The following is a 121896-nucleotide window of genomic DNA, read 5'->3' on the forward strand; positions in this document are numbered from 1 at the left end:
ACAGGAACAACTGAAATAGCATCCCGCCATCAACGCTCACCACAAATGGAGTGACAATGACTACTAACAATGATCATTCAACAACAATCAGTTCCACCACAAATACGGAACTGCCACCAAGTTCGCACTCTACATTCCCACCAATGACAACTCATTTCACACAAACATCTCCTGAGCATGAAACTGAAACAACACCAAGCAGTACGAGAACATCTCAACATCCATTAACTAGCCAGGAAACATCTACAATGGTGTCCTCAGTCACAGAGCAACAATCTTCATCTGCTACAACAATGACACACACAGGAACAACTGAAATAGCATCACCGCCATCAACGCTCACCACAAATGGAGTGACAATGACTACTAACAATGATCATTCAACAACAATCAGTTCCACCACAAATACGGAACTGCCACCAAGTTCGCACTCTACATTCCCACCAATGACAACTCATTTCACACAAACATCCTGAGCATGAAACTGAAACAACACCAAGCAGTACGAGAACATCTCAACATCCATTAACTAGCCAGGAAACATCTACAACATCGTCGTCATCCACAGAGCAACAATCTTCATCTGCTACAACAATGACACAACAGGAACAACTGAAATAGCATCCGCCATCAACGCTCACCACAAATGGAGTGACAATGACTACTAACAATGATCATTCAACAACAATCAGTTCCACCACAAATACGGAACTGCCACCAAGTTCGCACTCTACATTCCCACCATGACAACTCATTTCACACAAACATCTCCTGAGCATGAAACTGAAACAACACCAAGCAGTACGAGAACATCTCAACATCCATTAACTAGCCAGGAAACATCTACACATGGTGTCTCCACAGAGCAACAATCTTCATCTGCTACAACAATGACACACACAGGAACAACTGAAATAGCATCCCGCCATCAACGCTCACCACAAATGGAGTGACAATGACTACTAACAATGATCATTCAACAACAATCAGTTCCACACAAATACGGAACTGCCACCAAGTTCGCACTCTACATTCCCACCATGACAACTCATTTCACACAAACATCTCCTGAGCATGAAACTGAAACAACACCAAGCAGTACGAGAACATCTCAACATCCATTAACTAGCCAGGAAACATCTACAACATCGTCGTCATCCACAGAGCAACAATCTTCATCTGCTACAACAATGACACACACAGGAACAACTGAAATAGCATCCCCGCCATCAACGCTCACCACAAATGGAGTGACAATGACTACAACAATGATCATTCAACAACAATCAGTTCCACCACAAATACGGAACTGCCACCAAGTTCGCACTCTACATTCCCACCATGACAACTCATTTCACACAAACATCTCCTGAGCATGAAACTGAAACAACACCAAGCAGTACGAGAACATCTCAACATCCATTAACTAGCCAGGAAACATCTACAACATCGTCGTCATCCACAGAGCAACAATCTTCATCTGCTACAACAATGACACACACAGGAACAACTGAAATAGCATCCCGCCATCAACGCTCACCACAAATGGAGTGACAATGACTACTAACAATGATCATTCAACAACAATCAGTTCCACCACAAATACGGAACTGCCACCAAGTTCGCACTCTACATTCCCACCATGACAACTCATTTCACACAAATCTCCTGAGCATGAAACTGAAACAACACCAAGCAGTAGAGAACATCTCAACATTAACTAGCCAGGAAACATCTACAACATCGTCGTCATCACAGAGCAACAATCTTCATCTGCTACAACAATGACACACACAGGAACAACTGAAATAGCATCCCGCCATCAACGCTCACCACAAATGGAGTGACAATGACTACTAACAATGATTCAACAACAATCAGTTCCACCACAAATACGGAACTGCCACCAAGTTCGCACTCTACATTCCCACCAATGACAACTCATTTCACACAAACTCCTGAGCATGAAACTGAAACAACACCAAGCAGTACGAGAACATCTCAACATCCATTAACTAGCCAGGAAACATCTACATGTCTCATCCACAGAGCAACAATCTTCATCTGCTACAACAATGACACACACAGGAACAACTGAAATAGCATCACCGCCATCAACGCTCACCACAAATGGAGTGACAATGACTACTAACAATGATCATTCAACAACAATCAGTTCCACCACAAATACGGAACTGCCACCAAGTTCGCACTCTACATTCCCACCATGACAACTCATTTCACACAAACATCTCCTGAGCATGAAACTGAAACAACACCAAGCAGTACGAGAACATCTCAACATCCATTAACTAGCCAGGAAACATCTACAACATCGTCATCCACAGAGCAACAATCTTCATCTGCTACAACAATGACACACAGGAACAACTGAAATAGCATCACCGCCATCAACGCTCACCACAAATGGAGTGACAATGACTACTAACAATGATCATTCAACAACAATCAGTTCCACCACAAATACGGAACTGCCACCAAGTTCGCACTCTACATTCCCACCAATGACAACTCATTTCACACAAACATCTCCTGAGCATGAAACTGAAACAACACCAAGCAGTACGAGAACATCTCAACATCCATTAACTAGCCAGGAAACATCTACAACATCGTCGTCATCCACAGAGCAACAATCTTCATCTGCTACAACAATGACACACACAGGAACAACTGAAATAGCATCCCCGCCATCAACGCTCACCACAAATGGAGTGACAATGACTACTAACAATGATCATTCAACAACAATCAGTTCCACCACAAATACGGAACTGCCACCAAGTTCGCACTCTACATTCCCACCATGACAACTCATTTCACACAAACATCTCCTGAGCATGAAACTGAAACAACACCAAGCAGTACGAGAACATCTCAACATCCATTAACTAGCCAGGAAACATCTACAACATCGTCGTCATCCACAGAGCAACAATCTTCATCTGCTACAACAATGACACACACAGGAACAACTGAAATAGCATCCGCCATCAACGCTCACCACAAATGGAGTGACAATGACTACTAACAATGATCATTCAACAACAATCAGTTCCACCACAAATACGGAACTGCCACCAAGTTCGCACTCTACATTCCCACCAATGACAACTCATTTCACACAAACATCTCCTGAGCATGAAACTGAAACAACACCAAGCAGTACGAGAACATCTCAACATCCATTAACTAGCCAGGAAACATCTACAACATCGTCGTCATCCACAGAGCAACAATCTTCATCTGCTACAACAATGACACACACAGGAACAACTGAAATAGCATCCGCCATCAACGCTCACCACAAATGGAGTGACAATGACTACTAACAATGATCATTCAACAACAATCAGTTCCACCACAAATACGGAACTGCCACCAAGTTCGCACTCTACATTCCCACCAATGACAACTCATTTCACACAAACATCTCCTGAGCATGAAACTGAAACAACACCAAGCAGTACGAGAACATCTCAACATCCATTAACTAGCCAGGAAACATCTACACATCGTCCTCATCCACAGAGCAACAATCTTCATCTGCTACAACAATGACACACACAGGAACAACTGAAATAGCATCCCGCCATCAACGCTCACCACAAATGGAGTGACAATGACTACTAACAATGATCATTCAACAACAATCAGTTCCACCACAAATACGGAACTGCCACCAAGTTCGCACTCTACATTCCCACCATGACAACTCATTTCACACAAACATCTCCTGAGCATGAAACTGAAACAACACCAAGCAGTGAGAACATCTCAACATCCATTAACTAGCCAGGAAACATCTACAATGGTGTCTCATCACAGAGCAACAATCTTCATCTGCTACAACAATGACACACACAGGAACAACTGAAATAGCATCCCGCCATCAACGCTCACCACAAATGGAGTGACAATGACTACTAACAATGATCATTCAACAACAATCAGTTCCACCACAAATACGGAACTGCCACCAAGTTCGCACTCTACATTCCCACCATGACAACTCATTTCACACAAACATCTCCTGAGCATGAAACTGAAACAACACCAAGCAGTACGAGAACATCTCAACATCCATTAACTAGCCAGGAAACATCTACAACATCGTCGTCATCCACAGAGCAACAATCTTCATCTGCTACAACAATGACACACACAGGAACAACTGAAATAGCATCCCGCCATCAACGCTCACCACAAATGGAGTGACAATGACTACAATGATCATTCAACAACAATCAGTTCCACCACAAATACGGAACTGCCACCAAGTTCGCACTCTACATTCCCACCAATGACAACTCATTTCACACAAACATCTCCTGAGCATGAAACTGAAACAACACCAAGCAGTACGAGAACATCTCAACATCCATTAACTAGCCAGGAAACATCTACAACATCGTCGTCATCCACAGAGCAACAATCTTCATCTGCTACAACAATGACACACACAGGAACAACTGAAATAGCATCCCGCCATCAACGCTCACCACAAATGGAGTGACAATGACTACTAACAATGATCATTCAACAACAATCAGTTCCACCACAAATACGGAACTGCCACCAAGTTCGCACTCTACATTCCCACCAATGACAACTCATTTCACACAAACATCTCCTGAGCATGAAACTGAAACAACACCAAGCAGTACGAGAACATCTCAACATCCATTAACTAGCCAGGAAACATCTACAATGGTGTCCTCAGTCACAGAGCAACAATCTTCATCTGCTACAACAATGACACACACAGGAACAACTGAAATAGCATCCCCGCCATCAACGCTCACCACAAATGGAGTGACAATGACTAAACAATGATCATTCAACAACAATCAGTTCCACCACAAATACGGAACTGCCACCAAGTTCGCACTCTACATTCCCACCATGACAACTCATTTCACAAAAATCTCCTGAGCATGAAACTGAAACAACACCAAGCAGTACGAGAACATCTCAACATCCATTAACTAGCCAGGAAACATCTACAACATCGTCGTCATCCACAGAGCAACAATCTTCATCTGCTACAACAATGACACACACAGGAACAACTGAAATAGCATCCCGCCATCAACGCTCACCACAAATGGAGTGACAATGACTACTAACAATGATCATTCAACAACAATCAGTTCCACCACAAATACGGAACTGCCACCAAGTTCGCACTCTACATTCCCACCATGACAACTCATTTCACACAAACATCTCCTGAGCATGAAACTGAAACAACACCAAGCAGTACGAGAACATCTCAACATCCATTAACTAGCCAGGAAACATCTACAACATCGTCGTCATCCACAGAGCAACAATCTTCATCTGCTACAACAATGACACACACAGGAACAACTGAAATAGCATCCCGCCATCAACGCTCACCACAAATGGAGTGACAATGACTACTAACAATGATCATTCAACAACAATCAGTTCCACCACAAATACGGAACTGCCACCAAGTTCGCACTCTACATTCCCACCATTGACAACTCATTTCACACAAACATCTCCTGAGCATGAAACTGAAACAACACCAAGCAGTACGAGAACATCTCAACATCCATTAACTAGCCAGGAAACATCTACAACATCGTCGTCAACAGAGCAACAATCTTCATCTGCTACAACAATGACACACACAGGAACAACTGAAATAGCATCCCGCCATCAACGCTCACCACAAATGGAGTGACAATGACTACTAACAATGATCATTCAACAACAATCAGTTCCACCACAAATACGGAACTGCCACCAAGTTCGCACTCTACATTCCCACCAATGACAACTCATTTCACACAAACATCTCCTGAGCATGAAACTGAAACAACACCAAGCAGTACGAGAACATCTCAACATCCATTAACTAGCCAGGAAACATCTACAATCGTCTCAGTCCACAGAGCAACAATCTTCATCTGCTACAACAATGACACACACAGGAACAACTGAAATAGCATCCCGCCATCAACGCTCACCACAAATGGAGTGACAATGACTACTAACAATGATCATTCAACAACAATCAGTTCCACCACCAAATACGGAACTGCCACCAAGTTCGCACTCTACATTCCCACCATGACAACTCATTTCACACAAACATCTCCTGAGCATGAAACTGAAACAACACCAAGCAGTACGAGAACATCTCAACATCCATTAACTAGCCAGGAAACATCTACAACATCTCGTCATCCACAGAGCAACAATCTTCATCTGCTACAACAATGACACACACAGGAACAACTGAAATAGCATCCGCCATCAACGCTCACCACAAATGGAGTGACAATGACTACTAACAATGATCATTCAACAACAATCAGTTCCACCACAAATACGGAACTGCCACCAAGTTCGCACTCTACATTCCCACCAATGACAACTCATTTCACACAAACATCTCCTGAGCATGAAACTGAAACAACACCAAGCAGTACGAGAACATCAACATCCATTAACTAGCCAGGAAACATCTACAACATCGTCGTCATCCACAGAGCAACAATCTTCATCTGCTACAACAATGACACACACAGGAACAACTGAAATAGCACCCGCCATCAACGCTCACCACAAATGGAGTGACAATGACTACTAACAATGATCATTCAACAACAATCAGTTCCACCACAAATACGGAACTGCCACCAAGTTCGCACTCTACATTCCCACCAATGACAACTCATTTCACACAAACATCTCCTGAGCATGAAACTGAAACAACACCAAGCAGTACGAGAACATCTCAACATCCATTAACTAGCCAGGAAACATCTACAACATCGTCATCCACAGAGCAACAATCTTCATCTGCTACAACAATGACACACACAGGAACAACTGAAATAGCATCCCGCCATCAACGCTCACCACAAATGGAGTGACAATGACTACTAACAATGATCATTCAACAACAATCAGTTCCACCACAAATACGGAACTGCCACCAAGTTCGCACTCTACATTCCCACCAATGACAACTCATTTCACACAAACATCTCCTGAGCATGAAACTGAAACAACACCAAGCAGTACGAGAACATCTCAACATCCATTAACTAGCCAGGAAACATCTACAACATCGTCGTCATCCACAGAGCAACAATCTTCATCTGCTACAACAATGACACACACAGGAACAACTGAAATAGCATCCCGCCATCAACGCTCACCCAAATGGAGTGACAATGACTACTAACAATGATCATTCAACAACAATCAGTTCCACCACAAATACGGAACTGCCACCAAGTTCGCACTCTACATTCCCACCAATGACAACTCATTTCACACAAACATCCTGAGCATGAAACTGAAACAACACCAAGCAGTACGAGAACATCTCAACATCCATTAACTAGCCAGGAAACATCTACATCGTCTCATCACAGAGCAACAATCTTCATCTGCTACAACAATGACACACAGGAACAACTGAAATAGCATCCCGCCATCAACGCTCACCACAAATGGAGTGACAATGACTACTAACAATGATCATTCAACAACAATCAGTTCCACCACAAATACGGAACTGCCACCAAGTTCGCACTCTACTTCCCACCATGACAACTCATTTCACACAAACATCTCCTGAGCATGAAACTGAAACAACACCAAGCAGTACGAGAACATCTCAACATCCATTAACTAGCCAGGAAACATCTACAACATCGTCGTCATCCACAGAGCAACAATCTTCATCTGCTAACAATGACACACAGGAACAACTGAAATAGCATCCCGCCATCAACGCTCACCACAAATGAGTGACAATGACTACTAACAATGATCATTCAACAACAATCAGTTCCACCACAAATACGGAACTGCCACCAAGTTCGCACTCTACATTCCCACCATTGACAACTCATTTCACACAAACATCTCCTGAGCATGAAACTGAAACAACACCAAGCAGTACGAGAACATCTCAACATCCATTAACTAGCCAGGAAACATCTACAACATCGTCGTCATCCACAGAGCAACAATCTTCATCTGCTACAACAATGACACACACAGGAACAACTGAAATAGCATCCCGCCATCAACGCTCACCACAAATGGAGTGACAATGACTACTAACAATGATCATTCAACAACAATCAGTTCCACCACAAATACGGAACTGCCACCAAGTTCGCACTCTACATTCCCACCATGACAACTCATTTCACACAAACATCTCCTGAGCATGAAACTGAAACAACACCAAGCAGTACGAGAACATCTCAACATCCATTAACTAGCCAGGAAACATCTACAACATCGTCGTCATCCACAGAGCAACAATTTCATCTGCTACAACAATGACACACACAGGAACAACTGAAATAGCATCCCGCCATCAACGCTCACCACAAATGGAGTGACAATGACTACTAACAATGATCATTCAACAACAATCAGTTCCACCACAAATACGGAACTGCCACCAAGTTCGCACTCTACATTCCCACCATTGACTCATTTCACACAAACATCTCCTGAGCATGAAACTGAAACAACACCAAGCAGTACGAGAACATCTCAACATCCATTAACTAGCCAGGAAACATCTACAACATCGTCGTCATCCACAGAGCAACAATCTTCATCTGCTACAACAATGACACACACAGGAACAACTGAAATAGCATCACCGCCATCAACGCTCACCACAAATGGAGTGACAATGACTACTAACAATGATCATTCAACAACAATCAGTTCCACCACAAATACGGAACTGCCACCAAGTTCGCACTCTACATTCCCACCATTGACAACTCATTTCACACAAAATCTCCTGAGCATGAAACTGAAACAACACCAAGCAGTACGAGAACATCTAACATCCATTAACTAGCCAGGAAACATCTACAACATCGTCGTCATCCACAGAGCAACAATCTTCATCTGCTACAACAATGACACACACAGGAACAACTGAAATAGCATCCCGCCATCAACGCTCACCACAAATGGAGTGACAATGACTACTAACAATGATCATTCAACAACAATCAGTTCCACCACAAATACGGAACTGCCACCAAGTTCGCACTCTATTCCCACCAATGACAACTCATTTCACACAAACATCTCCTGAGCATGAAACTGAAACAACACCAAGCAGTACGAGAACATCTCAACATCCATTAACTAGCCAGGAAACATCTAAACATCGTCGTCATCCACAGAGCAACAATCTTCATCTGCTACAACAATGACACACACAGGAACAACTGAAATAGCATCCCCGCCATCAACGCTCACCACAAATGGAGTGACAATGATACCTAACAATGATCATTCAACAACAATCAGTTCCACCACAAATACGGAACTGCCACCAAGTTCGCACTCTACATTCCCACCATTGACAACTCATTTCACACAAACATCTCCTGAGCATGAAACTGAAACAACACCAAGCAGTACGAGAACATCTCAACATCCATTAACTAGCCAGGAAACATCTACAACATCGTCGTCATCCACAGAGCAACAATCTTCATCTGCTACAACAATGACACACACAGGAACAACTGAAATAGCATCCCCGCCATCAACGCTCACCACAAATGGAGTGACAATGACTACTAACAATGATCATTCAACAACAATCAGTTCCACCACAAATACGGAACTGCCACCAAGTTCGCACTCTACATTCCCACCAATGACAACTCATTTCACACAAACATCTCCTGAGCATGAAACTGAAACAACACCAAGCAGTACGAGAACATCTCAACATCCATTAACTAGCCAGGAAACATCTACAACATCGTCGTCATCCACAGAGCAACAATCTTCATCTGCTACAACAATGACACACACAGGAACAACTGAAATAGCATCCCGCCATCAACGCTCACCACAAATGGAGTGACAATGACTACTAACAATGATCATTCAACAACAATCAGTTCCACCACAAATACGGAACTGCCACCAAGTTCGCACTCTACATTCCACCAATGACAACTCATTTCACACAAACATCTCCTGAGCATGAAACTGAAACAACACCAAGCAGTACGAGAACATCTCAACATCCATTAACTAGCCAGGAAACATCTACAACATCGTGTCATCACAGAGCAACAATCTTCATCTGCTACAACAATGACACACACAGGAACAACTGAAATAGCATCCCCGCCATCAACGCTCACCACAAATGGAGTGACAATGACTACTAACAATGATCATTCAACAACAATCAGTTCCACCACAAATACGGAACTGCCACCAAGTTCGCACTCTACATTCCCACCAATGACAACTCATTTCACACAAACATCTCCTGAGCATGAAACTGAAACAACACCAAGCAGTACGAGAACATCTCAACATCCATTAACTAGCCAGGAAACATCTACAACATCGTCGTCATCCACAGAGCAACAATCTTCATCTGCTACAACAATGACACACACAGGAACAACTGAAATAGCATCCCCGCCATCAACGTTCACCACAAATGGAGTGACAATGACTACTAACAATGATCATTCAACAACAATCAGTTCCACCACAAATACGGAACTGCCACCAAGTTCGCACTCTACATTCCCACCATGACAACTCATTTCACACAAACATCTCCTGAGCATGAAACTGAAACAACACCAAGCAGTACGAGAACATCTCAACATCCATTAACTAGCCAGGAAATCTACAATGGTGTCTCATCACAGAGCAACAATCTTCATCTGCTACAACAATGACACACACAGGAACAACTGAAATAGCATCCCGCCATCAACGCTCACCACAAATGGAGTGACAATGACTACTAACAATGATCATTCAACAACAATCAGTTCCACCACAAATACGGAACTGCCACCAAGTTCGCACTCTACTTTCCCACCATGACAACTCATTTCACACAAACATCCTGAGCATGAAACTGAAACAACACCAAGCAGTACGAGAACATCTCAACATCCATTAACTAGCCAGGAAACATCTACAACATCGTCGTCATCCACAGAGCAACAATCTTCATCTGCTACAACAATGACACACACAGGAACAACTGAAATAGCATCCCCGCCATCAACGCTCACCACAAATGGAGACAATGACTACTAACAATGATCATTCAACAACAATCAGTTCCACCACAAATACGGAACTGCCACCAAGTTCGCACTCTACATTCCCACCATTGACAACTCATTTCACACAAACATCTCCTGAGCATGAAACTGAAAACAACACAAGCAGTACGAGAACATCTCAACATCCATTAACTAGCCAGGAAACATCTACAACATCGTCGTCATCCACAGAGCAACAATCTTCATCTGCTACAACAATGACACACACAGGAACAACTGAAATAGCATCCCGCCATCAACGCTCACCACAAATGGAGTGACAATGACTACAACAATGATCATTCAACAACAATCAGTTCCACCACAAATACGGAACTGCCACCAAGTTCGCACTCTACATTCCCACCAATGACAACTCATTTCACACAAACATCTCCTGAGCATGAAACTGAAACAACACCAAGCAGTACGAGAACATCTCAACATCCATTAACTAGCCAGGAAACATCTACAACATCGTCGTCATCCACAGAGCAACAATCTTCATCTGCTACAACAATGACACACAGGAACAACTGAAATAGCATCCCCGCCATCAACGCTCACCACAAATGGAGTGACAATGACTACAACAATGATCATTCAACAACAATCAGTTCCACCACAAATACGGAACTGCCACCAAGTTCGCACTCTACATTCCCACCATGACAACTCATTTCACACAAACATCTCCTGAGCATGAAACTGAAACAACACCAAGCAGTATGAGAACATCTCAACATCCATTAACTAGCCAGGAAACATCTACAACATCGTCGTCATCACAGAGCAACAATCTTCATCTGCTACAACAATGACACACACAGGAACAACTGAAATAGCATCCCGCCATCAACGCTCACCACAAATGGAGTGACAATGACTACTAACAATGATCATTCAACAACAATCAGTTCCACCACAAATACGGAACTGCCACCAAGTTCGCACTCTACATTCCCACCATGACAACTCATTTCACACAAACATCTCCTGAGCATGAAACTGAAACAACACCAAGCAGTACGAGAACATCTCAACATCCATTAACTAGCCAGGAAACATCTACAACATCGTCGTCATCCACAGAGCAACAATCTTCATCTGCTACAACAATGACACACACAGGAACAACTGAAATAGCATCCCGCCATCAACGCTCACCACAAATGGAGTGACAATGACTACTAACAATGATCATTCAACAACAATCAGTTCCACCACAAATACGGAACTGCCACCAAGTTCGCACTCTACATTCCCACCAATGACAACTCATTTCACACAAACATCTCCTGAGCATGAAACTGAAACAACACCAAGCAGTACGAGAACATCTCAACATCCATTAACTAGCCAGGAAACATCTACAACCCGTCATCCACAGAGCAACAATCTTCATCTGCTACAACAATGACACACACAGGAACCTGAAATAGCATCACCGCCATCAACGCTCACCACAAATGGAGTGACAATGACTACTACAATGATCATTCAACAACAATCAGTTCCACCACAAATACGGAACTGCCACCAAGTTCGCACTCTACATTCCCACCATTGACAACTCATTTCACACAAACATCTCCTGAGCATGAAACTGAAACAACACCAAGCAGTACGAGAACATCTCAACATCCATTAACTAGCCAGGAAACATCTACAACATCGTCGTCTCCACAGAGCAACAATCTTCATCTGCTACAACAATGACACACACAGGAACAACTGAAATAGCATCCCCGCCATCAACGCTCACCACAAATGGAGTGACAATGACTACTAACAATGATCATTCAACAACAATCAGTTCCACCACAAATACGGAACTGCCACCAAGTTCGCACTCTACTTCCCACCAATGACAACTCATTTCACACAAACATCTCCTGAGCATGAAACTGAAACAACACCAAGCAGTACGAGAACATCTCAACATCCATTAACTAGCCAGGAAACATCTACAACATCGTCGTCATCCACAGAGCAACAATCTTCATCTGCTACAACAATGACACACAGGAACAACTGAAATAGCATCACCGCCATCAACGCTCACCACAAATGGAGTGACAATGACTACTACAATGATCATTCAACAACAATCAGTTCCACCACAAATACGGAACTGCCACCAAGTTCGCACTCTACATTCCACCATTGACAACTCATTTCACACAAACATCTCCTGAGCATGAAACTGAAACAACACCAAGCAGTACGAGAACATCTCAACATCCATTAACTAGCCAGGAAACATCTACAATCGTCTCATCCACAGAGCAACAATCTTCATCTGCTACAACAATGACACACAGGAACAACTGAAATAGCATCACCGCCATCAACGCTCACACAAATGGAGTGACAATGACTACTAACAATGATCATTCAACAACAATCAGTTCCACCACAATACGGAACTGCCACCAAGTTCGCACTCTACATTCCCACCATGACAACTCATTTCACACAAACATTCCTGAGCATGAAACTGAAACAACACCAAAGTACGAGAACATCTCAACATCCATTAACTAGCCAGGAAAATCTACAACATCGTCGTCATCCACAGAGCAACAATCTTCATCTGCTACAACAATGACACACCAGGAACAACTGAAATAGCATCACCGCCATCAACGCTCACCACAAATGGAGTGACAATGACTACTAACAATGATCATTCAACAACATCAGTTCCACCAAATACGGAACTGCCACCAAGTTCGCACTCTACATTCCCACCAATGACAACTCATTTCACACAAACATCTCCTGAGCATGAAACTGAAACAACACCAAGCAGTACGAGAACATCTCAACATCCATTAACTAGCCAGGAAACATCTACAACATCGTCGTCATCCACAGAGCAACAATCTTCATCTGCTACAACAATGACACACACAGGAACAACTGAAATAGCATCCCGCCATCAACGCTCACCACAAATGGAGTGACAATGACTACTAACAATGATCATTCAACAACAATCAGTTCCACCACAAATACGGAACTGCCACCAAGTTCGCACTCTACATTCCCACCATGACAACTCATTTCACACAAACATCTCCTGAGCATGAAACTGAAACAACACCAAGCAGTACGAGAACATCTCAACATCCATTAACTAGCCAGGAAACATCTACAATGGTGTCCTCAGTCACAGAGCAACAATCTTATCTGCTACAACAATGACACACACAGAACAACTGAAATAGCATCCCGCCATCAACGCTCACCACAAATGGAGTTAAATGCAGTCAACTAACACCTGTGATTAAAAGTAAGTGTAGTCTATGTCAATCAAACATGCATATTTGATTTATTGCAAATTTCTCATTCTACATTTGTCAAAATATTTATATTTTTGTATTATTTTGTATAATTGTACGAAATGATAAGTACATTCTTTTTTATCGAGATATCACAACATTTGTTAACTGCTCTCAGTTTGCTATTACACTGCTGAGATTAGCAATGGTGAATGGCAGTGTGTTGGACCTTGCAAAACAATGATTACTGCAACATGGAGAATGTTTCAATAACATTTACCAAGCCTACCTGTAGGTAAGCCAAACATGGTTGTAACAATGTCTATTATGTTTGCTCGTACAACGTCTATATTAACATAATTTACGTGGCCTTCAACCTAGGTGCACTACTACATTCCCACATTGACTCTTGTGGCCACAACCTATGAGCATGAGTCTAGCCAGCACCAGCTCTATGAGTCATGTCATTCCTTATGGCCAGAAACAGACAATGGGTTTCCATTACAGAGCAAAATTTTTGATATCATCAATGATGCACAGAATTGTGTATCTTCATTGTCAAAGTTGCCCAAAATGCAGTCAATGACTATAACTAATGATCATTAACAAAAAAAGTTCTCTTACAACAGAAGACTGTCTGCTTTTGAGGAAGATTTCTTTGACTTCTCTGTTGCAGGTCAGTCCTGGTCTGTTTTCTTTTAAGTAATCACTGATCTATTTAAGAAAATTCAGTAAACAATGTATCAGCAAGGAAGATTAGCAGGTTCGACATTATCTTGCTCTTTTTCCCAGGAGATCACAACTTGGGATTTGCAGGCTCTTAAACATCACAGGGTTTTAGACCTCGTCTACAAAATGTTGAAACTCGATTGCAGGTATTGTTTACCTTTTTGGTATTACATACAGTACCTATGAAAATCTTCTGGAGTACAAGGCCAAATTATAATTGAGATGGCAATATTAATACATAATCCTTGTGTATTTCCAGGTCACATCAAAAAGTCCAGAGGTTTCAAACATCAACCCTAGATGACGGCTACACACTGGAAAATGTTTTAATTACAGTGTTTTCCATGTTGAAAATGATATCTGATATCTGAATCTATATGAGCTATCAACCATGTATTGCACATATATAATTTATACAATAATATACTAGTAATTTGTTGTTATAATATTAATTGAACATTTATTTATATAAATATAATCTACTGTGCCCCCATATAAAAATGAAATGTCACTTCAGACTCCAGTGTTGTTAATTAATTCACATCATACAGTCATTTGTTTTTGCCAAAAAGTTTCTGTGAAATTTCAAACTAATTTGAAAGACTACATGATGCTACACTGAAATCTTTTAGTTTTTTATATTTTATTTTTTGTCAATGAGAAATGCTCCCTGTAGTACTGAAAAACACAAGGTCTAAAAAACTATACAAACATTTAATTCCATCCTTTCCTGAAACTCTTGCCCAGGGGTTGTTTCAGCATTGTTGTTTTCATCATAAAGGAATATGCTGTTATGTTGTTAACACCTTAGATTTTGACCTGGTGGCTTTTGCATCAAGCATTGTACATCTACATTTACTAAGATTGCACAAATTAATTTGAAAAATATAGAAAGGCCTCTGAATTCACTTGCAATAGGAACCAAGAGTAGGCCTACAGCAACAATGAGATTTAAATATTTATAAGGTGGCTTTGATAAGTGTAGTTTTTATCAGTGTTGATATGGGGTTTTTGGAGCAAGTTGATTTTGAGATACTGTTTTCAGTATCATCAATGTGCCACTTCTTATATTTCACATGTGATAGTCATTTGTCACATTTGCTGTGAGGCGAGCGCAATCCACCGGACCACCATGCACAACAACTATCCAATTTATGCAATACTATACAATGGCCATGAAATATGCTACTTTGTCTTTGGTGCTGTTTTAAAAAAAAGTAAGCATCTATAGCTTCTGTATTTCTGTCCATTATTGTAAATCACGTTGGTTATCCACCTTAAGCCTCTGTAGGTAATGTTTCAGCCGTCAGTCAGTACAATATGCTGTCACTAGATGGCATAGGCACACTCATTTTAATGATGTTTTTCCTTTGCACTGTATGTGAAGAGAGGCACAGAGAAAGAGGGAGTTTAAAACCTCAGCAGTGTTCAGAATTGTAGCTGTGCGCTGTCAGCATCAGGTAGGCCTAATACTTGCTTTATTAGTACTGTAAAAGTCCACTAATGTGGTACCTTTTTAAAAAAAAACTGTGCCACTATATTTCAAAATCCCTGCAGCTGGTCCACAACAGCAATGCACAGTTCACAGTTCAAGTATTTTCATCTAAACAATTGGTGACTATTTGTATCCACCTAGTGATCAATTTCTGTACCTTCACTTGATGTACTATATTTTCTTTAGAAGTACTCTAACTGTGAGTAAAATTTAACCAGCAGCACTTCAGTCTAAGTTAAATATTTACAACTCTGTCCACCTCTCACAGCAAATGATAAGAAAAGTTATACCAAAACAAAAACTCAATGCATACAACATAATTAATTATGTTTATGCTTAGGGTTAGGGTTATATTTAATCATATTAATTATTGTTTGTTTGGAAAGTGGGATGAGAATCAGAATACTCTGCAATAAGCCTACAAACTCTTCTTCTCTTTCCTCTTGAAGATTGCAGATATGAATTTTCTTGCTAAAGCTAAAAACAAGCATGATTCAGTTTTAATACCCTTTTTAATACCCTTTTCACTCACAGTGAAGCACAATACATTGCCTAAAAATGGCCACAATTTTATGAGAAAATGTATTTGATTAAATATCAGTTAGATTTAGAATAAAATTGCAGATGTTTTATAAATTAGTTAGAAATTGGATTTGGTGTGAATTGCCTTAAACTTGGAAGATTATGTTGTTCAATATTTCAGAACAAAATATACAGAACTCTAACCTCCTGCGGAGGAAGATATTTTGACTGTTGACTGTTGCCTCCATAGCCATGTTTTACAGTGCATTACTATTGAAGACAAACGTTGTATTTAACCACTTTATATATTACTCTTTTGTTGTGTGTGTGTAGAAGTATAACAGTAGCTGATTAATATTCAAATTAAATATTTGGACTTTAGAATTAGATCTACCTCTGTAATAACCATATCTGCATAAACTGTCAAATATGTTTTGCTACTACTTTGCATACCTTTTTTGTTCTTTTTAACTTTATAGCAGGATTTGATGTAATTTGCTTGATCAGTTTCTTTGCTTATCAAATTTTGATTGTACATCTGTAAAGCCAAATCTAGTATTTCAGTATTCTTTATAAAGTTTAGATATATGGAAGCATTGCAGACATGTATTAAGAGCCAGACACAAATAATAAATATGCTCTTTTCCACTCAAACAACTGCAAACTAATCAGCAGAGACTAAATAGCAATTAATGAGGCAGTCATCATAATTACTGTAATAATTCTTATCATTAGTTTGTTCCACTTGTTAATCTATCAGCAGTGCCAACCAAGGACGTTTATCTAATTAACTGAGGCCAAAAATATATTTGATTTTGTTGAGCTGCTAAAACTGGATGTTAAGTACCACATACTCAATGCCTGAACTGAACCCAAGGGCCAAAACCCAATGGCAAATTTAAGTTTAAGACTCTAGTTGTGTTAGCAAATTGGGGCAAAGAAAGACTGAAACAGCCACAGGGACTGAAACAGGGACACAAAGTAAATGAATTTCACAGAGAATCGTGATGACCCCTTGTTTCTTTTTAGCCAAGTTGGATTTAAAAGAAGTTTCACAAGTCAAAGTCAAGTCAAGTCAAAAGTCAAGGAAATGGTGAAAGTGGAGTCTAAGCAAGTCACATGTCAGAGTTCTGGCTTGGAGCACAACATGGATTTTTAGTGCCACAGCAGGGCATTGATGTGTTTTAGCTTTTATTTATCCAGAAACTAATTTCAAACCACGCCTTGTTAACATCCAGTAATGGTTGTGTTATGGGTTTATCAAGATATTCTATGTTTCTTTTATTAATTGTTGTATTTTTGTTTTGATTATTCCTATGTTTTATTTAATCGCATTGGTCAATATTTGTTGTTTTAAAATGTACTATATAAATAAACTCAAGTTGACTTGACTTAATTCATCTGGCACTTTCTTGACCCAAAGAGACATTTAAAATGAGCCGCCTGTCTTTAGTTACTATTGTCACTACACATGCTGTCGCCTAGCAGCGCCCCTTTGTGAACCAGGTGAAAGGGTTAGCAGGAGGCCTACAATGTTCAAACAGCTGTCTTTAGTGCCATTAACATGATAATGTAAAATCAATTTCTATTAGCACAACAAACCCATAGATATGGTCACTGCCTTGCTGGGAGGTCATAGTGGATACTTGAATTGCAGTTTATTTAGTAATTATTTGACCTGTAATGCTCTTTGTGGCTCATTGTGGTTTCGGCTCCATGCCTAACCACATGGACTCAAGTCAAGAATCAAACCCTTGCAACATTGTTTAGTGCTTAAAAACCTGTGGGTGCAAAGCTGGCTGCCACAGAGCATCTAAGCAGTCATAACCAGGAAGAGGAAGGCAATATACTGTTCACCTGTCAGTCGGCCATTGTAAGTCACTCTTCTTTCTCTGGATAGAGGCCAGTGACAATAAGGCACAGCATGAGGGTGTGTGGGTAATAAAACAGGCCAAACAGCTGAGTTGAGAGTTTAGGCTTGACAGATTCAAGAAACAGAATGAAACAGGTTCATAAATAAGTCATTTTATTTTGCTTTCTTTTTAAAGACTATACACTTATCAACTATTCATAACAAATGGAATTGTTAAATACTGTACACAGCATACTGTATTCTCCCAGTGCATGTCTTCACCACAGCAAAGAAGTTAATTCTTGATAAACTAGTCTTCAGTTTTATTATTTCTAAGACATACGAATACCTTAAGATTAAATAGTATCAGTGTATGATGTAAACATTTTTTCAGACATTTAAATCATAAGCAACATTGTGTTGGCAAGGTTTCGTGAGCAGGAGGAAGAGAAAAAGTATATTTCAATGACCGTTTGACCTTAGCAGTTATGTTTCCCAAACTGAACACCGTGTTTGATACCAAGGGTTACTTCAATACATGTGCTACATTTACTATATCATTCTGATGCTTCTTGAATAATCTACAAACAATAAAATTCATACATGTTCTAGGCCGCCAGCAGCCAAAGTCTCTCAGACCACACCCACTGCAATCATGTAAGGCAGGAATGCATGAGCAGAACAGGAAAGTCTGTGTCAGGTTGGTAAACCTTGCACCGTCTTTGCAATGTGTCTATGTTAACAGGTTAGCCTAACATCTCTGTAAGATCTGCGTGTTCTAAAATCTCTATTTAAGGATATCCGGTTAGAATTGACTTTGTGCTACTCTGCACTGAAGTGCCACTGAATTAAAACATTGTGTCAGGTCACATAAGGAGCCGGAGAACTCTGTAGATTATAATTTCAGATTATGCCTTTATTAATGGGGAGTACGTGAAATCTAGGATTAATATCAAAAGGGAGGTAGTACTTGAGGCAAATTAGTTTCAAGCAATAACTCACAGCTTGACCAAGAATAAGCTCCAACTGTGGAATTTCAGTAAGAAGAATAGCATACATTCAACTTTATGTTCAACAGGCCAATTTCTGTGCAACAAAACAGACCTGGACACTGAAAGAAAGCAATCAAATGCATGCACTTTTTAGAGGGCTGTACTCAAAAGCAGGCACTGCAAATAAGCAGAGCACAGTAACAAGTATGGTTGACAATTTTCTACCAATTGTAGATAGTCATTTCATCACCAGAACACTTTTCCAACTGCTGTTCACATGCACATATGCACAAACACATCCACGGTTCCACACACATCCACACTCATCAACAGACAACTACACCATAAAAGCTGCACTAGACATTCCAAAGGAAACATGCATAGCTACCAGTAATGTACCCACTTAGTACAAAATGTACCATGACAACATGCCATGTGGGAAACAAATTTACACAGATATAGTGGCCTGAATAAGACTTCATCAAGGCATGGAAACCATATCAGTGTTGATCTATAATAGCAAACAGAATGGAGATTTATTTGCTAGAATCCTTCATATTTGTTAATTAATTGGCCTTGTATTTAGACTTCATATATTAGGTGATACATGGTTACATTACTGACCTTTTGTCCCTTGTGAGATACAAAAGCAGCATCAATGTACAGTATCTCACAAAACATCCTCAACCTTCTAAACACAGAAAACACTGAGCACATGAAGTTCAAGGCCTGCTTGTACTTTCTGATTGTACGACATTGTCAGCAAAAAACAGCACAATATTGAAACTCATAAAAAAATAAGCTCTACAATGTTGAATTTTGCCCACAATCTATATAGTTAGAGATACAGTTTTTACATAAAAGTATCTTCCTTGTGATCACGATTCCAACATTACCAGTAACTGAATACAGTGCGCACATATCCTGTGTGTTCAGAATACATGAGGGGTTAAAAATTATTTTTAAAAAGCAGCAGTTTGATGGTTCTTAGTGTCCAGTTTCACCATTTTTAAAGTGTTTTTTGCTCATGTAGAGTCTTGTGCTACTTCCACTAAAACCTTTCAAACTAAATCCACATGTGCTTTCCTTTTGGTGTGGCAGTCCCAGTCCGAGACTGGCACCTCCATTTTGCGAGCTGCAGGGCTGTCCATGACTCGCAGAAATTTCTCTACACAAGGTGAGTCCACGAAAGCAGGCCGCTGAGGCAGGAGATAGTAATGTGTGGTGCTGGCTTTCTTGCCGTTCTCCATTACGGGAATTATGCAAGGGGAGCCCTCACTGTGCTGTCGCTGTAAACCCCGACAGCTTACATACTTAGGATCTGGTGCAAAGCTTTGGGTTGGGGGCATCACCCCATTTATGTATGTTGGTAGGCTCTTGGGGCTGGGGGTGCGCGAGCTGCCACTGGACAAAGGTTCCCTTGGTGGCACCTTGGGTGGTTTGTCCTCGTCGCTGTACGCCCCAGACGAGACCTCTGCTGACCAGCGGCGGTAGTCTCCTGTCTTGATTGTTCGTGGAGGTATAGGGGGTGGTACCTCAGGCTTGTCGGTACTGTGGGTATGGCGTTTGTGGCATGTGAGGCGCAGCAGCGAGGGCTTGTTGAAGGATCCAGCTGGGCCAGAGTGTGAGCGCCGCAGCCTCCTTTGAGCTTTATCCTGCGGTCTTTGACAGACCACTGGCTCAGGTGGTTCCTGTCGGGGCTGCTCATACTGTTCCTGCACTTCCTGTGGAGGGTGTGCCTGATGCTGCTGTTGGGAAGGCCTTGGGCTTTGCGGTCCTAATGGACCATCATAGTAAGCATAGTTAATCTGCCCGCAGTCCCTGAAGCTCCTTCGACTGGGGACTCCATATCGAAAAGGAGACGATTTGGGACACTGATCAGACACCAAGCAGCAGCTGTCATCCGAACTCGTGAAAAATTCTACCTCATTGTCCATAGCCTGCTCTGGGGAGATGTCTGTTTGTGGAGGGATGGGGGGCAGAGGCTTGGAGCATCTGCCTGGTGTCTGTGGTGGACTACTACACTCGTAAACTGAGAGCCTCTGGAACGAGGGGACCACCTGGTCGTCATCAACAGGACTTGGGGTGGATGGTTCGGCACTGCAGGACAGTGAGAGATGGGAGGGCCGGGATTTCTTTGGGGGCAATCTCTGTGAGCTGGGACTGTGTTTATGTCCTGTCATAGAGGAAAAATTACAACACATTAATGGCACAGTATTAAATGGGTAAAGGTTGGTTAATGACAATCACAATTTACTACTACAACTTAATTGTATCCTGTACATAAAACTTCTGTTGACTACTAGCTTTCTCTATATTTCTGGAAAACCACTTAATACATCCTGTATGTAGCAGATGATTCAAAAGGCACAAAACAATGGAGCATTTGTGTATTGTCTATGTGTACTTACTTTCATAACTTAGAGACGGTGGAGGTGGCCCCTTTTGATGGGCACGTGAGCTGTGATCTGTGTGTGCGGTGTTCATACTGAAGTAGAAGCTGTTAAAAAACATTTGATTAGTACCAGTTTAAATAAGCCACGTAACATTTCATTGTACAAGAAATATCTGACTGACCATAAAACTTCAGCATGTCATGCAGATTTGAAAAACCATCCCTTTCTAAAAATGGACAACTAGTCCTGGCATCTGAACACTCACTTGTCCAGTTCATGGCGATAGCTCCAAGAGGGTTTGGATCCAGCCATGCTGTGACAGTATCTGCCCCTCAGGAAGGGGTTTTCTATGGGAAAAGAGATCTCCTGGGCAGTCAGGCCCACTGTGGACATGCTCCAGGCACACTCGGGTCGCATCAAAGCCAGGAAACACTCAGATCGCCCGGCTGGCTGCCACTGCTTGTGGTGTAACTGTAAAACAGCCAAGACACAGCCATGAATGAAGGTGAAGGGAGGTTGAAAGAAAAAGCAGATGACAAGAAACAAAATATGCGCTACTGAAAAATAATATCTAAAAACAGAGTCAACATCCTCTGGTGAAGCTAAAAGAAAGAAAATCCTGATATTAAAATAGAGAGCAAATTTCACAAATCTCCCCTGCTGCCCACCAAGACATGACAACAATCTATGACAGAGGAATGACAAAAGCTCAGTTTAACAAGATTTTAGGACACATGTTGATGACATTATACATAATGTTCTGGTCTCATTGTATTTAGCAAAAAAAATAAAAAAGCATAAAAGCAGTAGGTAGACCAAAATTGGGAAAGGTGGGATAGAGATTGCATGATGTGAAACCAAACATAGATACCATCTTTTCTTACCTAATTAGAAAGTTGAGTTTTGTAAAGTGGAAACAGTGAGAGCAATAAGTGTTTCAGTTTTTACTTATTTGTCAGTACAACTAAAATATTTAGACTGATATACAAATAGACAAATACAGTTTTCACCAGCTTAGGTGTTTCAATAGTCACTGAATGATCTTTATATTTCACCTATAGCCAGCCTAAATTCAACAAAACAGAAGTTGTCAACTCATTAACCAACTTTCAGACTTCTATCCCTACTGACAGTGCCTCCACTCTTAATAAGTTTACAGTTTATTTTAAAACTGGACTGTGCTGCGCTCCAGTGCTACAATCTTGCTTGTCCTGAACAGCAGAGGAAGGGGCTCCTCCTGAGATATACCTGATGTTGCAAGAACTCCTTAAGTCAAATGACCTGTCATGTCAAGTATGTGTGAGGGAGTAAACAATGTATATAATATTCAGAGGGGAAGAAACCCTGCACCGTATCAATATTTCTGGGGTCAAGGATACACTGGAAGCAAAATCTGATGCCTCACACTGGATTAACCTGTTCAGTATGTCACAATCTCTGATGAAATGATATTAGAAAGTCACCATGTCTGAGTTCACTGTGCATTGTTGCAGCAAATTTTCAAATTACTTCAGTGCCCTATCAGAAGTCTTTTGAAGACCATTAATCCTGTTTTTCAGAATGCAGGAAAACAGGTGCATCCCTAGCCATAGTGGTCATCTCTTCTGGAGACCACAAAAGAGGTGCACGCACATCCAGAGACACGCTGTCCTCCTTGGAGGGATGACTGAGAAGAACACAGCCCCCTCGTTCCTGGTCTCCTGTGAGCCATATTATGTGCTGCCCCGACAGCTGGTGAGAAACAAAGCTCTAAAACAACAGGAAGCCTGGGGCATCAGCCTGAGCCAAACTGCCCAACAAGGCATGCAATCCCCCTGCCCAGGGCCGTCAATTCAGTTTGGCGGGGATGGGAAGCAACATGATCCTCGATAATGAACCCCTGGGGACTTGTGCTTCCTCTTGCAACAGGTGCAAAGACAGTTCATGCTGGCAGTTAACCATAGCAGCATTTACAGGCTACACTATTAAACAAATGATGTGCAGTCATGCAGAGGATTAGCCCCCTTAAAGAAGAATTCTTTAAGTCACTTAATTCAGATCCTTTGACCAGTGAACGGGAGTCTTTTTACAGTCAAGTCTGGCCTTTCTGTTTATACAATAGGTAGACTGGTTCATTGTGAGTGTGAAGATGACACAGGGTGCTGGAAAGGAGGAGGTCTGGTGGGGTTGTGATGTAAAGCATCAGCAGATAGCTTGCCTTTGATTCAGGATTGTAGTAGTCACACACAGACCTTGAAAGAGTTCACACCCCGCTCATGACACAACTGCAGCGGTTTCCGAGCAACAATACCCGCTCTACCTGTGCGGCAAGCAAAAAGCGCGCACACCCCCTCACTTTACCGGATTGAGATAATAATGGTTAAAAGCCCTCTAGCAGGCAGGTGACTCACACCATAACACACAAGTCAGCTATCTGGCAAGGGCAGGTAGCCTAATGATGATACAGAATAAATTTCCATTTCATTTAAGATGAAAAGATACAATCAGATAAGAGACTAATTAAAATAATCAAAACCAGTTACAGGTTTGCAATCGGCCACACGTTATGTAGGCATAACGGGATACAAAAAAAAAACAACTTTTAGCCTATATCCTATTTATCATAAAAATATATACCTAGTAATCGTTGGCAAATATATTCACAAAGTGTAGTTTATTTTTGTCACAACTTTTGAAATCCTCCTAATTCCGACTAAAAGACAACTTTCTCCTTTGAATGGCTTGCTCTATCCTAAAGCACATCCCACAAATAATGGCAATAGAGCCTCACTTTGCACCAATCATCTGTGTCTATCGTGCTGGCACCAACATACAAAACAATAGACAGGCGAGACATGGGTTCTAACTGTAGCCTACACAAGCCATTTCAAATCACTTTTCTGAACTCACCTTAATAACTTCGCAGTTCTCCTCCGCTCACTGAGTCCTAGACTCCTCTTTGGTCAAATTAAGCTCCTCGGTGTCTGTGGAGGGCTTTGGTTTGACTCTTTAATCTTTCTATTTCTATTGCATCAGGAACAGGGCGCCAGAACATCGATCACGCTCCAGCTACAATATGACACTTTAAAATAAGTCTGGTGCTGTACTGAGCAATGTTTTATAAGCTCCACCACACGAGAGACGCAGTGGCTCCGCCTTGCACACTTGCCCTTAAAGGCACAGTCATTCATTTTCACCAGCCCGCCGTGTACGTGCAGCACGACAGGCTGAGTGCATTTGGATTGCAGAATCACCCTTGAACATGGACTAATTTAAACATAAGTTAACTTGATGTGATCAAAGTCTGCAGTGCTTCATTTTGTCTCTGCGTTTAAGCTTAGAGAATAGAGCAGGTGTGAACACAAGTCAGCTGATTAACTCTTCGAATGGGTTGGGGGACATTCAGCAGCTATACAGTAAAAACCTCAACTATGAGACATGCAGCTTCTCTGTGAATAAATTAAAATGCAGCTCAGGGAGATTTGTTGTATTCATAAGTGTATACTGTTGCAGCAGTTTAAGTGATAGTTAAAGTCAAACATCATCCTGTGAGTTTAGCCTGTATAAGCTTTTAGGTCACAAAATGTGTGACCTAAATTGTACTTTAAATGTGTCTCCTGTGTGGTTTCATAAACAACAAGCATGCATGCTGCAGTCAAAAGTAAACTGTGCAGATCTGCAGAGAGACAGAGGAAGTAATGAGGATGGCTCCAGGGTAGATAACACAGACAGCAGGCAAAGAAACACACACTTATCTGCAAAGTATTCTGCTGCCAACTGAATGGAGTCCAGATTGTTTAGCTGCTGGCTTATCAGATCACCCTGGGCATTTTCTTTTAGCTGGACCTGTTCTCTGTTTACCTGACATAATGGTCACTTGAACACAGTGTAATTAAATAATGTAGGCGACAGGATTGATATATAAAGGTTCTTCTTTGTTTCAGTTCAGGGTAATATATGAATAATCTTGGACGTGCAATCCCTCACACCCTCCATTTCCAGTCACCTAGCTTTCTTAAGCCTTAAGTGGTGTTGTATTAACTATGTCACCCAACCTAACTGAGCTAAACAAACCCAACACTGACATGCACACTAACCAAACACAACGATACAATGGCTACAAACAACTCGTGCGTTGAATCAATAGTGGCAGAAAGCAGAGGTGTGTGTGTGTTGAGCGAGAACAGAGTGTTCTTGTGCCTGAGTTTGTAAAATCTTCTCAGCTTGTGCACAGGTTCTCCCAAACCCAAATGGTTTATAATCACATAGTGGGCCCCTACATGGGCCAGACACTCATTAATCCCCCTTTATAATATCAAGCACATTTTTGGGATTCCTTTGGGCCAGCTGTGACCAGCAGAGGAAGGGGTGAAATAATTTACCAGGTGAGTGTGTGTTAAAGTGAATGATATGACCGTCAGAGTTTAGATTAAAAATGATTTACAAGTTTGATGTGACTGATGGTGCAGAGAAAACTCATCTATAATGATAAAGGTACATTTTTAAAAGCGAAAAAAATGAAATGTTCTGAAATCCAGTTCAATAAAACCTGTTTACATGTATTCCTGCTTTAAATCACTGAATCCATGTTCCACCAAACAGACACAGTCAGTGGGATAAATAGGCTTCAGGTCCAAACTGCCTCTCCTCCTACTTCAGCCCATCCTCCCCTCCCTACTTGTGAGCCATGTTGTGATGTCATCACTAACAGGAAGTTCCTTATAAAGTTAGTTAGGGAAGGGGAAAAAAGTTAGTCAGGGAGGGAGATAAGCACCCAGAGCCAGAGGCAGAGCTGATGAATTTGAGATGGCAGATGAAAGAACTCGTGTCAAAGATATGCTTCCCAGGAAAATTTACTCTGTCTTTTCTTTGGTTCTGTTTCATGAGTGACGCTGCGCTTTATCACCCCACCCCCCCACCAAAAAAAGACACCTTGGGCTCGTATTCCTCAGCAGAAAGGAATTTCCCTTTGTGGCTCATACTCCATCACATATACTTATGAAATGAAGCTTCAGCCTCGCAGCTTATTAGTACGAATCCTGCACCAACAGGAAGGGTGGAGTTTAGTTGGAAAAACAAGGCAAAAAAAACCCCAACAACCTGTATCATCACTGTGTAAATGATTTATTATGGAGGTCACATTGCCTCCGCCTGCTGAGGTAATTAAATTACGGGCATATTTAGACTGCATCCAAAGTTCACACTGATATAAACACAGCAGCAAAAGGTTCAGTGAGGTAATGTGACATCAAGCCTGTTGGTCAGCACAAGATTCCAGTGAATAGGGATTAAACTGTGGTTGTTTTTACTCTGTTTTCAACAAAGGAATGGTTCAAACAAAGGTTTGCTTCACACATAAGATATGAGGCTGCTGCTGACACCTTTAAAAACCATCTTAAAGAGTCAGTTCACCCACAATACAAACAGGGACATATTAGATAGATACAGTAGATTCGGAGGTACAGTAAATGTCACCCCACTACAATAGAGGTGAATGGAATTTTCTTTTTGTGGTGGTCAAAGCAAAAAATTACATCTAAAAAAGTCAATAGCAATGTGTCTTTCCAGAAACAGCGTGTCCATTACCAAAGATAATCCAAAGACATGGCTGTGAACATTTTAAATAAAAGTGACACCAATAAAAACTTCTCACAGAAAAGCTTTATAGTGGGAATGTTGTTTTTGAAAAAACTTGTGGTGGATTTTTTTTTAAATGTAATTTAGTATTATGTCAACAAACCTCCCCAAACACATTCTTTAATTTATTATGAATACATATAATCTTAACCATCAGCAGATGGAGTTTGCTCAGTTGTCATGGTGCCATTTGGTTGGCTGTTGCAGGTGGTCCGATATTGGTTCAAGATCATAACCCCTCTTTCCTCTATTTAAGAATTGTCTCTGCTCTCTTCCATCAAACTCCATCTGCTGATACAGGCCATAAAATGTGGCTTCCAGAAAAACCTTCAAGTTTTACACGGATATATACTCGCAGATATGCAATTTCAAAACCTTGAAAAGAAGATATGGATTTTTGTAATTGAGAGTGAACTTATTTGACCTGTCTTGTTTAAATGTATTTGCTAATTTTGGAACAACTGACAATTATTTTGAGTGCAAAGAAGGTCAATCAATCCTTAATTATTTACAGATGAATACAACAGTAGTGCACAGACAGAATGCACTTAATTTCAACATGACTGTGTCTTGCCCTCATGGTTCACACTGCAGATGAGCTGTGCATCTAGTCAGTGCAGCTGCAAGCTCCACAGTCAAGGGTCAGGCTGACACATCACCGTGTCTTACTGCTGGATCGTGGCTTCGTCTGGCAGACCCACACACACTTGGCTCCCGCCGTGGAAACAAAACACAAATCCCCAGGCAACGGGCTGTCATCTCTCACTACAATGTAAATAGTACCATATTAAAGCACTTCTACTTGTTAACTACTGCAAACCACCAACAGTCCTCAAGCTGCTTCAGTTATTAATCACTTCCTGTATTGGTACAAAGACTTATGGGAAACGAAGGGATTTTAGGATAAATTGCCTCATACACAGGTATTTTCTATTCTGAAGCACAATATAATCAAAGGCAGCAATAACGAGTCATCATTGCATCACTCCCTGACATTGCTATGTTCAGTGGTTCAAGTGTAGCCACAGCCTGCTGTTAGTAATGGGTGGAGCAAGCCAGTCTGCCTCCTTGATGATGACAGGGTGTGTTTAGTCTCTACAACCCGAGGATCAATTTAGACATAGACCGGGGGTGTTATTGGCGGGCTCATCCTATGAGACTGAATCAAAATTGTATTAGTAATGATGATGGCTGGTTATTATATAATTCTTCTTTTGGGGGTTTTGGGAAGTGGTAAAAAGGATGGGAACATACTGTAGATCAACATTCAGTCACACATAATCCCATACACAGAGACCCACACAAACATTCTCATTTGTGCCTGGTGTTTGGGGAGAAGCTGTGAAAACGACAGCTGTGGTGTGATGGAGAACGTCACGCTGGGTCGACTTTCTCCAGCCACTGGTTCAGTTCCAACTCGCTCACAGACTGCACCGCAGTCTTGACTAACACAGATGGAAACCAGCTCCTAATATGCCTTGTTTCCGGTCACACAACTAACATTCAGTGTACAGAACGTCAGCCATGTTTCACTTTCATTTTCTGTTCTGGTTGCATTATTGAATCCTAAAGGGTCTCATGAAGAAATACAGTACATTACCAGTTTTCCTGCAATGTAATGCCTGTATTGTATTTCAAACGTCCAAAACAGGAGTTTCTGGCATTTGGCCGATGAGTATCCCAGGTTTCCGGTGTTCCTGATGTCAGCCTGTAGAGGAGAAGGTTTGCGCTTCGCTTAATGTAGCAATCTATTAATCTTACGTAACAACTGATTGCTGGGGGAGTTTGCTCTTTCCCTGATTTCCTGGTTCAACCTCACTCATGGTGGATATTAGAAACACAGCACACAGCGGGACCCAAGGCCCCACAGCTCTGCTGATAAAGATTTCAGATGTTGTCTACAGAGGAGATCAGCAGGCTTGCCATCAAAAAGAGGCACTTCTAATGGAGTATGGTATAAATCAGTAGCCACAGGGATAAGAAAGCATTGCTCTCTAGGTACAGAAAAACACATGTATAATGAAGGATGCCACCACAGATGACCTACAGTCAGTGAGCAGAACAAGTCCTGTTTCCCCCATTTGTGTGTGTGTGATTGTGCATGAGTGAGTGCATGTGGCAGGGCCTGATGACAGGGACTTAGTCATTCAGGGCAGAGTATGTGCTTTGTCAGAGTGCCTTTTGTTCCATTCACACATGGATTTAGGGCCCCTGATGAAGTCAGCCAGACTACCTGATCTGGCGCTGGGCAGCAGCCACATTAATTCCTCACAACAGAAATGCTCTGGATCATTGCTCACACAAGCCTCTTAACGAGCAAGCCTTCGGGTCCAGGAGAATGCAGATGAGGTCCAGCTCTCATTTTCCATCCCCTATGAGCAGGTTGGCTGTGCAGACGCATATGTTTGGGGCAAAATGTGGCCCTCCAGGAAGAGTTCGTGGGTGGAAATGCGGCCCTGTCCTGAACTCAGTGGTAAGGGTACATGGACTATGACGGCCTTGAGGCTATATGCTGAAAGCTCAGCCAGATGAATAACTAAACTGCCCTCTACTGTACACCACAACATCATTTGTACCCTTTCTGAAGAGTTAATTCACAGTCAAGATTTCACATTTATTATCTTAATTTTACTGTTTCATGTTATACAGACAGGTGATAATTTAAAGGAAAAACCTAAATAAATTCAAGGATTCAAGGAAGGAGAGGAACACTGAAAGATCTGATGAGTATAAACACGAGGTCAAATTACAGTATCCTTCTTCGTCAACAGATCCTATGGGAGATTTTCTTCCAGTAGAGCTACACAGACTTGTAGAATCTATGGCAAAGATCATTGTAGCTGTTGTGGAGACTCACAGTGGCCCAACACTATTTTACCAAGACATGATGGTAATTCTTTTAATTTGTGACGCCCCTCCCACTGTCTTGGAGGCTGTCATGGCCAACCTCAGCGGCCGGTTGGCTGACATGGAAGGATCATCAGCTGATTAAGCTCAATTTGGCCCTTGGGCTGTAAAAGCTGGCCCACGTATTCAGTCTGGTCTCTCCCTTCTTATGGCTAACGTCCACGTTGTGTTGCTTTCTTCTGCACGGCAATGCCTACACTGCATATATACCACACAACCATGAATTGCTTTCATTGTTTCTATGGCTGATTTCCACACCTCATCGTTACTTTGTGTTAACTTTAGTTTGAATAAACTGCACTTGTTTTAAGAAAAACTTGTCTGGACTCCCTCCGTGTCACTGAGCCAGCCTGTACCAAATGGAGGCTCGGGATACAAACCCATTTGGTAAGGTTAAATCGAGCATAGTGTGTCAAATAAGGAATTGTTAATTTGTATTCTGGTGACCCATTTGCTTTATGACCCTTGTGGTTAGTGAATGCTAAAATGAGTTTTAGGTGCATTTTCAGTAGTGTAGAATAAAGTGCCTTTGGGGTTTAGCATTGTGGATAAGATTTTTGTCAGTATTCTGCAAGGTTTTTTGTTCTTAAGGCTGGTTACTTTTGTGGAGTTTGCTTTTGATGGATGATGAAGGAAGTAGCATTTGTCCTAAATTTGTTTATTTTGCAAACCCATTTGTTTGAAAGTTAAAATGCATGTCTTTTGGGTGAGTATAGCCACATTAGTTTGTAGGAGACACGCACCCCCTTTGTACCCTCTGGAGACTAACCAGTTTGTTTTCATTTAGTGTGGCGGAGAAAACTGAAGACAATGTCTTTGGAGCATTTCTCTGGTTCCCTTCCAGTCGCCTTTTGGTTCCAGTGGAATAAGCGCATAAGATCCCACCACCACTATCTGTTTGAAGACTAGGATGAGACCAGTTAGATAGCGAATGGAACTATTAAGATTAGAGATGGGGAGTATTAGGGGGTATTAGGGTTTTTCTCTTTAAGGTTTGTAATCTTAACAATACTATGGTTGAAACTGTAAAATCAATGCTTTCTGTCTAGTCTTGATGTGATGTACTGTTCAATTGCCTTAAACCCGGCATGTCTTAATGTGCTTAAATTTATGGGAGATTTTGGTGTGATAGATGAACTAAAATCTCGGCAGTGGGGAAGTTGTTAACCATCATGTTAGAGTCTGCAACTTCACAGCTTGGCCTGCTAGCTTTGGTTTATACAGTGCTATAGCTCATGCTTTGTTTGATTGTAGTGAGCTTTGTTGTAGCTTGGTTTCTTTTCTTTTTTGCATCTTTCAATGACTTGGTTAGTTAGTGAGCCTTTGTTTACAGGAACTTTTCTGGTATGCTACTTTGGTTTAGCTTATGTGTTATTTCCAGTTTAGTGTTTATGCTGTATGACGATGCATTGTGAGATGTTATGTGTAGCTGCAGGCCATCTTCATTTGTGATGAGCTTTGGTGCTCATTCTGAGATCATTTGGTTGTGTACTTTGGGTCAGGGGTTGAGTCTGTGTTCCTGCTAAACTATCTGCAATTTGAGTTTGGTACCGTTTTAAACTCTTTGGGTCATAAAGAGTTCAGAAACTGTCAATGCGTGTACCTATAAGCACTAGTTTTGTCATGTGATTATTGACTTGCCTGTGGACCAGCTTCTCATCCTTTTAATTGCACCCCTGGATCCAAGATTGCTGGGTAGGGGGGATTGTATCTGGTAATATGGATGGTGGTCAGAGGTTTAAGTCACTGTTCATATGTGAGCATGTTTGTGTTATAGTCATCCTAATGTGATGGGTGCCCTTTTAAATGAAGTTAAAGTTAAAATTGAGGTATGTAAATTTCTCTTCATTTTGTTTCCTTATTGTAGCCTATAGCCTTTTTGTCAATGTCAAGGCTGTTATTGCACTCCCCGGAGAAATATTGTCAAATTTGTTGGAAAAAGCGATCTCAAAAAGAAGCAGACAGTTTTGCAGTTGCATTATACATTTGAAGGTTGTATTCAGGCTGTCAAACTGACTGAAACGGATGTGAAAAAAATTAAAGGTAGAAGCTAAAGCCTACCGATCACACAGTACAAGTGAACCACCACATCCCCTGACGATTGAGACAAAAGACAACGATATTAAGGATCAACACTGTTAAACTGTTAACTTGTAAAGCTAGGTAGGTTTCTATTCATTATTACAATCATTAAAAATCAGAACAGTAGGACTTTATTACATTACATTCAGAATGAAGTTAGCTAGCGTTAGCTAACTAACATTACTTTAGGAACAATCCACAGCAAAAGAATTTCTGGATTTGGAAAGAGAATAAATCCTACTTCTCCTTTCAACCTCTCTGGGGAGAGACTGTAACTATTACAAGTGGACAAGGAACGGCATTTGACTATTTCTAAGAAAAATAAAGCCAAAAAAAGCCAGAAAATTACTCTTTTTGCTTTTGAGTCAATGGAGTGCAGCCACGAAAGTGTCGGACATCAGTTAGAGCAAGTCCTATACTGCTCTGTGACTAGCCAGCTGTGTATTCGGGGTGTGGCTTAGCGAAGGGTCAATTGGCTGACATGGGAGGTTCGTCAGCTGATTATGCTCAACTGGGCCCTTGAGCAATAAAAGCTGGCCCATGTATTACGTCCAGTCTCTCCCTGCCTACAACTTGCATCTATGATTGTGTGACCTTCTATTGCTCCAACACATGCTCCATACATGCATTGCTTTCATTGTTGATATTGCTGATTTCCTCTGATTTATTCATTTGTGTTTACTTTAGGTATGATAATTTACACTTGTTCTAACTAAATATCCTGTGTGGACTCCCTCCTTGTCACATTCCCTGAGCCAGTATGTGACAATCTCACTATTTTCATCTTTTTATTTTTTATATTTATTGTACTTGCTTCTAAGTGAAAATGATAGAAAGTGACTTATTTTACACTATGAAAATGCCAACACAAAACAGAAGGCAAAATAGAGGCTTCACAGGAGCCTGCTTCACTGCTTTGTAAATTTAGTCTAAAGAACATTCAAAGTCAGGTTTAAATAAGGCTTGTAATTATCTTGGAGCCAGCAGATAATTCTCAGCGCAGCAGAAAAGAAAAGTAATGAAATTAGTTATTTTTAAATCATGTAAGAAGTGAAGCTGATAGTTCTTGAGCTCTGATTCCTTTGGCACAACAGTGTAATTCTGACTTAGCTTGTCAAACAGCTTTGTCCCCCAGGTCTGCTGTACATTCAGTGAGCTAACTGCTTCTACAGACGAACAGCTTCCGTTTGAAGAGGCGATGAAATGTGGAATTAACGATTGTAAATTTAGCGCAAAATCTCAGTTTATTCTTGCCTTCTCTCCGCCTTCCGGCAAAACCTGCAGATGCTGTCCTCCATGCACTGCTGTGGTCTCTGGCAGGAAATAAATCAGCCAGGGAGCCGCCCCAGACCAAACACTGCAAGGGCCTCTGGAGCCTGAAGGCGTGTGGGAGGTGTACATCGAGCTCACAGGGCACAAGGTGCTTGTTACTTCCTCGTCAAGCAAAAAAACAGACTTTGCTGTATACACAGACGTGCACATAAACTTATATTGACTTGTGAAAAAAATAGGTGTACACATAGACGCCTGCACATGAGTTTACACACAGGCAATAGTCAGACAGAGAGACAGAAATGCATGTTCTTAAGTTATTAAGATTTTCATATTTTTTCCACACTCTAAACAACACTTTGAGAGCAGTAGTCTATACTTAAGACCCACAAATCTCCCTTTAAACACATAATTACTCTATCATTTTGGAGTCTTCCCCGAATCCCATTTAATGAAAAACATTCTGAGATATCCACTACACAGGAAAACAATGTCATTTTACTCTTCTCTAAGAGAAATCACTCTCACATACATGTCCCTCTGACCTCAGATTGCCTTTGCTGAAGGACTGGATTTAAATGTTATGATGTTCATGTCAAAATGGTTAAGACACACTGACACTTTGCTTGCGTTACAGAGCCTTTTATGGTATCTCTCATGACCTGATCCAGGCTCTGAAAGTGTCTGTCTTCAGAAGACTTTTTTCAAAAGAATAAAGAAATGAACACTTTCTCTTGTTTTACAAAAGAACGAAAATGGCATCCCTTTTAGTACAGCATGCCTAGCAATACTACTTTATCAGAATTTTGAACAAGTATTGCAAAAACATTCTCAACTCATGTAAAGTTTCTATGAGTTTTCAGGTAGATCAAACATGTTAGACATCAGACAATTAAGCCCTTAAACTTGTCTCTCTCTGACTACAGCCTTATAATTAGCCTTGCCTAAATAAAATGCTGCTATATCCTATATCCTTGAATAACTCTGCACATAGTACACTTGAGCACAAAGCTTAAGATTCAAGCACGGCTAATATTCCATGAGCATGTGTGTCTGTGACGTCGGAGACATCACTATCTGTGTCCTTCATTTGTAGGCAATGGTAGCCGGCCATCCAATTACCAATCATGTTTCCTTGACAATGATAAGCTCGGCTATCTAGCCTACCAACGATAGCCTCAACACATCTGCTCTACGCTTCATTAATTAATCATATCCATTTCCGTAACTCTTATCTGTTAACAGGATGAGGAGACCGGAGGAAGAGGAGCCTAATGTTTACATTACATCCACCACAAACACAACCATGATTGCATTTTCACACAGATTGAGCTTGTCAGGCCACAATTGCATGAGGACACACAGAGTCATAGACAGACTTGACAGACTGGAAGGTGTCCTGTCTTCAAATGTTTACTCAGATTAAAATTCAAACTGAAAGTAAGCATCTTAAAATGCAGCAGAAGAAAAACATCACGTTTTAAACAGATGTTTGGGACATCAGCACTATGAAGTATAATAGACTTCTGTTGTTTACATAAAACAATTTGCTGCGTTACAGTGAGTGCTTTGAGCATAGCCTGCATAGCTGCAATCTTCTTTGAAGTGAGCTTGCAAAGTGTTCCCACCAGGACCCACTAATTAAGTACTTGCTCATTAAAGTGCTGAAAGTAGCTCCTTTGAAAGACTGTCTGGAATGCTGCAAATACCAAATAAAAAACCCTATAAAATAGTTAATTCAATGTCTTCTCAGATTAAGAACTAAACATGAAACGCTGATATTAGTAGAGAAAACATGATAAAATTCAGAAGTAACTGTGTTTTTACATGAAAGACCAACAATGAGCTGTCTGCGACTCTGCAAATTGTTTACTGATTGTAACGAAGAAGGGAAGCAGGGAGGCTCTAACACACTCTCCCAAACTGTGTCCAGCTAGTGAATGCATACCAAACTCAAGCCAGATAAGATTGTAAGTCATTGAAAGTGGTCCAAAACACCCAGCCCCCCTCCCCCGTTCTGACATCTCCTTTCAGGGATATCTCTACTTGGCCCTCTATCAGGAAAGGAAGCACCCAGCCGACAGAGACAACAACAGCTCTGCTTCCTCTGGCTTTTCCCTGCCCTGGGAAGCTCGGCTAATAGGAAGTAGATAAAGCATCTTGGAATGTTGAATGTGTTGAGTTTGTGTTTATGAGTGTTCACATGGATATACGACATGTCCACATGCACTTGCGTATGTGTCATTGCAAGAGCAAGAATGGGACTAATAACGTCAGCACAAGATGAACAGCAGAGCACGGGCAGCACTTCATGGGAGTGTGTCAGCATGTTGTTGGCACGCTGCTTGAGTAGAAGCAGACATGGCCCTAGATGTGTTTTCCTAGTCCCCAGTTGCCTGTTATTCAAAACAACAGCAGACACAGAGGAGGAATGGATTTTCTAATGGGAAAGACTTAAGTCTGATGGACGTGCTAGCCTGCACCAAATACCTTACTTGTACAAGAGCACAAAAACCACTCCCTGCTGTCTGCTGGCCTTTTGTGTTTGCATAGGCACGTGTCCATGTGACGTAATGCAGTTCTCTCATAAGACAAGGCTACAGCTTGGCAAAAAGAACTGTATTATGTTGTTCCAAAGCCAGTGTAGTATTAGTGATATTTACATCAGTCAAATCATAACTAGGACGTGAAGAGGAATTTCTGGGGATAAACATTCATCACCTAAATTGGCTTGATGATTCACATGGAAAGAAGGACTTATAGAGAGGAAGAGTGTGAGGGAGTTTTAGAAAGATGGATCAGGGAGTAGTCACAGGAGAGAAGCCACCCACACTTACCACAGAGGCTTGACTCATGCGGTTTGGTTGGCACATGGCTGTGGGACAGCGACATAATACTGGGTCTCTCCAGGATGTGATGCCTGCCCCCTGAGCCAGAGGAGAGCGGAGAGTCCAAGTTACTGACAACAGATTTCACGACTTGAGCCACAGTGACTGGCGGCTGATTAGAGTAGACACACAATTATCCAAATCATGACATACGACCTTGCAGAGAGCACACTGTCAGAGCTCGTAGTCATGCACCCTGTCACGGTAGTCTCTCCTACAGTGAGGGTGTGTTGCATGCTTCAGCAGCAAATAAGTGAGCTCTGCAGTACTTTCTGATTCTGTTTGTCTGATCATTTAATTTTTCCACATTTAAATGTCCATCATTTATGTGAGGACGTACAACCGATGATGTTACATAACAGGGTCGTTCATTTCTGTGTGACGGTCAGAAAACTTTCTTCCTGTTAGGAATATTGCATCTATCACATGCTAAATTAAGACATCCGAGAGAACTTTGCATGAATGTGGCGCAATCTCCTATCTAAGAGCATTTATTGTACTCGTCCCATGTTAGCTGTCAACACGAGTGGTTATGATAATTTGTAACTCCTGATATTTTGTTAGTTTTAGCACCTGGCCTCTCTATCCTGTTTTCATCTGATTGTGTCCCTGGTCGCTTTGTGTACACTCAGTTTACCTTCAGCTTGTATCGCCAAGCTGATAAAACCTTCACTCCTATGGACACCAAGATAAGAGCTCATGATTACGACAGGTAGAATAGTTAGCGTGCACTGTTACATGTCGTGCGTATAAATCTGTTCTTACAAGCTCTCTCAGGGCTTAAGGGTGTTTCCTCATTGGATATTTTGAAATCTGCCTGCAGAAGCCATATAGTGATACACAATGTATAAACTGTGTATGAAATGATTACTCAGCAGCCCAGGGGTTAAGCTTGTCACCATTATGTTGAATTAAGAGCAGGCACCAGCTCTAGTATTAGTCAGCTTGACTCGATGCAGAAAACTAGGAAGAGATGAACAACTGGACAATTACCATACAGCAATGAAGCCTTAGAGAGTGTTACACATTTTAAATTTAAACACACCTGTGCAAAAAGACTGGCCTGCTTAAACCCATTACTTAAATAATTAGTATCTCAAAGTTATCACGACTTGTCATTGTTCCATGCCACAATGTTACCAAAAGCCTGGGAAAATTTAAACAGTTAGGAGCCAGCTCATCCCGGATTCAAATCAGATCCTCACTGGAAAGACCTTAGCGAGCCCTGGATCCAAGCACACCGGCTTGTTGGAATAATGTTGTGGCAAACCCATGTGTTTATAGAGCTTCCCATTGTGGTAAACAAGGCTTTTAAAAAGTCTGACAGCTTTTAAACTCCCACCACCCACACTGTCTCATAAAGGCAGGACATGGTTGAAAGTACAGCTTGAACTGAGCGTAGACCTTCCTCTGTTCCCACTAACTGCATTTTGTGTGGCTGACTGGTTTGAGTCTAGTGTTTCATACACATACAAAACCCACACATTGTTTGTTTTACTTGTTGCCCTGGTGATAGTGGCATCTCTCAATAGTTGACCTGAATAGATGTTGTGGGGGTAGCACCGGGCACAGCTTAATTTGTGTTCCTCCTGCTAAATTTATGAGAACAGAAAAGGATCTGACATACTGTAGTCTACTATAATGGAAATCAATCTTGGCAAATAAATTATACTGTGTTTGTTTGCTCTTGGTAGCATTAAGTATACAGTGTTTTCTTTGTGAAGATTCAGTGTCAACTGCTGATATACTCTCACAGTGCTGCTGTTCACAAAGCTTTGTCTTTTCAATAAGTTAAGTTCAAAATTAAATGGTCACTTTTAGTGCTGGGCATGGGTCATGTTAACCAAATATTCTCCGTCATTGACTAAATGACAGTGACGTAACAAACTGAAAGTCGTTCATCATTTGCCCTTACAATTGCATAATATGTAAGTTCTGTATAATAAATGTTATTGTGGTTGAGTTGTTTTGAAAATTAAACGCTATTAAATAGGCTAGAAAATAGTATTTACACCCATCAGAGTTTTGTTGAGAGCTAGTAATTCTTTGTGAGGGAAAAACTCTTTCTCAATATCATTAAAACATTTTATTAAATTGATGGGTAATAAATAGATTATGACAGAATTTTTACAACCCTGACTGTCAAAATGACGGGCAACGATAAAGTCTAACACAACCTCTGATGATGAGTGTGTGAATGGTAACTCTACCCAGTGTGGAGGACGGCTGGAGGGTCTGTACTGGTTTGTTTCTGCATCAACAGGCTTTTCATTTCCTGCTCTGTTAGTTATTTGATAGGCAGAGGGAAATATTACCACCAGCTGATTACTTTACAACCTATTGGCACCAGACCGTCTGTCTCAGGTAGGATCTGCACCTGTGTGCTCAACAAGACTGATAGGGCACAGACACAAACTACACACATGTCTGGAGACAGCTTTCCTGAGGCTTAAAACTCATCTGTCTCCCGAGTCAGGTACTTTATAAGTTAATTTAGTATGAGTGAACCCATACAATACTGTCAAATCTTGGAACAGTGAATGTTCTGCTACTGTGCCGGGAATATGAACATAAATATTCTTAGTGACAGAGTATGAAATTGCAGAGCCCTCTATTAGTTTCTCTGTTCCTTTACCTTTAACAAGGAATCGTGTGCTGGAAAAACACAATTGCATAATAATGCAGGAAATTTAAACAAGTTGGGAAATTTAGGCCGAACATTTTGGATGTGTTCAAGAAATCAAGAAATCAAACTTCTTCAAAGAAAGACTCTTGCTGAGAGCTCAAATGTTTGTCAGATAAACATGGGGCAACACTGAAGGTTTGTCATCTGTGACTGGTTGGACCTGATCTGTCGCATGTATCTCTGTCATGAGGGTGGGGTTTACCCCTGGCCTGTCTGTGCAGAAGAGTGAAAAGAAATAATTTACACTGAATGTCTCCATCCATTCCAAAAAAATTCTCTGATTTGAAAAACAAAGCATCTTCTCCCTTTCCCAAAGTAAATGAGTTAAGAAATAAAGCTTTTTTATTATTATTAAATGAATTATATCCGGTTAAATGGGCAGACTAGTAACTAGTAAAAGCACATCACTAAATCACGATCACTTACTTTTCAGGCTTCTGAGACGGTAAGGCAGCCTGTGACTGTGATGCTCTGACAATACATTTACAAGTATCTAGTTTATAAAAAGTGTCACATATATTTCTAGCAGCTGTGGTACACTTTATCTTCACCATCATTGATGCATGACTTGGATCCCTGCTGCATGCACAAACCGAAGGAAGACAAAAACAGGTCAGCATATTGTGCAATCATTTGGCACTGAGATCACTGTGTGTCAGGTCATGAAAGTAAATGCGTGCAGAAACATATGCAAAAGTTGCATTTTGTAATCGGAGCGTGCATACATGTGCATAGCTGATTCTTTGTCCTACTGCATGTAGGGTTTTATTTCTCTTACTGAAATACTTTCAAACAGATTGAAGTACTACTGAATGAGACAAATGTGGCCTCTCTCTGTACTTAGCATGTATTTAAAGTAAAGAAAAAAAACGTCAAACAGGAAAGTCAGGATTTAAGAAAGCAGAAAAATGTGTGGCTGCAAGGTTAACCCAGTGTTGTACAGGAGAAAATGAATGTACCGATCTCAATGTAAGCACCCCTCTTTCATGATACCCATCATTGGCTGCCTCCTAACCTCTGGACATAAGTACATGTGTTTCCATCACCTGTGGGTCTAAGCATTTGCATGTGAACTGCAGGCTGTGTGTCATATGGCCACAGTTTACAAACAGAGTCTATCTGCCGTTACCGGACACCGGAGCTATTTTGGCCTCTTCTTCCGCTGCACATCATCCTGGTGTCCGGTCTCCATGTGGAAGTCTGCAAGCCAAGGTCACCGGGTCACATTCCTCCAGCTCTTTGGCATTCTGCTCCAGGGTTCAAGTAGTGTGGAAGCGCGTGTGTGTGCATGTGTTTGTGTGGTGTGCGTGCATGAGTTGTTTGTCTTTCATGCCACAAACTGTGTTCTGTTAGAGGAGAGGCATTGCAAGGGAGTTCTGTGCCGGTGACAGATAGACACACACACACACACACACACACACACACACACACACACACACACAGGTTGTATTTGAAATATAGAGCTTTAAAAGGACATGTTATACAGGAGTGTGATTAATCTGGCTGTCTCCTCACATACTTTCAACCTTCCTGGTTGGCTGGGAGGTAAGTGTTATGAGGAACTCCTGTTTGCTCGGGGGTGGACACTGATCCTTCAGGATCAATTGTGGATGGACATATTTTAAGTCTATCTTGTTGATTTAGACTATGTGTACTTGACACTTGAACACACCAGCGGAAGTGAAGAGAATCAATACGCCACTATAGTGTAAGAATTTCAACACAGTTTGGCAGCTAAAAAATCCAGCCATAGAGATCCACCAGAGGCAGAGTGCAGGACTGCTGCATAGTTACCAGTTTCAAAGATGATTTTAAACTGATTCAGCTTCAGATTCTTTGCATAAACAAATTAGTAACCACTCTATAAAAATACTCAATACTCAATATTCAAGGAGCAATTCAGCATTAGCAAAAGTGCAAATGTAATATCAACAAAATCAAATACCCCTAATGCAGCAGAATGACCATCCTGCAGATTTATATTGTTACATATTATATAATTAATTGATGTAAGAAGCCTTTTTTATGTTGTAGCTAGTGATAATGGAGTTAAGTAACTGTCTTGTTAAATTGGCAGCAATGCCTCACATTTTTAAACTTGTCATATGTTCTGTATGTAAAATCTTAATCTGTGAAGTTACTAGTAACAACAGCTGTTACATAAATGTAGTCGACCGAATTAATTAATAAATATTCAATTAAAAGTACAAAGAAGCAGAAAATGGAAGTACTCATTCAAAGTACCTTCAGTTCAGTACCTGAGTAAGTGTACTTCCTTTTCACCACTGACTACTTTGAGTATTTGTATGTTTGTCCAGAAATCAAATTACATGCAAAACTGACCAAATTTCTCCAATAGCCACACTTTAACTGGACACACGCATGCACAGTATCAGAAATTAGTCTTTCCTCTGAACTGACTTGTTTGTTTTGATAGCACATTTAGAGAGAGGAGGCCCAGGTATTCCTTAGATGACAGACACCCCGTTCTGGTCTTCCCGGTCAGCATCTGAAAAGGGAGGTGCCATCTGATGTGATTAGTCCCCAGAGGAAGACACACACACACACACACACACACACACACACACGCACACACAGAGCAGATCTCTGTCTGTCTTGAAAGGGTGGGACGAGGGGTGTGGGAGGCCAAGACAATTCCTGCAACAACTGTGATTACATGACAACAGCAGACATGTCTGATTTCTACAGACCAACTAATTGTGACCTGTGAGATTTCTTGTTGGATGGCAATCTGATTTTAGTTGAACAATCTGAGGTGAGTGTCATGAGGAACTCCTGTTTGCTCGGGGGTGGACACTGATCCTTCAGGATCAATTGTGGATGGACACATTTTAAGTCTATCTTGTTGATTTAGACTGTGTGTACTTGACACTTGAACACACCAGCGGAAGTGAAGAGAATCAATACACCACTATAGTGTGAGGCCAAGACAATTCCTGCAACAACTGTGATTACATGACAACAGCAGACAATCACTAACACCAGACATGTCTGATTTCTACAGACCAACTAATTGTGACCTCTGAGGCTTCAGGTTGGATGACCATCTGATTTTAGTTGAACAATCTGTGGTTAAAAACAAGTGCAGATTTTTCACTAAAAAGGACTACATATCTAGCAGCCCCATGAGGTCTTAATGATTACACACTAAAAAAAGGATCATTGAATAAAAGAAAACTGGAGAGACATCTTTGTTATTAAAGCTTACCTCTTTTGGGGAAAACATGTAAAGTGTAACTTGTGGATGGTGCCAGAGAGAAGGCCACATTGTTACATAAATAAAACAATTTTGCCTGGCTCCGCTCTATTCTCAGACTTGGTATGTGCTTTGAAAAAACATTCAGCTTAACCTTCAGTTAGCGTGTTACCATTCATGTTAACTACTGGTTAAAATGTAACATAAGCATTAGCATGTCAGAGCTGCCAACTCTCGCATTGACTGTGAGACTCATACATACAATTGACACCTTTCACACGCTCTCAGTTTTCTCACGCAGTAAAATACAAATGTATGACTGATAATGTTGACTCCCAGCGCTAATCAACACCACCCAGCTTATACAACACCAGTGCACGCTGTGATTGTAATCAAGTGGTCCCGCTCCTGCTGTGAGTCGCAGACTGTTTGTGGTAACTTAACTGGTAGAGTTTTGCATGCTATGTTACCATTAATTTTAAAGTAGCGCTGTTTTAGTATCCTTCAGTTCATCCAGTCAAGAACTGAAGGATGGACAACGGGAAATTCTAACCTGTTAGTTACGAAAGGCTAAAAGTCAACAGTCAGATCAAATAAAGATCATTCAGATTTATGCTCTGGATACAGTGGAATCTGTCTATTATGTCAAAATGTAAACAAACCACAGACCTTACTAAAAGGCAGGAAACAGTGTCCATCAACATTTTGAAAATGGTGTATCAAATGCTTCAAACTTTTTATATTCTACTCAACTTTACAGGCCAAGTGAAGAAACCTGATGTGTTAAATAAAAACTGTTTTATTAACAAAATGACAGCGGAGCCTGAACCCAAACAAGGCCATATCCCAGAGCTTCCTGGAGTTCTGTTCCCTGAAATTCCAAGAGTCCTGCCGGAAATCCAACATGAGGCAACAGGCCGCCCCCTTGAAAGGGTCGCAGAGTGTGAATAAGTCCACAGAGCGAACATGGCTGTGGCTGACAGACGGACTGAGTCAGCGCCACATTCCAGTGGAGTCAACCATCCACTTTACCCTCAGCGCACACACACGCACACACACACACACACACACACACACACACACACACACACACACACACACACACACACACACACACACATCACAGACATCACCTCTTTTTCTATAGCTCACACACATTCTGTACACTATACAGGTGTGCCATGTTTATACCATCCTTTGCCCTGACAAACCTTTCCCCTGTGGACTAATCCAAACCACCTATCGCACAGTGAATCTCTTGTTGCTGCCATCCAAATGTAAACACACAAGGTTTGACATACTTTCGATACAAAGAGCAGCTGCTCTCACAGACTGACACCAGCCATACAGCAGTAGGCAGGAGAGGCTGACTGCTCACCTGATATGAATTGAGGTAAATGCATCTCTCTGTAGACATGACAGTCAGTACAGTATATCCCATGCAGCTGCTAATGGATGTCTGGATGCGGCCCTCATTCAGTGGTACAGTCAGTCCTACTCAGGAAATACCATGCAGCAGAGTTTTGTTCTTTGTTAAAACGGAATTTCTGTGCACAGTTTTGTTAATTAGATGTTTTTACAAAAGCATGGACACCTGATGCATTCTATACGTATACAAAAACATTACAGCCATATCTTATTGTTGAACATCTCGTTTCAGGTTCATGAGTATTATTATGCTGCTGTGACAGCTCTGTTCTTCTGTAAAGGCTTATCATAGGACTTTAGAGCCTGGCTGTGGGGATTTGTTCTCCTTCAGTTGCAAGAACATTAGTGAAGTCAGGTAGTGATCATGGAGGATAAGGCCTGCTTTGTTTTCGAATTGTTCCAACGCATCCCAAAGATGTTGGTGGGGTTAAAAACAGGGCTCTGTGCAGGCCACACCAAACTGGTGCATAATGACATCCACATATTGACATCCACAAAATGCTCCCCCCCCCCACTTAACTCACTTTACAGTAGGCATGGGCGTATTATCATGTTGAAACAAAAAAGGTTCTTACCCAAACTTTTGCCACAAAGTTAGATCACACTACTGTCCAAAAGCCATGGACAGATGTGTCTATATACATGAATATCTGAGACTTGCAGAATCAGTGAAATTTTTAAATCACTTCTCAAAGGTTTTTATTATTTCTAGCACATTTGGGTTTTTATTGCATTTAATTTAAGTTTTCTAAAATATTTTTATTTTAGTTGTCAGATTTTATTTTCCTCATTGCAGTACTGCAATATTTTAATCCTGGTTCAACCACGTAAATCACTTTACTTTTTGTATTGATATGTGTTGTTTAAATAAAGTGCATTATTATTATTCTTATCCATCCATCCATCCATCGTCAACCGCTTATCCTGCGTACAGGGTCGCGGGGTGCTGGAGCCAATCCCAGCTGGCATCGGGCAAAAGGCAGGGTGCATCCTGGACAGGTCGCCAGTCCATCACAGGGCTATTATTATTATTATTATTATTAGTAGTAGTAGTAGTAGTAGTAGTATAATAATAATAATAATTTTGTTGTTGTTGTTGTTGTTGTTATTGCATTATTATTATACACTTTTGGACACACACAGTGAAGCTGAATCTGTTTCTGACTCTTTCTTTCTGGGGAAAAAATGTTAAAGTCCGATAAAGGAATTGCCAAAATAGTGTATAATTACTGACATAACTTCTAGAAAATTATGTAAAGGTGTAACAGTCAAGGACTCAAAGAAAAGTTGTTATGGAACTGCAACAGTATTTAAGAGTATTTAAAAAAACACTGGTAAAAATTGTAAAAGAAAAAAAACATGAGAGAATTTTATTTTGTACGGGGTGTCGATAAACATCAAATAATAACACCAATATAAACATATACTGTTTTACACGAAATTTAAAATTTAACTTCGTAACTAATGTAGAGCAAAACAGGTAAGTCTTTATCCGTCTCATTGTTCTCTCCCTTGCTCTTCCCTCAGTGTGGAAGTGCTGTGCTGTTCTGCTGTGTCGTAAAGGTGTGTGATTAACTCTGCATGAGTCAGATACAGGTGTTTTGTAATTTGAGGGAGGCCTCCAACGCCACCCCCTTCCCCACGTTTTTTAGGTTTATAGTTATGAGACAGCCTGCATCTTCACACGCAAGCTTGCTGTCAGTCAGTGAGGAGTCGCGACGCACAGGTTATCATTCAGAACACTGGAGCCAGTTGGAGGGTCTGCAGCTGGGGTGTCTGTGTTTACACGTTGACAGATTTAGACCAGGCTTAGATAGGACTGATCTCTCTCATGGGAGGAAAGATGATAGCAGAGACAGGTAGAGTTTGCACTTAGGTTGGTTAACGATAACAACCACTGTGCTACTGTAAGCACAGAGCTAAATCTGGGTGTTCAGATTAGATATATATACACTGAGGATCTAAAGGATTTCATAGACACCGAAAGCACATTCTTCCTAATTTACATTAAGGGAGTTTGAACAGAGTCTGGGGTCTTCAGTTCAATCCAGAGCCCTGCCCTGTATTGCAGTCATAGCTTGTCATCATGAGGGCTATTACTAATGTATCATAATGGTGATGACTGGTATTGTCACTTGCTGGGAGTAATGCAATGTGGATTTTCCTGTACGGTCACCAGAGTGACGCAAAAACCAGTGTCTCAAGAGCACAAACTGAGTCATCTATCCAAATAAAATATACCTGGTGTGAGTACAGCACTTTCAGATGTCTATTAACATGTGACCTTGTGTGTTTGAAATGTAGTTTTGCCAAAGCTGGTATACACCAAGTATACATGTAATTATAAACAGCAGCCTTCTTCTCCAAGTTTTCAGCCCGTACAGATGGCCTGTTTTACGTCATACTTTCAGTTTAAAAAGTAAAAATCATGTAAAATCATGGTGGCTTAGTGGTTAGTACTGTCACCTCGCAGAAAGAAAGCTCAAACCTCACCCACTGAGGCATTTCTGTGTGGAGTTTTCATCGTCTCTCCACATGGGTTTCCCCTTTTCCTCCCACAAGTCAGATGAACTGATCCTGATTTGTATCACATCTTCAACAATATGTCAAGCTCATATATGTACTGTATAACAGAACATGAGACATCTTAAAGTATAGAATTATACTGACATCCCATCCGTTTTTTTATTTTACAGCAATATAAGCATGCCCATATGTATGAAATGTGTGAATATGTGTGTATTTCTGTCCATGTTGACTGATGAATTGATGCAGTTCAAAGCGTTCTATTCACTGACAGTACTGACAAGTGAAACAATTACAGTGATCAACAACATAATACGTTGTGTGTTTGTTTTAAGGTAGTGGACATATCTTTAAAAGCAGCTGTAATAAATGTCTATGTAATATTTTGAACACTGGATGAAGTGATGATGATGTAAAAGAGTAGCACGTAATGAATGGTAAATGGACTGAACTTGTATAGCGCCTTTCTAGTCTTTCGACCCCTCAAAGCGTTTTCATACACTGATAGCAGAGGCTGCCTTGCAAGGTGCCAACTACACATGAGAAACAGAAACTAACCCACTCTACCTCCTGAGCCACAATAAAATAATACTGGCCAACCTGCGGTGAATTATCACAACATACTCTGCAGTTCCCTTCAGCTTTACGGATATTTATTGTGTCTTTCTGCTTACTGTTTTCATTTTCAGGCCCACAACTTTACTGTTTTGATTCACTCTCACCACTACCGCATTGTTTTTGGTTGCATCAGGAAGCTGTTTTTATCAAAAATAAAAAAACTCAAAAACCCACTTAACACTTCCTGACCAGCCGTAAAGAGAGTACAAATTTAGCTGGTAAACATAATGGAGCATTTGGCAGCTTACGAATCAGACATTTCCCTCATGAGTGAATTAATTTTGGATCAGAATCAGAATTAGAAGAATCAGATGGAGCTTTATTGCCAAGTAGTACGAGGAATTTGCTTTGGTGATAAGGTGCTACACGTAGACAAACATACAGTCAACATAAATAAATGTAGAAATATATAAAAATGAAATAGACAATGCAAGTTATATTAGAATATTAAAAAGAATAGAGAAAAATAATAACTAGACAACTATTTGCAGAATATACAACAATTTGCCGAACATGTGCATTATTCTGGGTTTGAGTTGTGCAGACGTATTGCAACGAAATATATAAATTCACAATGTGCATGATAAAATGAAATAGTATTTACATGTGTAGAGACATTTGTATTATTTACAAGGGGGGAGTGTCAGTGAGGGACCCGGGCATTGTTAACGAGGCTAGCTGCAGACGGGAAGAAGCTGTTTTTGTGGCGAGAGGTTTTGGTCCTGATGGACCGCAGCCTCTTGCCAGAGGGGAGGGAGAAACAGTTTGTGTCCGGGGTGGGAGGAGTCAGCTGCAATCTTTCCTGCTCGCCTCAGAGTCCTGGAGGTGTACAGGTCCTGGAGTGATGGAAGATTGCAGCCAGTCACCTTCTCTGCAGAGCGAATGATACGCTGCAGTCTGCCTTTGTCCCTGGCAGTGGCAGCAGCGTACCAGATGGTGACGGAGGAGGTGAGGATGGACTCAATGATGGCGGTGTAAAAATGCAACATCATTGTCTTTGGCAGGCTGAAGTACATCCTCTGCTGGGCCTTTTTGGTGAGGGAGGTGATGTTCAGCTCCCACTTGAGGTCCTGGGAGCGGAAGGAGTCCACAGTGGCGACGGGAGAGTCACACAGGATGATGGGGGAGGGTGGGGCTGGGCTCTTTCTGAAGTCCACAACCATCTCCGCTGTCTTAAGAGCGTTGAGATCCACTGTTCTGGATGCACCAGGTCACCAGATGGTCAATCTCCCACCTGTAGGCGGACTCATCCCCACCAGAGATGAGCCCAGTGAGGGTGGTGTCATCCGCAAACTTCAGGAGCTTGACGGACTGGTGACTGGAGGTGCAGCTGTTGGTATAAAGGGAGAAGAGCAGAGGGGAAAGAACGCAGCCTTGAGGGGATCCGGTGCCGATGGTCCTGGAATCAGAGAAATGTTTTCCCAGCTTAACATGCTGCTTCCTGCCCGTTAGGAAGTCAGTGATCCACCTGCAGGTGGAGTCAGGCACGCTCAGCTGAGAGAGCTTGTCTTGCAGCAGATGATGGTGTTGAAAGCAGAGCTGAAATCCACAAACAGGATCCTGGCGTAGGTTCCTGGGGAGTCCAGGTGCTGGAGGATGTAGTGAAGGGCCATATTTACTGCATCATCTACAGACCTGTTGGCTCTGTAGGCGAACTGCAGGGGGTCCAGGAGTGGGTCTGTGATTGATTTAAGGTGGAACAACACAAGGCGTTCAAAGGACTGTACCACAGAGGTCAGGGTGACAGAGGCCTGGTGGACGGAAACACGATTCCAAATGAATGGTAACGTTGATCCGTATCTGCTGGATGTGTGATAGGTAACTGTTTTGCTAACTTATTCGTCGCGTCATGTGCACTACTTATTCACTCTTATTGCTTCTCCTAGTTATTTATCCCATTGATGCTGTATGCGTTAATAGCTCTTACTAGTCTTATTGCTGCTCTTAACAGTCTCTATTGTTACTCGTAGATATTTTACTTCACTGATGCTTCGATGTTGTTCCTCAAATGTAAATTGCATCTGCCAAATGAGTGAAATGTAAATGTAAAACTTCATCAACTTGTGTCTTGTTACTACTTGTTACTACTGCCCCAAAGTGTCTTAAAAAATCAGTTATTGCAGATTTAAATACTCCCTAGATTAACTGTTCGGGTGGCCAAAGACGGTAATTGAAACTTCTGATACAGTAAATACAGCACCTGAAAACCTTTCCTCCTTCCTGAAACAATAAATCTTCCCGATTTGACATATTTCCCCTTTTTCATCCCTCTCTGTCTCTCGTTTCTTCCTCCTTCCTCTCACCCACGCGGCTGCCCTTGGGGTGGAGGCACTAAAAATAACTGAAATAGTGATACACTGTTAAGCAGCCTTAATGAGCAGCTGGAAACTGCAGAGCTTCATCTGCAACTCTTCAGTGATTGCTGGAAAATATTGAGAGATTGAGTGATAACAGTAATGCGAAGACTGCTCTAGTTAAAAGATGTTCAAGATTTTCCATTTTGCTTGCTAGTAAGCAGGTAACTAGCAGCCAGAGTTTCCAGTCATGTTCTTAAATGGTGTTGTGTTTCCATTACCTCTAAAATGGCTGGCAAACATAACGGTAAAACTTCTAACTATTTAGCAATCATAGGCATTATATAAACATTTATTTTATTAATAACAGCACTATATTTAAATGCAGATATAAGTGTTTATTAACGTATTTGTCACCAACTATAACCTTTTCTATGCTCACCCATAAGTGGAGGCTGGTAAGCAGATGAATGACAATGTAGTAAAACACAGTTGTAATAATCTAAAATATTTCTTTATAAGACAAATTACAATGCTGAACATTAATAAATACATCTTTAATTTTTCTTATAACTACATTATAGTGTATTATAAACCATTTGCTGAATATTTATACTATTGAATATTTATAGTTTTCCTTTCAGGCGCATTGTATGACTCTTTTTATTAATAGAAATGACAAAGGTGACCTAAAATAATGAAAAACAAGTCATTAATCAAGAAAACACAACTGAAAGCACAAGCCCTATCACACTCACTTAGCAATGATGAAACATATGAAAAAATGTCTTTATGTTTGAGGTGCAAAGCGTGAAAAGGACTGTGCCTGGAGACAGACTCAGGTTACCTGAAATGACTGGGAATGTGGCTGCATGGGGCAGCTTCTAACCTGTGCTGAGAAGGACAGACACCCTGCGGGTCAGACTGCGGCAGCTGGTATGTTTCTAAAAACAGGCAACCCGCCTCCCACCCCTTCCTCCTCTTCCTAATCCTCTGTTCTTCACAGCAGACGTTGATCTCTGTCTGTCTTCAGAAGGAAGCAATTATTGAGTCAGAGGGAAGGGCGCACCTCCTTTTAATCAACCCACATCAAATCATCCGATGACTGACAGCCTCAGAGTGTGACTCACATGTTGGATAGAATCGGAGAGTGAAAAGGTTCAACAATAACGAAAACTGAATTAGAGGTCTTAAGAGAAGCAGAGTCATGCAGTCAGGACAGAGCTTCAGGCACTAGACATCATTCATCCGCCTTAATTTCTCTGCTCATTAACAGCATTTCCCTCCTCTACTCGAGAGTACCTTCTATTACTGTCTCCCCTGTCTTTCTAGCTGCTCTCCTCTTTCCCTCTGTCCGTCTGACGCTTACCCTCTGTCCTATGTCAGCTCAGCCTCTTATATAAGGTTGACCCGGTAAAATTCCACAGTGCTCGCTTGCTCCCTGCTCCCCTAACTTCCAAGCGTATAACCCCATGGTGACAACAATTTGTTACTGTTCAGATCCAGCCGCCCACTCATAGGATGTTTTTCCAGCTGCTCACAAACAGGCTACCTCTTGCTTCAAATGAGGCTTAAAAGGAGGAGAGGCTTTACTTTTAAGAGAGTCCATCATCTGAAAACACTGTGGGTCATTGTTGTGAGTGGTCTTGCCTCCCTCTCTGTAGCGTCTCCTTAAACTACTCATGTGAACTGGGGATACTTTGGCTAGCCACTGATCTGAAGGACATGAAATTGCACTTTCATTTTTAAGGAATTTTAAATTACGTTTGGCTAATTGTGCACACACTGAGCATCTGTTGCTATTTATGGTATGGCAGTATTACTACTTTTACTTATTTTACTATTTTTGGTTTGTTTATTATTATTTAGTTTCCTTTCATGTGCAACTGTAATAAACAAAAAGCATTTTTGAATACAAATTAAACATGCAATAACATATTTTTTTGGCTAGTTGGGGGCAGTTGATACAAGTTGTGAACACACAATGTTGACAAATCATTGGCTTTTAAGTTGATATGGCAAACCTTTATTTACAAATCCAGCAATGAGGGAGAAATATTATTAATGCTGAGTTGTGTTTCTGGCCACCTGACAAATGTCCAACAGTCCAATATTCACTCTCTTTCAGCTTTGTTTTTGTCCTCCACTAACTCTTGAGGAGAATATCTGGCTCTTAGCTAAACAGCTAAATGCTCCACTATGTTCACTGGCTAGTCTCTAACTGTGTCTTTCTGCTATTTGGTGCTGAGCAGGTAGAGTGCAGTGAGTTGAAAAACAATACTCTGAAAGAGCAAGAGAGGTGACAGTGAACCAAAACAGTGAACTTGTGGGCAGGACAGCTAAAGATGGGCCGAAACTCACTAAAAAGCTCTGTAAAGAGGAGGGGAGCTGTACTTGGGCAACAATACAGCTCCCTTTCATATTGTCATTTGATTGATAACTTTAAATAAAAATATCTATATATTTGAACATGTTTCGTCTGTCAACCCCCATCATTGCACCACAACATCCTGTCATGTTTAACTGCTGTAGTGTACAGATTCAGTTCTATCTTTACTTCAGAATATGGCTCACATCACCAGTTCCAGCAGGTAAAAACCGCAGCAGGAGAGCAATCTAACTCAGAGATCACAGATAACTCATCTGTTGAGTCACAGACTGGAGGATGATCAGACCTATCAATTACCTTTGGGATGTAACATGACACCACCACACAAGTAGGACGGTACATACACACGCAGGCACACACAGTCAAACATGAGTTCAACAAGAATAAAATGGATCAGTTACACATATATTGGTTTATGCAATTCACAGACTGGGTTGTGTGGAAACATGGAAGGAAATAAACAGAAAGTAGTGACATCTCCCAAGCTCCATCAGTGTTTTTCTTTTTCTGAACATTGACATCTGAAAAATCACATCTGAATATGTTTACACTATGATCACAAGGATGTTATGTGCAAGATAACTACTGAGCACATAACACCTTACTTCTTTACAGGGTCCACAAGTGCACATATTCAACTGTAGCTTTGTGCAGGTCAGGCATTTGTTGTACAACATGACCTCTACTTATCTCCAGTTCATTAGTCCATAACGTCACCAGTTTACACAGCTGTGACAACCTGAATCTCCAAACACTGTGCATTTGCACAAACTGGAAGATAACCGAATCAATCGTTACAGTGATGTCAGAAATTCAAGGTCCTTGGTCATGTTTTCACTTACTCCTCCTCCCTTCTAACTTTCTGCCCTCAAAATCTGAATAAATCATGTAATACCAACACTTAAAATAGGAACTCTACTTCTTGCGTGACAACTGTGCAAGTCAGCTGTGTGCCAATCCCTTTTCATTTCATTTCATAACACGGCATGAGCTTCCAGCACAATGTGAAACACTTTTCTCTTCCTTGCTCAGATAATTTGAGCCCATGTGCTGCGGTGTGTCAGTCATTCACTGCTCTGTAAGTAGCAGAGCAGACTGGCAGAGATGAAGCCATGTCCCTGATTTGAACTGCACATGGTTTTCAGAGCTGAACACCCTGACCTGCAGGTTAGTCAAACCAGAGTACAAACATCATTTTTCCAGTTCTTGGACTGTGCTACCACAGTTCTAAGAATCGGGTTAATTTGTAGGCACATTTTGTTGAATTTTATCAAAGTGTTCTCTACTGCTGTGTTAAATAAAATGTAGTAGCCATGGTTAAACCTCTACAGAGAAGTGTGATACACACTGCCATATGTGAAACAAAGCAAAGGCCTTAATAGTCAACTGTTAAGTACAATAAAACAATGCACAATAATGTATTTAAATTGTTTATATATCCCTGCATACGTGAATGTATGTACAATTACAAGTTGCAACACACATGTGAGGCACACACACACACACACACACACACAAACACACGCACACACACACACAAACACACACACACACACGCAGACTAAAGACACAAAGAAGAACAAGTTTTACAGCTGGAAGGGGGAAGATGAATCCTTTATTTAACCCTTTAAGGTGAGGTAAAAACATCTTCATTGTACACATATTCAGGCAGTGAAAACATGCACAAGCTTTTCTGCATGATGTTGTAAACTGTGTTTGTGATGTTACACCACCACAGCTGGTTCAACTCTTGACCATCCACCCCTGCTGTTCGCGGATCTCGTCGCTCCCACATTTCCTCCAGCACCATTGCTACAGAGCTTATCAAGACAGATGGTCTCATGTCTAGCAGCACATTTTAGTATTCTGCTGCCTGGCTGCACAGACTCGCTGGCTGGCTGTCCTCACTCTGCACAGAGAGGCTGGCTAATAATTTGTCAGCCCCTGTGGGGTATGAGGCCAGCATGTCAACAACGGGCCCAGTGTTTCTCAGGCCAGCAATGGAGGTTAGAGAGCGATGCTGATCCGGCCACTCTGCAGACAAGGGTGGTGGGGTGGGGTGGGAGGGACGGAGGGCAAAAGGAAGCAAGGGACAGAGGGTGGTATTCCTGGGTCTCTCTCAGGGAGGGAATGCAGCTCAGACTGTGTTTTGCAACAGTCATGGCCGTTTGGGACTGACAAAAGGGGCACTAGTGGCACATTATGTTTGTCAACCACAGTACATTAACACTGGCAAAAAGGCACAAAGCATCCTAACGTGCGAGAAATCTATTTCTTCACATCAGGAAACATGTATGGTGTTCCCTTGATGCAAAGAACGTCTGTGTTTTCTTAATCTGAGAGGTGTTGTGCAACAATGTTCCCTCCTTTGCAGGTCAAAAGGCTAACCCACGGAAATCTACAGACAAACACAGGGGGAATGGTTTCAGGCTCATAGGGCAAAACATGTTTCTTCAGATTCTGAGTGAAACAAAACATTAGGACCAAGAAAATCATTTCAGCCTTTACGTGGGTTGACTCCCCTCTGTTATCAGTTGTGCAAACAGCCCTGTGCTACACAATGTACCTGCTGCCCACACAGCTGCAGGAAGCTCCACCTTCACTCCATCAAAGGGGATTCTCACCTTAGACCTCCAGCTCCTCACGACATAATATTCTGTATGTACAAGCACAAGTGCCACATTTCATTGTTCTGTTGACAAGGCAGAGTCCAGTAGATGAAGATAAAATACACACATCTGACATCTAGTGGCTGAGCAATGTAAATGTCCATACTCAGGAAGTGATGGACTTTGTGCACCAGGGTGAATAAAATTAACATAAATAGTATCGGCAGAGAGAATCAGGAGAATAAAAGTATAAGTGTAGACAACTTTTTAAAAGGTCAGTTCAACAAAATTTTGGAAACTGTCATGTTAAACACATTTAACTTCACCTGCCTGAAAGCCTGTGATCTGCAACTTTGCTGATTAAAGTTTTGCCAATCAAGTGATTGCTTAATCAACTACTATAAAGCAAAATGCAAAAAAATTGAAGAATACAGGTTCTCAAATGTGAGACTTTGCTGCTTCTTCTTTGTTTTGGACCATTGGTTTGACAAAACAAAACATCTAAAGACTTCACCTTGGACTCAGGGGAGGGGAGGGGGCACATTTGTCAATGTATTCTGGTGTTTTGTAGACCAAAATATTTACAGGTATGTCTTGCGAAATGCAAATGCATATTTGAAAGTTGTATAAAGCCTTTTGTGTATGTATAAAGCCTTTATATAAAGCCTTTTGTGTCAGGGCTGCAGATTACAAGTTTGAAAATTAAAATGTGGGATGTGGAGTAAGAAAGAAACGGCCTTACCAGAACTCTATAGCCCGCTCCTCAGACTAGCAGCTTGAGGCTACATTAGCCACTTCTGTATCAAGAGCGATCCTCTTCCCTCTTCCACAACGGACAGACATGCAATTGATAACCAAAATAGCAATAGTATAATTACAATATGGAAAATCAGAATGACAGTAGCATCTAGCCATGCAACACTGTTAACAGTTCATTGGGATTAGCCAACTTTTCAGTGGAAAGTAGTTGGAATGAAAAAAATCTGTGGATTATCCGAAGTAACTGTGAGATTACTTCTGATAAAATAGGTTGCTGTTTTGCTGTTTTCAAACCTTATGTGCCACAAACAATTTCCATTCACCACCTTTAAAATGTGATTGAAGCAGAAATCAGAAACCAATATCACAAAGCCCTCACAAATATTACCCTGTAATATGTAGTTTAATAAGCCTTATGTAGTTTATTCAAGCATTTAGATCTACCAGCTCTAAACCAAACATAATTATCATGCATTTTCTGTTCAGAACAACTTTTACTTTTAAGACCATCAAGTAGTTCTGTACAGTAATGATGAGTCCCCATGTTATTTTTTGTTGTGTATGTCATGCCACGAAGAAGTGACTTGATACCTGGAAACAAAACAGACTGTGTCTGACGTAGGCGCAGATCATCTGTGACAGTTTTCTGCTACAACACACAACAAGGCAAAAGGTGAATTCATGCTTGATAAAGAAAGCTGCTCAAACATAAACAAGATGTTAATCTGAATCCACTGTCTGCACACAAGAACAGGGCAGAAACACAGAGCCCACACTAAACACACACAAGATCTAGTCAGAGACATGTAAGTAATTTTAAAAGTGATTTTGACTATCCACTGAGAGGATAAAACCTTGAATGTTGGCTTAAAGTACAAGAATTAAGTGTAGGTTGAACAGAATGTTTCTAAAGAAAAACACTGTGTTTCATCACTGGTTGTCTTACGTCAAGATGACTAACAAGATAGGCAGCAGAATACCTCCTTTATGTCCCTGAACAAACCCTTCCTGTAACTGATATGTCCTCAAATCAGGCTTGTTCACCACAAAAGATAAGTGTACATGAAAAAAAATGTGATTACAGAAAAGTTGCAATCATGTATAATTACAGATACCTGCAGCCGTGCATGCAAAAAGTATGCAATGATAATTGTGGATAATGCAAAATACTACAGTCAATGAACACGTTTTTTTGAGTTTATAATTATAAAGACAAATATGTCCATGTAATTTTTTTTTTAGGCAAACTACCACTTCTCAAGAAGATCTCAAGAACCAATTACACTGCACGGATTGAAGTGCAGCATGGTATTCATAATAACTGAAAGCAATGATGAGTAAATAAATAATGGATGGAAGGATGAAGAAAGTGAGTTGTCAGTTGTAACAAACCAATCAGTGCTTGAGTCAGACTCAAATCATTAATATATGACAACTAAAAATGTAAGTGGCTATGAATTCAAGGTGTGCACAGTAATTGCTTTGCATTGTGGTGTCCTCTACCCGGTTTAACAACTAATTCTTAACCTATTAATTAAATGAGAATCATGTGTTCACATTTGATTCAGAAGACTACTTTTGCACATGTGGGGAAAATAAGGAACCACACCCTCCATTGACTTTGTTTGGGACTTGTAAATGAGTGTGCAGACTCATGAGTGTGCTCAGGAACTGGAATGATCTTCCTTGTAGTGTAATACTATGAATCAGTTTCCTTTTTGTTTAGATTTTTACCTTCTGCCTTTTGTTCTGTCACTTATCTTGGCTGCAATTAAGTAGTTCACCTGAATGGTTCTGTGACATTTCTAACCTATATCCTGAAACCCCTTGACTGGAAATGATTCACTCAGTTTTCCTAATTTTTCCTTTCCTAATGAAGGGATAAGTAATTAATTAGAATTTCTAGAAGGGATGATAATTAAATTGTAATTGAGGGAAACATTTCTGAAAAAGAAAAAAAAAATTATTTTAGCATTTTTTTACTAATCATTTGTTTTTAATTCACCAGCGGGCACCTGGGTAGTGAAGCTGTTTGCAAAGATGGATGCAAGGCAGATTAGTGGTTCAGTTGTTAGCACTGCCACTAATCATTTTACAACTAGTGTTTCCATGTTTCCCTGAATCACTTTGCCTGGGTGCTCAAGTTTCCTCCCACAGTCCAAAGACTTGCACGTCAGGTGGACAGGAGGCTCTTACGCTCTCCAGAACTATGAATGTCATTGACTGAATAATTGACTCTAGGCAGCTAAGCTACCTTCAGTCAAGCTTAGCTAGTGTCCCCTTTCTAGTTATATGTATAGCACTATTTATTAACATTTATCACAGTGACCAAGAGTAGCCTCTACTTGTAGTAGCAACAAATATTAAGGTTTGTTTGATATTTCATCAAAAAGACAATTTAAAGGAGTGTATGTCTACTGTAGGTTAATGCAAATGTCTTGGGAGGAAATATGTCAATTTGCTTGTATGGATGACAAACATCCAGTGTTGGTTTTGCATGCAAATGTAAATGCAAAACCAACACTCAGGAGAATGCAAAACATGGCAACAAGAAAATTAAAACATTCAGCAAAAGTTATTGGTATTCATAAGGGGACACTGGTTTGCAGTGACAGGGTTAATGTAGTAGACATTTTACTAAGGTGACATGCTAAGCCAGCCACAAAAACTAACATTTACAAAGTGATAAATGTGAGGTTTTGCTGTGATAACAACTCAGGGTTAGCAGGCAAAATTGAATTTACTGTGCTTATGTGCTCATCTCCTGACAGATAGTTACACCAAAGAGATTCAAAGAGCAAACCACAAGCAAATGTCAGGAAAATGCTCCGGAAAGATGAACCCCACCTCCACAAAACACACACACACACACAAGGTGCAAAGTGAGTCTTTCCTTCATACATGCAGTGCCATCAAATAAGATGCCACCATCCACAGTTGCTTCAGAATTAAGATTTTAATAATTGTGCAAATGATAACATAACCATTTATACCACAAATGTAAATACAAGTGAGTATCATAAGGGCCATTTCATACGATTTGCAGTTTCTTGGTATTACACCTTCTGGTGAAGACAGGGGAGTGGCCAATCGCACTAATTCACATTGGGGCTTACAGGTAAGTTTGCATACAACAATATTTCCTAATGTACTGACACATAAGGACACTGTGCTCCTTACTCGAGCTCCAACTTATTGGCATCATGGCTGCACCTTTCATTCTGCTGGTTATGTGCTGGGCGTTTAAATTGAGTTGCAGTGCGAGTTCACCTGAATGGTTCCAGAACATTTCTACCAGCCTCTTCAATTTGTCTGGGGACATCATGCTCGGAGGGCTCTTTCCCATTAACCAGCTCACCAGCAACCTCAGCCAGAGGACGGAGCCTAACGACATCAGCTGTGACAGGTAATGGGTTATGACAAATACCATTTTTGGGAAATAATGACCCTATTATCTGAGATTCTGGAAAAATATGTATGGTTAACCTTACTAACGAGGCTTCTACTTTGTTTTTTCTGCCTGCGGTCCCACAGTTTAAATGAGTACGGACTGGGCCTCGCTCTAGTAATGAAATTTGCAGTGGATGAGATCAACGCAAACCAATCCCTGCTCCCTGGCTTCAAGTTGGGTTATCAAATCTATGACACATGCAGTGAACCTTCCATCATTGTGAAGCCTACCATTGCTTTACTCACTGGAAAATCTAACAAAGCACTATCTGTGGAGTGTAATTACACCAACTATGAGACTGAAATGGTAGCAGTGATTGGTCCTCAAAGCTCAGAATTGGTGTCAGTCATAGGAAAACTCCTGGGATTCTTTCTGATGCCACAGGTTTGGTTACAAATATATCTAGTCATATGTTCACATACATTCTCTTCCTGCTCTGATTTTACTTTTCCTCAAATCTTAATGTTAAAAGTAAAGCTAAACATTTGCCCTTATAGTGTCAATCAAAAAGATTTTTTTTAGCTCAGAGGCAAGTGAATGGTCTTACAAAGAAAGGTGTATCACAGAAAAATATTAATTTGTTATTATTTAACTGTTTTGGCTTTTTCATTTTCGTAGAAAACAACGGCCCCCTTGCAGTGCAAATCACCCTGCTACCTCAGTATATATGCATTAGGCCTTATGTCAATGGTCATGGCTGGGTAACATCAGTGTGGTAAAATTCAAAAGTGGTATATAATACGACTCTTCTCACCTCAGGTTAGCTTTGGTGCCACCAGTGCGGCATTCAGTGACGATCTTCTCTACCCATCATTCTACCGTACGGTACCCAGCGACAATCAGCAAGTGGACGCCATGGTGCTTCTGCTGAAGACGTTTGAATGGAACTGGGTGGCAGTGGTTGCCAGTGATGAGGAGTATGGGCAACAAGGTGTGCAGGGATTCTCCAAATCAGCAGATAACAGTTCTATTTGTGTGGCGTATCAGGGGCTGATTCCAGTATACACTGACCCTGGACCAGCGGTCAAAACCATCATCGACAACATCATAGCAACCAAAGTCAGAGTGATAGTGGTTTTTTCTCTCCCACAGCAAGCTGAGGCCTTTTTAAAAGAGGTTAGTAAAGCAGAGAATTATCAAATGTTGGACAAACAAGTATTTAAACAAGTATTATATGCAATTGGTGGAAACATAATATTCAATTTAGTACTAATCATTTCCAATCTACTTCAGGTTATCAGGAGGAATGTAACAGGTGTGTGGATTGCCAGCACAAGCTGGGCCCTCAGTCAGCAATTGACTTCTCTTCCCAATATTGAAACGATCGGTACAATAATTGCATTCACTGTCAAGACACAGACCGTGGATTTGCTCCCTGCCTACACAGAGGAGCTCTTCATTAAACTGAGTGAGGAGAAGATGTCCCCTCCAGCACCACAGTCTGGCAATCCTGTCGATCCCTGCCCACAGTGTTGGAACTTGTCATCTGCTAATATCAGCTTGGTGACAAACCCTGCAGTGAAGCGCACAGCTTTCAGTGTGTATGCTGCCATCTACGCTGTGGCACAGGCACTGCACAACATGCTGGGATGCAATTCAACTGCCTGTATGCAGGGATCTGAAACCAAAATCTATCCCTGGAAGGTGAATTTGCCGTTATATAAATGATTGCAGATGATTTGAAATTAAAACAACACTGAAATTGAATAATGAATAAAATCTTCTTTTGCAGCTGTTGAAGGTTTTAGGGAACACTTCTGTGGAATTAAATGGCACACTTTTAAAATTTGACAGTAACGGCAACCCAAACATAGGATACAACGTGGTTCAGTGGGTCTGGGATGACTCAGGTTTCAACTTGATGGATGTTGGAAGCTTTGATGAAAAACTGTCCATCAACAAGTCCCTCTTCAAATGGCACACCACAAACTCAAAGGTAATCAGTAATTTATAGATAATTGATGCAAATGTTTAAACATAGGGTATACAGTTTAAAAGCTGTGTGATTACATTCAAGTTTGGGTTCCTGAAATGTTGCCTTTTTTAAATAAAAATCTAAACTGTAATGCAACATCTTTTACAGGCTCCTGAGTCCACCTGTTCAGCAAACTGTGGAAGAGGCCAGGTCCGCAGGGTCAAAGGTTTCCATTCTTGCTGTTTCGATTGTATTGACTGTCAACCAGGCACTTACCAGGCAAATGAGGGTAAAGTGGTTATCCGTACATCTCTCAAAAATTTTACCCTTATTTAAAGGAATAGTGCAACATTTTGGGAAATACGCTTATTTGCTTTCTTGCCAAGAGTTACATGAGAAGATTCATATCACTCATTCACACACTATATAAGGCTACAGCCAGCAGTCGATTAGCTTAGCTTAGGGAAAACAGCCTGGCTCTGTACAAAGGTAACAAAATCGACCTATCTGCATCTCTAAAGCTAACTAATTAAAACGTCATAACTTGTTTGTTTAATCCGACAAAAACGTAAGTGTGAAAATGACAATTACAACAATTATCTTACATATAGCCACTCTTGAAATCCAAATTTGATATTTTCACACTTACACACAGTGTGTGTACAGATTAAACATATAATATATAATAGTTCATTAGTGAGTTTTAGAGATGCTGGTATGTTGTTACCTTCTGACGAGGTAGCTGCTTTCCCCTGCCTCCAGTCTTTATTGTTCATATTGGCTAACCAGCTGCAGGCTGTAGCTCAAACCATGCATCATTTACAGTCATGATTTGATTTGATTTCAAGATGGTGCACTTGTTAATCAAACCAAATTTCCTGTTCTGCTTCCTGACTCATAGACGACATCCTATGCAAGCCGTGCCCAGAGGGTCAATGGTCTCTGATCCGCAGCACTAATTGCACTAAACCCACCTTTGACATTTTGTCCTGGGACACACCCGAGGCTCTGGAAATGATGCTGGCTGGGGTGCTGCTGCTGATATGTCAGGGGTCAGTGGTTGTCGTGTTCCTGAAACACAGAGGGACCCTATTGGTAAAGGCATCGGGGGGAGCCCTGACTTTTGTGGCTCTGCTAAGCCTGATGGGAGCTTGCCTCAGTCTTCTGCTCTTCTTGGGCCAGCCAGGGGATGTGGGGTGTCGTCTTCAGCTGCCCCTCACCTCCATTTTCCAAACAGTGGCCCTCTCTATTATCTTGTTCATCTCACTACAGGTGAGGAATAACAGTACCATTACATTACTGTACTTTAGGAGCCAATAAAGGGTGCATGTTGTAATCAGGTTGCAAACCACTCTTTTCTAACAGATATTCTACATGTCAGAGTTCCCAAAGATGGCCACCTCTCACCTTCACATACTAAGAGGCCCTGGAAGCTGGCTGTTTGTGCTTGGCTGCTGTGCTGTGCAAGCATGTATCTGTGGCTGGTTTGTTCAGCAAGGACCCTCTCTGTCTGACTATGTGGCAAATATGACGATAAACTTTGCGAGCTCATTTCTGGCATGTCCAGTGTTACCCTTGGCTGGATTTGCCTTAATGCAAGGATTCAACGGTGCAATGGCGATTATATCATTTATGTGCACCTTCATGGCAGCAAAGCCTCTTCATCAGTATAACCTTGCCAGGGACATCACCTTTTCCTCCCTGATCTACAGTGTGATTTGGGTGACCTTTATTCCGATCTATATAGGCATGAATTACAAGAACAGGTCTATTGTCCATGTTTTTTTCACCCTGGCAAGCAATTTGGGACTGGTGTCAGCCTACTACTTCCCAAAATGCTACTTGCTGTTGAGGAAACCTGAGCTCAATACAGCAGCCCACTTCTGTACCTTCCTAGAGGGCGCACCACCAACACCAGCTCAGGAAGAACCACAGCCACAGCAAGAGTCAGGGCAATAAACTAAAGTGCAGTTATCTGACAAAAAACTCAAAGAAAGAAAGTACTGTATTTTTTTAAAATGTACATGCTTTGTATGTGATCAAATATTGTTTGTGAATTTAATTAAAATAATTAGCTTAGGCCTATGGTATAGGCTACAGACATACTGTCCATGGCCTACATGGCTTTCCTTGGGGCCAGGGATTTTTTAAATCTTTGCTCCGCCCATCCTAGTTATTTCAGACCAATCAAATGATTGTATCATGTAAAGGACATTTGTAGCCACGATGCAATAAAATGTATGGTGATTGGTTGAAAACATTATTGTCCCATTTTACCTGATGTCCCATGTAACCTGACTTTACCCTATTATTATCAAAAAAGTATGCAGATGAGACCCTGTCATTGTTATCAGACAGAGTGTATATTGTTGTTGTTATGAATGCTGTCTTAACAAGCATTTAAATGTTGAGGCTGCAAGGTGCAGTGGCGACCCCAGAAAACTTTCCTAGGGGTAGCCAGATGGGGTCACAGGAAATCCTGGGGTGGCACACTAAAACCAAAAGCCATAACCCAATATCAGGAATTCTATTATGCAGTATTGAAAACTACGTAAAAATATGAGTTAAGGAATCACAGACTGATGTACTTTGTGTTTCAAAGTTAATGTTAACAATTGTCTAATGTGCACAGACTAAAACCACTTCGGTTAACATTTTGAGTTCCATAAAAATCCTGTTTTAATGTGTAATGTATCTGTATGTGTTAGGCAATTAATTGTTACACACAAATACACCAGTTGGCCTTTTCCTTAAAAAGACAAATACAGCTTTTATTTGTAGGAGCGCATTGACTGCAAAGAACAAAACATTTACTGGGAACAAGCCTACTCAAGATTACAGACATCAAGGAGCATAAATATTTTTTGTTTCATATTAGACTAGATAATAACAATTTAACTGAAATATACAATATGTGGCTGTATAGCGTCATGTAATTATTTATTAACCATACTATCTTGTTACAAACAACTAGGATAGTTATTCTTGAAATATCCTACTTTAACCACAGATTTGACCAGTGTCGTATTTATATGTAAAAATTGGTGGGGCACCATTTCAAACATAGACTACATACCAGTAAAACTACAATATTTCTCTAGCTACTGTGTTTTTTAACATGTCAACAAACAGCATGGATCCACAAAACACTTAAAGACAGAGAAGCTTGCTTCTACCACTTGGGAGAGAGCAAGAGGGAGAGAATTTACACAAGTTACAGTACCATATTTAAGCTTACACAACCAAGCTCTGAACAAATAAGTCTACAGGGTCAAATCAGTGCGAAACACCACTAAAGTACACTACGAAATGCATAGAGAACTTTTAGGGATACATAATAATCCTGGAAAATAAGTCATAAAATCAAATGTTTTTATTGTCCACAAATGTGGAAATTGGTCTTTGGCTTCGCAGGCTGATTAAAAACCACATCATTTAACAAATCACAATACAAAAACACAATAAATAACACAACACCAGCCAAATTTGTAATTCTGCCCAATCTGTTTTTGTCCTTCACCCCCAAGTGTGTCCATACCAGGTACATATATTAAAAGTTAGAATGCTTTGGATGAGATTTTGATAAACACTCTCTAGGATATTCTTGCTTATGTCATATGAGTACAATTTCCAGATCACATACAGATGCTGCATTGCTTTTTTAAAAATGTACTTTGTGTTGGTTGTAAAACGTAATTTACAATCAAAGATGGTTCCCAAATATTTAAACTACTCACCCATCTCAAAGGGGCTTATTCTTAATCAAAACAGGAGAAAAACATGGACAAGCACTGTTGTGTGTTGTGTCTCATGATCGCTAGCTCTTTAGTTTTCTTTTCATTAACAGAGAGGCCACTGAGCTCACACAACTTAGTGAGCTCTTCAATATTCTTGAGATATGTTGAGCTGCTTAGCTAAGGCAGTGTGAAAGCGCCTGTATGACAAAAACCTTGTCAATGTACAGACCAGCACCACAAAGTCAGGATGATAAAATATACTTTCACTCATTACAGCCGAGAGTTCACTTGAGGAGAAAGGATGGCGCCGGTTCTTCCTCAGGACTTTTCAATGACTTTGATAAAGAAGTCATGTAGCTGCTGAATGACTCACAGCTGTCCCATGTTATTGCGAGTGAAGGTTTTTAGCATTCCTCTCATAAAGATGAAGATAAAGAAAGGCTCAGGATGGTCTACCTCGAAGCCAGACGTGCAGCCTATCCGCTGTGTGCTGCTATGCACCTTTTAACTCAAACCCAAGGGTTACATAGGCTATATACAGTATGTGGCATTTTATGCATATGCCACTCGCTGGGGGGGACACCAATTTGACTGTTTCCTTTCTTTGGGAAACACTATAGATATATCCATAATATATAAACAATATCTTTATTAATTATCTATAATTTGGCCCAGTCGGCAGTTGCTGGCCTGGTTTTGAGATGGTCTGACCAACCCGATTAGAAGTTAGTGGTAGGAAGAAAATTAGTGACACACAAATGTAATTTGGGTTTGTAATTAACTGCAGTAGAGAATGACACAGCAAACAAATGGCATAGACAGACAGCACACAGACTCTACAACATACTCAGATGGAGAGCCGTTGTTTTTACTGTGTAAATTTGTTATAAACGTGTGTTAAAGCTTTGTTTGACAGTCAATGTTACAAATCTGTTACACACGGTACTGCTTTTATTTTTTCACCATCTGCACACAAATTAAAGCAGTGAATGTTTGTGTTCGTGAGTGGGGATCCGGGGTAAGGTGGGCTGGTACTGTGCCAGGGCTGAATTTTTGTCCCAGTCCGCTGCTGACCCTCTTGTTGGCATCCAGCTAACCTTTGGCCACAGATATACAACCCTGGAAATCCCATCTCCTCCTTTCACACTGTGTGTGTGTATAAATCCCTTTATTGTTTATTCCTTGCAGACTCGAGTCTCAGTCAACACCATAACCTTTACCACTCAACCAACCTGTAAACTACTGCCTGAGAGTCTGAGTTCAGGGATTTGTAGACCGAATCACTTGGTAACGGTTGCTAACAACTTAGGCTGCTGTAAGCCTGTTGTGTGTCCTGGGAGGTGACACTGGGGTGTTTTTAAACTTTCAGCTGGTGAGCTAAATTATTATTTATCCTAAACATCAGAAACGTCTTCTGTACCTTTCATATGTCAGCCAACTATATTCAAGCTAAATGTTACAGCTAGCAAGTACCATGGCTACTGTGTTTTAGCTAAGTAACTTTACTAATGAGCGTTGTGTGTAGTTTTGATGACCTGCCCTGCAATGTGATGACTTTATCTAATTCTGCTTGATGACTTTGAATCTACATTTAAATATTTAGGTTTGATTAATCTAATGTAGCCTACTGTAAATATTGTCCGTGGTTGTACTGGGCAGCTTCCAGGTGTGAATGTGTTCAGGGTCTTCCTGCAAAAGAGAGGCTTCCTCTCAGTGAAGCTCCCCTGATTAAGTAAAGGTTAAAAGTGTATATTTTGCTGTTTAATGTAAAACCGTTGGGGGGAAACTTGATATTCTATATTTTTCTATAATCTGCATTTTGTGTAACGATATCATACAAAATGTAATAATCAAATAACAAATACTATGTATTATCAAATGTATTTCTCATGTACATAATTAAGACAAAACAATCTTGCATGTAGCCTGTCCATTAACTGCTATTTCAAAACCAATGTAAGCAGAGAGTAAATCAAATGTCTTCATTTCCTATTTTACATCTTAAGATCAGTGTCAATCAAATGAATCCAGGCAATCATGAAAAAACTGTTTTAACATATTTTGTGTTATATTCAGTTTTTAATTTAGGTTTGAAGGCTGAATATGAGACTAAATATATAGGTTTAATTAAACTTAATGGTCAGAAGACAAGGACAAGTTCAATATTTCATTATTATTTTCATGAAGCCCAGTGTAACCATGCCTCGAGGAAGATCAGCCACAAGTGCCCGCTCAGACAGCAGTGAGGTGGATATTGATGGCACAGGTAATGTTGTTATTATGAACTATTAGATGTTGATGCTCTCTCAGTAATGTTATTTTGCCAATTGCATGGTGGAAGCAGCTATAAGGTGCATATGATGTTTTTCAAGCAGAATCAGAGATAGCCAAACTGCAGAGGCAGTTCAAGATCATGGAAGGAGATCGGCAGGCCTACAACCTTCAGGCCCGCGAGCAGATCCGCAAACAACAGTGAATAAGCACTACACCTGCATCACATCCACAACAGTGTGTGTATATGTGTTTTTTGCCTAATCTGCTGTTTATGTGATGTGAGTGAAGGCAGGAGATAGAGAAGCTGCTGAAGGAACAGGAGGAGCTGCATCGAAACCTTGGTGCATGTAAGAGCTTGTCTCACCGACAGCAGGAGTGCGAGGACATCCAGAGTCTTCGTGCTCTGCTGGAGCAGAGAGACGTGCTGGACGAGGAGCTGCAGAAAGAGAGGCAGAGTCAAAAAGAGCAAGAGAAAGAGGTAAATTAAGTTCTTTTCACTGTATATGATACTGATTCTAGTTTCATTTCAGGTTTCTGATCATTTTATGCTCACAAACCAAGTCATGTGTCTCTATTGTGGCCAGATCGCAATCATGGAGTTGAAGCTGGCAGAGCTGAGAATAGGGGAAGTCAGTACAGGTGATACACAAAGGTCTGAGGCACGGCAGACTCAGAAGGCCATACGCACTTTGGAACACAAGCTGAACAGAGTGAGTCATTACCATTACCAACTCATTACCACAAAATACGTAGAAAACAGACAGATTTCTAACTATTATCATTGTTGTTCTTTGAATGTCATTAGTACACGTTTTAACTAGTGCATATCTTCTCAAATTATTATATTATTTTAATGTTTGTGTGTGTTCTATGTTCTGTCCAGGCCTTGACTCGCTTCAATGAGCAGCTAACCAAAAACAGCCACCTGAGAGAGGAGTTGCAGACTCTTCAAATTGAGCGTGTCCGTTTCCAGCAACTACACAACAGCTTGGAAAAGGTCAGAGGTCACACTATAGATGATTCAAAGGAGAGGCCCCAAACAAGTGTTAGCTTTTTTTTTGTTTAGCTTCCTTGTCATATTGAACCCGTTAGTTTTTACACTAGTTTTCAGTTGTCAAGAACTTGAACTGAATCTTGTAGGAAATGCTAGATGTCCGCAAGAAGATCGGGGAAGTTGTCAACCTATCCACTGCTGCTTACGATGCCAGGTCAGATTTGGGACAGTTGTGTAATGTAGTAAAACTGTGTTATGCACCTCATTATCTTGGTTGTTGAATTATCTCATTTTTAAAGTTTTCTACCTCAGGGTGGAGGCTCAGTCCAAGGTGACCATGATGAGAGAGAAGGCAGTGAAGGACCTTGCCCAGTACAATGCAGAGATGAAGGAACTGGAAAGGATTATTGCACATGAGTGTGTTCTGAAAGAGTTTATGACCACCAAGTGCAGCGAGAGGAGTGGGCAGGATGATGGCCTTGAGATGGGAAACAGACAATGTAAGACTGTTTTACGCAATGGAGTCTGGTGGCTTTGACCAGAGTGATATGGCGACTGTTTCTGGTTAAACAAAGGGGATCTTCTTACTGAAAACATGAGGAAATAGGATCCAGGTTGAAAAATACAGACATCCTTTAAATCAATAAAACAAAAACATTGTGGAAATCATGTTCCTATTGGCTTAGAAAGAGTAAAACAGTACAGTCAGTCCAGCCACTGAGTCCTTGGACACTGTAAAAGAAATAAAAGGATAATTTTCACAGTGTTTGTTAACTTGGAATAATATATGCAAATTATGATTAAGGCTGTGAATTACAGATTAGGCTTTGTGGATTTAAGTTTGTCACATCAGTCTAATATGTGAATCAGAAAAAACATCAGCTTTACCGTCATTCATAGCGGTAACAGTTGATGGTATTGCTGACAGTGATGGTGACAGTGGTGACAGTTCTGATGATTCTGATATGATGGTAGTGGTGCTTGTTTGTCCCAGCATCAGAGCTGAAGGAGCAGAGGAGGATGGACACAGGGGAAGAGTCGCTGGACGCTATAGAGGAAGTGTTTGAGAGGATCCAGACTGTGACAGGGGAGGACAACCTGGACCTGTTGGTCACCAGGTTCATCCAGGGTAAGTCGTACCAACACATCCTGACTATTTGATACGCATCCATCCATACACAATGCACAACTTTTTGACTCTGAAACCAATCTTCATTACTCATTTTATGACAGGATCTGTTTCAGTATATGTTACAAAAATATCTCTTATAATCTCTTAAATATTTTATTATTATTGTTATTATACTATTATTTGTATTTGATTTATAGACATCTCTTTTCTTTGAAGTTTTATTACATATTATATAGTTGTATTTTTTGACTAAGTCCCACTTTGATAATTAGAATAATCTGTCTAGGTTTAGAATATTTAAATGTATCAAATTACTTTTTTTCTTTGTTTCTGTGTGTAGTTGAAGACCAGAACTTTGCACTTTTCAATTTTGTAAATGAGCAAAATAATGAGGCCGAGGCACTGAGGGATCAGATCAGCCAGGTAAGTATACTCTCTCTGTTTGACGGTGCTCGCGGACACACTGCGCATTCATTTCTTTCATTTTTAACTTACAAAATTAAGATAAAAGATCACAAGCAACCCCGTATTAAGAACTTCAAAAGCTGGGGTCACAGAGTTCTTTCAAAATTCAAGTAAGTTCAAAGAAATTAAATGAAAGCTATGGAGAAAGATGTCACTTTGGACTGCAGTTAAAGCAAGTAAAAGGGAGCATGTAGTATTCGGTGAGGACAAAGTTTGTTAGTTCATATCAATTATCTACTGCATATATTTATCTGTTTATGCTGAAATGTGTGAAACTGCAGATACAGGCAGAGATTGAGCAGTTTCGGGTAGCAGGTTTACAACAGGAGCAAGATCATCACTCTTTACTGAGAGACATTGATGAGCAAATTAAGGAAACCAAGTCCAAAGCTGAGGACTATGAAAACCAAGCCAGCATCATAAGCAAAACCCTGGACCATGTTAAAACAGGTTTGGCAATGTTTTATTTTACGTCAGTAATTTTCTCTCATTTCTTAGAAATGTCCTATTTGGTAAGGATAGACAGAGGAATAGAGACAGTGTTTGTATAATTTGTATACAATCTACAAATATATAGAAATTGTGTACAATTAGTATAATTCCAGTTAATTAATTACAATAAACTGGTAGTGTAACCTGGAGTCTTTTAGTCAGTGCACAGCAGGTCAGATAAACATGCAAAACATGTGAAATCTTTCTACAGGCAAGTATACAATACAACACATATGAAGAACACAGTCCAATAGTAAACGATGAATGAAAATTGAATATTTACACAAGTTTAATTTGAGCAGTTATTTTGAGGAAAACCTATTTTCCCTTAAAATTATTACAAAGTTACATTGCTTTTACCAGGAAATGCCCTGTTAGATTATCATGAAATGACAGATCTGTAAAATACTTTTTTGGCTGGATATATATTATACAAAAGAAAACTCAGACAGTTCTCCTGACTCCCATTTCTCCCTTCTCACAGGAGTGAACAGCATCTTCTCTAAAATGGAGTGCGACCGCTCAGTGATAGAGGATATACTAGGCTCCTCTACCGGGATCAGTGAGAACAACATCATGTCCTACCTGGGTCTGGTGGAACAGAAGACCAACGAGCTTCTCACCATACAAGCTTTCCTCAATTCTAAAGTAACCTGTCATGCTGTGGTCCTGTCCTAACTTTTCTTACATACATTCTGGTTTACTGTTGTAAAGACAGTAGATTATTTAATTTCTTCCCTGTAACATAACATGGCTCTGTGTTTGTTTATATTACAGGATCTGGATAAGGACTACAATCCAAAAGACCTGGCCAAATTTCTTCTGGGTCAAAATCCAGAATTGCTTCAGCAGAATATTAGCATCCAACCTGCAATCGACAGGTGGGCCGTTTATCTGTTCTTTTGGATCATGGTTAATCAGTACATACATTCAAACACTTTGAACATCAGTTGATGAGTGTGTCTGTGCTGGTTGGACTCCCCAGTGTGGATTATGATGCAGAAGAGTCTCCTGTCTCTGATGAGGAAGAACGGCCACTTTCACTGGAGGAACTTCGCAAAAAAATAATACAAGGGGTTAGTGAGATAAAAAGTGCCAATCACTTCAGTGATTATTTGTGGTTTATGTCACAATCAGCTTTTTTAAAGTACTTCGTTCATTTAATTCTCTGGATATGATTTTTAGGTCCTGCAGAAAGAGAGTTCTGCCCGGCAGGCAACAACCAAAGCCTCAAAGACCAGTCAACAGTTTGATGGCAGACGGCGCTCGCTGGAAGACACATTGATCTGAAACACTGACCTGATCAGTGTAGTTAATATGCACATATTAACAATGGGATCCTCATGTGCACCATCATCTGCAGTTGAAGGGCCTGGTTTCATTGTTGTTCAATACAGATCAATGGAGGCCATGACCGCTGATCATTTAAAGCTTAATTATGTTGTGTGTATTTTTTTTTTTTAATGATGAATTATTGGTATTGCCTGTATATTACATCTTGGTGTGATTTGTTTAGTTGTAACTAATTAGGTTTAGAGCTATAAAGATGCCTTTTCAGACTCTGGTAACCAGCTGTCCTTTTGATGTGTGACTTGCCATCTGGCTTTGTCTATACAATTTGGCCTCAGTACAGCCCTCCCTCACTGGCAGAGTTTCAGTACATGATACTTGCTGCTATGCTCAAAAGAAAAGGTTGGGGGCAGCAGAACCTTTTGTAATTGTAATTGGCATGCTGAGACCTTGATTCAGTGTTTCCAAAAAAGGAGATGAGGTGCTTTTAGTGCATCACTGTAGACACTGATTTTGAACACATTTTTGTTGGTGAAATAATAATGTTCTTTCCCCACCAGATGTCTTTTTGTTGAATTACTCGCATTCATTCAAATTTATATCATACAATCACTGTCATGAATATTTGTATTTCTTTCTAATATAGACTTACTATGTTTATTGTTGTTGAACCGAAATACCAAAGCAAATTCCATGTATGTGTAAACCTGCTATGGCGATAAAGCTGATTCTGATTATTTAAACAAACTGTCCTCTATGTACACCACAATCATCAACATCATTCCCCACAAGGCAGATTAACATATTATTTCCATATATGACAGTAATATCAGTATCTGTGTGTTTTTTCTCTCTAAAACAGTAGGTGTGGCTTGTAATGTACATGGATGAAAAAAACTTAACTTTGATTCACAAGAGTTTCAAATGTCATCATATCCAAACATCCTGGAGGGAGCCTGTGTTGGGGCAAAGATGGCAGTCACCACTGCGGAGAACAACTTCCTCTCTACAAAAGAGAACATCAGGATGGGGAACTTATTTTAAGAAACATATTTTTACTAACAGCTCAGTGAAACAATTAACAAAGCATGTTACTATATTGAGGTTTTAAAGGTCACACTGATGCCATCATACTTTTTTTTGTTAAATCATGGGCTGCACAAGGAAATTGGGTGATTCGACAAAAGTGTACCTGTCTGAATGAGAAAGAGGCATTGTGCTAAGTATTTATCTTGAGTTGTGTGGTTTTAATTAGCTTATCTTTTAAAGGTTTTATTTCCAATGAGGTTTTGACAGCAGCGATTCTGGGAAGTGAAACTGCTACTCTGTAAACATGTATGACTGGTCGACCAATGACTCGGTTGGCTCAAGATAATCCCCCTTGCAGTCTTAACGGTGTGGCTATGAAAACAGATTATCAGAGATAAAAGGGCGCTGTGGAAAAGCAGAGGGGTGGCAGTGGTGGGAGATGAGATGGAGGAGGCTGCTTTCTTTGAAATTCTACTCTCACTTAGCCCCCTCCACTCCCAACAATTTCTCTGTGCACACGGCTCTCTACATTGCCATAGAAACCTTCCCTTTAATCACAACAGAAACCTCATTTCCTACTCCTGACAAAGAGTCCTCACTGCCTGTAGAGACCGCCTGCATCAGCCATTTCCAAGGCCCACCTCTTCTGCAGGCTGCACCTACCAGCAGCAAACCCCAGTTCCTTAAAAACCCCTCCTCTCCATATAAGCACATTTTCCACCTTTTCTCTTCCTTAGCTTCCCCATTCTCTAGTGTCCATCTGCTTTGCACCTCATGATCTCTTGTCATTTTAGTCCTTCTTTTCGTTCTTTTGTATACACTGCTGGCTGTTGGGATTGTTGTGTTTAGTCCAACTCATATTAATTAAAAGGTAATTATCCATACATCTTCTTGGAAACACCTACACACCCAGCCGTGCAAACAAAAACATGCAAGCACAGGTAGTGTTTCCCCACACTCTTATCTTGGATCTCCGTGCTTGTCTGCGGCCTGTTCATCTGTTCCTCATTAAACTGTTAGACCTTACCAACTACAACGGCCCCATGTCCTCTTACGCCAATAAAAGTGTTTCTCTCAGTTCCACAAAAACTAATGCTAGAGTCCATTTTGTCTCAAGCGACTAGCGGTTTATTATGTGTTTTAAAGTTCTTGTCAACGTTCATCTCACTACAGGCGAGCTTTTCAAAATGCTCTCCATTTCCTGTCCCCAGTCTTGTTCTGCTCTGAGAACAAATTGTGTTAGCACTTATAAAAAGCCTTGTTCCCATTATCTCAACACAAGACTTATTTGGAAAATACCCATGTCCTCTCTCTCTTACTTGTTTGTTTATTTGGGATTTGTGCCAGGTATTTCCCCAGTCAGTCTGTCTGCACCCAGAATGCTCCATCCCCTTGAGGAACGCCCCACCTCCCCCAACACTCCCACCTTCCCACCCACATCCCACCCTCCCCTCCCATGAGTGTTGCTATGCAACCACCCGCCATTAGAGTTGGTGCATTTTCCAGCCAATCAAATCAGTGAACATATTTTCAAACAGGATTGAGGAAGGAAAGAGGATATCACCCCCCCCCCCCCCCATCAAGTCCTCCTTTCAGTTATGAGGTTTACACCTTGCAGGTAATTGTGGTAATTTAATTTTACTGCACATACATGCAGTAAGAAGTGAGCCTTTGGTGAGTGCCAGCTTTATTCCCACCTTGTACTAGCAGTCCACCACTGGGTGGCAGCAGGATCAGTTTCTCTGTTACCACACAGGCTGCAAGAATCTTTTTTTACTGCTGTTGCTAAGCAATCCTGACTCTCATGTCTTACCTGTGCAACATTTGTGATTTTTTTTTACAGATGTCCCTGACACCATTTTGTCTTTCTTTTCACCATTTTGAAATACACCGTATTCCATTTGAAAAGGAAAACAAAATTTTGGTTGCACTATAAAAACTATTCACATCCAAAATAGTAACACTCTAAAACTAAAGATCTAAAGATATTATTACAATTCAGATCAGTGCAGAGACAAAGCCTGTATGTTTCTGCTAGCAGAATGAATGAGACCCACCATGTTAGAGATCTAGTTTGGGGTTAAATATTAGCCTCGAACAGCTTCAGTTGACTTCATCTCATCATGCAGGAGGCAGGAAATGTGCTCTTGAGTGATTAGACCAGCCGCTCTTGCCTTCCACTTTAGCAGCAGTGGAAAGATCCATATACTCTCTGGGTTGTGCAGCTTCTTGTTTTCTTTGTGCACAAACCTCTTAGATGTTAGCACTGACTCCTTTGATGTTTCAGACATGATCCAGCTGATCAAGTCCCATTTAAATGTTTCTTTATCACAGCTTTGTTTTCTTTTCTACACTCACCAGGTCCCTGTGTCCCTCCTCCCCCCTTGGTCCCCCTGTGTGCGAGTCCCTCATCTCAGCTTTGGTTGCTGTGCAGATGGCTCTTTGTTGGTGCTTCACAATGGGTCTAAGGTCAGTGTGCCTCATACCATCAACACACTCAAACTTCACCACTCCAGCTGCCTCCAGTCTGTATTTGTGGTTTATCTCAAATGATTCTCTCTCAAGCGTCAGCACTGCTCATGTGTACATGGTTATATCGTGGTCTTGAATTAAGAGGAAGTAATAAAACCACAGTTGTAGTAATAGCCTAGACTTCTCAGTCTGTAAACACGTTAACTGATATCATCTTGTTTTCCATATCTGAGCCACTCCTATACCTTCTTTATCATCTCCAAAGCTTTGGTCACATTTCTTGATTCTCACATGTGTCAGCTGTAGGCAAGCTTTGGAGCATGTGATATCTCTGAAACAAACCAGACACCAGAATATTTTATAAGGCAGAGAAATGGAAATGCAAATCTACCATCTGTTTTCTAATCCCAAATCAACCCACGTTCATCATTCAAGAGCTAATGTAATAGGTACACATAGCTTAACCCTTAATAGTAATCCAGAGGGTAACAAGATTATATGTACTGTTATATATCAATAGTAAGCAAAGAAAGTGTTGGGAAATCTCTCTAAGAAAGATCAATGCTAATGATAGATTTAAAAAAGCATTTTACTTACTTAATACACTAATCTGGCTGTCACCCAAATACACTATGGTTTAAACGCACTAATATTTAACATCTTCAATACAAGGATCATTTATCTGTTGAAACTTACAGAGATATATAGACCAGTGATGATGCCAGAAACATAAAAAGACGGTATGTTTTATGTGAACCACAGGGTTCAGCAGCAAAGGGGCCATGAGGTCTTCAGGCAAGTTTGCAACAGGAAGGAGCAGGTAGAGTGAAAGGCGGGAAACTAGAAGGAGGAGGAGCATTTTGTTCAGAGCAGTAGGAATTACTGGAAATTTCCACTTTTCTCTGGCATGGCAGTTGCAGGGGTAGAGCTAAGAGGTGAAATAAGTAAGGTAGTACAGCTGACACAAAACCTGAGCAGTGCAGAGGAAAAACATTAAAAAAACCTACTTTTTCAAGCACAATCGTTTTGTTGTTTATGAGGTGTATGAAACCTACAGTAAAGGACAATTTTAAATAATTGGGAGATCACATGTTATATTAAAGTAGATAGATAGATAGATAGATAGATAGATAGATAGATAGATAGATAGATAGATAGATAGATAGATAGACAGATAGATAGATGGTGATGTATTATTTCTCAATTAGGAGGGGCAAAGTGCTTGCTGACAGATGATATATTGTACTTCCTCCCACTGCAATCTGACACTGTTATGGTCAAGGACTGAAATGCGCTTGTCTCTTACTATTGCGTACATGCTACATGCAAATTGTATATATACAAATTGTATACAATTTACACAATATATACAGTATCTTGGCTTCTGTACTGTAAATACTTACACATACACATCCTATCTGCCATCTATTTGTCCATTTATCTATCTGTTTATTAATTTTCTAGCAGCTTTTCTGAGTCAGAGTTGCTGTGGCAACAGAGTCAGTAGAATATCCCAGGTGACATTTTACCCTGCGAGTTTCTTCCGACACCTCCACCACGTGCTCCCATGCCAGCTGGGAGATGCAGTCCCTGCGGCATGTCCTGGGTATAAGGACTTTGGTTTGTTGCACCCCATCAAGTTTGGATTTTGAGGTTTTCAACTGCTTTTGGTCACTACTGATAGGTGAGAGTCAAATTGAAGATGAGCAGCCAAGAAGCCTACTTTATCGTTCAACTCTGTCTTCAGCACCATGGTCCGGTATGATGTCTGCATTTTATCATCACTCATCTCACAATCCGTTCTACCCACATTCATTAATAATGAGACGCTGAAATATCTGAAGTCCTCGACATATGATCACTGCTTTCCCCTCACCTGGATGGGATAAGACACCATTTTATGGAGAGAATTCTTAGTCTGGTTTTAAGAGATGGTAATGCCTCCTCACACTTACTTTACATCCAGTAGCAGTCACCTCCTGTGCATCAGAAATGGAGCCAGAAACAGAGTCAATAACGAGTTAGGCTGCATCATGATATCCTGCCCAAGATTATCAAAAACAGGGAAGGAGACAGCGCACATGCATGAATAAATCCTATATTGAACTAGGTTGAAATAGTGGCAGACGCTACTTTAAATCCAGAGTGTACAGAGAGCAAAACACTTGCAGTATTGGAAAACACTAGGTCTGGCAATTTCCAAATCCTCACAGCACCTGCAGACTAATCCATGCAACACTGAGAAGACATGTAAACCAAAACAGACCCAACATAATCCAGAGTCGCAGGATTTCAGGATCTCTTGGCACCGAGCCTCTGAGGAACTTTGGTTTACATTATGTGTGTAAACTTAGATATAGTTTTTCATATTACTGTTTGATGCTGCATAAAAATAAATAGATTTTCCATTTATCTACTTGACTTCTGTTTGTACTTTTGCTTTATTTATTTAAATGTACTGCATTGAATGCTCAGTTCACACACATTTGGTGTACTGCTACTGTTTTTATTGCTAACTGTTAAATCATATTATTTGCTGCTGCAGTGACCTAAAATTCAGTAATTTTAGTTATTTACTTAACATTATTGACCCCTGGAATTTGAACTTATTATGTTTAATTATGCCATCCATATATTTATGGACTTATATATTTGTTTTTTTTGGTTATTGTAGTCTTGCTGTTGTTTTATTTTCTTTTATCTATGGTATTTGTATTGTTATTGATTGGTAGGAATGTGCTGTTATTGTTCCTAAAATAATTTGATATGATGTCAAATACAGTTCTTTAAAGAAAAAAGAATGTTTTAGTTTTTGTTCAACCATAAAGACATCTCAAAAATGAATTGTTGTTTCAATTAAAAATAGATCTGCAGCATTATTTTTGCGTGCCAGTTTATATAAAATTTCCTTCTTTAGGAACATCTCAGTTTTTATGTGAAAATTTAGTATGACCCTCTGGAGGTTTTGTGGCAGCACTACTAGTGTTGTGTGTTTTTTATTATCATCACTAATAACTGTACTTAATTGTGTTAATTATACACCAATAATAGACGCGCCCTTTCTCTTTCACTGTGCAGTCGACTGAAGAGTCCCAGTGAGAAGTCAACTTAATGTTGTCCCGGTACTCTGCAGGAAAGCCAGCCAGACCATGCAGGACACCGCTGTTCAAAACAAAGGAGCTCAGTTAGCCCCACCAGTTCCTCCAATTATCGAGACCCTTCCCCCGCCTAATCCTGACCTCTGCTCTTTGATGGGCCCCACTTTGCTCTATCCCCCCAAGCACTGACATTCCTCAGGTCAGGTCAGTCCTTTGTTCTGAAGAAATTAAGGTAAAATTAAGGTGCTGTACTTCCCATCCTATATCCTCTAACCTGTTGGCACAGCAGAGAACACCTTAACATTCAAAGAAATGTTTCCCCAGGCTATGAGAACTGTTGCAAAATGTCATTTACTTTCAAACATGTGTCATTGTGAACACAGAGAGGCTTTTCTTTTATACAGCATTGCATTGAATAGCATAACAAAGTTTTCCAGTGTCTACTTGTGGAAAGTGTGGTAAACACTCTTTTTTCTAAAAACTACTACATAAATGTCATCTCTTTTTCAACTTTTCCTTCACTTGCCCTACTTTCTGCAAGTTTGGTTCACTTCTTTACCTGCAGAATGAACAGGCTGCCCAGAGATTCCATTTTTTTCCTTTGTAACAGATTGATGGCACGTGGATACATGTTGGGGTAGGCAAATAAGGGGGGAAAAAGACAGGAAATGATCTCACAAACACTCCCCCTCTCTCTGATTGCTCCCATTTTCCAGTTATACAAAAAGAGTGAGTTATGCCTGCTGCTGCTTTTTAGCCTGCTCCTCTGTTCCTACCATGGATCTACTTAAGTTTCTGTGCGTGGCCATTAGAGGCCATTACATTGTGGATGTCTGCTTCAATGCACTGCAGTCTCCACATGGTCTTCATTTTCTAAATAAAATGGCAACACTTTATGCAGTGCCAAGATAAGCCCTTGTCTTCAAGTGCAGTGACATGATTAATGTCTTTCATTGCTGCTTTGTGCAACAACCACATGTTGTAAAACTAACGCTGTGTTAATGCGATTATCTTTTGTTCGTTGTTCATAACAATCTGCAACATTTTCATATATTCCTGGTGTAGTTGCCAGGTAAAATGTCATAGTAGAACAACAGACCCAGCTTAAGTAAAACAAAAACATCCTTATATGAGATAGACAATAAATCTCCAAGTAACCAGCTAGAACACTGACACACAACCCTTTGATCTCTGCATGTAATTACAGTCCTCATAATTATATTTCAGCTGAATGTGAGGTGAATGACTAAATCAGGCCTTGAGGCTTCTTCAAAATCAGTGGCTTGAAAACTGGCATGGCATGGAGAAGATAACTGAGGCAGTGTAGGATTAGGTCCTAGGAAGGCCTAAAATTAAGAAATACTTGTGTCAAGATATCCTCATTGAGTGTGTTGGGATACGAAATTCAGAATACATACATGACTGTCAAGAAAAAAATAATATCCAGGTCAAAGTGGTGTCATTTTATGTGGTGCACATGCAATTATGTTTTGTAAACTAGAGGTTGAGCAATTGGAAATTACTCTGTTGCTCTGACAACCATCTGATAACTACAGGTAAATGTTTTATGAAAATGAATGATAGCTGTGTGTGGGCAGAAACAATGATAGGTGTGGCAAAAAAGGTTGTTCAAGGTCAAATGATTTTGTTGAAACTTGAGGACTTCAAGTGTAGGTCAGTGTCATGGCACAAAACGTTTAGATTTCCCCTTTGATGAAACACATTTTGCCTTCGTTTTAACTGACAGTGAGGCACTGACCAGATGCAGGCTTAAACTACAGACTTCAGAGCCCACAAAGCTGTGTGTTGCCACTTCCTTTGGTTTGACAGTTGGATGAGTGAGTACAGAGACGGCAAACAAAGTTCACCGCAAAGAATGTCTGAATGAGAAGGAAAACAGCCAGGTTGGGACATCAGAAAACCCTCAACAAGACCAAAGGTCTCTTAATTAACAGCGAAAAGGAAAAATGTTTGGAGCGATATAACATTCAAATCCTGTTGTTTCAGTTACACCTGAAATACTGAGGTCTGGCATCATACTGTATTCATACAGTGCAAGCTATCATTTCCCATTCTTTGCAAGCATATGTATTAGATCTGTGTGCAATTTTGACTTGACTTCAGATAGATATATTTAACCAGCTTTGGAAAAGTGGACTTTCCCAGGAAATAAAAAATCAGTATCACCTTTAATGTATAATGAAAATACTTGTATTGAATGCATGATCTAAAGGTTTTCACACAGTACTGTAGACACAGAAACACTTACTGTGCCACACACACACCACACCACACCCCATTACTGTCTCTGTTAGACTCACAAATCACAAAGCCACACATTTATTGCTTGGCCTATCCTCAGCCAGTGTGTGGTTTATGATTTTTTTCATTTTCCATTTATCAAATATAGCCTGAAATGGACAACTAGTTTCCCCTACTGACTACTGTCCAATTACTAATACTTCATTAGGAAATATAATAATCTAATGATATGTAGCAATTAATATAATTTGATATGAAACAATTATTCATTGACCAATTTAAACATTTGAAAATATTTTGAATTTGTAAAATGGATGAATAGTTGTCGGCATATGCAGGTATGTTGTGTCTTTAGATGATCTAGTTTTGTAATAGACTAATGAATTGTTTAATTATAATATGTGTGTCCACATTGCACTGTAACTGGTTTGACTCAATCCACCAGGTTTGTATAATAGTGAAAGTGTAAGCACACTTAAGCAGGAACCCAGTAGTGTTAAATTTAGAATGGAGGAGTGGCCGCATGGTTTTCACATCGTCATATTATTCCTTTTTGCATGTAATTTGATACCCTGCGTAAGCAGAGAAAGAGCGCTAAGACAAAAGATGCCGTCCGTGGGCATAAGTTTATAAACTTTTACAATATATCTACTTAAAACAATATTCAGTCTTCAGTTTATGCTTATGGGGTTATTATAACTTTAACAGTTACATCCATTGTTCAAATTTTAGGTTAAAAAATCAAACTGATATGTAGTGGGGAAAAAAGAACTAGTGTCACAGTGCAGCGCTTTAAAACAATTGACCAATCAACGATGAGATATTCAGTAGGCGGGATGTCTTGTCAAGATTGAGAAGATATTCCTCCAATGAAATACTCCGGTGGTCGACATTGTCCAATCGTCTGCGGGATCGACCCGCCGTATCCAACGAGAGTGGATATTCAACGAGCTCGAGAGAAAAGCGGAGACTGGAAGACATCATTTCTCTCTCAGCGTCTTTGGACTAGCAACCGAAGGCAAAGAGCCAAGAAATAAAAAACATTTTTTTCTGAACAGGAGTATTATTTACATTAATTCACCAAATTAACCATGGCCGACACAGCTGTTGACACGACCGCAACTGCAGAGGTTACAGCCAAGGTGCGTTTCATATCGTTTTTTTTTCTTTTTGGTTGAACAGTCGTGTTAAAAGATTTCGGGAGAACTTTTTTTGAAGTTATTCTATTATTTGTGTTAACAATTGGTTTAATTCGCTAGCTCGGGTTAAACGACGGTGGGTTAACGTTATTCGGCGGTAGCAGTAAACGTTAACGGTAACGTTACATCATATAAGTTAAAAACCTTAATTGGGGAAAATGTAAATTAACGTTACAAATGACTGTTACCGTGAAATGTCAGTTGTCGACGACCATACCCCGCAGAGGTGCCTTAGATGTAATTTTCAGCTTCAAGAGCTAAATAATGTGTCTATAAACTCTAACATATGTGATGTGGTTAGCTAAAAATGTCTAGTTGAGAAGACAAAGCGGCAGAAACTGTACAGCTGGTGAAGCGGAGCTGCTGCTGTGGGCGGGAAGCCACAGTAACGTTAACGTTAGTCTACGGTTTGGGATAAAGACGTTCAACATGGGGTCCAATGAATTATCTAGCATATTCTTTCTTGAATTATACTTTATCGCAGATATGTTAAGGATCTTTCTTTCAATTAAACATAGACGTGGTAGGAACGTCTGGCACTTCAGAATAAAGTCGTTGCCGAACATCACATTGATTAAGCTGCATGCTTTTATTTTGTAGGAGCTGAAAGAGAAGAAAGAAGTAGAAGTTGAGAAGAAGAAGGAGGAGGAGGAGAAGACCGACAACGGGGACGCACCTGCCAATGGCACAGTGAGTTGGAGGACTAGCCTCATGGTCTTTTTGTCTTAGCACCCCTCATCATGCAGGTGTCGCTGCACCGCCTCCCCCTCCAGTTCAGCTGCTTTCCACACAGTGCTTTGTTTGGGTTGTGAAATGGCACAGATGTTAGTTAGCAAGTCTGTGGACGTTTCTATTGGTGTCTCAAGTCTAGCGTGGTAGCTAATCCTCTGGGGAGTAATAAGAGCTCCACACACATGCCTGTGTTCACAGAAGAGTCTGTACATGTAAGACTGGGAGGATTATTTCAAATATGCTTGGGATTCAGTGTTTTAAATGTTTCCTCTCTGTTTGCAACATTGTCCATAATCCTTACAATTTTGCTCCATAACAAAAGCCAGATCATGACATAAGTGTTACTTGACAGACATTTCCCTCTTTTCATTCAGAATGGTGCTGATCACAGTGACAAAGTGGAAGAACCCACAGAGGAGAAACACAAGAATGGAGATGGTATGTTCATATAAGGCAGTGTTACTGTTTTAAAATATTTATATTTCCTACTTTGTTGCTTCTTATTTGCCTCAAATGCTTTTACCTTGTGTGTGTGGTCTGGAGTGGAAAACTACTTTGACAAGATTTTTTTTCTTCATGAATCTTTTCTTAATTACATCCAATAAATGATGTATTTTGTGACAAATTGTCCTTACAGAGAATGCAGAGGAGGTGCCCCCTGCTGGGGAGACTGACGCTCAGCCTGCCAAGCGTGCAGCTGAAGAGGAGGAGGTGAGTTGTCACCAGGCTGAAATGTGCAGTCATAATTATTTTTTTAATGTGTTGACTAATCTGGTGAACTTTGATCTTTGCTAATGCATGAAATATTTTTCTTTTTTTTAATTAGGAAAAGGTGGAGACAAAAAAGCAGAAGACAGAGGAAAATGGAGATTCAAAAGAGGCAGATTCAAAAGAGGCAGAAGTGGAGGCTTAGGTCTCTGCCCTGCTTCTTGTTTGCAGCACTGTCTGATCAGCCTGGTCAACATTGTGTTGTAGAGCTTGTGCTTTCTGTACCTTCTGAGAAATTTCTTTTTGTTTGCTCCCATGTCACATTGCACTGGAGTCCTGAAACATAGTGGCCCTGCATCCTTTTTTATGAAATATTATTTATTGGTCTTTAAAATGAGTATTTTTTTTTTTACTTGTACAAATAGGGCCACACCATGAGATCGTTTTTTTCATTTAAGGTTTTGTACCAGTATGCTAGAAGCACAATCTCTATTAATGCCAGTGCTGACCAGATGATTCATTCACATAGGCAGCTGCTCACCCACTCAAAGGCTCATGTTGACCTCTCAGATTCACTTAAAGGACCAAAGATAAGTTTTAAGCAGGGGCTAATGGACAGTTGTTAGCATAATTAGTTGAGGCATGATTTTTTTTATGTTGAGCTGCTACTTAATCCTTGGATTGGCTGCCCTGTTAACATGACAAATGGTGCAAATAAAGGGGCACTGTCTTGCGCCTCCATGATAAGGTAGCTTGATCTTATGGAGGCAGGATTTTGCAATGTTGATTAACCCCTCTTAAATCTTAAATCTTTGGTCATTTGTTCTGTATGCATTCCACGCAAGTTTGTACCATTTATACTTTGTTTTTCTTACATTGTCAATGAGTTTTATGTTATGGCTGGGTAGCCCAGTTTTGAGTCCCAAGACTGCCTTTTTCAGAACCAGAATGACATTTGGTTACTTCAGCCACTGCTTTGTATATTCTGATTAACAAATAAAATGTCTTTTTACTTAAGTATATGCATTTTGTGTGTATGACACCCTTTTATGGACCATTATTGACTTTTAAAACCATGGCTTTATAAGTAGATGATGTCATTTGACCCATTTTTTTTTTCCCCCTTAACATGGAAAATGGCAGGAAGGAAAAGGAGTAATCTCACTGACTTGGTAATGGAAAAGGGTGCACAGAATCAGTGGATTGTTGTATTGTATGTCCTGGCTCCCCCAAGTGGTGCATTTTAAGATTGCAGATCACTATTTATCAAGTCAACCGGGGAGACCGATATAGGCAGTGGAAAAAAGTTTAAACAATAAATGACACAGGAGTCAAACATGGCAAAATGATCATTTTAGTTTTAACTGAACCCTGAATCAGAGTTGCTTTTACAGTAACACTGCCAATATTAAGCAATAGGTGGTACCATATAACACAAACCAGTGTTTTGCTTTTTTGCAAGCAAGCTGCAACAGCATGATCCTTACAGTTAGTGTTTCCTCAGAAATGTTAGCACGGTGTGCATCCAGTCTGTCCAGGAGGCTTTAATAGTGGGTAACTATTGATGTTCTGCTGAGATGGCAATTATGACTTGCACCATAATGGTATTCAGAGTGTGAGCTAGTCAATGAAACAATCACAATGGTGGGCTTGAAACAGATTATAAAGTTGACCTTGTGTTAAAGCCCTGAAGTCAGGCTTGATGGCGCTGTTGAGGCTGAAAAGACAAAGCATACTGTTTGCCATGGCACAACAGATGTAAACAAAAAATATGTACCATTTTGCCGATCCAAGGTGGAAAAAGGGAATGAAGATGAAATCTTCCTGTGAAGAATTTTGCTAACAGATGTAAGGTATATGCTATACTCAGTTGATGGGCTGAGCATGGTGGAGCAGAAGCCTTCTAACGTAATCATGCGCCCTAATGATGACAAAAAGCACTTGCTGCTGGCTCCATGAACCCCCAGTCTTTTTTTTTTGAATGTTGTCCACCTTCAGGGTAACCCCATAGTTCACATGAGTCTTCTCCCTGTTTGCTGCTCTTCTGTTATGTTGGGTTTCCGACTGAATGCTGATTCACACCCCAGTTTCAACTTCTCCTCTTCCTGATAATGACAAGAATCACTGTCATTATTACAATGGCATGGCCGGGAGTAGGCTGACAGCTCAACAGCTGTCCATGGCTTAGTGAGGGCCCAGACAGAATTTGCCACCAGTACACATTTCTCTGTGTTTTTGAAAGTTTGTGTATGAACATGTGTGTGTGTGTCATCCTATTAGTCATGGCTCTATGCTGATTAAGTACTTAATTAGCACTGGACTTGGAACTTAATTAACCCAGCACATAACTGTGAAATGTGAGGATTGCACACTGGTAAGTGTCATGATGACTAGACTGTGTGGAAAGTGTTGTTTTTATTTGCTGTTAAAATGTGTAAACGTGAAGCCCTTCCAGACTATAATTGTGATTAAGCGTTGTTAAGCTTAATGTGAATTTTGCGTGGGTTTTTAGAGCTCCTCAATTAACGAAGAAGCATAGATGGTGAGTGCGAGTTGTAACTGGCAGCACATTCATTTAGTCAGAAAATCCTGCATACGGTGTGATGCTAATATGCTAACTCAGAGAAACAGGCAGGTAGACATTCCCTTGGCCGTATGACCGAAAACAAAACATTAACATAAGGCTTTGAGAGATTACATTGCAGCTCATGCAGACGTTAGGCAACAGATAAAAGGAAGAAAAAGAGGGGGGAAAGCTGTGGTTAGCCTGTAGGTAGTGATCATTATTTCTATACTAAACACCAACAAGCAAGAAAAGATGATGCAAGATTATATAGCAAAGAATCAGACAGAAGATCAGCTAAGGCTTATCTATACTCAGAGAGGTCACTCACAGTCTCCCTATCATACGCACACAAAGTAACTTGTCCCACACTGCATTCAGAAAGGTCACACATTCGTTTGCAAAAGTTAGGACAAAATGCATGGGCACACACACTGTATGAACACACATATTAGAGCAGTGGCCAATGTCTGTCTGTCTGTCTGTCTAGCTCTGAGAAGAACAGTGCTGATCAGTGTGAAACAATATATGGAGTTGTGCTGTACAATGTGCGGCAGGGTGTGCAGTGTTTGTCCTGTCAGTGCTGTGAAGGTCAACACACTTGGACACTAAGCATGAGTGTGTGTGTGCGTGTGTGAGGTAAAGTAAATTAAGAGGCTTTTCTAAATGTGTACTAATAGTGGCTGGGTCTCGCTTTCGGGGGGCTCACCCTCTGGGGGGGGAAGCTGGTACACCACGCAGAGAGAGGAGTACAGGCAGCCCACGAATGACATCAGGCTTGAAAAGTACATCACTCCCTGGGCCCCACCCACCAGTGAGGTCAGAGGTCCCATCGCCACAGAGACCAGGATCTGAGCCAGGAAATACTGACAGCTGAGCAGAGAGATATCCACCCCCATCCCTCGTCTGGTCCCTTCCTCTGATGAGCCACAAAACTGAGGAACATATACACAGTTTTGTTAAATGATCAATCTATGTGGTGTACCATAAATGACTACAGCGTTAAAGGAATATTTCAACATTATTTGCTTTCTTATTTAAGAGTTAGATACAAAGAATCATACCAATCTCACGTCTGCACGCCATATATGAAGCTACAGCCAGTATCTGGCTAGCTTAGCTTTGCATTAAGACTTGAAACAGGTGGAATCAGCTGCCTGGTTTTAAACAAAGGTAATAAAAGCCCGGGTACTAGCACCTATAAAGCTAATGAAACAATCAGGCAATTAATCCACCACAAATTGTGTTTTTGTGCAGATCGAAACTAGATATAACATGCTAATTAATGAGGTGCTGATAGGTAGATTTTGTAAGCCTTTGTTTCCTGTCTTTGTGCTATGCTAAGCTAAGCGGTTTGGCTTTATACTTTCAACCTTTTTTACCTAACTCTGCAAGAAAGCAAATTTCCCAAAATGTTGAACCGCACCTTTCAGTTAATTCTGGAAAAATACCGTCAAGCAACTACAAGTTACTCTACAAATTAGTATGTTACATATCTACATACTGACCTGGGGGCTCTGGTAGTATTCACATAGCAGAGAGTAAGGCAGCGTGCATAGAGAGGAGAACAGCACCCCATAGGTGACACAGAGGGAAAGTACCACATAGAGGTTGGTGGATAGTGTGGCCAGGCCTGTGCCCAAACCAAACGCCAGGTAGGCAAAAAAATATAGAGTGCGAAGAGAGAAACGCTCCTCCAGTTTCTCCAGTATGGCTGGAAGGTGAAGGACAAACCAGAATGAACAAAATGTAAAGCTTTCCAAGGAAAGGAAGACAAATTCCTGGTAAAATTAGTCATCCTTGGCCAGAGCTACACTAAAATTGCTGATTATGAGTGTAGCTTACCTGAGTAGAAAGCAGCACTGAATGCATAGATGCACATGCCCCAGCAGCCCATGCTGACACCAGCATTGTAGCGTTGGTAAGCCTCAGAGTCATGGGGTGCCTTGGGGTCTCCTTCAAACACAACCTCTCCCATGAAGTCAGTGTAGAAGAGCAGCATGCCCTCAAAGGACAGCCAGCCTAGATAGAACCAATAAGTATCTTCTCAGCTACTATTAAATATAAAACATGCATTTTAAGGTTTTGCAGGGCTTTATGTACAACTACATTTAAATAGTGATTATTCTCACCCAAAAAATGATTAGTGCATAAGCTCCGCAAAGACGGAGGCATCCTGTAGATGGCTATACACAGCAGCTTCATGGACATTTGGGATTCTCCTGTCTCCACATTCTCACTCAGATCACTCTCGTAGCGCACCCCATTCAACAAAATGTTTGCAACCTTCATCAGAGATAACAGAAGACAATGAGTTTAAAAAATGCTGGGGTGGCGACTGACTAAACCACTTTTGTCATTTTCAAAATGCTGACTGACCTGCTGACTGAAGGTCACTGTTCTCCTGCGTCCGTTCTCCAGCCCAACAATCTGGGTTGCCATGGGCTCCTCTATTAGTGCAAGACTCTGGGGTCGCTTCAGGATACCAGCAGAAGAGCCACGATGTGACCCTGCACCAGGCTGAGCCCCAGCTTTGACCTGAGATGCTCCATCTTCCTCGGGCTGTGGCACTTCTGCATCCTGAGCTTCCCCAGCTGGATGAGAAACCACATCAGCCTGGGTCTGTCCCACAGAATGGCTCCCTGCCCCCTGTGTGGACTCGTCAGGCGGAGGGGAGTCGCCCGGAGGCAGGGGCACAGTGGTGGAGTTGGAGGCCAGGACCTGTGCTGTCTGCTGACCTGTGTAGCAGTTTATGAGCACACTGTCTATATAAGAGGTTCCCAATGAGGAGGCAAACTCATTAATGCCAGTGAGCGAGCTGTCCCTACTTATAAAGCTGCCATACTTTGGTGTGAGGGGGCTCAGGGGCGATATCGGGCTAGTGAGGCCAGCACAGAGGCGTGCATTGGCACTGCAAGAATGGGCCAGAGGGTCAGAGTTACACGGCTGAGACTTTCTAGAGAAATTGTAGCTGTAAAGGCCATCCTCATCTTCCTCATCAAGTCCCAAAGCTGATCCTGGGGGAACAGGGGGAGAGGGAGGGAGAGGGAGGCTGGGGCTTTTTAGATGATTTTTGCTGGAGTTTTTGTTCGGCTGACTCTTTGGTAGGGGCCGTTCGGGGATACTCATCAGAGTCATGGCTAGGGCAATCACCAAAGTGATACTCGTGAACATGTATATGACGCGCAGTTGACCTCCCATTGATCTTCCAAATTGTGTCTGGTCCCAGTTGATGCCGCCTACAATGTAGCCAAATCCACCTCCTAGTCCTGCAGGACAAGTTAAGAAACAAAAAATACTTTTTGCAATGACTGGTGATGCCTTAAAGCTTTATTTCAGGTCTTGCCAAATCAAGTTACAGCTGCCATCACCTACGCAACAACTGTATAATGATAAAGTAACCCTGAGTTTGTGACTGTGTAAAGTGTTTTCTTACCTGCAAGTAGAGCATGGATGTTCAGCCCCCGATCCTGGTCCTCTGGGCTGCACACATCCATCATGTAGGCATGGCTCGGGTTGTCTGCTGAATCAGCACTGAAGTCCATCAGAACCACACCACACACAGTCAGGATAATTCCCCACTTGTGATTTGTTGCCGTGTCAGCCAGCGCACCTCCAATGTCCCGCCCGTTCAGCACCAGGGATAGGCCAAGCAAAGCACCTACGAGGGAGAAAAGCAGAAGAAAGATTTTTTTTAGCATCAGCACTAGAGTTCAACAGACCTCTTAATAAGTGTGAAGGAGCACTCAACTGGATTTACAGTAGTCCAAAGTAGACTACAGTAGTAGTGCAAAGTCAGTCAAAACAGTTATGTAATGTCTCCTGCGGCCCTGGGGCAGCTTTGACAAGTCTGAGAAAAATCAAAGTATCTCAGTGTGGGCTTGGAGACTACACTTTTTAACAGAAAGCCTGTGTTTATCACTGGGCTGTGGAGTTTGAGAGACATCTGCATTTACCAGAAAGGAAAGGCCAAACAAAACATGTGTATCAAGCTGCATTATGGGAAGTGTAGAATCCAGTGTTTTAGTGATTTTCCTTCATATTATCCACTAAAAGTCAGGATGTCAGTTTTGACCATTGTACTTACTAAATACAATAATAAATGGCTGGAGTACATTTCTTACCTATAGCCAAGGCAAAAATAAAGGGTCTTCTTCGCCCAAATCGGGACGTACAACGATCACTCCACGCTCCAATGAGAGGCTGAACGAGGAATCCTTCAAACACAGGAGGAGGACAGAGTTAGAGTCCAAAGAGCTGCACAAGATTACAGCCAAATCACATGATGATGTATCTCATATCCCTCTCCACCGAGTGTTCATCTCGCCTTGCTGTTCACTTACCCAGTATGGGACTAATAAACCACACCAAGCTGTAGAATTGATCAGGCAAGCCCATCTGCAGAAGCACAGGAGTCACATAAGCTGTTTCCATGGCATAGCTAAATTCAATACCAAACAGGATGCAGCCATTGAAGAGCAGCTCTTGGAAGGTACGCCTCGGGGGAAGCTCACTAAGGTCCAGCTGGTCTAGGGGACAGGGTGTGTTGGGCGGAGGAGGTGGTGAAGGTCTTATCAGCTTCCGACGCTTTGGCTGTCTTTGGAAGTTGTTTGCCCGATGACTGAGGTGCCGAGTGGTGGACGTCGGGAAGCTGGCAGTTTTGGGGAGTGAGCTCCTCCAGATCCCTTCCTGAGCTGTGGATAACCTCCCTCCTGGACTGGCCAAAAGGGGGTCACTGGGGGTGCCCATGCCCGGGGATGACATCTCTCTCAAGCCAGCTTACACTGCAGCATTATAGAAGGGTATTACACTAAGTTAAAACTTGTTTGGGGTTTTACATTGGAGGTCATTCAAGATCATCACAATGTAGGCTAGCCTAGCATGGTAGTCATGTGAGCAACTTAGTGCTGCTAATGGTTATGTAGTGCAACCAAGAGTACACTGCAGTCATCAGCAAAACAGCAATGATGGGCACGACACACTGCAACCAACGCGCATGTTAGTGTTGTGCGCAAAGCCCATGTGCTCGGCGTGGCTGACTACAGCAGTGTAGTATGCGGCACCGCTCTCAGGAAAGCCTGTTTCCATTTTAATTTTTCATAGAGGAAGCTCTAATCGGACACAATGGAGCCGCTGGGGGTTATAATGGTGGCTTTCAGGACAGTTACAAGGATAACGTATCATTATCGCTCAAATTTAAACTAAACATTTGACCAATAGGCTACAGATCCTTTCACGTAACCGATCGTTCGCTTTTTTGTATGTCTATTTGGCTAATGATCTGCTATTTTCCCTAACTTGACATTTGGTTCTTAAGGTGAAGACCACACAATCGACTGCTCTGTGTCAGAAGATGAAGCAGGCGTGCAAATTGAAACGTGAAAGATGATAATTACCTTATCGGGGAGGCTCGTCATTTATTGCGGCAAACTGTGTAGGTGAACAGACCAAACATAGTGATTTATAAAACACGTAGGATGAATTACAGGAGTCATGATTGTTGTTTTGTTTTCCCTTTTTCCATGTAGTCATCCCCCCGCTCTCTCTCTCCGTCCCTTCTCCTCTTCCCCTCTTCTCTTCTCCCCCTTCGCCTCTTCCTCCCGGCCTCTCCCGTGACGTCACGCCCCTCCCTTCAACATCAGCACCGGGGACAGTCCCCGCTGAAAACACGGATCTGCAAATCCGTCCTTTGCTCGAATATACATACAAACATGTATTTAGATAACAATGATCAGCACCATTACCCCTTGGTACCCCTACTTAAGTACAAATTTGAGGTACGCTATACTTCTACTCTAATTTCATGCTACTTTATATTTATAAATCTTGTAGCCTACTTTTTACTCCACTAGTCCACTACATTTGTCTGACAGCTATAGTTAACAAATGGGTTAAATAAACTGATGAAATTAATTAGGCCTACATCCTAACCTGATGTGCAAAACACTGAAACTTAAATGATCCCTGAGGAGATGTAATGCACCATCGCATTAAGACAGCTACAGTAATGGAAATGCAAAGATATCCTGGTTGAATCCTGTACATTACATTAATTTAGTTGATGCGTTTATACAAAGCAACTTACAATTGCTAAATATTTCGCACACATAGATAGATAGATAGATAGATAGATAGATAGATAGGTAGGTAGACACTTCATTTTCTGCATTCTGGTGAAAGTTTCTCCACACATCTATGGTGGAAATGCAAACACAAAATTCAGGCAGTGACTTTTCAAAATATATAAATATAACAGAATCCATAGTCAGTGCAGCTCTCAGGTATTCTGTGCTGCTTTCAGATCTGTTTCTCCTGAAGATCAACTTTTCTCATGTAATATCCTCCCTGCTGAGGCAACACATATGTAGTCATGATTTAGTCTTCCCTCCTCTTTTGTCATGTTCAAAGGGAGAGAACGGAAACTTGGCCAAAAAGAAGTGTGTCAAGAAGTTGTTAAAGTTACTGATTGGTGCAGCACGTTTATGGGTCATTTTCTAATCAGTAGCTTGTTTTTATCAGCTTGAGTTCCTTTTTTTGGACAATGCACATTTGTTACTTCTATATTTTAATTGCATTGCATGTTTTCTTAATGTGAAAATAAACCTTTTCAAAGGCCTTTTCATTTGTTATTTAACTGCAAGCTATATTTCAACGTTCAATGTTTTTTTAACAAGTTATGCTTTCAAAAAGTGGTGGGGACATGTCCCCTATGGAGGATAAATACATACATAAATAAATGCTCAATAAATAAATAAGCATATGATTAACTGCACAAAAAATAAAGTAAATAAATAAATGTAGGCATAAAACTGACAAAATATATTAAAACACACACATAAATAAATACATTTAAAAAAGAAGTAATTAATAAATAAAGTTGAAGATTATAATGGACAATAAATAAATAATTTAATTAATACAAAGGTGAATAAATAAACAAGCTAATTAAAAGAGATGTATACATTTATGTCTCATTGTATAATTTAATTACTGCCTACATTTATTTATTAACTTTATTTTTGTGCCTTTAATATGATGCTTATTTATTTATTGAGCATTTATTTATTTATGTATTTATTTCTTAATCTGTCAGGATCAGTCCTCCATAGATCCCCAGCGTCCCCAGTGTAAATGAAACCTGTTTCCATCTGAAATGGAGGAGAAGCATAAAGTGGCAACAGATTAAAATCAAAGTAGGCTACAGGAGGAGCAAGGAGTTAACAGAATACAGACGGATGGAACAAAAAGCGACGGAAGTGAGCAAATAGAGACCATGCAATAAATCTCACTACCTTTGAGCTCACATAGTTATCGTTATAACACACCTTATGCAACCTGCATTTTGAAAAACTGAATATTTTCAAATGTTCACTTTGAGTTCATATCAAAACTGGTGGGGCAGCGTTGCAAGCGCAGCACAAGGTGTAAGAAAACAGTAAAGTTAAAAATAAATAAATAAATAAATAAAGCTACTCTGATTACAAAACATAAAACCAGTTTGGGTTGATTTGGTGGTGCTGAAAATTGCACTTACGAAGTCCCGCCTCCGTTACGTACACCGTGCGCTGTAATTGGCTGTTTGTTCAGCAGCAGCAGAATCTGATTGGGCGTCAGTCTTCAGTGGGCGTATCAGGATACAGTTGTTTTGCAACTGCTGACGGGCATTACAGTAGACGTTTTATAGAGCCTATAAGGACTTTGGCGTTACTCAAACATTATTACTACAAGGTTATACAGGCTACTGCACGAACTGTACATCTCTTGTAACTTTGTTGTAGAAAATGACAAACGTCGATCTCGATCAAGTTGGAAAGAACTTGTTGAAGAGCGCTGAAACTGGAGAGGTAAGCCATAAAACTGGCTGACTGTTTAGCTTTGTGCATTCCTCTTCTTGGTTGTATCTATTCGGTTGATTGGTTTGTGTTTATAGATTATCTCTGTTAGAGGCATGTGTTCCTTGCTGAGTCAAATTGTATGAAACCTGCAATTAGGCTACCTCACAGCTTTGATTATAGGCCTATCTGTTGTTAAATCACGCCTCCAGGGTGACATAATGATGGTCTGAAGGGAATAGTTGTGAATATGTATTAATAATATTGTTTGAATCTATGAGGTTTCGCTGATAACGGATCAAATTAGTACAGTCTACCTACACTCATTTCGTATCTGTTGCCGATGTGTCACATGCTTTGTGGTTCCTCTGCTTCATTGTGGGTTTTTCCCCTCTGTGTGTATTGCAGAGTGTAGAGCTCCAGTCTCTGTGGCAGAACCAGCCGGTGGTCTTTTTCTTCCTGCGCAGGTTTGGCTGTCAGGTGTGTCGTTGGATAGCATCAGAGATCAGCAAACTAGAGCCGAACCTGAGAGCCAGCGGTGTAGCGCTGGTGGGAGTTGGACCAGAAGAGTTTGGTCTGAAGGAATTCAAGGAAGGCGGGTTTTTCAAAGGATGTAAGTTACTCATCGAATGCTAACAAGAGTTCTCTTTTATGTTTGCATTGCACTGACACAAGAGTACACTCTAAAATATAAAACACAATCTGATCCACTAAATAAATGTTTGCACTATTAATTGGTCACTTTTATTTCTGTCTTTTCATTCATCTTTGAAAGTGACAAAGGAAAATGTGCCAACTGCATAAATAAACAACAATAAACCAACTCTCCCCAATTGTGATGGGTTTAGTCAACCAAAAAACAAACAAAGAAAATAATCAAGTGAAACAGGATCTGACAGTGCAGTTCAGATTGCCATCACCTGGCTGCAATTCAAATACACTATATGGACAAAAGTATTGGCACACCTCTACATTAAACCTACAGCAGTTTTTGTGACATCCCGTTCTTAACCTAAAATAAAAGAAATTAATATCAAGTAGATCCCCCCTTTTGCAGCTGTGACAGCTTCCACTTTTCTGTGAAGGCTTTCTACAAGATTTTCGAGTTTGTCCGTGTGAACTCTTGCCCATTCAGCCAGAGGAGCATTTGTGAGGTCAGACACTGATGTTGGATGAGAGAGCCTCGCTCACAATCTCTGTTCTAGTTCATCTCAAAGGTGTTCAATAGGGTTATGGTCAGGGCCTTGTGCGGGCCTGTCAAGTTCTTCCACACCAAACTCATCCGACCATGCCTTTATGGACCTTCCCTTGTCCACTGGATTTAATACACCTGTAGCAATGGGACTGAATGAAACACTTGGATTGAATGATTAAGAGGTATGTCCCAATACTTTTGTCCATATAGGGTATTTATGAGATGTTGAAACACTTATAAGTGTGATCAGAATCTATTTGGTAACTTTGAAATAAGTAGACCTATGTATCTACTTTTCTTATACTTCTAATACTTTTTTTGTTACATAGCTTGCGGCAGCAACCCTCATTGTAACTTCGTAATCGCTGCATTGTCACCCTTTGACAATCAAACTTATGTAACAGAAATGTGTCACAAGGATTTAGACATGATTATAGAGCCCGTCACTCAACAGCCAGTGGTTTTGTAGGATTGTATAAATAATCATCATAATCTTCTCTTTTAGCCATTTACATTGATGAACAAAAGAAAAGCTACAAGGATTTAGGCTTCAAAAGGTGAGTACAGTAAAACCACGTTCCCTTCTTGTAACAGTGAAGCAGTTTGCTTTATGTGAATGTTTTGACATGAAGATGTTAATTGTTTTCAGAGGGATCAGTCTTAACCATAAGTATATACTTGCTGCAACGATTAGTAATCAATTAGTCAAGTAACAGATTGTAATTTTTTAAGCATATAATTCACTTGCTAGTTCTAGCCCTTCTAATGTGAGGATTTTCTTCTTTCTTGAATGATAGTAAAAAAGATATGTCTGGGTTTTGGACTGTTGGTCAAAAGAAAAAGACATTCTCTGTGGGAAATTGCAATGGGCATTTTTCACTTTTCCTTTGGTTTGAACACTTGTGCTAATCTTCTGTCTTTTGCAAGAGATTAGCCAGCTTGTGATGATCTTTAATTGAGAGACTGTTTTTTCACACTCAGGTACACAGCCATAAGTTTGGTTCCTGCAGCTCTGGGGAAGAAAGTACGAGATGTAGCTGCAAAGGTAGATATCGTCATGACTATCTGATTACTTCATGGTTTGTATGCCCTCTGGTCACAGAAGCAGGGCTAAAGTTGCTGAGACCCAGACTAACTTTTGACTGCCTGTTTTCTTTGCTGTGTTCAGGCCAAAGCTGATGGCATCCAGGGAAACTTCTCAGGAGATCTGCTTCAGAGCGGAGGCATGCTCATTGTTGCCAAAGGTACAATCAATATACACCAGAGGGACGTGCTAGTAAGGGTCTGGCTTGTGAAGTTGAAAAAGTGAATGGAGAAAAGCAATCATAGATTAAAGACAGAAGGAACGTGTAAATGACCTAGTAGCATGTCACAGACTTATTTCCGATCATTTAAATGACCGTAAATAAATGGTCTAAGAAATGCATTTTTGCAGTTTCTCCACTAGAGGGCAATGCTGCATCACATCATTGTAGTGGTTGGAAGTTCATAGTGAGCTCTCCCAATCCCTCCCTCTCTCATCGTCAGCCCTCCCCAGGATTGCTGCTTTGCTCACTTCTTCATTTCTTGTATCCACAAAAGTGTTGGGTTAATAATTCTCCAAAATGAATCTGCAAACAGGTGGGAGAGGCACAGTCCAAAATATTTACAGCACAACATTAGAGAAACTAACAAGATTTTAGAAACATTTTAGAGATTTTAGCACCACAATTGTTGATGTTTTCATATGGGATAGCAAAGGGAAAGCAATACAACAAAGACACTTTAAGGCAGCTTAATACATTTTGTGTGTCCACTTAATAAAAGTAATTTATACTTACCCTTTATTAGTGTGTCATTATGGTGCGTCATTGGCTGCTTGTTCTTATGGAAAGGAATCAGCTGTAGGAAATAAATTACAGGTTACTCTGTCCTCACTCCGCCATTTAAAAATGTTGGCTCCACCAAAAGTCTTTTTTGGCAATAGTTGGCACCCCTTACTCCTCTTTGATTGATTGATAATTCGTCTGAAATATATTTTGTTCTGCAAAGGTGGAGAAAAGGTCCTATTGCACTTTATCCAGGATTCACCGGGAGACCACCTACCTCTGGAGGATATTTCCAAGGCTTTGGGTATCTCAGCCAAAGTAGAAGAAGGACAGCGGCCAGTGGTAAGACATCCTATAAACATACAAGAAATGATGAAAGAAATTATTATTGTGAAGGTTTTTAGTCACTGAGTCACTTTAACCAAATGGTATTGTTGTGTTAACTAAAGCACAATGGACTGATGTATTAGTCTGTTTTTTCACCCCCAGCAGACTCAGTTTCACCTTCAGAGTAGCCTCTTCAAAGACAATTTCACACTTATTACTCCATCTTCATGGTCTGTCAGTGTCTGTGTCATAGGCCCCCAAAACCTTCTTCTTCTAGTTGCACTTGCAAATGCACTACAAACACAACAAATAAGTTATTATACAAGTACCATATAAGTAGTCTGACATGGAGAACCTGTATTGACTGTCTTATAACAAATTTATGCAATAAACTGTATATTCTTGTTTTTCTCACAAAACTTTCATGTAGCTTCAGCAGTGCTCCACAGAATTAAATGTCAAGAATGTCATGGAGAAACTAATAGGTTTAACATGTCACAGAGTCTTATTATTATGGCATCAATGGAAAATCTTTGTACATACTGTAACACATAAGAGCCTGTCATGTAGTTGTAACATTATTAACATAGTGGTAGAAGTAATGTTGAACTTTGCCAAGTAACATACACAGTGGGATTTAAAGAGAAGAAAGGGCCGGTGTTGTCATGTCAGTGTTCAAAGTTGGTACTTAAACACGAGGACATAAACAGGCTCACATAGTTAAACATGTTACGCAAGAAAAAGGACAACATTTATTTAAGTCTTAAATGTAATTTAATAAGTGAGAATACACTTTGTTTACATTTTAAGTTTAAAGACATTTTTGGAAAGTGTGAGGAAGTGGAGACTCGTTGTCCATCTTTCTCCAACTCCCTTGCCCCCTGGCTCCGTTGCTTGCTTCCCACAAAACCCACCATGTCAGAGATATTGCAGCATGTACAGTAGGCTTGACCTGTCTCAAGATCAACAAATGTCAGGAATGTCAGGAGCCCAGGAACAGAATAGTTTTCTCTAAGGTTCAAAATGTGTCAGAAACAAATGTGAGTCACAAGCTATCTGACATGCTTGTGTGGAAGAAACCCTGAAAAATTTAAAGCTTTGCTAACAGAGTCCGGATTAAAACCAAGTTATGTCGTCTTGCTGACAGACTGTGTTTACCATTGTTATCTGTGTCTAGAGATGGAAATCCTCAAACTAATTTCCCTGAAGAACACCGTGTGTCTCAACTTCAGCACAGTGTGTCTCAGGCCCCATAAACAAGACATGTTAACGGTTTAGACAAACAAAGTAGAATACAAAGTAGTATCCTAGAAATTGGGAGTGCTGCTCATGTATCAGCTTATCTGTATTATACTCACAGATAAGTAGTTAAAGTAAACAACACATGACACAAACTGTATCACTCACCACAACCTGTCAAAAAGTGGGTGGAAAACACTTTCTGCTTTGATTCATTCAAGCATAAACAGTTCTTTCTCTGCATGATCATACATTAATCCTTATTCTTGTATTTTTAGTGAAACCTGAAACAGTTGGTTCATCAATTTATATGATATGCAGTAAGATATCTTTATTAATCCTCAAACTAGCACTAACAAAATGGGCTGCAACTTTGCATTTTTTTTCCATTCATTAATAGTTTGGTCTATTAAATGTCAGAAAGTAGGGGAAAATGTCCATTGCAATTTCCCAGAGCCCAAGGTGGTGTCTTAGGAGAATTATTTATTTTGTGTGAACAACAGTCCAAAGCCCAAAGATATTAAAATGGCTGTTGTAGCTTCTCACATTTGAGAAGCTTGAAAGAGAGATTGTTTGGCATTTCTTCTTAAAAAAACTCTTCATCGACTCATCATTTAAGCTCTACAATAAATAATAAGGCAGCTGAGATGGTCAGCTAACAAGCCTGAGAACTATGTTAAACACTAACTGGATATATGTCATTAAATGAACTGTACCTGATTTGCCTATGTGTTCAGGCCAGGTTAAGTGATTTCTGTTATTTGACCTCCTGTTGAAAGCTATGGCCCAGTCTTGTAGGTGCAAGATTGTGTTAGTACTTAACTGCTCTACGCGGGTTTAAATATTTTCATGGTTGCATTCCAGCAGGTCACAGTAAGAATTTGTTCATTAATAGGCAGTTTTCAAAAATAGGTTTTGGCAAAAGGACAAGAAAACTGGTTGATCTTTGGCCCTTTTATCAGAATTTGAATACAGAGGCACAAGAAAACAGGGAGGTTTAAATCAAAGACTGACACTGTCCAGAGGCTCGCTTGGCTTTAACACTTTATGTTTTGTTGACATTGATTTTACTCCCTCATCGTATTCATCGATCTGAAGTGTGTTTTATGAGCTGTTAAACAGGGTCTCCAGGTCCCCAAACAGAACATTAGGGTGTAGTAGTAACATTTTCTCTAGCCAATTGATTTATGAGCAGATATTAAATAGAGATATTTAGCAAAAAAAGGAAAAATATTGTGATGCTGAAAAATGCTGAATTGTAGCATCATCCTCCATCACTGAGCAGCTAGAAAATGTGTCAGAGGAAAAAAATGGAAGTATTTGAAATGACAAAAGAAAGGAAGTGTCTGTTCTGTATTTATGGTGCACATGAAACTGTGATTGATTCACAATATTGATCAAGACCCTTGTCAGCCCTCTGCAGATACATTATGACCATTTTGTGGTTTGGGATTGTTAAAATATTTCCTCTTGATGTGGGAATATTTGTGTTTTTGTGGTTGTTTAATTTACATATCAATAGAAGCAATTTCTCTCTCCTGGAAAATGAACCTTGCTCAAAGTTTTCATTTGCATGCACTTAGGCAGATGTAGCGCACGTGTAACACAAGCTGTCACGTTGCCTGTTTAGACGGGCAGATTGATTAAAATAGGAGCAAATCTGTTCTGTCAAACTCTTTCTATATAAAAATGCAATAAAAGAAAGTTTAAATGAGAAATTGTTCATCCAACGTGTAAATTCATCGCTCTCGCTCATTATTTGATGTTTAACCATTGTACCATCTCTTGCAGTGCAATGATGACGTTTGTACACGATGATGACCTCGCTACCCATTGTACCTGATGAATATAATAGAAGAAGTGGAATGTCATCAAAATACTAAAGTGAACATAACACTGCTGGTAGTATTTCTAATTGCTTGTAATTTTTTTGTGACTTTTTTTAATCTGTAGTGACATTCCTTTATAATGATTACCTTCAATTGTAAAAAAAAAATAAATAAATAAATAAATAATAATAAAAAATGTCATGGATTTTCAACTTTCCTTACACATACTGATCATGATTGTTTTGTTTTTTTAAATTGGCTATTTATGAATTTGCATGTATTACTCTGTTTATAAAATAAATATATAAATGATTTTGTATGTATCTAAGTATAGTAAAGTTTAAAAGCAAAACTTTGCTTCAGTCAGAGAGCAGTTTCAAAGTGGAGTGGGGATTTAATAAAGGTGAGAAGATATCAAACATTTTAACATGGTCTATTATGCAAGATCAATAGTTTGTTGACCACATTAATAAGTCAAAACTCCTATGGCTCCATCATAGGGTTATACATCACCATCATAGTGCTTCAATTTACTACCCTTCCACAAATCTTCACATTATTTCTGTTGCAGTGTTTACTCTCCATCTATGTGTTCACCTGAGACTTAAAACTGGCTGATATTGTCACCCCCACTGTATCCAAAGTGTCTCTAAACTTTTTTAATTAAAATTTTTTTGTGATGGTGATGCTTTCACAGTCACACTTGCTTAAAATGTACTACATATCTGTAAATTTCCCAAAACTTTAACATGATTTCAGATTTATTCAATGCACTGATGAGCCACCCTTATTCTTATTTACTGAGCATGAGCCTTGGTTCATATACAAAAAGAAGACATGATGTTGTGACTTTAACATGAAGATGAACATAATGCCTTTAAGTGGGTGCTTTTAAGGCTTTACAGTATCACAAATGCATATGTTGCATAGGATCTACTTGATCGTTTAGCCTCGGCATGGTTGAGAATTAATCTTACATTTTGACAGGTTTTTATATAAATATACAAAAATGAAAATTACACATTTAAAGGAGAGACTTGAGTACCAGTTGAGACAGTCACTTTTAATGGCATCTAGATAATTACATAGCAGCAGGAACATTCATAAAACATCTTTAACATCTGAATTCTTGCAAAGCAACAATGTTATTTCATAAATATTATACAGATGAAAGATGTTCATATATAACAAAAATGTATTTGATAATTTCAAAACTACACAATTTCACCAGGTAAGTAAATGTGAAGCTAGAACTAATTGGGTAAGAAATGTACACTCTTTCTTACCTGATTTGAATCCTTTATATGTAAATACTGCAGTATAGAACATCAAGTATTTACATTAACACATTTTATATTATGTACCCGTTGAACTGTTTCACTCTTTTTGAGGAAAACTAGACAAAAAAAATACAAGAGTCAAAGCTGTTGCCCTTCAAATGGCAGCCCCATGTTCCACATTTCTTTGAACCAGACATTATACATGTGCCGTGTTTAAAGGAATAGTTTGACATATGGGGAAATATGCATCTTCAATTTCTATGGGAGATTGAGATGAGAAGGTTGATACCACTGTTTTTGTGTTTGTCTGTTAAACATAGGTCTGCAGCTAGCGTAGCACAAAGACTGAAAGCAGGGGGAAACGGCAAGCCTGACACTGTCCACAGGTCGGCCTGTTTAATCTGCCCAGAAACTTGTAAAAAGTGGCTGTAGCCAAGAATTAGTCCAGCAGATAACCACCTGTAAAAAGCAGATTTTTGTTTCTGTTGGAGAGAGCTAGACTTGCTGTTCCCCAGTTTCCCATCTTAATGCTAAGCTAACAATATGCTGGCTGTAGCTTATATTTATCAGACAGAAGTAAGAGTTGAATCAAATTTCTCATCTAACTCTCTGCCATCAGCGAATAAGTGCATTTCCCAAAATGTTGAACTTTTGCTAAGATGGCAGCACACTATCAGCCTTTACATTCTGAGTAATTAGTGTACCCTCTCCCTCTGCTAAACACAACAGTATTTGCTAATGTGAAGACTGAGAGACAGAGTGTAAAACGTCAATATGCACATTCAATTCGGCAGCCTCTGTGGAGACCTAAAAGCCGTGTTCAGTTTACCAAGGCATCCTGAAGGTGACCAATGACAAGCAAACATTCAAAACCAGCTTTGTTTGTTTTTTGTTTGAAAGCTCTCTTCAGCCCAGAATGGTGGCTTCCTGCAGCCACCAACTCCATCCTCACTTATGAGTTCTGCTCTGCTTTGATTCTCCTGTCATTACTTGTTAATAAAGGTAGAAAATAACAGTCCTGGCCATCTTTTTAATGACAAGCCCCATTCTTCAGTGTGTCTGCCTGCAGGCTCGTGATTCGGCAGTAACCACGCTTCAGCACACCGCACTTCATCCTTTAATCTTACACAGCACTGATCAATGCCAGATCAGAGGACAAACCACTTCATCTGCTGCCTGTTCATGTGTCAGTGTCTCTAAGAGGTTTTCTTCCCCCTTCCCCCTAGCATGTAATTGGCTATGCCCAGACACTAAATGTCTTGTAATCACTGTTTGTTCACGTCTCTTCTCAGGAGATTGTGTGGGGAAGGAATGGTCAGGTCATCTACAAATCAATTAGCATGTTGAGTAAAATGTAAACTTACAGACATCAAACAAGCAGACATAATTTTTAATAAATGTAGGTAAGTGCCATCTAATAAATGGCACATGTTAGGAGTTTTGGTAGCTATAAATAAGCCCAGTATTCTCTTATTCTCTCGTAGTAACTCTTGGGAGCCTCTCAGAATCATGGAAAAAGTGGAACACACACCACAGCTGTGATAAGAAACCGCCTGGATGCCCAAGCCTGTGTCTAACAGCAGCCAGTAGGTAACCAATAATGCAATAAAGTGATGTACATTGGTTTTTCATCATTATCATCATATCACTCTATCTCCAACAGGCGCATTCGCACAAGTTAAAAAGTAGCAGGCCACCAATATATTTCAAAACATCTGGAATATGGTTTCTTACAGCAAACTGTCATGACGTATACATTTCTGCAAGGAGTAATGAGCAACAATCATCGGCAGAATGTGATAAAGAAACTTATTTTTAAAAAATCCTTCAAAAAGTACTAAATAGCTTTGTAAATTTTAAATATTTGTCCACTCTGTAATTGTAAAAATGTTGAAAGCCGCAGCTCTCTCAGAATGTTAATTTAAGGTTAAAGCTGCAAAGATTTAACAGTCTTAAAGTCTTTAGATAATTTGTTTCATGTAACAGTGAATGACCAAACTCTCAGAGTGTGACTAATTCTATTGTAGCTTTACTTTAGCAAAGCCCCGAGCTTTCATTTATTTCATACTCTTCAGTCAGAGTTAGATTTGTTCACTATTGTTTCTTCTGAACTGGCACAATGTCTTGAAAGCAATACATCAGAGGAAAGACACCAAGGCAACTCAGTGCACAATGATAATGGATAAATCACAAAGATCTGCACAAGAGTTTTTTTTTTTTAAATAATTAATTCAAGAATGGCTGGAAAAACATTTAAAGTCAGCTATAAAAGCTTCAACCTTCTCACAAGGTCTTAGTTTTCTGTGTTGCCTTTTTAGTCATGTAACCACTCTGTGTCGTGTGACACAGCAAAAACAACAAGTGACCTTCTCATCCAGAGACAACACTTCAAAAGTTTCTTTTTTTATAATGTATGTGCTTTAAGTTTTAAAACAAGGGTGTATTCCAGGATGTCATCCATTTCAGATACATCTACAGTATATGCAAATATCTTGTTCATCACTCTGCCCCAAATAAATTGGAATAAGCAGGATGCCTCTGTGGTTTTAAGAAGTACAACTTGCTCTTTTAATTTGAGTTACCCAGGTAAAGAAATAAAAACGTCAGGAGTAAAACTTTCTACCAAACACGACATTTCAGCTCGGGGTTCATTGGACTGCCTTTTTGGCACTGGAAAGCTTCTGAGAATGCTTCAAAATTCTGGAGAGATCCAAGCACCCTAAATACAAAAGAAAAACAAAACATTATTATATAAATTATACAATAATAATATTAATAAAAACTCAAGTATGTTACAGATGTGAGACTGCTAAGTGTGAATCCAGTTGCCATGTCCTCACATTTGGATGAACGAACTGAGCTGCTCTACCTAAATGACACTTTTCTGGCGAGTATTTATAGCTTAGCTTATAGCTTATATTTACAGTGTGGTAAATCTTTAAATTCAATGAGTGCTGAGACTGGAGGGAAGGTGAAGCAGCTCTAGTCTTAGTCCATACACAGAGGGAGTAACAACAACATAAGTTACATTTGACTCTCAAATTAATGTGTAAAGTCATTGACTGTTACCTAAAACTAAAAAAAACCTGCAATAACTGAGCAAGCTGTGAGTGCAACACTGACATATTATCACCTTTTAAGGTAACATGGCAAACCTCTTTGCAAGATCACCATGTCACCTGCATGTCACCATGCAACAGTTGCTTATTTACACAACTCACAGTTACAGAGCACACATTTGAAGTCATGTGTCTGGCCACCCGATGAATGCAAGTCCTATATTCACTCTAATTTAGCTCCACTATGTTCACCAGCTACTAGCTTTGCCTGTGTAGGTAGAGTATACAGTGGGTTTTTGGAGCTTTTATGCCCAAAAACAAAGACATAAGAGCAGTGAGAGTGAACCAACACAGTAAAGTTGTGGGCCAGAAAACCAAAACAATGAGCTGAAAGACGCTAAATCGCTCCATAGAGCTGAGTGGAACTGCAAAGTTGGGTGATAATTATCCGTGTCCATCCAGTGACACTTTTCACATAGAGGTTGATTGTCATGTGATTTCGAGACTGAAACACATGATGAAAACAACATGAACTAAGCTGGTAAAATAAGTGATTAAATTGAGCAGCAAGTTGATCCTTTGGCTTCATAAACAGTGTGCCTGTTGTTATTAATGGTTATGGTGTAAAATAGTATTCTATTTATTTTTTATTTGATGTAGCAGTTTCATAATTTTCACTGCACATTTGGATCAAAAGTGCACAAGAACAAATGTATTTACAACAGTAGATTCAAGGCCACAATGTACTCATCAATAGAGTAGTAGTTCAATCAGTAATTAAATCTATCAAACTACCTATTAAAATATTCTTATTGGTTCTGACATATCTGAGCATACTAAAGCTCCTTACCTGTATTCTAATGGACTGTGAGAGTCAGTCTTGATGGACTGGCTGGCATACTCAGGCCGATAAGCACCACACCACACCTAGAAAAAAAACAAAAACAGATTGCATAAGTAGAGAGTAATCTAGTTTTAAAAGCAGTCATTGGGAGTTAAAATAAAACTAAAATAATAATATAATCTAACTGACTGACCAACTGACTGTGAAATTCACCATCTCAGTGGGGAGTGATTGTGGCTTTTGAAAAAGATTCGTACTGGGTGTTTGATCTGTTTCACTGTTGATGACAGTTTTCTGCTTATACTTTACATTCCATGGCACTGCGATCACTCTTTACTTTAGCAGCTCTTCTCGTCCCCTATGTGTGTAGCTGAACACTGATTTGCTCTGGTATTGTTTCAGCGTCTTACCCCCTGACCTGTTCCCTATGTCCCAGTGTTTACTTCTCAGCACCAAACATCCACTGAAAAAATGCATCTCCCAAGCTTTGGCTCTCCAGATGGAGAAATTCTCTGCCCTCTCTGCTGAAATAATATTCAGAATATAATACGTTCCCTCATTATTCTTACTCACTTGGGCAAAGTTAAGAAAGAAAAGTTGCCTGTGATCCATCTCTAGACCAGGTAGACGAGGCTCTTCACCCTCCGTCTCAACCCACTTTAGATAAGCCTGTAAACACACACATACACACACACAGACAGTTAAAAACAGTTTACATGTGCAGAAAGTTTATAATAAGCATTTTGGAGTTTGTCATTGCTGCTGAAATAGTAACATGGGGTTTTGTACTCTTGCATTATCATCCAACCTTATATGCTTGACGAACCCCTCCGTTGTCAGCGATGTTCTCCCCCAAAGTGCTGATTCCACTGACCTGCAGTCACGCAGAACAATGTGTGACATGAACACACACCAACAGAAAAAACACTCAGCCGCGTAATACATGGTTTACATTGTCAGGTGATTATAGCCGAGACAAAACCTTCATTTTATATATGCCACTGGGTCCTTACGTTTTGTCCACCTGCTAGCTTCCAGTTGAAGTTGCCGTACTGTTGCACCATGCACTGTGACTGCTCTTTAAAATGCTCAGCAGAGTAATTACTCCACCAGTTTAGCATATTACCATCCTTGTCAAAATTACGCCCTGCAAGGAAACATAATGCATTTATTAAAGTACTGTTTGCCAAACATGATGTTTGTAACGGTCGGTTGTTGGTAGCAGCAAACTTAAAATAAAGTGTTATTATAAAATGACAGTGAATGATAAACTGTATTTCTCAGTTTGGGCTTCCTAAAATATCCATGATGTCACTGGTGTCTCACCGTTGTCATCAAATCCATGTGTGATCTCATGTCCGATAACCATTCCTATTCCACCAAAGTTAAGAGCCTGGTGCTGATGTTTACTGAAAAAAGGCGGCTGTAGAATTCCTGCTGGAAACACTGGACAGACAAAAACAACAGCGGTGTAAACAAGTACTGGGAACACTAAACAGGATTACAATGCGGAGTGACTCTCTCTCTCTCTCTCTCTCTCTCTCTTATTTGTCACAGAGGCTCTCGGGGGGCCTCGTTGATTCTTGTAAAGCTCTCACCTATCTGGTTTCTGTTGGGTGAGTAGAATGCATTCACCACAGCAGCACCGATGATCCACCTGACAAGTAAAGATGCACATAGCATATTTTGGACCATGAAACAATATTTTAACTTATTTTCAGTGTTGTTTGGGGATTACTTGTTGAGGACAGAGCATCTTTCTCTTGTCTCAACAGGACAATCAATGCACCATTTCCCTTTTTGAAAATCTACGTTTTGGCTGAGCGCAAACCTGTTTACGATCTTGGAAACAGGAAGAAAGAATGAATGATTGATTTTTAAAATAGGGGTTTGTGTTGTCACCCATGATTATGTTTAATGTCAAGCACATGAAACATGGAGCCTGCCTGATTTCAAGAGCTTGTGTTTTACTAATAAGGACAGCATGTACTGTCAGATGCATCAAAGCTTACAAGTCCGGGTCAACTGGTTCTCTGAGCTTCTTCAGACTCTTGTGCGCTTCAGACTTGAGGTTCTCGAGAATGTTCTCAAAGTAGTGTTCTTCGCTGAAATTAAGCTGGAAGGAGTAACATGACAAATCAGAGATAAGCAGCAAGTGTGTCTGTCATAGTGTGGCTTGGTAATAGTCTCAATTACTTGCTTACATGAGCGTACTCCTGGTCAAGCTTCTGGTTGCTCTCCTGTAGAATATGATCTGGATAGCCAATATGCTCCTTGATTGCCATGGCCTGCATGAGATACAGAACAATCAGTGTGATTGTACGCATATTGTACCGAACATCTACAATATATACACCCTTGTTTTTCCAGCTTGGCTACTTGTACTTTACCTTCTCTCTTGCTTTCTCCTTCGAGGGAGCATCCATCCAGCTCAACTCCTCCAGTGTTTCCACATACGCTTTCTGGATCTTACTGATGAGGTCACTGACCTGTGAACAGTGCAATCACATTCCCATCCAGAAACTTTTGTAATTATGGGGCAGCAGGTAACACATGCTACATTTTGAGTATTAAATGGATTTTGTTCATAGCGTATAATGAATACTGTAGGTACACAATACACGGTGAACATAATATATTTGGGAAAATAATAATTGTAACCGCAATGTCATTTCCACTATAATATGTAACGGTTTGGCGTGAAATGTATTTTGTGGCACATGTTGTCTTTGGGATAAATGTTTTCAGTGTTTTAGGCGAAGCAGGAGGGCTTGAAGGGCTCCATAAGTGGAGCCAGAAAATGTACTTTATGTCCAAATGACGCAAAAATGTTTTGTGGTTTACAGACCAGAGAGACTTACCATTTGTTTGCTTTCTCCAGCAAATGTCTCTCGCACATACAGAGCTCCAACTGCATTCTCCATGCTGCTCTGGACGTAACGGACACATTCTCGCCACCAAGCATCCTCCACAGTTGTTCCATAGAGAGTCTGACCAAACACACAGACAAGCACATGCTGCAATTTAGTTTTTGATCAAGCTCAAGTTAATATGTGCTGTTCAGTTACACCATGCTCCTCGCACCTTCCTGTAACGGGCTCTGGCATCTTTGAAACGGCGGCTCAAGCTGTTAACTCTGTCAATGGTGAGCTGCCAGGTGAGGTAGTTCTGCATAGTTCTGCAAACATACATTTGTTTTTTTTGTTATATTGTTGTGCTGAATTATAGCTATTTTGTAATAATTACATTTTCATGGAGCCTAGGACTGACCTGACACTGTGTCTGGAGAGAACATCATTCATCTTCTCAAGGTAGGGAGAGCTGTACACCACTACCTCCTCCTCTGGCTGGATCTCAATGGACACACTGGACAGCACCCCTTGAATATATCGTGTCCAGTTAAACCCCTGGAAAACAAAAAGGTAGGAGATATTTACATGATTTCACAAGGAAGTGCTCCTAACTACTTTACCTAATTATTTCAGGAAGATGGGAGAATTTAAGAATTTAAAGATTCAAGTTTAATTTGTTTTTATGTTGGGTAAGGGTATAATGTAATACATAATAATAATAACATAATATAATAATCTAAATATAATTAGGCTATTGTTGTAATTGTGGTGAACCATGGCAATTTGAGAGTGAATGTTGAAAATTGGGACATTTCAGTGTTTTACAGATATTTGTTGGGATAGCCAGCTTGGAAATGGGGAAATCCATGGACAAACTGAGACATCTGGTCACCATAAATAGAGCCAGCAGCTGGTTAGCTTAGCTTAGCACACATACTGGAAACCAGAGGAAACAGCTAGCCTGGCTTTGTCCAAATGTGACAAAATCCATCTACTTGCACCTCTTAAACTCACTAATTAACATATTGTATCGTGTTTACTTACCAGGCAAAATCACAGTGGCTAGCTTGTCTTGCGAGCATGTAAAACCACAATGTGTCTGTTTTTGTACTGATTAAATAAACAAGACATAACATGTTAATTAGTGAGCTTTAGAGGTGCTGGTAGGTGGATTTTGTCACCTTTACGTTGACCGAGCCAGCCTAGCTGTCCAGTTTTTGTGCTAAGCTAACCAGTTAGCTTTATATTTACTGTACAGAAAAGTGTGCTGTCAATCTTCTCATCTAACTCTCAGCAAGACAGCAAAAAAAAGCTGAATTATTCCTTTAATGGCCACATGCGGAAATTTGTGTTTTCCATGGCCACAGTATGTATGTGATATAAACAATGTGCCTTACTTACATAATTGATTTACATACTATCATTCACTACCAAGTGAATAGCTCAACTAGTCAACTACCCTGCTCAAAGGCACGTCAGCATTCCAAACTAGTTTCCCCATTCAGACTGTCAAACATACAGTGGTTATTTCAACAAGTGACCACTTTATGTAACACACAAGAAAGAAGCGAAATCACTCTTACATTAAAGCTGAATGTGCTCTGTAGCTCTCTAAGTGTCATCTTATTGTAGAGAACAGTGACATCTTGGCGCTCCTCTGCTGGTGATGTGGCCTGTCCAGCAACAGGAAGGGAAAAAAATAAAGCAGTCCTGTTCCCATATATATATTCACAGTTTGCTCTCCTTTCATCAGCGAAGTCTCATTCGTCATACTCTTGACAGGCACAAACAAAAAAACAGGTTAAAGGCTTGCCTGATCTCCTATGTCAACACTAAATTTAGCCTGGTTCAATTTACTGGAAGCACAGAGGAGGTGTAATTTTTCATCTTGTCATTATTAATTTTCCTTAGCCCTCATCCCACAATTCCATTTCCTGTTGTGGCTGACACTCACGTTGGCAATGTCTGTCTCCAGCTCCAGCACTTGCATCATTTCCTCCCACACACGGTCGTCATCCTGAGTCAAGTTCCTGTCCTCTCGGGTTATCTTTGCAATTGAAACCATGAAATGTAGGTAGGCCTCTCGAACCTATGGTAAAATCACAAGCTATAAATCTTGTTTCCACAACAAAATGAAGGTTGTCTCAGAACAAATGAGGTGAATAGAGTTATATTCGTACCAATCAAATAAATGGAAAGTGACATTAGAAAACTCAATACCAAAATGTATTTTCTAAAAAAAACTTGTAGTTACTCAGGATAATCCAAAGACAGTTTTTTTCAGTATAAAGTAGCTCTGTAACTGCAGCTGTAACAAGAGACATTGCCTGTGAGTTTTTCAAGTATTGATTTTTAATGCCTTTAACACCGCAAACAAAATCCCATCCCCCTCCACTGTACTGTGGTGGAGGCAGGAAAATCTGAGGGGAAGAACCCTGACAAATAAAACCAACATAATGTGCATCATTAGATACCATGAGAGTTAAGTCAGAAAATGTGGATGTGGATGTGGATTTGGTTGAAATGATCCTTTAAGGCCTCACCCTTTTGTAGTTTCCATCATTGAAGTAATAGTCTCTTGATGGCATTCCAAGTCCCGGCTGGTCAATCTAACCAGAATACAAGAAAAGCAATTAAGCATTTGTCTTTTTGTAATATTTACATATTTGTGTGTTTTTAATAATCAAATGTTATGGCTAAAAACATTCTATAATTTTCTTATTATCAATAAATCTCATGAAAAGAAACCAAGAAAACAACAATGAACTGATCCTACTGATGAGTATTGTTTAGCCAAAGCCTAATTTAGCTTTCTCTCTGTGCAACAGCACTCCACTGTTCAAAAATTTGTATTCATGTGCAACTGGAAATAATCCCCCAAAACACAGTATTTACTCCTGTTTGAGTTGATGTTTGCTAAAAACTACTTCTACTGGGAAATTATTTAGCCTTTTATACAAATTAAACTTTATGTTTGTGACCTGTTTTTAAAGATTTATTTCTTCAGTAGAAACAAATGGGCTGTGTGCCACAGGCAGGGCAGGGAAGTTGTGAAGTATTAAGAGACATTTGGTCTTTTCATGGGATGTGCTGACATTAATGAAAATATAGAATAACACCAGACTAATCTATAATCACTGTATATTGACATTATGGCTGTAATCTGTCATTTGTGCTCCAATAGACAGTGACCTTACATAAACTATATGGCGCCGAGAGTCCCGATCATCTGTCCACACGTACATGTCCAGGAGAACCTTCTTGTGGAAACGAGCTGTAAGCGTTGCTAGTGTGTCCTCAAGGCTCCATGCTTCCTCTGCAATAACAGCAGTAAATAACTACTCATTGTAACAGCCTGCAAAAATTGGGCTCCCTATCTGTCTCTGCTGCACAGTTAACTGGGCTCTCTGTGTAAATCTGTGTGTGCAGATGCAGCTATGTGTGGTTAATTCTGGTGAGCCACCGTCCATGATTACATTTAATTAAAGTGGCAGGAGCCAGGAGCTTGGGGAAGAGCAGTGTAGACTATTTAAAGCATCCTTCACAGTCCTGAGCAAGGACCTGCTCCTCTTCCCACTCATCACGCTCCCAAACTCCACACCTGACTGCTCAGCTGAAGAGCCTCAGCCGGCCTCTTGATCCGCCAACAAAGCTCGTACTCAGCAGTTCACTGACGACAAATATAGCTACACGGCCTCTGTGTGAGCACATGTATTTGAGTGGGAACATGAGTGCTTGTTTGTGTGGATGTGTTACACATGCACATTTGCATTGTTTGTGCAGAACAAACAGTAGGCATTAATCAGAGTGTGGTTCAGGGGTTATTTCTACCTGTAGTGGTGTTCCAGTCATCCGACGCCACAGGCCAGTCTCCGATACTGTCAATGAGCTTCAGGAGGGGCTGGGAGTCACGCTGCTCTATGAGGCCTGCAGATAAAATACCACAACTTATAAAACATAATAACAACACTACGGTCTCTTTTTTACCTTAGAAGCAGCAGTTCACAAAAAAAATCTCACTCAAAATTTGGGTAGCTTCATCTGCTGAGCTGCGCATCTGCAGGTCTTGAAATGATTTGTCTTCCTTGTAATGTTATACAATGTTTTTGTAACTGACTGTAGACTGTTGAAGACTCTACATACAATATCTCACAAAAGTGAGTATTTTTGTAAATATTTGATTATATCTTTTCATGTGAACACTGAAAAAATGACACTTTGCTACAATGTGATTTATATAATATGTGACAATAACACTAACGAGTCACATGACACCGGGGAGGGGAAATAGCTAATTGGGCCCAATGTGGACATTTTCACTTAGGGATGTACTCACTTTTGTTGCCATCGGTTTAGACATTAATGGCTGTGTGATGTGTTATTTTGAGGGGACAGCAAATTTACACTATTATACAAGCTGTACACTCACTACTTTACATTGTAGCCAAGTGTAATTTCTTCAGTGTTGTCACATGAAAAGATATAATCAAGTTTTTACAAAAATGCAAGGGATGTACTCCCTTTTGTGAGATACTGTACCTATAAACGAAAGGTGGGATTGTTTCGACAGTGGATTTAGCCGCAAGTCAGTGCTTTTTTGTGGAGTTTCAGTCAGCACCATCAGACCTCTAACAAACTGTCACTGCTGTAACTGTAAGCTCATTGTCTCATAATGGGCACATAGCAAAAAGCTTAAATGAACGGGTTAATCCATCCATCAGTTTTATGCTGCTTATCAAGTCCAAGCTGCAATAATTAATTATTTCATTATAAATTGTTGTTATATACTCATGGGCGCCGTATAGGGGAGAAAATCTAGGACAATTCCAAGGGCCCCTGACTGACAGGGGCCCCAAAAAATAATTATAAATTAATATCTATTTTATATTATACATTATATAAACCATCATTGAGTATAAATATATTTCAAATATAATAATAAAATGAATGATCTCTTTGTTTTTACTTGTTTTTGGCAGTAAAAGTTCCCCATTGACCAAAAAGTAAACATCCATATTAAGCGACCACCCCTGTGTTGCCTAGTAAACCAAAATCTGGTTTTCCATAAAGGAAAGAGAGGAAAGACAAAGGAAAGGATGTCAATCTGTAACCCAGTGTTTCACCAAGAGAGGTGGGTAGCCTTTAGTCTGTGAGTGGTGTTGGTTTAATGTCCATAGTGAAATAAGCTAGCTAACTATAGACTAGTGTTAGCCTACATTTCATCAACATTTAATCAGTGCAGGGAAACATTTAGCAAGATATTCATATTAAATCATTGTCCCTGCCCCTTTTAGCAGACTAAGAGCAGATGAGTCAGCAGCCTGTAGCCTCCCTTTCCCAGTGAAGAAGGTGAGGAACATGGTGTTAATGACATGCCAGTTAGCATCATTCCAGGGAGGTTGTGGGGATTCTCTCTTGCTCTTTTCACCATAACAAAAAAAGATAATGAAATATTTATTAATGAAAACACAAATGATTTTCTCACATAATGATCATTATGAAATAAAAAAAATACAAAAAACAACTTCCTGTCTGTACTGGATGCTGGACAGCAGCATATCTCAGCCTGCATGTAAGTTAGGGCTGCAACTAAAGATTATTTTAGTATTTGAAGCTTGTATAGATTTTTTCAACGATTCATCGATGCGTCGTGTAGTAAGTACTTTTGCTTGGTGCCCCCCCCCGCCCCCGTTTATGGTGATAAACGTGCACAGCTGATAAATATCTATCTAGGTGATAGATATTTATTAGTCCTTTCAGAAATTCATAGTGTGTCATACAGCAAACAGACCAACAACCAGACAGCTGCTTTACAAACACAAACATCACCTGTGTACAAGTTATACTAAAGGCTCGTGCAGACTACACGACTTTCAAACACAACTTGACAATCTTGAAGTCGTTGTGGCATTCACACTACGTGACTGATCGGTGACAGGGGGTCACACACTACACGAGCTGACAGCGGCTGTGTCACCAGACACTGGTCTCCAAACCACGTTTTGTCAGGACAACACACGTGAAATGTGAAACGGAAAATGAGCAATCCTGCACACGAAACAGCTGTTGTTTGTTATTATAAAGAATCTGGGTGAAAGAATGGATTAGCACACGCAGGTAGCAGGGATTGTCTGAGCTACAGAGAGAGCTGGAGGGGAGTAAAAGGTGCAGCTCCCCGACACCCAGTTAACTCCTGACTGTGAGGTTATAACTCACAGCCCAAAAAGGAGAACAACAAACGCACGTGGTCACATTTTCAGCTGAGGGCTGGGGCTTACTTTGGCTTCAACTCAACAATCAATCATGATTTCAGTTAAATGCTAAAGTTGCTGTTACTGTTACCTTGTCTGTGGTCTGCTGGCAGAACACCGGCTGCTTTCTGATCAGGTGCCGTCGTGCTGTTGCCGAGGAGACGTAAGTTTGACGTAAGTTTGGATTTACGGTGGACAGACTGTACCATTACAGAATTGTTGTTTTCTTTAGTTTGAAATAATCCCATACTTTGGACACTTTCTTCTTTGTCCCTCGCTATTTTCTCTCTCTTCCTCCACTTTGCAAACAGCGCCATTATAATCACGTCGTGTTCACAGCGTAAGCGCGATGTGCGACAGTAATAAATGTCCATTATTTGAGAAGCAAATAGTGAACTGCATACTGTATGCAGACTTGCATGTACAAATCACCAGCAGTAAATATTGTGCTAGTACTAGTATTGAACTACAAGAAGCTTGCAAGCCATTAATTAGAGTTATGTAAAGCTTTTGATGGGACAGTTAGGTCCTAGAGATGTGGTGACAACAGCTGCGCAGAGGGGGTCCAATTAGATTTTTTTTGTCATGGGGCCCAAAATTCCTGGCGGCCCCCCTGTATATACTTCTATACTGGTAGGTACTGAAATGTGATATAACTAATTAAATAAGTCTAGGTCACATCATCGCTGCTGGTTCTCCATCATACTTTGGCCAGTATGATCATGAAACCCTCGCTGAGGAAGATCATCTGATACACTCAACAGCTCCAGAAACACAAACAGTTTTTGTCAAGATGCCTTCTGTTTTCTTGCTTCCTTTTTGACATAAATGTTTTAGACTGTGTAAAGAGAGCCTTACTGTCATTCATGCAGGAGTTGTAAAGGACTTTGGCCTTTCTGATGGCATCTCTGTCCTGTCCCGTCTCCATCTCAAGAACACCTGCAACAACAAAATGCATGAAGACATTTCATCTCTGAATGAAACCCACGCACAGCTCTGAACACTGCAGCCCACTGACTACTAAAGATTAAGTTGACCTTTGAGGACAATCTCCAGCTTGTCCCTCAGAATGTCAAAGACGCTGTGACGGGAGCTCGTCTCCGGGATGACATGTCTCTCCAGCCAACCCCCGCAGGCATACTGGTAGAAATTATCACAAGGCTTGACAGACTTATCCATGTTCTGCAAGAGCCGAGCGGCTTTAAGGTATCACATAGACAAGAGGGGAAAGAGGCACAGGATGGTGAAGCTCTCATGTGGTTAGAAAACAGCTTTTTGCAGGGATGGGGGTTGTGTTTGTTTGCAAAACGAAACAGCGGGAGCTCAACGGAAAAACAGTTCCCCTCACCTGCAGTAACACAGTTCGCAGTTGTGCACACACTGTTGATGTTGGAGCGAAACAGCTGGCCTGGAAGAATCAGTGTCAACATTTATGAGAAGGCATGTAGACTATTTGACAAATTACATCCCGACTGAGACAAGGACGATGTTGTTGTGTGAAATATAGAGCTAATTCTAAATAGCCTAGATCCACTATGTGAGACAGGCTATGTCTATGTCAGCAGAGACTCTGTTCTTTCACTTTTGTGTGGCACTGCTGATCATGCAGTAAAGGGAATTACAGTATTACAGAGTCTATCAGAGGTGCAGGCTCCAATATGACACATGCCAGCCCAGTTATCCCCAAGTGTATCCTGTGTTCAGTTTACAAGCTTAACAGAGACAGACACTCACCTTCAACTGTTGAGCTCCTTGACACACTCGGCCTGTCAGATTGTTCTGAATTGGTTGGAAGAAGCAGATTTTGACATTAGACACAAACAGATCTTCTTTCTGAATTATAACGATAATTGTAATAGTTTTTATGGACTGGTAAGATTTAAGCAACAGAAAATACAACCAAGTCTTTTGCAGTGTTGTATTTGTCCACAAATATGAATACTAATAAAAGAGCCTGGAGTTCCAGTTCCCTACTTAAAGGTTAAGGTTGTGTAAGAGAATATATGGTATTATAAGGCAAAACCCTTATTTTGGTGAGTAACATTAACCTTTTGAAATCTAAAATGGTTTACCAGTGTGCATCAGTATTGCATAGAGCATCTCATGGTCACATCTGAAAGCATTTCCAGGGTCATAATTTCTTGTGTTAACACAGGCTAGTAGTCACACAAAAACAGAGCAGGGAGACCCTTGTGATTACTGCTGCCATCTGTAATATCTGGATCTTTCCACAGTGAGCCTGACAGAGCCATTACCTTTCACAACCGATGTGTAGAGGACTACCAGCCCGGCCAAGGCACAGCTGACCAACAGTAGCAACACGGACAGACCGATTTCTGCAACAGTCCAACGACGCTTTCCAGGTTTACTTGATTTCTCCATGATATCCATTTGGCTTTCGGATTTGCCCATATTCCTCCTGACTGCCGGCTCTGTGGGAAAGACACCGTTGGAGTGTGGGATGGTCCAGGCAGAGAGCTACCAGAGTGTGTGTGTGTGTGTGGGCTGTGCAGTGATCCATCGTTAAACTGTGCCAGCTGACCTGCAGTGAGTGAGCCTCAACTGCTGAACACCTACAACAACTTCACTGACAGGAGTTGTGAAACTGTTGGTCTCGTTGCATGAAAACAGTTTGTCGCTCTACATGTTATTCTTTTACTAAAGTAATGCAAAACATTTAAGCCTGGGTTTTATTTCTATAGCCTTCACAGTACTAGTTTTTGAGCCTGTTGAATCCACAAAATTTTACTTAATAAAGGACGCGATTAGCCATTGGTTGGTCGAGACACAAAAATTTTTAAATTTTGATGGTTCACCGGATGATTAAAGAGATAAGAAATGGAATATTATTTACATAATACACAATCATTTTCCTTTTTGTGAATGTACACAAATTTAAGCCTTTGTCATGTGATACTTTTTGCTCTTCAGTTCCCTCAAAGTGTTCTAAATTAAACAATCTGCGAAAGGAAAAAACACAAAACACAAAACAACTCATGTCCACACAATTTTCAAAGCCTGTGATGAGGGGTTGCCCGTAGATAGTGTTATTTTAACTGGCCACAAGGCAAAAACCATGGACATAGGGCACGTTTGTGTTTTGAGGGCTAGAAATGAACAGCACTTCTGATCTTTGAGCTATATTTACATTAGTATGGTAAATTCTCATTGAGCATGTGTTTGGAGGACAAAAACTGTCTTTTCATAACTGCAAGGAGACCTATACCGTGGGCCAATGTCAATATATGCAATTTACTGTCCATTATGTAAAAGGTAATTTGGTAGATTTCTTGGTATAGTGTGTATTTTATCACAATTGAGTTATCAAATGTGTTAAATCACTCTCGTTTTAACATGATCAAGCATTGCTGCAACACTATGACATGACATTTTTCCATTCTGCATTTGAAACAAATCTCACCTATACTGAATTCAGAAAACATTCTCCTAGTTATACTAAGGTTTAGTTTTCTCCATATGGCTGAGACCTAATGCCACTGACACTTTGTTAAACTAATTAGTTTACTATAATAACGGTGGTTTTCCAGGGCTTAGCACACCTGTGCTAAGTTTGAATAACCTGACCATGTTCCATACATTTTCTTTAGTGTATGAGTTCATTTAGGACATTATTTCTCACTTCATCATCAAGCTCCATCTGTTGTTAATATAGTCTAGGATATTTAATGTGACATTTATTCTGGAAACAATTTGGGGAAAAATAAATAACCACTAAACTCACTTTCACTGACCCTACCCCTCACCACCACACACAGCCATAAGCCTACTTCCACAGAGCTCATTTCTATGCACAATGATTATGTATGTGTGAACACAATATTGCAAATGAGCATTTGTGCAGGGGACAAAACTACAATCACCCATGGCTTTCAGCAGCATTGCTTTGCGTCTATTCACTCTGCAGCACCTGTTTCTCCATAACCAGCCCCATTGCCCTATCATTAGGCCTGACAGGGGACGGGCTGTAAATCAGAGGTTCACACTGCTGTGCCCCATTAGCCCTTCCTGATGAATACTCGTGGGCACATATCTGGCACTACAGTCATGAAAAGCAGGCAGGGGCTTGTTAGAGCTTCACTAAAATCCTCAGCATCAGACTGCACAGAAACTATCTGAGGCAAAATCCTGTTACAGTGCATTAAAGACAGGCCTCACTTTATAGAACGCTATGCAATAATGTGCAGTCGACTGTGTCAACATGAGATTTGTTGCCCGATATGAGGAGTTATTTGCATCTTTAAACATCCTCAAGATGGCTGTTCTGCATTTGTTTAAGTTCTCTCAGGTGTGATGGTCCCACATTAAGCAGGAGCACATGGTAACTTTCATCAGTTTCATTACTTTTTGGTTTTAGCACATTAAACAATGCACAAATAACTGGACACAGATTTGGTTTCATAACAGTTTTATTAACCATTTTTGACAGTTATCTACTTGGAACGCACACAGTTAACTTTGTCAGATTTGCTAATATTTGGGGATGGGACGTTTGATACCAAGGCACCGAAGCCTGTATATCAAATTGCCATTTCCACTTGACTGATGATATCCAAAGCTTCGTATGTCACCAAAACACCAGATTTGATGGTTTGGCAGATTCTAAACGTGCCCACCTTGAGTTAATGAATCCACTGGTTATCACAAGTATCGATTGTAGCTTAGACAGTCTTGATACGTTTGCGGTTATGGCAGATAATTAGAACTTAAGGAAACATTTTTAAACATAACTTACACATTGTGGCGGGTAGCAACATGTAGGCTACATTTTTTCTCATCACTTTAGTGAGTAAGCAAAGATCAAGATGTTCTTAGGCTTTGTGTACATATCGTATTGAAACTGAAATGAACAAGGCTTTGTATGCATTGTTTCTCCGCACTGTTGGGTTCATGACAAGATGTCACTGTGCTGTGTCTGTCTTTATGTTTTGAAACTTTTTTTTCCTGGCACAATCTGGAAAAAGCCTCCAAAGATTCACATGCTTTGTCCATCCATCACTACTAATATTAGGTTCATTAACTTTGTTATTTTTTGTGAAATTAAATGTTTTTTGAGTTACCAGTTGCTGCGGGCTGTCGCTGGAGGTATCTGCTGGCTGATCAACAAAAGGAGCTCCAGCTCAATCAGACCTGCTTAAATGGTGCTGATCGACAATTAGTCTGCACCATGTTTTTCTGCATCATGGGGAGGGGCAGTGTTTTCTAGTTTGAGTTTTGTTGTTATTTCTTTAACAATTGCACTTTTGATATTATTGTTTCATAAATTGTCTTTAGTTAATATTAGGTAGTGTTATCTTGACATGTTTATGGTTATTGTGGCTTGTTTAAATGTCATGTCTTAGTCTATACCCCCTAAGTGTCAGAATGGCCTGATCAGCCACTATATATGTCTCAGTTTAGTCTGTTTAGTTCATGATGAGTTTATGTAGCCTGACTAAGTTATGTTTGGTTGACCGCTTTTATTATATGCTTTGTAAATTTGTTGTTAAAATTTTTTTGGTAAATGGAACTTTTTTTTTTAAACTTTACCTCTGACTCCAGCCAGCTTGATCCCTCACATCAGAATACAGGCAGAATTTAGCAGTTTCTTTAAATCGCCGGTATTTCTGATTGTATTTATAAACAACCACACCAATAACTCATGTTCAGGATCTTCATGACAGAACACCCAACTAAATCTGAGAAGTAATGTGAGGAAATATTTTTAATTTCATGCCATGAATGGGCAAACTGAAAATTGTGGATAAAGGTGATATTATATATATATATATATATATATATATATATACAATTTGTTGACTTTGTAATAAAATAGCTCTCCAGTGAAGCGGAAGCAATATAAATGAGTCAAGTCTATACAGTAGTATAGGATTATGTACCATGTGTTGCAGTCATATTCATTTGAACAAATTACGCAAAAACACAAATTTGTTTAACTTGAAATAAATTCTGACTGACATTATTACACATTTGACAATATATTGGTAGAAGTGTTCCGTTTTCCCACCCGGAGTAGTGTTTGCAGATTGTCCTGCAGAGATCCACCAATCAGATGGTTAGGACAGCATCTGTGTAGCCTGAGAGACAAAACCCAGGGCCAAAAAAATTCCTAAAACATCTCACTGGTTCTCATTGCTGTGAGCGCAACGTAACAGTTGACACGATGAGTGTACTGTATTTGCATTTTTAGCAACTAAGACAGAAGATTGGCAACGGAACGAGTAGCAGCAGTGGAGGAAATCTGCTTCTCTTCCTACAGTTACACACAACTCTACACAACATTCTCCAGCTTTCTGCTCGTGCACCACAGGGCAGATAATGAGCCTGCCCAGCTAGAGGTCTGGCCAAGAGGGCAACATTAAAACATGGTTACAGCAATCAATACAAACAACATAAGCATTATAACTAAGACAACTGTCACATGCTACAAAACAGTATAGACAATATCCAGTTAATTTTTTTTTTTAAATCATCTAAAATAAAAGCGAAAACTATACATTTTGAAGAAGCAAACATGTTGACCTAAAGCACCAGCAGCAATAAGCTCTGACAATTTTAAGTTGTCCTGTGTTCCAAGAGAAAGGGGTATTTTAAAGCCTTTTTACCCAACTCCATCCTAACTGGGGGAATCGACATTTGTAAAATTGTGAGAATGAAGGCTATGTAGATTTTGTGTTCCACACATGTACTGTATGTATACAGGTGTTAAAAACCAGCGGTTGGACAGATTAACATAGAAAACAAATCGCTCACAGTCATCAGTAAGATGGGCATCACTGGAACAAGCTCAGTGACAATGATCATTCAGTGAACTTAGTTCAGCTCGAGGATTTGGTGTGAAAATGTGTTCGTTCATGTGCTGAACACCTCTAGAGTGACTGAGTCATGTAACAATTTTTTCCCCAGCATCTTAGACATGAACAAGACAAGTAAGTAAGTAAGCATCAGTAATCTAACAGGTCAGAGGTTCAGTGTGTCAAAAATAAAAATCCTTTCTCTGAAAGTGTAACTAAGTGTGACTCTGTACTAAATGTTTTAGGGTCTCCTTGTTTTAAGCACTTTAAGATTACACACTGCTAGGTTCACTGACTGGTACTTTTCTTCTCCAAACTTAGTGTTCCAAACAAAACAAGGATTAACTCACAGGTCAGGCTGCCAACAATCTGCACACTTTTTCTAGTTCAGTGTTATTCGCTTAGCTGCCTTCAAGTCTATACTAATGAAAGAAACATTCATTTCCCACATGTAAAAATGTCCAAACAGCTCAAAATCTCAAAAGCACATACACTTTGTTTTTACAAATCAGTCCTGGGACTGCTGAGTGATTCCTAAAGGCTGCAGTTTCAGGTGGCTTTAACTTTAACCACCTTCACTTTGGTACTTGACAGCGAACAGGAATCTAATCTAAAGGATCCAGAGGCTTACCTTTGTATGTGGATAGCAGAAGTCCCTGAGCCGTTTTTCCCCACAGCGCGCTAATATCTCAAACACCCCTGCTGAGCATCCACTCAGAGCTGGTGTGTAGAGAAATGAGTCTGTGCTGCAGGTTGAAGGAGACGTTATCCAGTCCAGTGTGCTGCTCAGGGAATGAGTGAGGCAGCAGAGAGAGCGAGAGCAAGTGAAGCAATAGGAGGGAGGGAGAGAGGGAGGGATGTGGCAGATGGGCGGTGATAGTACTGGATTGTTTTCGATTACAGTACTGTGATAAGAAAAAATGTTAGAGGTGTGTGTGTAATGAAGGGCTGAGGTGGGTTATGATATGTGTGAGGGGTCAACAGGATGTGTTAAAGTGAGCATCAATTTCTTTCTGTCTCTCTCTCTGGAGTGTCCCCAGC

The 121896-nt window shown here is 40.4% G+C and overlaps 7 protein-coding genes and 2 long non-coding RNA genes across 10 annotated transcripts; 6 read left to right on the plus strand and 3 right to left on the minus strand.

Moving 5' to 3' along the window:
- Positions 1-15046: 15046 nt before the first annotated feature.
- LOC119885663 lies at positions 15047-15634 on the plus strand. Its single transcript, XR_005441377.1, has 3 exons — positions 15047-15113; positions 15230-15312; positions 15426-15634. It is a non-coding gene; the product is annotated as an uncharacterized LOC119885663 (long non-coding RNA).
- A 3554-nt stretch (positions 15635-19188) lies between these two features.
- On the minus strand, positions 19189-25506 carry errfi1a (ERBB receptor feedback inhibitor 1a). Its single transcript, XM_038696179.1, has 4 exons — positions 25313-25506; positions 22689-22894; positions 22439-22527; positions 19189-22203 (listed from the first exon to the last, which is right to left on the minus strand). The coding sequence occupies exons 2-4, from the start codon at positions 22838-22840 to the stop codon at positions 21089-21091; spliced, it is 1356 nt and encodes a 451-aa protein (XP_038552107.1). The 5' UTR covers positions 22841-22894; positions 25313-25506; the 3' UTR covers positions 19189-21088.
- A 33318-nt stretch (positions 25507-58824) lies between these two features.
- On the plus strand, positions 58825-63230 carry LOC119886708 (taste receptor type 1 member 3). The gene is made up of 8 exons (XM_038697619.1): positions 58825-59120; positions 59249-59549; positions 59925-60281; positions 60399-60809; positions 60898-61101; positions 61249-61369; positions 61982-62352; positions 62446-63230. Exons 1-8 carry the CDS (start codon positions 58918-58920, stop codon positions 63037-63039), a joined length of 2562 nt encoding a protein of 853 aa, XP_038553547.1. The 5' UTR covers positions 58825-58917; the 3' UTR covers positions 63040-63230.
- Positions 63231-66096: 2866 nt separating this feature from the next.
- odad1 (outer dynein arm docking complex subunit 1) lies at positions 66097-72207 on the plus strand. Its single transcript, XM_038697843.1, has 15 exons — positions 66097-66189; positions 67005-67083; positions 67193-67289; positions 67380-67569; positions 67676-67801; positions 67975-68088; positions 68232-68299; positions 68398-68585; positions 69080-69214; positions 69558-69640; positions 69964-70132; positions 70659-70822; positions 70952-71055; positions 71160-71250; positions 71360-72207. The coding sequence occupies exons 2-15, from the start codon at positions 67017-67019 to the stop codon at positions 71462-71464; spliced, it is 1701 nt and encodes a 566-aa protein (XP_038553771.1). The 5' UTR covers positions 66097-66189; positions 67005-67016; the 3' UTR covers positions 71465-72207.
- Positions 72208-81284: 9077 nt separating this feature from the next.
- si:ch211-222l21.1 (parathymosin) lies at positions 81285-83986 on the plus strand. The gene is made up of 5 exons (XM_038695918.1): positions 81285-81467; positions 82125-82214; positions 82631-82694; positions 82894-82967; positions 83083-83986. Exons 1-5 carry the CDS (start codon positions 81417-81419, stop codon positions 83167-83169), a joined length of 366 nt encoding a protein of 121 aa, XP_038551846.1. The 5' UTR covers positions 81285-81416; the 3' UTR covers positions 83170-83986.
- Positions 83987-84302: 316 nt separating this feature from the next.
- Positions 84303-91106, minus strand: slc45a1 (solute carrier family 45 member 1). Of its 2 annotated transcripts, XM_038695917.1 has the most exons (10): positions 90924-91106; positions 89871-90311; positions 89652-89744; positions 88964-89188; positions 87907-88796; positions 87660-87813; positions 87373-87549; positions 87036-87241; positions 86237-86462; positions 84303-85069 (listed from the first exon to the last, which is right to left on the minus strand). In XM_038695917.1, exons 2-10 carry the CDS (start codon positions 90289-90291, stop codon positions 85041-85043), a joined length of 2421 nt encoding a protein of 806 aa, XP_038551845.1. In that variant the 5' UTR covers positions 90292-90311; positions 90924-91106; the 3' UTR covers positions 84303-85040. The 2 variants fall into 2 exon arrangements, with proteins under 2 accessions (XP_038551845.1, XP_038551844.1); XM_038695916.1 differs by having other exon boundaries at positions 84303-86462.
- A 2057-nt stretch (positions 91107-93163) lies between these two features.
- On the plus strand, positions 93164-100070 carry prxl2b (peroxiredoxin like 2B). The gene is made up of 7 exons (XM_038695919.1): positions 93164-93371; positions 93768-93972; positions 95060-95111; positions 95536-95599; positions 95723-95798; positions 96586-96704; positions 99720-100070. The coding sequence occupies exons 1-7, from the start codon at positions 93309-93311 to the stop codon at positions 99744-99746; spliced, it is 606 nt and encodes a 201-aa protein (XP_038551847.1). The 5' UTR covers positions 93164-93308; the 3' UTR covers positions 99747-100070.
- Positions 100071-100799: 729 nt separating this feature from the next.
- Positions 100800-121657, minus strand: mmel1 (membrane metallo-endopeptidase-like 1). Its single transcript, XM_038695920.1, has 24 exons — positions 121487-121657; positions 116299-116475; positions 115778-115822; positions 115392-115451; positions 115081-115242; positions 114902-114982; positions 111624-111719; positions 110990-111108; positions 110336-110401; positions 109747-109881; positions 109376-109465; positions 108211-108347; positions 108025-108118; positions 107802-107930; positions 107331-107429; positions 107145-107228; positions 106953-107056; positions 106539-106597; positions 106267-106386; positions 105954-106087; positions 105749-105814; positions 105514-105609; positions 104947-105023; positions 100800-103756 (listed from the first exon to the last, which is right to left on the minus strand). The coding sequence occupies exons 2-24, from the start codon at positions 116453-116455 to the stop codon at positions 103657-103659; spliced, it is 2310 nt and encodes a 769-aa protein (XP_038551848.1). The 5' UTR covers positions 116456-116475; positions 121487-121657; the 3' UTR covers positions 100800-103656.
- On the plus strand, positions 107922-119589 carry LOC119885721. The gene is made up of 3 exons (XR_005441381.1): positions 107922-108097; positions 108204-108362; positions 116278-119589. It is a non-coding gene; the product is annotated as an uncharacterized LOC119885721 (long non-coding RNA).
- Positions 121658-121896: the final 239 nt, after the last annotated feature.

The sequence above is a fragment of the Micropterus salmoides genome, unplaced genomic scaffold (genome assembly GCF_014851395.1).
Source record: "Micropterus salmoides isolate LMB-PRFRI ecotype aquatic unplaced genomic scaffold, ASM1485139v1 Ms_hic_scaffold_4, whole genome shotgun sequence".
In the NCBI taxonomy this organism is placed as follows: domain Eukaryota; kingdom Metazoa; phylum Chordata; class Actinopteri; order Centrarchiformes; family Centrarchidae; genus Micropterus; species Micropterus salmoides.

Excerpts from the sequence above, each read along its gene's own strand:
- si:ch211-222l21.1 (XM_038695918.1), top strand. The coding sequence starts at position 81,417 with ATGGCCGACACAGCTGTTGACACGACCGCAACTGCAGAGGTTACAGCC. Across the intron at positions 81,468-82,124 it reads CTGCAGAGGTTACAGCCAAG|GAGCTGAAAGAGAAGAAAGA; the intron begins GTGCGTTTCATA and ends TTTATTTTGTAG. Across the intron at positions 82,695-82,893 it reads GAAACACAAGAATGGAGATG|AGAATGCAGAGGAGGTGCCC; the intron begins GTATGTTCATAT and ends TTGTCCTTACAG.
- slc45a1 (XM_038695916.1), bottom strand. The coding sequence starts at position 90,291 with ATGTCATCCCCGGGCATGGGCACCCCCAGTGACCCCCTTTTGGCCAGT. Across the intron at positions 89,745-89,870 it reads GTTTATTAGTCCCATACTGG|GATTCCTCGTTCAGCCTCTC; the intron begins GTAAGTGAACAG and ends CTGTGTTTGAAG. Across the intron at positions 88,797-88,963 it reads CATCCATGCTCTACTTGCAG|GACTAGGAGGTGGATTTGGC; the intron begins GTAAGAAAACAC and ends CTTGTCCTGCAG.
- errfi1a (XM_038696179.1), bottom strand. The coding sequence starts at position 22,840 with ATGCGACCCGAGTGTGCCTGGAGCATGTCCACAGTGGGCCTGACTGCC. Across the intron at positions 22,528-22,688 it reads TATCGCCATGAACTGGACAA|CTTCTACTTCAGTATGAACA; the intron begins GTGAGTGTTCAG and ends GTTTTTTAACAG. Across the intron at positions 22,204-22,438 it reads ACCGTCTCTAAGTTATGAAA|GACATAAACACAGTCCCAGC; the intron begins GTAAGTACACAT and ends CCTCTATGACAG.
- prxl2b (XM_038695919.1), top strand. The coding sequence starts at position 93,309 with ATGACAAACGTCGATCTCGATCAAGTTGGAAAGAACTTGTTGAAGAGC. Across the intron at positions 95,600-95,722 it reads TACGAGATGTAGCTGCAAAG|GCCAAAGCTGATGGCATCCA; the intron begins GTAGATATCGTC and ends TGCTGTGTTCAG. Across the intron at positions 95,799-96,585 it reads CATGCTCATTGTTGCCAAAG|GTGGAGAAAAGGTCCTATTG; the intron begins GTACAATCAATA and ends TGTTCTGCAAAG.
- mmel1 (XM_038695920.1), bottom strand. The coding sequence starts at position 116,455 with ATGGGCAAATCCGAAAGCCAAATGGATATCATGGAGAAATCAAGTAAA. Across the intron at positions 108,348-109,375 it reads AGAGCACATTCAGCTTTAAT|GGGTTTAACTGGACACGATA; the intron begins GTAAGAGTGATT and ends TTTGTTTTCCAG. Across the intron at positions 105,815-105,953 it reads AGCTAGCAGGTGGACAAAAC|GTCAGTGGAATCAGCACTTT; the intron begins GTAAGGACCCAG and ends GCGTGACTGCAG.
- odad1 (XM_038697843.1), top strand. The coding sequence starts at position 67,017 with ATGCCTCGAGGAAGATCAGCCACAAGTGCCCGCTCAGACAGCAGTGAG. Across the intron at positions 67,084-67,192 it reads GGTGGATATTGATGGCACAG|AATCAGAGATAGCCAAACTG; the intron begins GTAATGTTGTTA and ends TTTTTCAAGCAG. Across the intron at positions 71,251-71,359 it reads GCAAAAAAATAATACAAGGG|GTCCTGCAGAAAGAGAGTTC; the intron begins GTTAGTGAGATA and ends TATGATTTTTAG.
- LOC119886708 (XM_038697619.1), top strand. The coding sequence starts at position 58,918 with ATGGCTGCACCTTTCATTCTGCTGGTTATGTGCTGGGCGTTTAAATTG. Across the intron at positions 59,121-59,248 it reads AACGACATCAGCTGTGACAG|TTTAAATGAGTACGGACTGG; the intron begins GTAATGGGTTAT and ends GCGGTCCCACAG. Across the intron at positions 60,810-60,897 it reads CCAAAATCTATCCCTGGAAG|CTGTTGAAGGTTTTAGGGAA; the intron begins GTGAATTTGCCG and ends CTTCTTTTGCAG.